The sequence below is a fragment of the Suncus etruscus genome, chromosome 12 (assembly GCF_024139225.1).
Source record: "Suncus etruscus isolate mSunEtr1 chromosome 12, mSunEtr1.pri.cur, whole genome shotgun sequence".
NCBI classification, from domain to species: domain Eukaryota; kingdom Metazoa; phylum Chordata; class Mammalia; order Eulipotyphla; family Soricidae; genus Suncus; species Suncus etruscus.
The window spans coordinates 79477243-79621421 of NC_064859.1; the positions used below are offsets into that span (position 1 = coordinate 79477243).

Here is a 144179-nt window from a genome sequence, read left to right on the forward strand (position 1 = left end):
GACCCCCCTCTCCCCCTTTCCTCCGGATCTCCAGGTGGGTTTCTGGGAGGACCTGATGGGGCACCCTGGGTTTTCCCCACTCCCAGGCCAGCTGCGGAGATTGGCCTAGGGTGGGTCTTGAGCTCTGGTCCTTGGGGCCTGGGAGGGCTTTCCTCCCTTCCTGGGGCAGGATTTTCAGCCGGCATGGGCTGGTTCCTGGCAGACCTCCGTATGTGCCAGGGGCCACTTGGCCCGGCCTAGGGTAGGGGGGCCCGGACCTGGGTCACCCGACCCCCCTCTCCCCCTTTCCTCCAGATCTCCAGGTGGGTTTCTGGGAGGACCTGATGGGGCACCCTGGGTTTTCCCCACTCCCAGGCCAGCTGCGGAGATTGGCCTAGGGTGGGGCTTGAGCTCCTGAGATTGGTTTGGGGGGTGGTGTTTGATCTGTGGGGTGGCAGATAGTTGTTCAGTTATACTCAGTCTATCACTGGCAATTTCATACTAGTCTACATGATGCAAACCGCGCGGGGGCGCTAGCCACGTATTCTCCTCCCAACCATCAGTACCCCCGATTTACCCTTCTTAACTTCAATAATACACAGTTCTAATCTCAGACCAAAGACATACAGTGGATCTAACAATCCCAGAACTATTTAGAAGGACATAAATTGCACACATATATCTTTTGAATATTTTATGTATATTTTCTTTAACGGCTGTAACTCTCTCTATATTCTTCTACCATGGTGTTTCTATCCACTTTTCATCTTTTCTTTTCTTTGTAAGCTGTTCAATAAGGATTGTTGGTGGAACTGTCCCTCAGTTTAATGCCTATGATTGAACTATGTCATGGAAATTGCTGGTTTTGTTCCTATTGCCTCCAGATGCACCAATAACGCTTCATGGCATTGATCCTTCTTTGCATAGACACATTAAAATAGGAAAACACTATACCTACAGATAAGTTCTTATCTAATAAATCTCAGTACAATGTACCTTACACCCTGAACATTGATATAATGCCCTGGCACAGGCCTCAGAAGAATGGGCATCCTCCATTCACGCCAGAACCAGGCAAGCTATCTACTAAACATCCAAGGTCTTTTATAGCAACAGCTGGAAGCAGTCCTCTACCAGGAAAGACACTACCAAGGGTCTGACATAGACCTCCTAAAAAGAGACTTCCGTTTACACTGAGAAGAAGAGGAAGCAGTCCTCTACCAGGAAAGACACTACCAAGGGTCTGACATCGACCTCCTAAAAAGAGACTTCCGTTTACACTGAGAAGAAGAGGAAGCAGTCCTCTACCAGGAAAGACACTACCAAGGGTCTGACATCGACTTCCTAAAAAGAGACTTCCGTTTACACTGAGAAGAAGAGGAAGCAGTCCTCTACCAGGAAAGACACTACCAAGGGTCTGACATCGACCTCCTAAAAAGAGACTTCCGTTTACACTGAGAAGACTTGACAACAACAATGACCTGCTCTACAGGACATGGTTCTCTCTAGTGCCCCTTAAGTGTGAGGTGAAACGAGAGGATGCTCTGCACCATCCTGACTGCAATATGGGATATGCAGACTCCAGGACCTTTAATACAGAAACATGATACCAACAACAGAGACTATGTGAGGAATAAAGGTGTATTGCCACTACAGACGATGACTTGAATTGGACAAACTAGTTTGCCTGGAGCCTAGAGTCAGTCCTGTGCCGGGAAACTTCAGGGGTAGGGTCTCCTTGTATTTAGACCATAATTTTTCTTTCCATGTCCCTTATATTTTGGTGGGCCTATGCAAACAAATGCCACTCTAACACCATTTTTTACTATTTTCCCTTGACTCCAATCCTTAAGAAAAACAACCCACTAAAACTTTTGAGGTTAACTTAAACTAGTAAGCATGTGCATGGAACTAGATAAATGTACTTTGCCCTCAATGTTTAAGGAGTTACATAAGTCTAATCTCTTTGGATTATATTGTGTGCTGCTAAGAAATAGTATGTAATACAACTGGGAATTTGAGGGACAAATTAATTGTATTGTACATGGGTTCAGTTTTGTTTTTCTTAATTTTCTTTGGTTGAAAGATCAAGGCTGGGATATCATCGTTGGGACTACCGAGAATTCTGCTTATGGGTGATTGGGCTTCCACTGTAACTTTACCATGTCCTCTTTCTTTGCATCTTTGTTGTCATAATTAAAATTAATAAAAAAAAAAGAGAAACAAAACAAAACAAAACAAAACAAAAAAAAAAGTTACAAAAAAAAAAAAAAAATAAAATGGATGCATCTTTACTGAGTTATTAAATATTTTCATGGTAGTGAATCACTTACAAAGCAACAAAGGCAAAATAAGAATCAAATCAACAATGTTTAAAAGATAAGGTACTGATCTGTAATATGGATGGAAATGAAAATGAAGAAAAAAATTAAAATGTGAAATTACTGCTAGATATGCAAAAATATGTTGGGGCTGGGGAAAGAGCCTGCTGCACCAGTGAGCCAGCATGACATGGAGGCAGCCTGGGTGTGATTCTCAATAGCAGAAAAATGCCCAAAGGTACCCCAATAATTTAAATTATGAGAATATACAAATACTTTGAATACTAGTGAAATGAAAGTTACCATCTTGAAGGTTAGTCAACTGAAGTATAGAGATGAGTTTCCTAAGTCAGTCCCAGGGATTCTAGTGTTTACCAGATATATGATAGTTAGGTACCTAAGGAAATACACAGGTTTGGGATTGAACCCTTTGTGCTAGGAACACATAACAGCCCCCATGATCTCTCGAGACCAGAGTGAGAAACTTCTTAACATTATACTCATGGAAAATATTTATTTCCCTGTTTCGTTGCAACCATGGAGATAAAATATAATATTTATAATAATGAATATATTATAACCAAATTTTATTATAGATTTTATTATACTGTATAATAATAAATATATTTATTATATTCTAATGGTATTATATATTTATATTTTGCATAATATAAGATTCATATTCTTCATATATCACATATGATAAATATATTTATAAGTAAATATAATTTATAAATTTATTTGTAAATTATATATGATAAATGTATTTATAAGTAAATATATTTATTTATAAATATATTTATTATATATAATAAATATAATAGTTTTTTCTAAGGTTAAACTTTAAAGAACTTGAGGTAAATATCTCTAAGGACAAAATCAAGTACAAAAGGGTTAAGTTGGGGCCAGTGAGGTGGCACTAGAAGTAAGGTGTCTGCCTTGCAAGTGCTAGCCAAGGAAGGACCATGGTTCAATCCCCCAGCGACCTATATGGTTCCCCCAAGCCAGGGGCAATTTCTGAGCCTTTAGCCAGGAGTAACTCCTGAGTATCAAACAGGTGTGGCCCCAAAAACAAAAAAACAAACAAAATATAAAGAGTTAAGTTGTATTGTCCAAAATGTTTTATCTAAAGGCCCAAGAAAAAAGTACAGAGGGTAAGACACGAACGTTGTACCTGATCAACCAGATTTCAGTCCCAAGGACACTGGATTGCACTTGGTGTGACTCCTGAGTATAAAAACCGAAATCTAACTTGAGTCTGCTGGTTAGGCCTTAGACACAACACACAACACACACACACACACACACACACACACACACACACACACACACACACCCAATACTGTATCATTAAATCAAAGAGTAACAATAAAAAAAATAAGTCGAGCCTAAAATAAAAATTTCCTTCTAAATTCATCTTAATCTTCCACATTTCCCTTGGGAATTTAACTTTGGAACATTCACTTCAGTTCAGAACAGGGACAGGAGACAGCTCTCTGGACTGCAGTGCATGCTCTGCTGGTTCCATCCCAGACATCAATGAAATGGGGAATGATCCCATAGCATTACAGGCTATGGTCACAAACTAGAACTACCTGACAAAGACCAAAAGAAGATATTCTAAGAGGAGCCTCTCCAGTGATAGGCGAATGGGAGGGTATAGTTCACCTTTTGAACTATCTATCTAACCCCTACAAAATTCTTCAGACCATTTCTATTACTTACTTTATCTCTTTGGTAGTCACTGAAAACTACACATATGCAATCAAGACCAGGTGCTCAAAAACCACAAGATATATCCCCGAGACTAATGCAAAAGGAGTTGGTTAAGTTGGGGGCATATTTTTATTACCCAACAGTAGTAGACACAAAACTTTTGTTTTTGATTGCTTTTTGTTTTGTTTTTTGATATATGTGTATATATATATATATATATATATATATATATATATATATATATATATATATATATATATTTATATATTTTGTATTTGATTTTTGAGCCACACCTGGTGATGTTCAGGGGTTACTCTTGACTATGCTCTTGCTCCTTGCTTGGGTAACCATATGGGACGCCAGGGGATCAAACCACTGTCCCTCCTGGGTTATCCATATGCAAGGCAAATGCCCTACCTGTATTATCGCTCTGAAGTCAGGAAACTTTTCTTAGCAGAGGGAGGAAATCTTGCAAGAGCCATCAGTGCTTTGGCGCTTAATTTCTAATAACACATAAAAATAGATCCACTGTTACTATGATGGTATTTTGTTTAAAAATATAATGGATGCATCTTTACTGAGTGATTAAAAATCTTCATGATAATGAATTGCTTACACTTAAAAAAACAACAAAGGCTAAATAAGAATCAAATCAACAATGTTTAAAAGGAAAGGTACTGATCTGTAATATGACTGGAAATGAAGATGAAAAAAATATAACAATGCAAAATACTGCCAGATGTGCAAAGAAATTCTGGGGCTAAGGAAATACCCAAAAGGGCCAGTGATCTAGCATGGCATGGAGGCAGCCTGGGTGTGATTCCCAACAGCAGGAAAATAAAAAATGCCCCAAAGGTACTCCAATTTTTTTAATTATGAGAATATAAAAATACTTTGAATACTAGTGAAATGGCAGTTACCCATTTAAAGTTTAGTCTATTGAAGAATAGCAGTGAGTTTATTCAGCCAGCCCCAGAGATTCTAGTGTTCACCAAAGATACGACCATTGGCTAAGACCTGAGGAAGTATGCATGTTTGGCGATTTACCCCCTTTATGATAGGAACACATAAAAGCCTCCCTGATATCTCATGAGACCAGAGTGAAAAACTTCTTAACATTATACTCACGGAGTATTTGTATTTCCCTGTTTTGTTAAAATCATAGAAATATAAAAATAATATTTATAATGATAAAATAAATATTTTAACTAATTTTCTATATCTTACATGTTTTATATATTGTATATTATAATACATACATGTATTATTTATATATTATATAAGATAAATATATTTATAAATAAATGAATATAATATTTATAATAAATATGTTTGTTATATGTAATAAATAGATTATGTTTATAATAATATATTATAATAAATATAATACTAATTTTCCTAAGGTTAAATTTGAATGAAAAAAAAACAATTATATCATTGAAATGAGACATTGAGAATAAAGGAAAAATAACTGAGTTGTTTAAGAAAAAAATTCTTCTATCCTTCATGCTAATATTTGTGTAAAAATACAGAAAAAAAACATACAAAAATGTCTGTTAAAAATTCTCTGGAGAAGAGACTGCTATGACAATGAGTGAGTACACTGGATATGACCGTAAACCAACCAACCAACCAACCAACCAAGTATACCATTTTCTGCCAAAACATATACTTTGGTAGGGATGATCTAAAACTCCCATTTCAGGGAACTTTTTTCCACCAAGATGATCAGGTATTGGATGAAATCTAAAGTGAAGGCAAAGCTTACTCATAAAAGGATGTGAAGGATCCTGGAAGGTGGTGGGAATGGGAACTCCGAGGGCTGGTTTCTTTGAACTGATCCAAAGTAGGAAAATACCTTGGGGGAAAAATACAATATTTCATGTAGTAGGGAGATTCAAAACATCCCCCCAGGAAGTCCACTACTTTCCTTAACTCTTGACCAGTCTCCTCTTTTATCCTTAGACTCCAGGCTCTCCAATACTGTAGGCAACAGTGAGCAACATCTCAGATGCAAAATTCATGCTCTACACACAACTGAAGTGTCAGTATCCTTCCTCCAATGCCTCAAAGTCCTTTACAGACCCCTACCAACTCCCTTGTCAAAGCTCAGTAGGCCATGCATGCCCTGAAACAGGATGTTGAATTCCATGAAAGGTTGTATGAGTCATCACTCACAGAGAGATTTCTCATGAATAGTGCTCAAGGACACTTCCTATGCCATAAAGGTAACCTTAGCTATAGAAAGGGCTTATCATCATCTTCTTCAACGTTAGCCCCATCAGTAATAGTAATATAGTTAGTAAGACTATTCAGGAAAAATGTTGATAAAATATAGAAAGAATGAGCTTAACTCAAGGAAAACATCACTAACAGGGGTCTCAAACTCAATTTACCTGCGGGCCGCAGGAGGCAAAGTCGGGGTGATCTTTGAGTGCAAAGTCAGTAGTAAGCCTTGAACATGGGGTGTGTGTGACCCAAACAACTAAAACAAAACAAAACAAAGATTCCTCTAGGGCAGGGCCACAAAATGTTGTACGGAGGGCCGTTAAGGACAAACACAAATCAAAGAGAATTAAGAATGTATGGTCCAAAATATTGTAACAGAGGTTAAAGAAAAAGTGCAGGTGGTAAGACACTAGCCTTGTACCTGGTCAACCAGGTTTTGATCCCCAGGATGCTAGATCACACTTGTTGTGAATCCTGAATGTAAAAAAAGGAATATGACCTAAGTCTGCTGGGTAGGGCCTAAACACACCATGCACAAACACACACGCACACACATACACAAAAGCGCAAAACAAAATTAAATCAATTATTGTCATTAAATAAAAGATTAAAAATAAAAATATGGTGGGTGTTTAGGATACTAAATTAAAATCTGTCTTCTAAATCCATCTTCTTATTCAACATTTTTAAGGGAATTTAACTTTAGGACATTCTCTTCAATTTCCTATAAGGCCAGGATACAAATACGCAGTGCACACTCTGCTGATATTACAGACACCAATAAGATTGGGATTGCTCCTTCAGCAATATAAAGAGTGGTCCCCAAACTAGAACTCCACAATAAATACCACAAAAAGACATTCTTTCTAAACAAGAACCTCTCCAGTGATGAAGGTGAGGGGGTACAGAGTTCACCCTTTGTACTATCTCCCCGACCCCTAGAAAACTCTCTGGACCATGTTTATTACTTACCTTATCTTTTCGATAGTCACCAAAAACCACAGATATTCAAACAAGACCTGGATGACACAAAAAATCACAATTTACACCCCTGAAATAACTGCAAAAGTATTTTGGGGGCACATTTTTACTCTCCAATAGTAGCAACAGAAAACTGTTCTTTGTGGAGGGAAGAAGTCTTGCAAGAGTGGATCTGTTGTTTGGCAGTTAATTTCTGCTAACTCATGAAGATATTTCTGCTGTTACTGTGATGGCATTTTGTTTTTAATAATAAAATGGCTACAATTTTCTGAGAGCTTAAAAATATTCATAGTAGTTGATAGCTTACGTTTAATAAGCTACATAGACAAATTAAGAATCAAATAACAATGTTTAAAAGGCAAGGTACTGATCTATATATGGCTAGAAAAATGAAGATGAAGAAAAAAAGTAAAACTGTGAATTTACTGCCAGATGACCAAAAAGGTTTTGGAATTGGGGTTGAGGAAAAAGCTAGAAAGGCCAGTGAACCAGCATGGCATGGAGGAAGTGTGGGTGTGATTCGTAGCAGTAGAGTGTCCCCTGAAAACTCTCCAAGGAAGACACACTTTTTAATGAGAGAATATACAATATTTTGAATACTAGTGAAATGGTAGTCATCTGTTCGAAGGTAAGTCCACAGAAGAATAGAAATGAGCATGAAGCTTGTGAAATTGTTGGTTTTTTGCTTCTTCAGTCAGTCCTAGGAATTCTAGGGTTCACCAGAGTTATGACCATTGGAAGTACACAGGATTGGGGATTGACCCTTTTTAGGCTAGGAACACATAACTGCCCCCCTTCTCTCTTGAGAGCACAGTGAGAAAGTTGACATTATACTCATAAAACTTCTTTATTTTCCTGTTTTGTTACAACCATGGAAATATAAAAATAATCTTTATAATATAATAAATATATTATAATTACTAATTTTCTATATTACATTATATATTTATTATACCACATTATAATAAATATATTATTTATTATATTTATAATATCATATATATTTATATGTTTTAAATATGATAGATACATATTATTTATATATCATCTATCATAAATATGTTTATAGATGTATATATTTAAATATATACATATAAATACATAAATAAATATATAATTATTTTATGATAATATTTTAAATATAATAATAATCTTTTCTAAGGTTAAATTTAAAAGAACAAAAAAATTATATCATTGAAATGATACATTGGGAATAAAGATAAAATGCGAGAGGTTTAAGAAAAAATTTCCTCGGTCCTGCATGATAATATATGTATGAAAATACAATAAAAATTAAACCATACAGAAATTTCTGGTAAAAATTCTCTGGAGTAGAGACTGCTATGACATTGAGTGCACTGGATGTGACCCCAAAACAACCACCCAACCAACCAACCAAACAACAAAATAATTTTCTCCCAAAACCCATAGGTTAGTGGGGACAGGGATGAGGCAAACTTTCATTTCAGGGAACTTCTTTTCACTGAGATTATCTAGTAAAGGCAACAGTCGAAAATGAAGGCAAAGCTTACTCATAACATGATGAGAAGGATCCTGGTGAAGTGGTGGCAATGGTACCTGTGAGGGCTGGCTTCTTTTAACTGATCCAAAGTAGCAAAATACCCTGAAAAAAATCAATATTTAATTTAGTGGGGAGATAAAAACATCCCCACCCCGGAAATCCACTACTTTCCTTAACTCTTGCTCAGTCACCTCTTTTTCCTTAGGCTCTGGGCTATCCACAATACTGTAGGCAATAACAAAAAACATCTTGTCAGATGCAAAGTTCCTGCTCCATACACAACAAACATGTCAGGCAGGGTCCCTCCACCAATGCTTCAAAGTCCTTTACAGACCCCCACCAAACTCCTTGGCAAAGCTCAGTAGCTCATGCCCTGAAACAGTATGTTGACTCCCCTGAAAGTTTCTATGTCTCATGATCTATGATTCACAGAACTATTGCTCATGAAAAGTGCTCAGGTACATTTCCTCGGTCATAAAAGTCACTTTCGCTACAGAAAGAGCTTATCATCATCTTGTTACTCATCACCCCCATCAGTAATAGTAATATAATTAAATAAGACCATTCCACAAAAATGTTGATAAAATATGGAAAGAATGAGCTTAACTCAAGGACAACTCTAAGGGCAAAACCTCTTAAGGAAAAACACAAATCAGAAAGGGTTAAGATTGTATCGTCCAGGGCCGGGCGGTGGCGCTGGAGGTAAGGTGCCTGCCTTGCCTGCGCTAGCCTAGGACGGACCGCGGTTCGATCCCCCGGTGTCCCATATGGTCCCCCAAGAAGCCAGGAGCAACTTCTGAGCGCATAGCCAGGAGTAACCCCTGAGCGGCACAGGGTGTGGCCCAAAAACCAAAAAAAAAAAAAAAAAAAGATTGTATCATCCAAAATGATATGTCAGAGGCTAAAGAAAAAGTACAGAAGGTAAGACACTAGCCTTTTACGTGATCAACCAGGTTTTGATTCCCAGGATGCTGGATTCCACTTGATGTGACTCCTAAGTGTAAATACAGGAATATTACCTGAGTCTGCTGGGTAGGGCCTAAACACACACACACACACACACACACACACACACACACACACACACACACACACACACACCACATGCAAAAAGTCAAATCAATTATTATTATTGTATCATTATAACAATGAGTAAAAATATAAAAACTGGGGGGAGGTTAAGAGACTAATTAAAATCTTCCTTCTAAATCATCTTTTTCAACATTTTCACTTGAATTCAACTTTGGGACATTCATTCCCTTTATTTCTGTTTTGTTACAACCATGGAAATATAAAAATATTTTTAGTATAATAAATATATAACTAATTATCTGTATATTATTAAATTATATATTTTATTATACTATATTATAATACATCTATTATTTATCATGTTTATATCATATATATTTCTATATTGTTTATTATAATATAAGATAGACATTCATATATTATATAAAGAAATATATTTGTGTATAAACATAGTATTTATAATGAATATATTTATTATATACTATAAATATGTATAATATAATAATATATTATAATAAATATAATAATATTTTCTAAGATTAAATTTGAAAGACCAAGCAATTATATCATTGAAATCATACATTGGGAACAAAAATAAAGACTCAAGATGTTTAAGAAAAATATTCCTTTATCCTGCATGATTATATTTGTGTGAAAATATGGGGCTGGAGAGATAGCATGAAGGTAAGGCATTTGCCTCTCCTGCAGAAGGACGGTGGTTCGAATCCCAGCATCCCATATTATTCCCCGTGCCTGCCAGGGGCGATTTCTGAGCATAGAGCCAGGAGTAACCTCTGAGCACTGCTGGGTGTGACCCAAAAACCAAAAGCAATAGATAGATAGATAGATAGATAGATAGATAGATAGATAGATAGATAGATAGATAGATAGATATAGATATAGATAGATATATAGATATAGATATACAGATATAGATATATAGATATATAGATATAGATATAAAATAAAACCATACAGAAAAGTCTGTTAAAAAATTCTCTGGAGAAGAGACTGCTATAACAAGGAGTACTCTGGTGTGACCCCAAACCAACCAATCATACCATTTTCTCCCAAAACCCATAGTTTGTCAGGGGTGATGTAAAACTCCGATTTCAGGGTATTTTTTTCCACTGAGTTGAGTGGTATAGGCGACAGTTGAAAAAGAAGGCAAAGCTTACCCGTAAAATGATGAGAAGGATCCTGGGGAATAGTAACTATGAGGGCTGGCTTCTTCTAACTGATCCAAAGTAGCAAAATACCCTGAAAAACAATTCAATATTTCATGTAGTAGGGAGATTATAAACACCCCACCAGGAAATCCAGTACTTTCCTTAACTCTTGCCCAGTCTTCTCATTTTTCCCTTAGGCTCCAGGGTCTCCAATATTGTAGACAACAGTAAAAAACATCTTCTGAGATGCAAAATTCCTGCTCCTCACACAACAGCAATGTCAGGATTCTCCCATCAAAGCCCCATGGTCCCTTCTCGCCCCCAGCACAAGCCCTTGGTCCAGTAGACCATGCCCTAAAACAGTATGTTGATTCCCCTGAAAGTTTCTATGACTCATCATCTGTGACTCATAGAAGGATTGCTCATGAAGATGGCAATCAGGACTTTTCCTAAGTCATGAAGTTCAACTTAGCTACAGAAAGTGCTTATCATCATCATCATCATCATCATCATCAGTACTAATAGTATATTAAATAAGACAATTCAACTGATATTAATAAAATATCAAAAGGATGACCATGATTTGAGGAAAACATCTCTAAGGACAAAAACAACTAAAACACTGTATTGTCCAAAATGTATTTTCAAAGGTCCAAGAAAAAGTACAGAGGGAAAGACACTAGCCTTGTACCTGGTCAGCCAGGTTTCAATTCCCAAGACCCTGGATCACACTTGGTGTGACTCCTGAGTATAAAAACTGGAATCTCACCTGAGTTGCTGTTTAAGGACTAAACACACACACACACACACACACACATGAAATCAAATATTGTATCATTAAAACGAAGAGTAAAAATAAAATAAGGGGTGTTAAGAGACTAAATCAAAATCTTTTTTCTAAATACATCTTCCTCTTCAACATTTTATCTGAAATTTAACTCAACTTTGGGACATTTCCTTTATTTACCAACAGAGACAGCTCTCTGGGCTATATTGCTACTCTGCTGGTTCCATCTCAGACACCAATGAGACTGGGATGACCACTCAGCAATAGGAGGTGTGGTCCACACACTAGAATTTCCCACTGAAGACCACAATACATTGTTTCAAAAGATGAACCTCACCAGTGATGGGGTGATCAGAGGGTATCCAATGGTCCTCAAACTACGGCCTGCGGGCTACATATTGTATTTATTCCCATTTTGTTTCTTCACTTCTAAATAAGATATATGAAGTGTACATAGAAATTTGTTCATAATTTTTGTTTTTACTATAATCTGGCCCTCCAACAGTCTGAAGGACCGTGAACTGGCTCCCTGTTTAAAAAGTTTGAGGACCCCTGGTAGACTATACCCTTTGGACTACCTCCCCAACCCCTAAAATACTCTTTAGAATAGATCATATGTACTACTTACTGTATCTCTTGGTTGTTACTGAAAACCATAGATCAACAAGAGCCAGGTGGCACAAAATCCACAATACACACCCCTGAAACTAATGCAAAAGTAGTTGGGTAAGTTGGGGCACATTTTTATTCTCCAATAGTAGTAGACACAAAACTGTTCTTTGCAGAGGGAGAAAGTCTTACAAGATCATGGCTGTGTTTTAACAGTTAACTCTAATAATACAGGCAAATATGTCTACTGTTACTTTGATGGCATTTTGGTTTTAATAATGAAATGGATGCATCTTTTCTGAGTGTTTAAAAAGAATAGTAGTTGGGACTGGAGAGATAGCATGGAGGTAAGGTATTTGCCTTGTATGCAGAATGACGGTAGTTCGAATCCCAGCATCCCATATGGTCCCCTGAACCTGCCAGGAGTGATTTCTGAACATAGAGCCAGGAGTAACTCCTGAGCTCTGCCTAGTGTGACCCAAAAATCAAATACAAAAAAATAATAGTTAATTGCTTATGTTTAATAAGCAATAAAGGCAAAAAAAAAATAAAGTCAACAGGGCCAGATCAGTGGTGCAAGTGGTAGGACGTTTTCCTTACACATGCTAACCTAGGACAGACTGTGGTTAGAAACCCCAGTGTTCCATATTGTCCCCCAATCCAGGAATGATTTATGAGTTCACAGCCAGGAGTAACCCCTGTGGCTGGAAAATGAAGATAAAAAAAAATAAAAATGCGAAATTCCTGCCAGATGCTCAAGGAAGTGCTAGGACTGGGGCAGACGAAACAACTGTAAAGGCCAGTGAACCAACATGGCATGGAGGAAGTCTGGGTATGAATCCTACCAGAAAAGTGTCCCCACAAAACCATCCAAGGGGACACAAGATATTTTTTAATTGAGAATATACAAATATTTTGAATACTAGTGAAATGGCAGTTACCTGTTTCCACTGGAGAATAGAACTGAGCATGAAGAATGAGAAATTTTTGTTTATATACTGCTTCAGCTAGACCCAGATATGCTATGGTTCACCAGAGCTAAGCAATGTGGGTACCTGAGTAAGCATGCAGGATTGGAGACTGACCTCCATTGTGCCAGGAACACAAAACATCCCCCCCTGAGCACTCTTGAGACCAGAGTGAGTAACTTCTTAACATTATACTCATGGAACATCTGTATTTCCTTCTGTTTAGAACCATGAAAATATAATGATAATATTTAATAAATAAATATTTTATAATAAATTATATTTTATTATAGATAATATAGAAACATACATATTATTCATATATTATATATAATTAACATATTTATAGATAAAATAATATAATACATACATTTGTTATATATGATGAATATATTATAAATTATATTATTATAATATATTATGATAAATATAATACTATTCTCTTTCCAGATTAATTTGAAAGAAACAAAAAATGTTTTGTTACTTTGGCAATAATGGTAAGACGTTGAAAAAGATCCCTGTTATAATGCATGCTAATGTTTGCGTGAAAATATAGAAAAAAAATAAAAGCACACAGAAATGTCTGTTAAAATTTTTCTGGAGACCGCTATGAAAATAAGTATTCTGTATGTGACACCAAACCAACCAACCAACCAACCAACCAAACAACCAACCAAACAAACAAACAAACAACCAATCCATTTTCTCCCCTACCCATACTTTGGCAAAGGTGATATAAAACTATTGTTTCAGGGTCCTTCTCTCCATTGAGATGCTCTGGTGCAGGCTGCAGTGAAAGGAGAAGGTGAGGCTAATTTGCAAATGCCTAGGTGGTGGGAATGGTAACTGTAAGTGCTGGCTTCTTCAAATTGCTCCTAAGTAGCAAAAACCTTGAAAAAAAAACAATAATATTTCATCTAGTGGGGAGATTACAAACACCCCACCAGGAAATCTACTACTTTCCTTAACTTGGCCCCTCTACTTATTTTTCCTTAGGATCCAGGGTCTCCAACACTGTAGGCAATAGCGAACAACTTCTCAGATGCAAATTTCCTGCTCCACACACAACAGCAGTGTCAGAGTACCTCAGTCAATGACTCACAATACCCTCCCAGTCCCCCACCACAAACCTTGCCAAAGTCCAGTAGGCCATGCCCTGAAACAGTATGTAGACTCTTCTGAAAGGTTCTAAGACTCATCATCTATGACATAGAAAAATTGCTCCTGAAGAGGGCACATGGACTTTTCCTAAGTCATAAAGGTTACCTTAGTTACAGAAAGGGCTTACCATCATTTTGGTCACCATAAACCCCATCAGTAATAGTAATAAAATTAAATAGGACCATTCAACAAAAATGTTTATAAAATATGGAAAGATTGAGTTTGACTTGAGGAAAACATCTCTAAGGGCAAACAGAAACCAAAAAGGTTTAAGATTGCATTGTCCAAAATGTTAGATCAGAGACTGAAGAAAACGGACAGAGGCTAAGACGCTAGCCTTGTACCTGCTCAATTGGGTTTCGATTCCCAGGACCCTGGACTTCAAAGGGGGTGATTCCTGAGTGAAAAATACAGGAATATGACATGGGTCTGCTAAATAGGACCTAAACACCAATAAATTAATTAATTAATAGTGTATAATTAAATCATAGTAAATTATTTTTAAAAGGAAAGGTTAAGAACTTAATTTAAAAATTTTGTTATAAATCCATATTTTCCTTAAACATTTCTTCTTCTGGTTTTTGGGTCACACCCGGCAGTGCACAGGGGTTTACTCCTGGCTCTAGGCTCAGAAATCGCCCCTGGCAGGCAGAGGGAATCATATGGGACACCGGAATTCAAACCACCGTCCTTCTGCATGAAAGGAAAACGCCTTACCTCAATGCTATCTCTCCAGCCATCCAACTGTCTGCTTTGGAAGCTCGTGATTTGAGTGATTTCAAATATCCAGTGTCTTTAACCAAGAAGTAAAGTGAACATGTCAGAATGTCTGGTTTCAGTCCCACCTCTTTGGACATGGTACCTAGGTAACAGCTTTTAAGATCCACTAATACATATGCCAGCTAGAGCTCGGGGTCTCAGACTCGTCTGTGACCCTTCTCTTTTCACTGAATTAATTTACTGTTAATTCAGCTCCTCCTGAAGCTACTCATCTTGCTGAAAACCAAAGCTCAAGATCCTTGCTCCTTTACCAAATATTCTGAGATGTCTAGAATGTTTTCACAGTTACATACCAAGTGCTCTTTGAACAGCTTTGATTTGCCAATTCAGCCCTTAGAACTGTGTTTCAACGTTTTCAGGAAGAATTTGGACCTAACCCCAAGTGACTCAATCTAATTCTTGGCTTTCTGGGTCACAACAGTCTCCTTCTGTCCTCTTTCTCAGATTGCCGACACTGGGACCTCAGTGATAACGCAATAGTAAGTAGGGAGTTTGCCTTGAAGGGAAGTCAACACAGGTTCAATCTTGGCATCCTGTAGGGTCCCTTGAGCCCAGCTGGGAGTAATTGAGCTCTGAACTTAGAGCTAGAAGTGAGCCCTGACACTACTGGGTATTGATCAAAACTACAAAAAAAAAAAAAAAAGAGGAAAGAGAAAGAAGGAAGGAAGGGAAGGGAAGGGAAGGGAAGGGAAGGGAAGGGAAAAGAAAAGGAAAGGAAAGGAAAGGAAAAAGAAAAGGAAAGGAAAGGAAAGGAAAGGAAAAAGAAAAGGAAAGGAAAGGAAAGGAAAAAGAAAAGGAAAGGAAAGGAAAGGAAAAAGGAAAGGAAAGGAAAGGAAATGAAAAACAAAAGGAAATGAAATGAAAGGAAAAAGGAAAGGCAAGGCAAGGAAAAAGAAAAGGAAAGGAAAGGAAAGGAAAGGAAAAAGAAAAGGAAAGGAAAGGAAAGGAAAGGAAGGAAAGGAAAGGAAAGGAAAGGAAAGGAAAGGAAAGGAAAGGAAAGGAAGGAAAGGAAAGGAAAGGAAAGGAAAGGAAAGGAAAGGAAAGGAAGGAAAGGAAAGGAAAGGAAAGGAAAGGAAAGGAAAGGAAAGGAAAGGAAAGGAAAGGAAAGGAAAGGAAAGGAAAGGAAAGGAAAGGAAAAAGGAAAGGAAAAAGGAAAGGAAAGGAAAGGAAAAAGGAAAGGAAAGGAAAGGAAAGGAAAAAGGAAAGGAAAGGAAAGGAAAGGAAAAGGGAAAGGAAAGGAAAGGAAAGGAAAGGAAAGGAAAGGAAAGGAAAGGAAAGGAAAGGAAGGAAGGAAGGAAGGAAGGAAGGAAGGAAGGAAGGAAGGAAGGAAGGAAGGAAGGAGAAGAAAAAGAAAGAAAGAAGAAAGAGAGAAAGAAAGAAGAAAGAGAGAAAGAAAGAAAGAAAGAAAGAAAGAAAGACAGAAAGAAAGATAGAGAGATAGAGAAAGAGAGAAAGAGAGAAAGAAAGAAGGAAAGAAAGAAAGAGAAAGAAAGAAAGAAAGAGAGAGAGAGAAAGAAAGAAGAAAGAAAAGAAAGAAGGAAAGAAAAAAAGAAAGAGAGAAAGAAAGAAAGAGAGAAAGAAGAAAAAGAAAGAAGGAAAGAAAGAAAAAAGGAAGGAAGGAAGGAAGGAAGGAAGGAAGAGATAAAGAGAAAGAAGAAATAAAGAAAGAAGAAAGAAAAGAAAGAAGGAAAGAAAAAAAGAAAGAGAGAAAGAAAGAAAGAAGAAAGAAAATAAAGAAGGAAAGAAAAAAAGAAAGAGAGAAAGAAAGAAAAAAGAAAGAAAGAAAGAAGAAAAGAAAGAAAGAAAGAAAGAAAGAAAGAAAGAAAGAAAGAAAGAAAGAAAGAAAGAAAGAAAGAAAGAAAGAAAGAAAGAAAGAAAGAAGAAAAACATCCCCAAGTCTGTAAACTTTAATTTTTTAAAGTTTATATGTAGACTTAAGGTGTGCAATTTCGGTTTCCCAGTCGGCAGAAGTGGTAGGGGAACGTCTGCTCCCTCGCCCCTCCCCAGGCATTTCTGAGGCTTCCTGTGCCAGCAGAAAGGGTGTCTATCCCCAAGTGGGAAGGACATTCATCCTAAAGTATTTGTGTACCCCACTATTTATCACAGCATTCAGTATAATAGCCAAGGCTTGTAACCAACCTCGATGTCCAACAACAGATGAGTGGATCTTTAAGATGTGGTATCTATACACAATGGAATCCTACAGGGCAGTTAGAAATGATACAATCACAGACTTTGCAGCAACGCGGATGGATCTAGAAAATATTATGTTAAACGAAGTACGTCAGAAGATGAAAGGTAAACACAGAATGATAGCACTATTCTGAAGTACCTAGAATATACACCAGATATTCAACCAATACCCCACGATCAAATAACAGAGTGTAACAGGATAGAAACCTCAAACACTGTAATAATCACAATATCCTGGGGAGTAGTGCCCAAAACATAGGGAAGAGAAACAACAAAAAGCCCAACTACACATTATATCATAAAGAAACCAGCAACAGCAGAAACAGCAGTGTAGAGAGAACTTTTACTACAAAGGCCCATAATAATTTCCTAGGGATTTTATACAGGATTACATGTAAAGATTATGATGGGAAATTACTGACTCCAATGGAAACATTTCAAAACAATATGTTTGAATGCCTTAACCTTACTATATTTAATTTTTCTGTCCATAGGGGTTCTTGGATACAAAGGGTGGACATCCTACGGTGGCACCTCGGTGCTCGGTCACACGAGGCACCATACTCAGCTTGCATCATGAAAATGTTTGGATAAAACTCTTTAACATACCCTTTATGTCTAGGTTATGCCTAGAGGACCTGAAGCACATGACCAGCCAGACCACCAAAGCAACAACCATGACCTACAGATTTTTACTACAGATTTATACATTGAACACGTTCAAGCAAACTAACATGCCCTTGCTCTTTTATCCTCTCCTTTAATTACTTTGTATTTTTGTTGTTGTTGTTGTTTGCTGGTTAGTTTATTTTGTTTTGTTTTTCTCTCTTCTTGTCTTCTTCTTCTACCTTCTCCTCCTCATTATCATCAATTCAATCTGTGTCAAATAAAAACCACACGATTACCTCCTCTATAGGAAAGGAAAGCTGACTGATAGGGTGCTGCGGACAATGCTGCAAAGGGTAAACACCTATATAGATAGACCTCACTAACACAATGGTTAGTACTCAAGACACGAAACCTATACATATCCAAAAGTTGATCTATTAGTTTCTTTACCTTACATGTACTATATTTACCTGTCTTTCTGTACTCAGCATATCTCTTGCTCTCCATACCTCTCTTCATTAATATATACTTAAGCAAACTTCTTCATATTTATATGTAGGCAGGAGCACACAGAGACAGGAATCCTCCTTGAGAGACAAACCTAAATCATAAACAACCCATACCTATCTGCCTTGCAAGCGCTAGCCAAGGAAAGATCGCGACCGCGGTTTGATTCCCTGGCATCCCATATGGTCCCTCCAAGCGAGAGGCAATTTCTGAGCGCTTTGCCAGGATTAATCCCTGAGCATCAAATGGGTGTGGCCTGAAAACCAAAATAAATAAATAAATAAATAAATAAATAAATAAATTGGGTTCTGTACCTCTAAGTGTAAGAATATCTGAGGAAGCATGCAGGATTGGGGATTGACCCCTGCCCCTTGTGCCAACACAAAACATCCCCCTGAGCTCTCTCAAGACCAGAGTGAGAAACTTCTTAACATTATACTCATGGAATATATTTGATTCCCTCTTTTTATAAAAAAAAAACCCACAGAAATATAGTCTCTTTACCAAGATTAAATTTGAAAAAATTATAGCAATTAAATTATACATTGGTAATAAAGAAAAATTCTAAGATGAGGCCAAAGCAGTGGCACAAGCAGTAAGACATCTGCCTTTCCTGTACTAGCCTAGGACAGACTGCAGTTCTATTCCCTGGTATCCCATATGGTCCCCCAATCCAGGAGCGATTTCTGAGCTTATAGCCAGGAGTAACCCCAGAGCATCACCTGGTGTGGCAAAAAAATAAAAAACCTCTAAGATGTTTAAAAAAAAATACCTGTATTTTGCATGTTAATGTTTGTATAAAAATAGAGAAAAAATATAGAAAAGTCTGTTAAAAATTCTCTGCAGAAGAGACTGCTATGACCATGAATACTGGATGTGACTCCAAACCAACCCACCAACCATATTCTCCCCAATACTATACTTTAGCAAAGGTAATATAAATCTCCAGTTTCAGGGTCCTTGTTCCACTGAGATGCTCTGGTACAGGCAGCAGTTGAAAGAGAAGGCAAGACTACTTCGCAAAATGATGAGAAGGATCCTGGCAAGGTGGTGGAATGGTAACTGTGAGGGCCGGCTCCTTCAAATTGCTCCAAAGTAGCAAAATGTCCCGCCCCCCCCCCCAAAAAAAAAAAAAACCCAACAATATTTCATTTAGTGAGGAGATTACCAACACCCTACCGGGAAACCCACTACTTTCCTTATCTTGCCCCTTCTTCTCATTTTTCCTTAGGCTCCAGGGTCTCCAATACTGTAGGACACAGGGACAACATTTTCTAAGATGTAAAGTTCCTGTTCCACACACAACAATAGTGTCAGGGTCCCTCCACCAATGCCTCCCAGTCCTCCCAGTCCTCACCATCTACCTTGGCAAAGTCCAGTATACCATGAAACAGTATAAGTCCTCCCTGAAAGATTCTATGACTCATAGCAAGATTGCTCATAAAGAGGGTTCATAAAGGTCACCTTAAGCTACAGTGAGAGCTTATCTCATCATTATCATTATCACAATCATCATCACCATCATCATCAGTACTAGTAGTATAATTAAATAGGATTATTCAAAATCTGTTGATAAAATATTGAAAAAATGATCATGACTCGAGAAAACCATCTCTAAGGACAAAAATAAGTCAAAAAGGTTTAAGATTGTACTGCCCAAAATGTTAGATGAGAGGTCAAAGAAAAAGTACAGAGGAGTAAGACCCTAGCCTTGTACCTGGTCAACCAGTTTCTTATCCTCAGGACTCTGGATCCCACTTGCTGTGGTGACTCCTGAATGTAAAAAGAGAAATATGACCTGAATCTACTGGGTATGGATAAAATACACAAAAAAATATAAAGTAAAATAAAAATATAGTATTAAATAAAAGAGTAGCAATAAAAATTAGTTAAGAGCTTAAATTAAAAAATTCCTTCTAGGGGCTGGAGAGATAGCATGGAGGTAAGGTGTTTGCCTTTCATGCAGGAGGTCATCGGTTCAAATCCCAGCGTCCCATATGGTCCCCCGTGCCTGCCAGGGGCAATTTCTAAGCATGAAGCCAGGAGTAACCCCTGAGCACTGCCGGGTGTGACCCAAAAACTACACACAAAAAAAACCCTTCTAAATTCATCTTTATCATCAACATTTTCACAGGAATTCAACTTTGCTACATTCACTTCAGTTAACAAGGCCAGGAGACAGTTTTCTGAGCTGAAATGCATGCTCAACTCGTTCCATCCCAGACATCAATGAAACAGGGAATGGTCCCTAAGCAACATGGGGGCATGGTCCCAAAACTAGAAATCCCTAACCAAGTCCACAAGAAGATATTCTTTCTAAGAGGAGCCTCTCCAGTGATAAGGGGAGGTGAGGGCACAGTTCACCCTTTGGACTATCTATCCAACCCCTAGAAAATTCTTCTGACCATTTCTATTACTTACTTTATCTCTTTGGTAGTCACTGAAAACCAGATATGCAATCAAGTGATCCCTGAGCATAGAATCAGGAGTAAACCCTGAGCACAGTTTGGTGTATCTTAAGCAAGACACACAGCCTTACTTGCTGGACTATCTCTCCTGCCCCAAGGTTCTTTATAACTCACATAGGTACATCTCTGCAGACTGACTCTGATGGAATCACCAGTAGTAGCAGTAATAGAATACCAGGAGTCCAACAGCTGAAGGAACCACAAGGGAGATAAGGCATCCCAACTTTCCTCTCACACTGCCATTGAATTAAGTTTATGTAGATTTGGTGTCCTCATCCCTTAGCTATTTCTTCATTTTGATTGATTACACTTATGTAAAAGAGGGTTTTTAAAATAGTCAATTGGATCTCAAAAACAAAATACAAAAAGCCCACAATGGAGCAGCACATAGAACAGCGAGTAGGGCACTTGACTTGAATGCCACAAGCCATGATTCGATCCTCAGCATCCCATATGATTCCCAGAGCAAGAGAAACCTGAGCATCCCCCAACACTGAAGGGAAAGAAAAAACAAACACAAGATCCTGGGTGGCAGCCATATGCCCCATCAGGTAAACAAGTTGATGAGGTAGACAGGGAAAGGGGCATCCAAGATTTCAGGTGCCCACCTCCATTCAAGCAGGTGGGAACTGAAGGAAGAGGGAAGAAGGTTGGGGAGGAGGAAGATGGGGTGCCGGCAAGTGAATTCTGGTCTTTCTAACAATTTGCCAAGCAACCCTGTCATGGGCAGGAGAGGCAGCCAGGGAAGACCCGGCGCCAATCCCCCTTCTGGTTTCAACGTGCCCCGCTGCCCAGAGCCTGCTGCTGTCTCTGCCACATCCCCCACACCACACGGGCTCTCAGACCTCACCCTGTCTCCCTCATTGCACTTTGCATACTATTCCCATCCCACTCAGGCGGTGGTCCACAGGCCCGGCACAGGCTGGCAGGATGGGACACAGGACTCATGTGGAGTGTGGGGTGGGCATGGATGAGAATCCACCAGGGGTGCAAACTTGGGAAAAGGAATCTGGGGGTGGGGTGGGCAAACAGCTGTGTCACAAGAGGGAAGTGTGAGAAAAAGAAACAAGGATAGAATAAGGGGACCCGGGGATCAAGGACTTAGGTAAACACTTAGGGAGTCCTCATGGGGGGACCCACCTCTCTTGAGGGGTCCTGGTTATCCTGCCAGCAACTGAAAAACTCTTTTTTTGTCACGGATTTCCAAGGAAATACAAAATAACACCACAATAAAATTTCAGCTCACAGCGGAGAAAAATGGCTATACATAAGTAACAATAACAAGTCTGGAAGAGGATATAAAAAGTGAACTGCTTTCTTGGAAAACTATATGGAGCTATAATGCAGTAAGTGGGGAGGAAGAAAGTGTGGCAGGAAGTCTTTTTCATTTAGTTGACCCTTTGAAATCTTGCCTACTAAAAAGGTAGCCAAACCAAACAGATAATGAGATAACTGTGAGTAATACTGTAAAAAAATAAAATAAAATATCCCTAGACTGGCAACATTTTCACTGATCCCACTGCAAAGTCTCTTTGTCCACCTACCTGGACAGATGATCTTGAGTGTTATAGCCCCAGATTATAAAGCAGAAAGCATTAGCATGGGAATACAGGTAGTAGGGTTCCAGCTTCAGACCCTTGACCCATAAAATATGCATTGGATGGAGTACAGTGTAGGAAAGGACCAGAAAAGTATAGAATAAAAAAAGTGTATAGAGGAAGGACAGGAGCAGGAAATTTTACGCTATACCCTGATTATAAAGATAAGAGACTTCATTCAAACAAAAACAAAAGAGATCTAGACTTTGGGAAAATTTTGAGCCACTCACTTAAATTGTATGATATAAATACATATAATATACATATAATGGTATAACCTCATAAGCACCTGGAATTTTGAATACAAACTTTTTTATGGACTCGGGAATAAAATCATTTACATGCTGAAAGAGCTTCTTCAAGAAACTAAAGAAATAAAATATATTTTAACAACCTTTCTCTTGGTTTTCTATCCAAAAAACACAAAGGCATTAATACAAGAAGTTTTATCCACTTCAATGTTTACTGAAGCATTATTGAAAGTAGCCAAGATATGCAACCAACCATTAAAATTATTGATCTATGTTTGGATAAAGCCATGGAACATTTATACACTAGTGACTAGGGTGCTGTTTAATTACTTTTTAAAATAGATGTAAATTTGTCACTCACAGGAAAATGAATTGAACTCAAGGGAGTTACAAGAAGGAAAATAAGTCAGAATAAAAAAGACAAGTATTGGACAATTTCATGCATGAACAATATGAATTAAATTTATGAATAGTAAAAGTAAATACAAAAATAAATATAACCAGGGGCATTAACACTAGAACTAAAGTTAGCTGAGAAAAGGATAGAGAGGTACAATTGTTTTAAATCAATTGTTTAAACAATTGTATAATGTTTCATTTTTATACATTTATTTAATTTTTATAATATATTTTATTATAGTTTAGGAAACATGGTTAGAATAGTGTTTGTCTTTATGGCATTGATGCACAAAGCTACTGCACCACTGCCACCAAATTTCCAAGACCTTCCACCATTATCTATAAAGATTTTGCATTCAGGTTGCTTTGCAAATATAATTCATTAAATTGTTAAATTGCTACTTCATTTTAAAGGTACTGAAATGTAGAAAACAACAATATTTATCATTGTGATCAGTGAAAGAAAAAATTATAGAGAAGATGAAAGAATTCTTGTACATATTGTGAATGAAGAAGTATTTAGAAGAATTTAGAAGAATTAATTTTTATTAATAAAGTCTAAATTATATGACCTTGGGTATAGTTTATTAAGTGCAGAATACATCTTGAGTGGAAATAGAATTATTTAAACAGCCTAAATAACTACCCAAACTCTTGAGTTGAAATAGAAAAAGTCATTTGAACAGATACAAAGGCATTTAAAAAAATCACTTTTGATATGGAAGTAAATGACAAATTTTTTACTGAGAACAAAATAAATAAGAACCTCATACTTGTATTACTCTTTGAGTTAGAACTTTTTCTGTAAATCAGACAGTAAAATATAGCAGAACATGAAGAATCTACCTGGAAACAATAATATTAATTTGTAATATATAGTTGACAAATCCCCCTCAAAAGTTTAAAACCTGTTATTTTTCACATATCAACTAAGGAAGATATTTTTATTGAATTATACAGATGAGCAAACATGGTTTAAAGATACTGTGACTTGTCTAAGTTTATTTGTTTATTTTATTTCTAACCAAAGCTGGTTATCCTATAGCCTGGCTGTTTCAGTTAAAGTGTATAAACTTATTGTAAGCCACAAATTTGAAGACTTAAGGCCATATTAATATTTCATTTCACATTCTGGAGGAAAGAATTCTTAAGTAGATCTCTAAGAGTTAAAAATTTTTACTTCCTACTAAAAAATAATTCTCATGATCCTTGTTTCTAAGCATGCCAGATTGGAGATGAGGGTTTGGAATAGGCAGAGAACAACAATGGTGAAGGAAAGTGTTCAAGGGGAAAAAAATTGGGCACTGAAAGTGATAAAGTATTATGCATGCTACCCTATCAATAACAGTTACAAGGCCAAAAGTTATATATATTTAAATATATGTATGTATATATTATTATTTATTTTTATTTATTTATATTTATATATATATAATCCTGGGACAGGAGAGATAGCGCAGCAGTGAGGCCTTTGCTTTGCATGCGGCTGACCTAGGATGGAAAGTGGTTTCAATCCCTGGCATCCCGCGTCCTATATGGTTTCCCAAATCAGGAGCGGTTTCTGAGCTCATAGCCAGGAGTAACCCCTGAGTGTCACCGGTTGTGGCCCAAAAGCAAAACAAAACAAAAATCCTTGTTTTAGGTACTGGCTGGTGGGTAGTAGGGAAATTGGTGATAGAAGTGGACTATGGTAAAGGGATTAGTATTGAAACATTGTTTGCCTGAAACCCACTGCTAAATTACTTTTTAACCCATGGTAACTTAATAAGATTAAAAATAGTTAAATTAATTAAAATTTAAAATTGGAGAGATTAATACTCCTTTTGAAGATGCTAAGTGAAAAAGTTATTTCAAGCCTTTTCTTACCTCAGGAATCAGATCATATTTGCTAGTTAATGGCTCCAGTCAGCAATTACTTCAAATTCTGTTTTTAAATTTACATCTTTCTCTTTTTTGCTTTTTATTTTCATTTATAAGCAGGCTCTGATTACACTGGTTCCACCTGAATAAACTACAAGATTTTAAACTAAAACCTTTAATTATATCTACAACTCCCTCTTGCCATGTAAGTAAGGTACAGCTTCACACACTCCAAAGATGAGAATGTGAACACACTCTGGGGGACATTATTCTACTGACCATTTCTAAGAGGATAATTTTTAGGGATTCTTATAGACAAAGACATAATTTGGTTGATACTGAATGTCATTGAAGTGAAAATGCCGTTCTAGGAAGCAGTGTAAATGTACCTGTGTGTTACAATAGATCACAAAGATAAGCATGCTGGATTGTGATCAATTCTGGTTACAGCATAGATCAAAACAAAGAGATACTGATGCTTTTTATTCTTTTAGCTTCCCATTATTTTTTTTCTGTAAACATTACCCATAATTTACTTGGAAATGAGTTAATGTAAGTTAAGAGCTTAGAGGAGCATCTGCTATTATATTAAGCACCAGCTAATCATAATTATTATGAAATAGGCTTTTTGCCAGTGTTAGAGAGAAAGCCTATAATGCTTGAAAGGTCCTGAGCAAGAGTACAAATGAAGGATCATAAATCCTAAAAGTTATAAATAAAAATGATAATCCTGGGGCTAGAGAGAGTGGATAGGGGTGTAGGTACTTGCCTCTCAGGGAGCCTACTTTGATTCAAATCCCTGGCACCATATAAGACCTCTGAACATGGACAAAAGTAATCCTTGAGCACAGTATTAGGAGCAAGCTCTGAGCATTGCCAGTTGTGGTCCAATACTTTCCAAATAAAATAGAAATTTATGATAACTCAAAAATGAGTTAAACTATTCCCCTGACAAGTAGAATCTTATGCTGTCACACTAAGCTAAATTGGAATGTGATACCCACCAGAGTTTTCCTTGGAATGTGAAGACAGGTGAGGGGAAACTAGTCCACATTTCTCAGCATTTGGCTTGCTCCTCTCTCCCCAGCCAACTTTTCCCCAGACTCAAAATGAGTCTAAATAGTAGCTATCAGACACACTAGTACCAGTCCAGTTTACACTCTATCCACAGCCAACCTGCAGCCATACCATTGACCCAACATGGATTTGGGGAAGAGAATCACAGGAACCCCTGAAATAAGACTTAGCCTGTAAGAGCAGAAAAAAATTGGCCAGGACTCAAGCATACAGAATACATTATAGAAAGAGGATCTTGGGCTAGAGTAGGATGCTGTTCACTCAACCCAGAGAGAATATACACTTCAGTATATGGAACTCTTTCACACAATATATTCAATAAAAATGTGTTGATTAGTGTATATTGAATTAATATGCCCTTCACATGCTCATTACTGCTTTTTCTGTAAGTTCCAGATGCTCTCTGAGATAGATACCAAAGATTAGATTCTGCTAATGTAAAAAAATATGTGACTATATCTTGCAGATATGACTAAAAGAAGGATTTTTGTCATCAACATATTGCTTGGATTACATAAGTGAGGCCAATACAATCATCATGACCTTGTTATGGATTAAAATGCATTCCCCAGAATTCATATACTGACTTCCTAAATTTGCAGAATCTTGAAACATGCCCTTACTTAGCAATCAGATGATGACAGATAATTTACAATTAGGTATGCCAGAAGATTATTGCAATGCCATCCAATAAGACTGTACCCTTTTAAGAGGACAACGTTGGACACAGTCAAAGATATGCAGGGAGAATTCTATGTGAAGTTGAAGGCAGAGTTGGAGCAATGCTATCTCAAGCCAGAGAATACTAAAGATAACTCATGAAACTCTAGAAAATAAGAGAGGGACCTGAAACAGATCTGTTTCTCCCAGCCCTTAAGTGGAACAGCTGACACATAGGCCTTGGGTTTTCCTTCTCCAGAATTGTTAGTAAAGACAGTTGCTTTTGATACCCAACTGTGGAATTTTGCTTCAACACTATAGCACTAGCAAGCAAATAAAGGCTATACAATGTATGAATGAGGCAAAGAAAATAAAAGCATGATATAGAAAAATTCATTCTGAACTTTGAAGATGGAGGAAGGCAAAGACAATGACTTTAGTATGCAAGAAAGTTTGAACAGTCTTACCTGGTAACCAGTGAGATGCAGGCTGACTTGCAGAATGTAATGTTCATAAAATGTGTTGTTTGAAACCAGTCAGTGGTAATTTGTTATAACAAACCATTACAAAAGTAATACACCTCTAAAATTTTAAGTCCTTCACTCACACTCTCTGAACAATCCTAATTTGTGTCATTCCGGAAAACGAGAAATACCTTAAAAGTAAGTATCCATGTCATGTGATGATCTCTAACACACAGCCGGTGCTCAATAAAAAAAATGTAGATGAATGTATACTGAATCAATATTCCTCCCACCGCATCTTTAGTGTACTATCTGACTTTAAGCACCCTAATTTTTAATTTTCTGCCTTTGAAGTTAATTTGCTTTGCATTCCTTAATTAATTTCATTACATTTTATTGGACTACTCTCAACTGTCCTAAAAGCTTCTGAAATCCAAAAACAAACCACAAAATGTTGAGGACTCTGTGAGAAACAGGACCATTAGGAAGTGTCAGAGGGTTGTAATGTGAAGTCATTTCAGCTAATTTGCTGTAAATCACTCCAGATGATATTATGGTGGGCAGATCTGAACAGGCAATTTCACAGAAGGGGATAAACTGAGCTGATCCTTATCAGCTGCAAATCCATTTGGTCTTAGGAGAGAAATAATAAATTTTATTATGGTTTATTAAAAGCATCTTCTTAATGATTATGGATATGTTTATGAAATCATTGATTTTTTTATGTTGAAATTGCCGGTATAGCTATGCATGTCCTTGTGCTAAATATTGCCAAGTATGAGTGATATTCTATTAAATGCAGAGTTAATTATGGATTCTTCAGTACAGTCCTTGATTGCAAACTCAGCAGCCGCCGTAACTGTGAGTTAAATGTACTAAAATCCATCTCTATAACAGAAATGGCTCTTCATTTCAAACAATGGAAAGTCTCAGAAGCAGCATATAAAACTTCTTTTGTAATCACTGTTGAACCTCAACTCTGTGTGCCTGTGACGCAAACATTTTCTACATTATAACAAATTGTACCTTTGTACATTATCTCATTTAATAATCACATTGTGAAGAAAATATTTTTTTTCAACTAGTCATTAAATGAAAAATTGAAGCTAAATATGGTGTAAATATTTACTTGAGATCAGACTGCAGCTATCCTTAGAGCTAAAACCTCTACAGGTAACCTCAGTAATCTTTCCAAGATGCCATTTTCCCTAGGTCAGGAGTAAAACATAATTTCTAAGAGAAATGTTGAATTAATTTTCCTACTATGAAGAGATATCTTTATATAACAAACAGAGAAAAATTTTAGGTTTGGACACACAACATAGATACAATCTATGGCAAGAGAACTCCCTTACAGAGAAGTCTAGAAATGGTCACAGGTCAGTGAGAAGAGGAACTAGAACCGTGATTCAGGATATTTTCTCCCTTGACTTTCCTAAGCAGAACACTCAGGTTAAAGGGGTCTACACAGAGTCACTGTAAATGCATCACTATTTGCAAATACTGGAAATTAAAGTGTAAAGATTTTTTCCAAGTTAGCCATTGTTGAGTCAGAAAGGAAAGTGGGAAAAGTAAATTCAGAAGCACCCAAATAAATAAAGCAAAAGCAACCCCCCTTTCAAACAGAAGAGATCCACAACAAATGACAAGTGTTTGAGTTATTAAATCAAATTACCAATATATACCATACAGGTCCATTAAAATCTCATAAAATATTATACATATCCAGAAGGTATGCAAGTCTGACCTGAGAATTTTGCCATAAGAGGGAATGACAAGAATTGCAATATGTAAAAACTGGTGGTTAGTATCAGCTTCTAATGTAGAACTAGACAATATCATCATACATTCACCATAAATCACCCCCCCATTTTTTTGGTTTTTGGGTCACATCCAGCAGGGCTCAGGGGTTACTCCAGGCTCTGTGCTCAGAAATCACCCCTAGCAGGTATAAGGGACCATATGGGATGCCAAGATCCGAACCACCATCCTTTAGGATGTAAAGCCCTAAATCCAGGCTATCTCTCTGGCCCCCAGAGATCCCCATTTTTATAGTACCACTACCTCACAGTATCATGGCAACCAAGATTATTTTAACCTATGAGATGAGGAGAGGGTGGGAAGAAAATAACTAATGAACTTACGGATGGAAAAGTAATATAAAATAGAATTAGTCTTCCATTTGGGCCAATTCCCAATTCAAGATATCCTAAGTATGATAATGATAGAATAATCTGCACAAATTTACTGACAGAGCATGCCACTCATTAGTGAGGGCAGAGATTTCTTGGGATATCTATGATTACTGGGAGAAGGGAGTATAAATAATTCATTTATGAACAATCACACAGAACAAGGAGAAGCTAGGGTTTTTAAGTAATGTGATGATTTTTTGAGAAATTTGTTCAGAGTCCAGTGTCACAGAATTCAACATCTAGTTCCAACTCTGTGGAAAATTTTTAGTGATTTAAGCATTTGATTTATTACTAATTTACAGGTACATATGGACTAAGATTTCTCATGGCCTATGATTCTATGATTCTAATAGTACCCTCACTTTCATCTTTTTGGGAATTTTTCTTAATTTTAACATTAAAGTAGTAAGGTACAATGCTCGTATAAATTAAATGAGAGTATCTCTAAAGAGGCTAAAATGAATTCTGTACACTACGAGCACCAATAGATATTAAATGCACACCATTCTAAATGATGATGCATGAAAAAATCTGAAATTTTTAATTTTTTTATTTAAATCATTGTGATTTACAGTTATTTATATTTGGGATTTAGACATACAATGTTTCAGGATCAATGCCACTACCAGTGTCAACCTTCCTCCAGCAATGTTCCCAGAGTCCATCTCATGCCACCACCCCTGCCCCAGCCTGCCAGTAAAAAAGACTACTTTTAAGTTTTGATTGTTAAAATTTCAGTGTCATAATTACATTGTTGTTGACTCTGGATTGGATATTTAGTTCTGTCCTTTTTTAATGCCACCAATATACCTGATGGGATTTTTTTTTGCATTTTTTTATTTAAACACCTTGATTACATACATGATTGTGTTTGGGTTTCAGTCATGTAAAGAACACCACTCATCACCAGTGCAACATTCCCATCACCAATGTCCCAAGTCTCCCTCCTCCCCACCACCCCCGCCTGTACTCTAAACAGGCTCTCCATTTCCCTCATACATTCTCATTATTAGGACAGTTTAAAATGTAGTTATTTCTCTAACTAAACTCATCACTCTTTGTGGTGAGCTTCCTGAGGTGAGCTGGAACTTCCAGCTCTTTTCTCTTTTGCGTCTGAAAATTATTATTGCAAGAATGTAGTTCATTTTTCTTAAAACCCATAGATGAGTGAGACCATTCTGCGTTTCTCTCTCTCTCTCTCTCTCTCTCTCTCTCTCTCTCTCTCTCTCTCTCTCTCTCTCTCTGACTTATTTCACTCAGCATAATAGATTCTGTGTACATCCATGTATAAGAAAATTTCATGACTTCATCTCTCCTGACAGCTGCATAATATTCCATTGTGTATATATACCACAGTTTCTATAGCCATTCGTATGTTGAAGGGCATCTTGGTTGTTTCCAGAGTCTTGCTATGGTAAATAGTGCTGCAATGAATATAGGTATAAGGAAGGGGTTTTTGTATTGTATTTTTGTGTTCCTAGGGTATATTCCTAGGAGTGGTATAGCTGGATCATATGGGAGCTCGATTTCCAGGTTTTGGAGGAATCTCCATATCGCTTTCCATAAAGGTTGAACTAGATGGCATTCCCACCAGCAGTGGATAAGAGTTCCTTTCTCTCCACATCACCGCCAACACTGTTTATTCTCATTCTTTGTGATGTGTGCCATTCTCTGTGGTGTGAGGTGGTATCTCATCGTTGTTTTGATTTGCATCTCCCTGATGATTAGTGATGTGGAGCACTTTTTCATGTGTCATTTGGCCATATGTATTTCTTCTTTGTCAAAGTGTCTGTTCATTTCTTCTCCCCATTTTTTGATGGGATTAGATGTTTTTTTCTTGTAAAGTTCTGTCAGTGCCTTGTATATTTTGGAGATTAGCCCCTTATCGATGGGTATTGGGTGAATACTTTCTCCCACTCAGTGGGTGGCTCTTGTATCCTGGGCACTATTTCCTTTGAGGTGCAGAAGCTTGTCAGCTTAATATATTCCCATCTGTTAATCTCTGCTTTCACTTGCTTGGAGAGCACAGTTTCCTCCTTGAATATGCCTGTAATGTCCTGGAGTGTTTTGCCTATGTGCTGTTCTATATATCTTATGGTTTGGGGGCTGATATCGAGGTCTTTAATCCATTTGTATTTTATCTTCGTACATGATGATAGCTGGGTGTCTAAGTTCAATTTTTTTGCAAGCAGCTATCCAATTGTGCCAACACCACTTGTTGAAGAGGCTTTCCCTGCTCCATTTAGGATTTCCTGCTCCTTTATCAAGAATTAGGTGATTGTATGTCTGGGGAACATTTTCTGAGTATTCAAGCCTATTCCACTGATCTGAGGACCTGTCCTTATTCCAATACCATGCTGTTTTGATAACTATTGCTTTGAAGTACAGTTTAAAGTTGGGGAAAGTAATTCCTCCCATATTCTTTTTCCCAATGATTGCTTTAGCTATTTGAGGGTGTTTATTGTTCCAAATAAATTTCAAAAGTGCCTGATCCACTTCTTTGAGGAATGTCATGGGTATCTTTAGAGGGATAGCATTAAATGTGTATAATGCCTTGGGGAGTATTGCCATTTTGATTATGTTAATCCTGCCAATCCATGAGCAGGGTATGCGTTTCCATTTCCGTGTGTCCTCCTTATTTCTTGGAGCAGAGTTTTATAATTTTCTTTGTATAGGTCCTTCACATTTTTAGTCAAGTTGATTCCAAGATATTTGAGTTTGTGTGGCACTATTGTGAATGGGGTTGTTTATTAATGTCCATTTCATCCTTATTAATATTGGTGTATAGAAAGGCCGTTGATTTTTCTGTGTTAATTTTGTAGCCTGCCACCTTGCTATATGAGTCTATTGTTTCTAGAAGCTTTTTGGCAGTCTTTAGGGTTTTCTAAGTAGAGTATCATGTTATCTGCAAACAGTGAGAGCATGACTTCTTCCTTTTCTATCTGGATTCCCTTGATATCCTTTTCTTGCCTAATCGTTATAGCAAGTACTTCCAGTGCTATGTTGAATAGGAGTGGTGAGAGAGGACAGCCTTGTCTTGTGCCAGAATTTAGAGGGAAGGCTTTTAGTTTTTCTCCATTGAGGATAATATTTGCCACTGGCTTGTGGTAGATGGCCTTAACTATATTGAGAAAGGTTCCTTCCATTCCCATCTTGCTGAGAGTTTTGATCAAGAATGGGTGTTGGACCTTATCAAATGCTTTCTCTGCATCTATTGATATGATCATGTGGTTTTTACTTTTCTTGTTATTGATGTTGTGTATGATGTTAATAGATTTACGGATGTTAAACCATCCTTGCATTCCTGGGATGAAACCTACTTGATTGTAGTGGATGATCTTCTTAATGAGGCATTGAATCCTATTTGCCAGGATTTTGTGGAGGATGTTTGCATCTACATTCATCAGCAATATTGGTCTGTAATTTTCTTTTTTGGTAGCATCTCTGCCTGGTTTAGGTATCAAGGTGATGTTGGCTTCAAAAAAGCTATTTGGAAGTGTTTCCGTTTGTTCAATTTCATGAAAGAGTCTTGCCAGTATTGGTAGTAGTTCCTCTTGGAAAGTTTGATAGAATTCATTAGTGAATCCATCTGGGCCTGGGCTTTTGTTTTTCAGCAGACATTTGATTACCGTTTTAATTTCATCAATGGTGATGGGGGTGTTTAGATATGCTACATCCTCTTCCTTCAACCTTGGAAGATTATAAGAGTCCAAGAATTTATCCATTTCTTCCAGGTTCTCATTTTTGGTGGTGTAGAGTTTCTCAAAGTAGTGTCTGATTACCCTTTGAATCTCTGTCATATCAGTAGTGATCTCTCCTTTTTTATTCCTGATACGAGTTATCAAGTTTCTCTCTCTCTCTTTCTTTGTTAGGTTTGCCAGTGGTCTATCAATCTTGTTTATTTTTTCAAAGAACCAACTTCTGCTTTCGTTGATCTTTCGGATTGTTTTTTGGGTTTCCACTTCATTGATTTCTGCTCTCAGCTTTGTTATTTCCTTCTGTCTTCCTATTTTTGGGTCCTCTTGTTGAGCACTTTCTAGTTCTATTAGCTGTGTCATTAAGCTACTCAGGTAAGCTCCTTCTTCCTTCCTGATGTGTGCTTGCAAAGCTATAAATTTTCCTCTCAGTACTGCTTTTGCTGTGTCCCATAAGTTCTGATAGTTTGTGTCTTTATTGTCATTTGTTTCCAGGAACCTTTTGATTTCCTCCTTGATTTCATCTAGGACCCACTGGTTATTGAGTATGAGGCTGTTTAACTTCCAGGTGTTAAGGTTTTTCTTCTGAGTCCCTTTGGAATTAACAAATAATTTCAGAGCCTTGTGGTCAGCGAAGGTAGTCTGCAAAATTTCTATCCTCTTGATCTTATGGAGGTATTTTTTATGTGCCAGCATGTAGTCTATCCTGGAGAATGTCCCATGTACATTGGAGAAGAATGTGTATCCAGGTTTCTGGGGATGGAGTGTCCTATATATATCCACTAGGCCTCTTTCTTCCATTTCTCTCCTCAGGTCTAGTATATTCTTGTTGGGTTTCAGTCTGGTTGACCTATCCAGTGTTGACAAAGCCATATTAAGGTCTCCCACAATTATTGTGTTGTTATTGATATTATTTTTCAGATTTGTCAACAGTTGTATTAAATATTTTGCTGGCCCCTCATTCGCTGTATATATGTTTAGGAGAGTGAATTCTTCCTGCTCTATGTACCCCTTGATTAATATAAAATGTCCATCTTTGTCCCTTACAACCTTCCTGAGTATAAAGTTTGCATTATCTGATATTAGTATGGCCACTCCAGCTTTTTTATGGGTGTTGTTTGCTTGGATAATTTTTCTCCAGCCTTTTATTTTGAGTCTATGTTTGTTCTGACTATTCAGGTGCGTTTCTTGTAGCAGAAGGTTGGATTGAGTTTTTTGATCCATTTAGCCACTCTGTGTCTCTTAACTGGTGCATTTAGTCCATTGACTTGAGAAAGAATTGTCCTTGGATTTAATGCCATTTATATCAAAATTTGTGTGTGTCTTTTGGTTAGTCTGTCTTAAATTAGGTCTTTCAGTTTTCTATTATGACTGGTTTTGTGTATGTAAATTTCTGAGCTGCTTTTTGTCTGTGAAACCATGTATTCTTCCATCAAACCGGAAAGTGAGTTTTGCTGGGTATAGTATTCTTGGTGAAGCCTTCATTTCATTCAGTCTTGTCACAATATCCCACCACTGCTTTCAGGCATTGAGTGTTTCTGGTGACAGGTCTGCTGTAAATCTCAAGGATGCTTGCTTGAACATAATTTCCCCTTTTGATCTTGCTGTTTTCAGAATTCTTTCTCTATTTGTGGGATTTGTCATTGTGACTAGGATGTGTCTTGGGGTGGTTTTTCTGGGGTCTCTTTTGGTTGGTACTCTTCGGGCATACAGGATTTGATCACATATATTCTTTAGCTCTGGAAATTTCTCTTTAATTTGTTCTTGACCGTTGATTCTTCCTGGAAATTTTCTTCCTGGGTCTCTGGGACTCCAATGATTCTTAAGTTGTTTCTGTTGATCTTATCATAGACTTCTATTTTCATCTTCCCATTCTTTGACTAATTTTTCCATTGTATGCTCATTTGCTTTAAGTTTTTTTTTTCCAATTTCTCCTGCTGTAAGTATTTGTTATGTATCTCATCTTCCACAGCACCAAGTCTATTCTCAGCTTCTGATACCCTGTCCCAGAGCTTATCCATTTTGTCATTCACTTCGTTTACTGACTTTTTCAGATCTGTTATTTGACATGTTATTTCAGTTTGGAGTTTTATGATTTCTGTATTCATATTTTCTTGGTTCTTATTAGTGTTCTGTTCAACTCGATCCATGGTTTCTTTGAGTTCTTTGAGCATCTTCCATATTGCTAAAGTCCTTATCTGAGAGGTTGATTAGTTGGTTGGTCATTATCTGTTCATCAGAATTGTCATCTTCATTCTCTATGTCTGATGCTGGCCTGTGTTGTTTCCCCATTGTCACACTTGTATTGTGGGTTTTTCTATGTGTTGTGGTGGTATTCATTGGCTATATGATGCAGGCAGCACACTCCTCTGGCTCCACCCTTTCTGGGTGGGCTGACTTGCCTCTAAGGGAGGGGAGTCCTCCGTGGATGAAGCCTCACACTGGATCAAATCTTAGGCCCGAGCATGCAACAGAGAAGACAGTCCAGAGAGAAATGCTTGCTTCTGTGATATAGCACAGTTCTTAGTGTTATTTTTTCTTCTTGTTGAGATGGTGTTCTTTTCTTAGAAAGAGCACACAGCCGCGTAGCCAAGTGAAGCAGCCATGCTCTGCTGGAGCCTCTTTTGCCCCACTCCCAAGAGTTTCATGCAAGAGAACAGTAGACAGACATTTACAGGTAGCACTCACAGTTTTTTATAGTTGGGCCCCACTGGGCAGGCTTAGATTCGTGGATTTTCCCCGCCTGATGTCTCAAACAGGGGACCCGGCTTCTGCAAAAGCCTGCCGGTTTTTATGTTCTGGAGTCCTGCTCTGAAAATGGCCTCTGGGAGAGCAAGTTTTCTGGAGCCTCTTTTGCCCCACTCCCAAGAGTTTCACGCAAGAGGACAGTAGACAGACATTTACAGGTAGCACTCACAGTTTTTCACAGTTGGGCCCCACTGGGCAGGCGTAGATTCGTGGATTTTCCCCGCCTGATGTCCCAAACAGGGGACCCACCTGATGGGATTTTTTAAAAATTTTCTTGCTTTTTATTCTAGGACAAGTCCTTTGATACACTCTTTTTCAAAGTTCACTTTTATTTTTTTTTTCAAAGCAACCATTTAAACTTCCACAAAAGAATTTTTTATCTTCCTGTAAGAGGACTAATTTCACAGAAATAAAATGATAATATTCAATACCTCATCTGCTTTTGTTAAAAATATTTTGTGGTTTTCAACATATTTGTAATAAAGTCCTCTCTCTTGTTTTATGTACTACTTCCTTTCATAAAATTTTTTGATATGTTTGTTGACATACTTCCTGAAATACTCATACCTTTCAAATATACATGCATGTGTATTCTTATATGTTCAAGAAGTTTTTGAAAGAAATGTATTTTTGCAACTACCAGACTTTTTCCTTTTTCAGTACCATTAATGACATAAACAATAATCCTACTTTCTTCCTTTATCTCTCTCTCCTACCTAACCTACCCACATACTCACCCACCTACCCACCCACCCACTCATCCACCAACATACTCACTTACCTACATACATACCTAACTACATAACTACCTACCAACCTATCAACTAACCAACCTACCTACCTATTAAATGATCTCTCTCTCTCTCTCTTTTATAGGTATAGGAGGCTCTCATTTATAATTATAGTTAACTATCTCAATAGGGTATAATAGGCTACCAGTAGGTTTGTGTAAGTAGAAACACAATCTCCAGTGTAGAAAATGCATATAAAACAGAAAAAGTTCTGATATTTCTAGAATTTTTCTTAGCTTTTGCTGTGACTCTTTTGATCAGAACTAAGAAGAACAATTTTTGTTTGTTGTTTGTTTGTTTGTTTGTTTGTTTTGAGGTCACACCCAGCAGCACTCAGGGGTTACTCCTGGCTCTATGCTTAGAAATCGCTGAATGAAAAGAAAAATGAAAGAAATGAAAGAATAAAAAAGGAAGGAGGGCTGATGTGGCAAGGTTGTATGCCTTTTTTTTTTTTTTTTTTTTTTTTTTGCATAGGCTCAGGGAAAATTAGAAAGAGAATTCCCTTGGCCTAAGAGATACAGGGATTCTCTACCCCTGAAGAATACTGTCATGGGAACAACTACAGGCTCTGTCCACACTCATTTTCACACCCCAAGGTCTTTTATGGTGCCAGGAAAATTTATGCTCAGCTGTGGATGATAAAATCAGGCCTCTATAACTGGAGATCTTGGTATTTTTACAAATCACAGGATGGAGCCTAGGATAGAGTCTTTCTTTATGGTTCTAGAAGTTCTGTTCCATCACTGTTGTTTTAATCTGTCTTCTGGAATTGGTGGTCTTGGTACTTTATTTTTAGAAGAAGTTTCAGGAACTATATGAGATTTAGATCATCATTACATCCCATATGACTCATAAAAGTGCTGATCCAATGGTACATTTCATCTCAGGTTGCAATAATGAGTCTAAAGATAAACACTGAACCAAATGTGTTTCAGTGAAACTCAATCCCAGGATTTCTACTGAAACAGGTGGAAGTGCCATCTGGGAATTTCTGGAGTGACTTTATTCTAGAAATCCTGACTCACAAATAGTCTAATCCAACCCAACATACCATTGAACTTCTAGTGGGATTCTCTCCTTTTCTAGAGTCCTAACACACACAGTTTATATGTGTATGTATTAATTTATTTCTTTTCCTTCTTCCTTTATTTCTGTCTTTCATTCCAAACATTTATCATTTATCTATTCTCTATCATATATCTTCTATCCTTCCATCCATCCATCCAACTATCCACACATCCAACCATCAATCCTTCCATCCAATGATCCATCCATTGATCTATCCATTGATCCAACCATCTATCCATCCATCCATCCATAAAATATAATCTATCTAGTTTTAGAGCCACACTCAATGGTGCTTGAGGCTAATACCTGACTGCTCACACACATCCCTCCTGGCCAGACTCAGGGACCAGAAGTGCTTTTAGAAACTAATCCCATGTCAATATTTAGAGCAAGTTTTCTCCTTGATGTACAATTACTCTGTACCCCCATTAGTATTTATAAAAAATAAAAAATTTCCTTTTTTTAAATTTCTGGGGCTGGTGTGATAGCACCAGGGCATTTGCCTTGCATGCAGCCAACCCAGGTTCTATTCCCAGACATCAATATGGTCCCTTCCCAAGCCTTACAGGAGTGATTTCTGAGTGCAGAGCCAGAAGTGACCCTGAACAGAGCCAGTGTGACCCAAAAATCAATCAATCAACCAATCAATCAATATACTGGCTAGATAGATAAAAAAATAAAATGTCTATTATCAAAGATATATTATAAATTAGCATAAATTTAATTATCACTGAAATAACAATATCATCTATATGAAAAAAAGAATAGTTGTAAAAACCACTCAAATTTTTAGAGATGTAAAAAATGTCAAGCTACTTTGATTAGTGTTTATCATCTTCTCTTAGCAGAAGTAACTTTTCTCATTCATACTCAATAGTCACTTTATTTCTCTAATTTATTTGTTTCTTTATATCTTGATCTCACTTGATATATAAATGCCAGTGTAGGTATCCTTCTGTGAAGGATTTGAGGGAAGAGATTCTTCTTATTCATGCCCTGGTATCACTTACCTGAAAGTTCAAAAGGAGAGTACAGAATACCTATAGGAAATACTAAGAAATTAATACCTGATATGTGGTAGAGAAGGAAGAGGATTATTTTAAAACACGGTAAAGCAACAATGAAGATAAAGTTACATACAGGGGAGAAGTTAAAGGAGAATAGATCTTGTTTCAGCTTTGGGGTAGAAGGAAATTCTAGGAAGACTAACCAAGAGCAATTTTACTATCCAGGGAGTCTCTTTTTGTGAGAATTAAATAAGACTATGTTTGATAAACCAAGATTTAAATAAATAGAAATTATGTAGTTGGTGGCAATTATTTGGTGTAATTTCTGATATAATCTATGCTGTCTAGGTCTAGATCCATTTCTCTAAAACTAGATTTAATATTAAAAGTACACTGTCTATTTGATTACAATGTATTTTCAAGTGCTAAAATTTCTACCCTTCAATAATTTAAAAAAAAACCTTAGTACTGAGTGAGATATTTTTGTCTCTTCTTCTGTGATCATAATTCTACCATAAACTGCTGCTGGACTCACATAACTTTTAAAAATATGTATCTGGTGTTCATAATCTCTTCTTACTGCAAAGGAATTGCAAGAATATAGCAGAAAGAACCAGTTGGAAACCTCTCAAAGCATTTCTGCAACCATTCCAGATCGTTCTGAATGTAAGCTGATGAAGATTGACTACCTTTATGTGGTAGCAATTCATCATACTTAGAGTTTCTCTTTTGAACATCAATCTTATAAATTCACTGGGAGACATAATAGTATAAATATATTATTCATAAACTAGTATGAATCCCCACTCACCTCCATAACCGTTTTGACAATAAATCATAACATGTAAATGGTTTTTTTTCTTTGTATTTTTTCTCATTTGGATACTTAACAAAAATACATCAACAAGCATAACAAAGAACATAATTCTTCAAGAGAAGAAACTCATCAAGTATAACCTGGTTAAATGTAGAAACAAGAAGAAGCACAGTGGAATGAAGATTATTTTTATTTTCAGTTGCCAAATTATTAAGGAATCTTTGTGGTTGTATTGTATTAAAAGGAGTGCTATCTAGGGGTCAGAGAGATAATAAAGCCAGGCATTTTTTTTGCATGTGGCTGTCCCCAGACCACTTTCAGGAATGATCCCTGAGGACAGAAGCAGGTGTAATCCATGATCACCACCAGGTGTGACCAAAACTAAACAAGCAATAATAAAGTGTTATCTTGGGGCTGGAATGAAGGCACAGCGGTAGGGCGTTTGCCTTGCACATGGCTGACCAAGGATGACCCACGCTTATATTTCAAGTTAGGAGTAACCCCTGAGCATCACCTGGTGTGGTCCAACCCCCCAAATGTTATCTTAATGTAAATATCACATGTGTAATATAGATAAAATGCTAAATCCTGTACTTAGCAAAAAGACTTCAAAGACTATTCTCAAATTTCTTATTGTTAGAGCAATAGTCTTGAAACACTTATTTTCTCATAGAGAATCATAGTGTTTCTACTATACAACAAGGTACATAGGAATTAAGCAAATTGATATAAAATAGAATAAAAATTATATCATGACATACTTTGATGTAAGGACATACAGAATTAATACAGAAATTCCAATTTCATTTGTATTATTTATGAAAATGTTGGGAAATAAATGAAGAACCAAATGCTAAGATGAGGAAATTTCCTATTATTTACAAATGGAGCAAATGTGAAGTATTTAATTTGCATGTTTGATTTTTTTTTTTGGAATTCACTTTGGAATTTATCACTTAAGATAAAATTTGGGTCAATAATTTTTTAATGCCTAGAGTTTATGTACATGTCAGAACATCAATTGACATTATAAGGGCACACCTACACTCAACTTAAAAATAACTTCTATTTAATTATTGAAGTTGGTGATATTTTGTTTGAGGAACTATTTTTTGCCACTGAATAAAATTTAATTGAATTTTAAGAATCTTACAGAAAATTAAATAACCTTTCAATTGATAGGTCATGATACTTCTAAGAAGAAGAATGAAAATAGGATAATATTTCTGTTTTATTGTTTAATTTTTGTCAATTATATTAAATGATTACATCTTAGAATTAGTTTTATAGAAATATAGAAGTACTAAGGAAACTATTAAAATAGATTTCATGGTGAAGTAATATATCCAGAGAACAGAATTATTTAATTCTATTTTCTTTAACTTGAATTAATATTTTAATTCTCCCAAGACCAGTTTTCTGGTAAAAATGTAAAATGGGTGTAAAAGTGGGTGACAAAAATTAAAGCATACTTTAATTTACTTATAGCTATTATGTAATATAAAATAGTTTTTAAAATTAAATATCAAGATATGTATTATCTTAATAATTCTAAGCTATTTTTATAAGGAGGAGGAAAAGAAGATTTAATGATTTAAATATTCTGGGCTTTAAAAAAAATCTGTACTGGTGGTGTGTAGTGGTTGTTGCTATTGGAGCTTCCAGAATTAAGGAAGTGGGTATGGGGGAGACTGGCTGCCCAATTTTAAAAAGACCCCAGAGTTCTCAGCCATAAAAATTTTTGCTGATTAGTTTTTATTACTCAAAAGAGAGTAAATTATGAAGTCTTTTTTTTTCCATTTTTGGTTTTTCAGCCACATTGGTGATGACCAGGGGTTACTCCTGACTATGCGCTCAGAAATTGCTCCTGGCTTGGAGGACCATATGAGATGCTGAGGGATTGAATTTTGGTCTGTCTTAGGCCAGCGCATGCAAGGCAGAGATGCCTTAATGCTTATGCCACCGTGCTGGCCCCTTAAATTATGAAGTCTTTTTCTTTTCTTTTCTTTTCTTTCTTTTTCTTTCTCTTTTTCTTTCTTTCTTTCTTTCTTTCTTTTTTCTTTCTCTTCTTTCTTTCTTTCTTTCTTCTTTCTTTCTTTCTTTCTTCTTTCCTTCCTTTCCTTCATTCCTTCCTTTTTTCTTTCTTTCTTTCTTTCTTTCTTTCTTTCTTTCTTTCTTTCTTTCTTTTCTTTCTTTTTTCTTTCTTTCTTTCTTTCTTTCTTTTCTTTCTTTCTTTCTTCTTTCTTTCTTTCTTTCTTCTTTCCTTCCTTCCTTTCCTTCCTTCCTTCCTTTCTTTCTTTCTTTCTTTCTTTCTTTCTTTCTTTCTTTCTTTCTTTCTTTCTTTCTTTCTTTCTTTCTTTTTCTTTCTTTCTTTCTTTCTCACTCTTTTCTTTCTTTCTTTCTTCCTTCCTTCCTTCCTTCCTTCCTTCCTTCCTCCTCCCTCCTCCCTCCTTCCTTCCTTCCTTCCTTCCTTCCTTCCTTCCTTCCTTCCTTCCTTCCTTCCTCCTCCCTCCCTCCCTCCTCCTCCCTCCCTCCCTCCCTCCCTCCCTTCTTTCTTTCTTTCTTTCTTTCTTTCTTTCTTTCTTTCTTTCTTTCTTTCTTTCTTTCTTTCTTTCTTTCTTTCTTTCTTTCTTTCTTTCTTTCTTTCTTTCAATACTGTTCTGGGCATGAAATACATATGAAACAAAAGTAGAAAAAAGGTGCCTTTGGGGGGATTGAGCAATAGCACAGCAGGCAGGGATTTTGCCTTGCAAATAGCTAATCCGAGTTCAATCCCTGGCATCGTAGATGGTCCCCTGAGCCTGCCAGTAGTAATTTCTGAGTGCAGAGCCAAGAGGAAAAAAAGACGCCTGGATGATTCTCAAGATAGTAGAAAATTCAAACATAATATATCTATCTGAAAGTATATTGTAACTTACAATTAATTTAATTCAAGTTAAGCTAATATTTTAGATGGCTACCATCTAAAAAAGTTCTATTTTACAAAGCTTTTATACAATGCATATTTGCTCGTAATAACTGTTTTGGTTCATTGAAAACATGACAGGCAGGAGACAGAGCTGAAGCAAATGGAGCTGTTATACACAGAGAACAGAGTAATTTATAGGAGAGGATTAAAAAAATAAAGTACTTAAATAAATTAGGTGTCTGTTTATTCACAGAAGATAATATATAAGTGTTTGGGTCAGAATTCAAGCCTAAATATTCCATCCTAGAATCCATACTTTGAAAATGATTAAGGTCTGTTGTATCATGTCATTTTCTGTACAGGTCAGAAAGCTGATCAGAGACCGAGACTGATTTGTCTAAGGTTATATACTTCAAATACCCGACAGAGACTAAAACCCTAACACCCTAACCAATCAGCTACACACAATCATCACAACTTTCTTCCACAGATTCCAACGTATGATTCTTATTGAGTTCAAAGTTCAAATAGCAAGATAGCCCTCCTTCCTACCAGATAGGAACTCACCATGTAGCATATCACATTTGAAACCATGTCTAATTGTGTGCTTTGGGATGTTCTCGTTCATCTACTTGGGTGAATATTCTAATGCCATTCAAATGCATATTATGCATATGGAATTTGGGGATACTGAGGTAGAATAAGAGATAATTCAATCACTCAGTAAGTCTGAGGTGGAAATTGGTTACTTGCGATTTTGATTTCTTTTTTTTTTTTAACAGTGAGGATGGGTTTTATTAGAAAAGCAAACTAAGCATCAGAGATAGAGATCTTCACCTCCACCCACTGTTCGATACTTATGGTTGTGGCCTGCTCCACCATATCCATCTTCACCAAGACCATGGGCTATGCAAGTCTATGAGGTGCTTATGGATACACATCTGGAAGTGGTCCCAGGTCTTGGAGCCTTCATTGCATGGGGTCTTTCTAGTGGTGATCTTCAGGATTTTGGTGGCTATCTGCACTGGCCCCTTCACTTTCAGGTTTTTCACCTTGGCACCCCGATTAGGTTAGTGCACACACCTTTTCCAGGGACTTCACATTGCAGCTGGTGAGTGTCATCTGGATGAAATGAAACACCATCTGCGATTCCACTGGGTCTTCCCAGTGTCCTTGAAATCTATGATTGAAGTATAGCTTCCTGACTGACTTGGACCTTTATGAGATAGAAAAACAATGAGTCAGGAACAGGAGCAATGCCAGTGAAGCACCAGTCGTATCGTCAGCAAAATGGATTGTCATGTTTTATTTTTTAAATATATCACATTCATTCTTATTTATCTGACTAGAATTATCAGAACTATAATTCTCTCTACATGCATTCAGATTTTTTCAGAATTTCTCATGATTATACTAATCTTATTAAAAACTGAATTGAGACTAGATACTCTTACTTTTTTTTTGAAAGATCAAAAAAGGCAATGCTTTTATGTAATTTGTGGAAGAATTCACACACAAACAATGCCCTTCAAATTTCTTCCACTGTCTCCCACCTAAATCACAACCTTCAGTTCCTCAGAGAAAAGTAATCAAGAGTTAAAAAAAATAGTTGTTTGGTCAGCTTACTCATAAAATTAATTTACTTCCCCAATATAGATCAGTACCTGAGGTCTTTCCCCAGGATCCAAAGATAGATTCAGGCTTGTTAAGGAGGAGCCAACACTATGTCATTTAATCAATTTGTAATGAAAAACAATCATCAAGAATAATAGCTGTTAGCAAATTTTGATAAATTATTTTATCCCTACAGAAGAATTAGAGATAAATTCAATTTTAACCAGAGTATTTTATCTTGAGTAATCAGAAAGGCAAAAGGTAATTTTCTAATCTAAGTATAAAATAGCATAAAATATTACAGTATAGCACATCTATCTATATACTTGTCATTCAAGACTAGTCTTTGATCTGTTTACTGCATAGTGCTGGAATGGACATAGTTATGGATAGAATTCTTGGAGGTGAGTTTTCACCTTATCTTTATCATCTTTGTCGTCCTTGTCATCTATACCCTGGTCTTCAACCAACAATCCATGAACTAATTGGTGCTTGCTGTAAGTGTAGACTGGTCTGCTGCCTTCATCTTTTGTCTAGGTTAAAACTGACAGTCCATGGACCAGTATGTAGGACAAGTGCCAATATGCAATTGCAAAATGATTGAAGGATGTAGTTCTAATCTACACAGTAATCCTTAAAGAAGACAGCTATTGAAAACTATAAACTTTCTCTTAAACTTTGCTTCCATATGTTTTAAATCTATTTATACCACTTTCCCTTGGCCACTGCTTCCCAGTCTTTTCACCTTACCTCCATTAGTCCATTTTCCTATTAAAAAAGTCACAAACAAGATGGCTCAGATAGTATCTCTCTTGCAATACTGGAAGCAGCAAGATTGAGACACAATCAGGTTTTGATAAGGGTTCATATCTGGATTTATAAAAGAGCTACTTTGTGCTCTGTTCTGTCTTTTTCTTTTTATTTGGAGACTATATCTGGTTGTGTTCACTGATTATTCCTGGATCTATGCTCTGAGATTTACTCGGAAGACTCAGGGGACCATATAGGAATCCAGGGCTCAAACCAAGGCTTACAATATACAAATCAAACACCCACTTTACTATCTCTACAGCTCCATTGTGTGTTATTTTCATAGCAGAAAAAGGGAGGAGAATAAATTCCTCATATCTCTTCTTCTAAGGCAAAAAGTTTGTCATGAGAACTCCATTTTCACACTGAGGATTAGGATTTTTAACATATGAATTTTAAGGAAATCAATCACACCAGCCCCAATACATTTCTTTTTATTAATGATATCTTTATTTAAGCACCATGATTAAAACATGTTTGTAGTTTGTAGTTAGGTTGCAGTTATAATGAAAGAACACCCCACCTTCACCAGTGCAACTTTTCTACCACCAGTGCCCCCATTTCCCTCCTCCATCAATCCTTGCCTGTATTCAAGACAGACATCTTATTTCTCTCACTCACTAACATTGTCATAATAGTTGTTGGTATACTTATTTCTCTAACTTCACTCACCACTCTTTGTGGTAAGCTTCATATAGTGGTCCGTCCTTCCAGCACTCATCTCTATTGTCTCTGGGTATTATTACAATGCTACCCTTTATTTTTCTTAAATACCATAGATGAGTGAGACTATTCTGTGTTTCTTTTTCTCCCTCTGACTTATTTCACTCAGCATATAATATTTTCCATGTTAATCCATGTATTGGAAAATTTTATGACTTCAATTTCCTGATGGATACATGGTATTCCATTGTGTATATATACCACAGTTTCTTTAGCCACTCATCTGCTGTTGGGCATCTTGGTTAGTTTCCAGATTGTGGCTACTGTAAAGCGAGCTGCAATGAATATAGGCATGCAGAAGGCAATTTTGTATTGTGTTTTTGTGTTCTTAGGGTATATCCCTAGGAGTCATAGAGCTGGATCATATGGGAGCTCTATTTCCAGGGTTTTTGTTTTGTTTTGTTTTGTTTTTGCAAAAACTTCATATTGTTTTCCAAAAAGACTGGACTAGATGGAATTCCCATCAGCAGTGAATGAGAGTTCCTTCTCCCCACATCACACCAGCATTGACTGTTCTTGTTCTTTGTGAAGTATGCCAGTCTTTGTCATATAAGATAGTACCTCATTGTTGTTTTGATTTGCATCTCCCTGATGATTAGTAATGTGGAGCATTTTTTCTGGTGCCTTTTGTATTTCTTTGTAGAGAAAGTGTCTGTTTATTTTTTATCCCCATTTTTTGATGGGCCCAATATATTTCTTAGCAAAAACTATTTTTTGTTTTTCAATAATTGTTAACTAAAATAATTCTGGGGTGGGGCCGGAGAGATAGCATGGAGGTAAGGTGTTTGCCTTTCATGCAGGAGGTAATCGGTTCGAATCCCAGCGCCCCATATGGTCCCCTGTGCCTGCCAGGAGTAATTTCTGAGCCTGGAGCCAGGAATAACCCCTGAGCACTGCCAGGTGTGACCCAAAAACCAAAAAAATAATAATAATAATAATTCTGGGGTAGTAAGTCAATGGTGTTTTGTTTTAGTAAAAATCTAGAGCCTTAGAGAAGATAAATCTAAAATATTTTTGTTGATGAATAAGACTACATTTCATTTTCAAATATTAATTTGATAATAGAAATATAATAGAACAACATGACTGTATTAATTAGAAGGAAATAAATATAATATGTATATTTAATACCTTGTGAAAGTGAAATAGTTTTGCAAATTTTTGAACTATTTTAACATATAAATTAAATAATCCCATCCAAATATCTGAATGCTTTACAAAGTATAATTTAAACCTTTAGTATGTGTGTAACTTTTAAATGATTATTCAACATAGCACAAAATTTTGACTAGTATCTTAATAAATATAAATTCTAAGACACCATATCTCATAGATAAGGAAGTCTATATTTTAACAAATGAATTAATATGTGTATAGAAAAATGTTCTTTTTATATAGTTTTAGAAACTATTTAAGCAAAAATACAACTATGAATTACTTGGCTGGAGCAATTTTCCCAATATGGAAAAGAAAAATGCTATAGTAAGACATACATCTGTACAGAAATAAAACTAATATTCATTTATTGTATATATCTGACAAGTATATTTTCCTCCCCATCTTCTTTGATCTCATAGCAACTCAATAATTAACAAAAGCAGCCTCCCATTAATAAATGAGATTAAAGAATTTACCATGGTGAAATATATTTCCATTTGGTCTTTATTTGCTTGGACTATCTGATTCTATGCTTTATAATACAAAGCTGACTCCTGTTTCTCAGATCTTTTCTTCACTCCTTCAGCTTGTCTCCTTTCTTTCTCACTCCAGAGATTTGTAGGCCAGTTTAGCTTCCACAACTAGACTATCTTGTTTTGCAGGAAGACATCCCAAAGAGGAAAGCTAGAGTTTATTCTCACACTTACCTGATTAATCTAAGAACAAAGAAATTTAAATGATATGGATGAATACTGGCTTATAGACACCCCTTTCTTGCTAGTAAGTTGTCAAAATATATGCTATGATTAGTTAGCAATTATCATTTTATTTAAAAAGTGTGAGCTTATTCAAAGAGATTAAAGAAAACCTTTTGATCGAATGTTATTTCACAGAAGTTTAAGGAGTAGTCTCTAATTAAGAAGTAAAACTTGAACACCCAAGAAAATATTAACAGTAACAATGAGACCTTTGAAGTTTTTTTATTCACTTTCAAAACAAAAGCATATAAGTAAGGCTGTTAATTTTTACAAGTAGTTGCCCAAACTTTACAAGTGAACTTCAATTTTAAAAAGATGTGAACAGGGGCTAGAGTGATAGCACAGAAGCAAAGTGCTTTTCTTGCATGCAGACAATCCAGGTTTAATCCCCACCATCCCATATGGTCTCCGCTTGAGCATCAAGAGTAATTTCTGAGTTTAGAGCCAGCATTAACTCCCGAGCACCTCCAGGTGTGACCCCAAACAAAAACCGAACAAACAAAAGATGTGAACAATTGCTAGCACAAACATAGCAAAATGGGATCAAGAATGTTTAAGATTAATAGAGAAAATGTCCTAGGAGAAAAATGTTACTGGCTTAAAAATAAAGAATTTTTTTAGCCTTTACTCTTCAATTTTTTTATTCCAAAAAGACAAATATTTTCAAGTCTTTTAAGAAATCTTCATATCTTAAAATCTACATGTTTACATAATGTGTTTATATTATTTTTAAATTTACCACTACTTTTTTGGTCATTCAGCTTTTTTTTTTTTTGGTAATTATTTTCACTTTTTCAAAACTAAAAATGTAGATTTCTTTTGGAGTCAACTTCTACTTTTTAATGGAGGTGGGGAGTTTACTTGGTGGCATGCAGAGGTTAAGATTTTCTATTGTACACAAATTTCCTTTGCTATTGTTTTTGAATGGCAAGGAAGATAGAGCAGAGTCTGATTAGATCACCACTGGTGCTATTTACTGCATGGTGCTCAGTGCTAGAGATTGTACATGGATTAGGTGACTTAATATCTTTACCATCACTCCTGTCCATAATTTTCCATTGAAATTTATTATTAGTTCTCATTATCTGCAAATACTTTGTAATATTATTAAATATTTTGGTTACCAAGTAGCAGCAGCACTGTCATGGGAAAACTGAGAGAGAAAATTGTCTGTAAAATATAAATTTAACCAGGCGTGGCCCTGAAGACCCTCCTGGTGTGGGGAGGATCTTGGTCCCCTGGACTAAGTGGTCAGCCCAGGGGGCCTATGGCTAGCTGTCCTGCCCAGAGCCCCCAACATACCAGTCAAACACACCCAGAAATCCTGGCATGCGGAGTGTTCCGAGCCCAGCCTTGCCTCTGTAGTTTTTGGATGCATAGGGAGGAATTTCTGCTTCTTCCCGACGTCCTTGCTGACTAACTCCCTGTGATGCTGCTGCTTCTTTGCTGATGCTCAACTGCTGATACTGAATCTAATGCTGAATTTCTCTGTTGAATCTGCTTCTGCTACACTTCTCTAACTCTCCTTCTTAATTCCTCTCTCCCACTAAGCAAGTCTCCTTTACCTGCCCATTCCAGGTGTAGGCAGTTCTAATCATTCAGGTGGGGTAAATTAGTAAGTGGGGAGGAGGCAGGGGTGGTAGCACAAAGAGTAAGGCACCATAAGATGTCTGCCTTGCCCGTGCTAGCCTAGGACAGACCCTGGTTTGATCCCCTGGTGTCCCATATGGTCCCCCAAGCCAGGAGCAATCTCTGAGCGAATAGCCAGAAGTAACTCCTGAGCATTACCGGGTGTGGCTCAAAAACCAAAAATAAAAATAAAAAAAGAAGAAGTTGGGGAGGAACCACCCACAGTTATCATATTCTATATGAAGAGGGAAAGTTTATTTTGATCCAGAAAACAAGCAATAAAATTTTCCATTCAAATGTCAAATCTGTCACTCTCATTTAGGCAGAAGCTATTCTACTATAAATATTTTAGAAATATTAATTTTATATATTCATGTATAAATTTCGTATGTATTGAGAGTATAAATCTATTTTCAATCAAGGCAAATTACAGGTATTTTAATTATGATCTGTCCTTGGAATCTATTAACCTGGAACTCTGTTGACATCATGAAGGAATTATTAATTTAGTCAGCTCTAATTTATACATTGGTGAACTTTATTCTTTTAATTGGTTCTGTTAATAGCATTCATGCTAAGTTTGGAGAAAATTAGAATTGAAGGTACAAAGCTTATACACACAAAATCATGATTTGTATAGATGTGATGTGAATATTGTTCATAGAAGGAAAAATGAAAATAATTTAAGTTTGGGATAGGATATAATGTGAGGATGAATAACACATTTCAACTTGATTTTCCAAGTTGGAAAAAATGCAGAATAATATAACTAAGATGTATAATAATAGTATGTACATGAAATGGTTAATGGAAACAGGAAATTTGATCTGGTCTATAAAATTAGGCTTATCACAGAATGGAGAGTAAAAGAGAGGGAAAATAAAATAATGGTGAAAGAAAGCTGACACTGGTGGAGTCAAAGGTGATGGAACATGCATGTGGAATTCTATCTACATGTGGAATTCTATCTATATGTAAATAAGTGATTTAGTTTTTTAAGATGTAAAATAATAATTATTTTATCGCATATATCTTCATTTTTTATATATGGACAGATAGTCTGGAAGATACTTAGTGACTGAATCCTTCTTACTTTTCATTTAGCAAACTCTTCAAAAATGTTCTTAGAAAATGCCCATTTAATAGTAATGAGCTGTGGTCAATATGATATGTAGAACTGCAGTCTTTTTATTTGGGATATCATAAAAACAAAGATAATAGGAAATCCTGATGGTCATTGAAGCACATAATCATCTCTATTTAAAATTGTTAAAATATCATTCTTCTTTACCAGGTAATAGCTGGATCTATAGTAAGACCTACAGTGTTTTACATCTGATTTCACTTGACTTTAAAAGTAAACTCTTAGATAAATGTTTCTACATGTAAGTGGCAAAGTTGGATATTTGAACCAAACATTCAAAATTTAGAACTAAAGTAGCTAAAACTTGTAAGTTCTTGCACGTTCAGCTGGAAGTTGAACATACGCTCATATATTACAAGCCACTATTACATAGAAAATGCAATTTCTGTTAAATAAAGAATAAAATCCAAACATAGGACCAGAGAGAGATTACAACATATAGGACATTTGCTTTACATGCAACAGGCCAAGCTGATTTTCAAACTCCACATATGGTCACTAGAGCCCTATCAGAAGTGACCCCTGAGTGCAGAAGCACAAAGAAGCCATGAGCACTGGTCCCAAAAAAAAATTCAAATTTAATTCCAAACTGATTTTTTTAATATTCTATTTATGTATTTATTGGTTTATTTGTTTCTGGGCCACACCTGGCAGTGCTCAGGAGTTACTTCAGAATCTGTGGCTCAGAAAACACTCCTGGCAGACTTGGGGACCATATGGGATTCCAGGGATAGAATCCAGGCTGGCTGAAATCCAGGCAAATGTCCTACTCGATGTGTTATCACTCTATCCCCTACTTGAATTTTTTTTATAAGTAAGGTGGGACATGGCTGTAATTACAGTTTTATGAAAATTTAATTTGATATTATGTAGATATGTTGGTGTACATTCTCCCAATAGTCCAGTTTTTATATCATATGTATCACATCAAAAAGGAAAACCAAGACAATAACACTCATTTTCTATTTTTCTGCTTTTAAACAATCAATTAATAGTTTCTATCTGAACTATTCAAAAATCTTTATGGAAATGAAGTCATACCATATTCTTTTATTATTGAATTATCTCTTTATTATTGAATTATCTCAGTATAATGTGTTTAAAAATCAGCTTTTGTTGTACAATATTGCATTTTGTAGTTATATTTTTTCTTTACACAAACACTAGCTGCTAGAAATGTGTGCTGTTTGTTGTTTCACTTTAGTAAATAACATATAACTCTAAATTCAAGCATAAATATAAAGCAATTTGGAGCATTGATTTTGTTCCCTTCGTGTTATGCATCAGCTAATGTCAGTTTTTCTGTCTAAGGTAGTAGTTTATGATTCTTTAATGTCTTATAAGATAGCACAGTAGTAAGGTGTTTGCCTTACACACAACCAATCCAGGAAGGACGGTGGTTCAAATACTGGCATTCATGAGCCTGCCAGGGGCAATTTCTGAATGAAGAGCCAGGAGTAACCACTGAGCATTGCCAAGTGTGACCCTAAAATAAAATAAACAAACAAAAAGGCAAAAACAGGGTGGGGGGCAGAACGATGGCACAGTTGTAGTGTGTTTACCTTGCACAAGGCTGGTCCAGGAAAGACATCTGTTCAATCCCTGGAGTCCCACATGGTCCCCCAGACAGGAGCAATTTCTGAGCACATAGACAGAAGTAACCCTTGAGCTTCACTGGGTTTGGCCCAAAAACAAAAAGAAAAAGAAAAAGTACTAAACCAATTGAATCATTGACTTATTACTGACAGAAAATTAAATTTAGTAAAAATAGGAAAGCAAATTTTCTTCTCGTCCCAACTAAACATAACAGAATTAATAAAATAAATAGAATACACAGAATATACATGATTTTTTCCTCAAAGTAAGTCAAAGTAACTTACAAAAAATCACTACATGTGTCACAAAGCAACTGAAAGTAAATATACTACACTGTAAGTACTGATGAACTTTAAGATGTAGGACAGAGAAATCTTTACCTCCAACTTGCTAAGGAAAAGATGCAATCCCTCTTGGTTTTCTCTTGGTACTTTAAAAATGTACTATTTAACTTATAAATAACAGATTTACTTCTCATACTTCCAGAGTTTGGAAGTCCAGGTTGAAACCACTAGCAGATTCATTACATGGCTAAGAACTGAATTCTGGTTCATAGAACCAGAGGAGTGATGCTTACTGCATTAGTTCTCTTCAGGGTTCTATTCCTTTCATAAAAGCATCATTTATGTCACATAATCATAAGAGAAATGCCACCTCCTAATGCTCAGCTAGAGGGTAGAATATCAACATGGAGTTTGGGGGAATACATTCTACATATAGTATTTGACTTTTGTGCTCCAATCCAATTCATGTAAACACACTCCAAAAACTTAAAACATCATTTAGGACATTCAATTCTAGTGTTTTAAAACCCAAAACACTTACAGAAAGATTATTTCCATCAAAAGTGGGAGAGATATAGAATATGATTCATTTCTTAAGATGTCTTAAATTGCTTTTCATCTATGCATTTGTAAAACCAAAACAAGAATTATGTTAGCAAAAACAAAGGTATTAGAATAAGGATAGTATAGACATTTTCATCCTCAAGTGAGAAATAGGAAAAAATGAGATGTGATTTGGTCTCAAATATCTCGTCTTCAAGGAAAACTCCATATATATATATTGCTTACAGTTGGTGGTTCTTAGGCTACTCCTGGCCATTCCTGGCTAATTCCCCATGAGATCTTAAATCTCTTTCCTCTTATATTCTGCCTCCTAACCCAAGGGATTTGAGAGCAAACTATTTTTTAAACTTATGAGAGCTTCTCCTCTGCAGCTTTGTAAAGAAGAAATTGTTCCCAAGGCTTCATATACTGCCATACATAGAGGCACAACATACACATATACCTATGCATATACTGTTTGAATATTACAGTACTCTGTATCCAGAGTGAAAAAATAGAAAACATGGACATATTTACTATGTGTCTCCAGTGTTTGTTTCTTTTGTATTCACTTTCACTTTGTTATTCCTTCTTTTAATTAGAACCTCCACATTAAAAATTGCATTTTCTCTATCTATTTTCTTCCCTCTTTCTCTCCCTCCTTTCATTCCTCACTTCCTCCCTCCCTTCCCCTTCTCTTCCTCACTTGATTCCTGGGAAGGAGAATGTAATGGAACTGAGCTACAGAGAGTCCAAGAATTGTCTGTTCAGGAAAAGACATACTTTCCTTCTTTGGATTCTCTCTCCTTCAAGCTGGGCATTGGCGTTCCAAATCCCCCCCGTGCTGGTGACAGCATGGTGTCCTGGAGAGCATCTCTTGCCTATCCAGCCACGTGAAACATAGGCACGGGCTCAGTCCCCATGTGCTGTCGTCAATCCCACTGGCAATGGGGGTGTGGGTTCAACACTCATGCAGGTTTCTGGATTTCTCATTGGCTAATGAGGTGGGAGACACTGAGCTCCTCCCACAGCTCACAGATTAATTGCGTTGTTCATTCCACGGTAAAGTCAAGTTGTTTGTTGTGGAGGATCCTGGTGGACACCTAGAACTCGAGCACGATGAACCCCCTATCTCAAGGGTGCTCCTCTGAAGAGAAAAAGCAAATGACACTGGCAAGAGCCAAAATAATAGTAAAGAAATAAAATGCTGAGGCAGGATCTGGACAAGTCTAATGCTAGGGTCAGTGTGTGTAGTCATTGGCCCCAGGATTGAGACCCTTGAGTCTTATGGCTTCTGCCTGAATCTTCCACCAGTCCTTCCACAATTGCCCTCTGCCCTCACCCCAGGTACTGTCCTGGGAAACTAGGCTAATGACCACCAAGGATCTCCTCTACTGGAACCTATCCAATTTCCCTCACCAAACCAGAGTTCGTTGGGCTCAGGGCTCAAAACCCTAGATAAATTTCATAAGCTCCTCCTCCATGAACTTCAAAGAGGGCGAATCAGGACTTTCCCCCCTATTGACTAGTAGCCACTCCTTGGAACAATTTCCCAATTTCACAAGGTCCTAGAGTTTTATTATTTTTTTTTTTAGTTATGTGTTACTATGTCCAGTTGGAATGATAGGGGACCTGGCGATCTTACATATTGCCAAGGCCCATCTCTGGACTTCATTGTGTCCAAAGCATTACTACTTCATCTGACAGTTATTTTCTTTGGTGCCCACATCAAATTGTATTCAGAGATCTCACTAGGTGAGACTTTGGGACACTATGGATTAGAGGCAGGTGCTCATAATCTCCTTAACACACTATCACTTCATCTACTGTATAATAATGTACTTGAGTTTATTCCTATCTTTTTTATTCTTTAGGAATTTTGCATTTTTCACATCATTTCTTGCCCTCACATTCTCATTTGATTTCCAACAATTCACATGCTCACTTCTCTACTATATCCTCCCTGGATTTGCCCTAGACTTTGGAGTTATAAAAAGCCATATTGTGTTCCTGAGACAAACTATATAAACTTTTCATTTCCCTCAATCCATTTTTTCTCAGCAAATGCTACCCTTGAACACATGGCCCAAACATAGCACCTTTTCCTCGAAATCCCATGTACACTCTTTGATAACTGAAAGGGATTATACTTCCTAAGGACACTATAACCATAATTCCATTCTGCCTCTTTCCCCAGAAAGAAAACCCAGACCATGTGGATGTGGCAGAGATCAAAGTGCCACTGGAAAAATCAACAGAACAGTAGAAGCTAGAGAGCTTCAGTAGAGAGCTGGGTGGCATAGAGGCCAAGGTAGACTTGAAATGCCACTCTTTTTCCTGGGTTAAATGCTCTAAACTCTTGAATTCCATCCCTTCATTTTCTGTCAATCGCTACTTTCTCTTGAAGAGATGATCCCACATATAACAACTTCTCAAAATCTCATGTACCTTATTTGATGGATGGAAGGAATTATCCTTGATAAAGACACTACACAAGCACATTTTTATCCTGTCTCTTTCCCCAGAGGGAATTCATGGAACATATGGCAGACATGATGTGCAACTGGAAAAATCAACACAGTATTCAAGCTTGCCAGGAGAGCTTGTTGGTACAGAGGTCAAGGTAGACTTGACATGCCACAATGTAATCCTGAAACAAACTATAAAAACTTTTTATTTCCTTCCCTCCATTTTCTCTTAACTAATGCTAATCTTGAACACACGGGCCCATATTCACCAACTTCTTGAAATCCCATGTATAGTCTTTCATAGCTGGAATGGATTACCCTTCTGAAGGATATTATACCAGCATATTCTATCCTGCTTTTTCCTTAGATGGAAAACCCAGATTATCTGGATGTGGTGGAGACCAATGTGCCACTGGCAAAATAAACAAAGTAGTTGATGCTGCCTGGAGTGCTAGATAGCACAGAGTCCAATCTAGGCTTGACATATCACACTGAGTTCCCAAGACAAATTATATAATCTCTCAATTTCTCTCCCTCCATTTTCTCTGAATACTACTTTTCTTGAACATTTGGGTCACATACACCATGTTCTCCTTAAAAATCTCTGTACAATATGGTACTTTGGTTGGCTGGAATGGATTACCCTTCATAAAACAATAAACTAGCAAAGTCCACCCCTGCCTTTATTCTCAGATGGAAAACTAAGACTACATGGATGTGGCAGGAAAAGAATGTGCTACTGGAAACATCAACAGAGCAGGTGAACCGGCAAAGAGAGCTGGACAGCACAGAGGCCAATATAGGCTTGATATATCACACTAAGTTCCTGAGACAAACTAAACTCTTGATTTCCCTTCCTCCATTTTCTCTAAATGCTATTTCCCTTGAAATCATGGGTCCACACATTCTCCTTGAAATCCCATGTACACTCGTTGATGGCTGGAATGAATTATCCTTCATAAGGAAACTACACCAGCAAATTCCATGCTTTCTCTTTCCCCAGTTAAAAAACCCAGATTATGTGGATGTGGCAGAGACCAATGTGCCACTGGAAAAATCAACACAGCAGTTTGAACCCTAGCAGGACACCTGAAAGGCATAGAGGCAAATGTAGAATTGACATGCCAGTCTGATTTCCTGGGACAAGCACTCTATACTCTTAATTTCCTTCTCTCCATTTTCGCTAAACCACTACTTTCCTTTAACACAGGGTCCCACACATATCACCTTCTCCTAGAAATCTCATGTATACTATCTGATGGCTAGAAGGAGTTACACATTCTAAGGCTAGTATATCAGCAAATTTCTTCCTGCCTCTATTCCCAGATAAAAAACTAATACCACACGGATGTGGCAGAGATGAATGTGATCCTTGAAAAATTAAAAAGAACAGTTTGAGCCTGCAAGGAGAGCTGTATGTAGGCTTGACATACCATACTGATTTCCTGAATCAAATATCTAAACTTTTTATTTCCCTACTTCCATTTTCTCTATCTGCTAATTTTCTTGAACACATGGGCCACACACAGCACCTTCTCATTGAAATCCCTTGTACACACTATGATGGCTGGAAGGGATTACCATTTTAAGGACACTACTCCAGCAAATTCCATCCTTCCTCTTTTTTTTTAAATTATTTTTAAACACCGTGATTACAAATATAATTGTAGTTGTATGATTACAGTCATGTAAAGAACACCACCCTTCACCAGTGCAGGATTCCCACCACCAATTTCCCAGATCTACCTACTCCCCCACCCCACCCACACCTGTACTCGAGACAGGCTTTCTTTTTCCCTCATTCATTCACATTGTTATGATAGTTTTCAGTGTAGTTATTTCTCTAACTGCACTTATCACTCTATGTGGTGAGCTTCATGTCATTAGCTGTACCTACATGGGAAGATGGGGGGCAGTAAGGGTTGGGACTGAGGCAGTAAAATATTAGAAATGAGCTTTGTAGGACAGTATCAAGGTCACAATACAAGATGCATATTATGGATATATAGAATATATGCATACAATACTATCATATGAAAACAAGGAGAAAAAATTTTCACTGACTGTCCCAACATAAACCAGTGCTAGAACGGCCCACCCTCCTTCCAGAGCGCATTCCCATTAGTGTAGGGAGAGATAGGAAGAAAGCCTGTTGACCCCTATAGAGTTCACCTAGACCTGCACCCAGGGAAGGCCTGAAGTCCAGGGGAGAAAAACCCTATACCTGGCAAGAGCTGGTCTCCAGAATCAAGGAGGAAACCGGAGAAGACAGATTGTCTGCCCGCCCTCCTCCCCATGCACCTCCATCCTTCCTCTTTTCCCCAGATGGGAAACACAGACAATGTGTATGTGGCAAAGACCATTTTGCCACTGGAAAAATCAACACAGCAGTTGAGTCTGGCAGGAAAGCTGGATGACACAGAAGCCAAGGTAGAGTTGACATGACACTCTTAGTTCCTGGGTCAAATACTCTAAACTCTTGATTTCCCTCCTCCATTTTATCTCAACTGTTGCTCCTTTGAATATATAGACCTATATTCACCACCTTTTTCTCAAAATACTATATACACTCTTTGATGCTGAAAGGGATTACCCTTCCTAAGGACACTACACCAGTAAATTCCAATCTCCTCTTTCCAGATTGACAACTCTGACTAAGTGGATGTAGTAGGGACCAATATGCCATTGGATAAATCAACAAAGCAGTCAAGTCTGCCAGAAGATTTTATGACACAGAGAACAAGGTAGACTTGATATGCCACATATCAGATTGAGATCTTGAAACAAACTATATAAAACCTTCATTTCCCTCCCTCTATTTTCTCTCTACAAATGCTAACTTTAAACACAGAGGCCCACACAAACCACCTTTTCCTTGAAATCTTATGTATACTCTTTGATGGCTGGAAGGGATTACCCTTCCTAAGGACACTACACCAGCAAATTTTATCCTGCTTCTTTCCCAGATGGAAAACCCAGACCATGTGGATGTGGCAGAGACCAATATGCCACTAGAAAAATCAACACAGCAATCAAACATGGCATGACAGCTGCATGGCACAGAGGCCAAGGTAGGCCTGACATGCTAATCTGAGTTTCTGGGTCAAACATTATAAACTTGATTTCCTTCCCTCGATTTTCTCTCAACCGCTGTTTTTCTTGAAGTCATGGGCCAACATATACCTCCCATATATACTCTCTGATGGCTGGAAGAAATTACCCTCCCTAAGGACACAACACTAGCTAATTCCATCCTCCCTCTTTCCACAAATGAAAAACCCATACCATGTGAATGTGGAAAAGACCAATGTGCTACTGGAAAAATCAACACAGCAGTCTAGCCAGCCAGGAGAGCCAGATGGCACAGACACCAAGGTAGTCTCTACTTGCTGCTGAGTTCCTTGATCAAAGCACCAAAATCCTGATTTTCTTTCCTTAATTTTCTCTCAACTACTACATAGGCCCATATACACCACCTATACTCACAATTTCATGTACACTCTTTGATGGCTAGAAAGGATTTCCCTTCCTAGGACACTTCACAATCAAATTCCATCCTCCCTCTTTTTCCAGTTTTGGAAATCTTGGACTATGGAAATAGACATTCCTGAGGAGATTGAGGAACAGAGCACAAGGTCTGAGGAACTGAAAAATTCAGTCTCCCAACTCTGCTTGGAGAAAGAGGCTTCATTCCCAGAGATCAAAAATCAGAATATCCCCAAGAAAATTTATCTGGTAAGCAATATTCAGCCTGGTGAGAGTGTCTTCTTTCTCTAAGTATCTTATTGTATTTTTTTATTTTATGGTCATAACCAGCTGCACTCAGGGGATTACTCCTGGCTCTGCACTCAGTCGCTCCTGGTAGGCACAGGGACCATATGGGATGCCAGGTTTCAAACCACCATCCGTCCTGGGTGGGTTGCATTCAAGGCAAATGCTCTACTACTGTATTATCTCTCCAGTCCCTCAGTATCTTAATTTTCATCAGTCCTGTTGCAACAACAAACCAAATGTCATTGATATGAAATGCCAACCATAGCCCCCTCTGCCTTCCAGTGACATTTTTCCCATCTTCCACCCTAAGCCCCCTATTTCTTTTATTTCCTTGCCTGCCCTTCTCACCACTATTCTCCTTCTTAATATACAAAGACACCCTACTTCTGGAACCACCCTCATTCTTTTCATCTCTCATCCTTACTATCCATTTACAAGCCTGATTTTATCTACCGTATTTTCTGGTGTATAAGACGACCCCCTAATTTTGCAGTTAAAACATAGGTTTAGGCCTATCCTCACTGTATCAGACAGAACGTTCCTGTGCTGCATGTGCTGCATAAGTTCCTGTGCTCATGTACCACAGTGAGCCAATCACAACAAGCAAAGGTTCAAAGGTTATACTGTAATAAACTTCCTCTCTGACTCTGGCCAATCTGAGCAGGCTTCTTACAGTGTAGATCCCAGTCCAGAACATTGTCTAATTTGCATGCATCAAAAGCCTGCTTGGATTGGCTGAGTTAGAGAAGCAGTCCGAGCAGCCTTGCAGTGATTGGTGCAGGGTCGAGTTGGAAAATTCATTTTGTGACAATATTCAGACAATTTTCGTTTAGCGGCATATTGAAACATTTTTCAGGATTTACTCATAGTATAAGACGACCCCCGATTTTCGGTTGACATTTTTTTGTTTCAAAAGTCGTCTTATATGCCGGAAAATACAGTAGTATGTCTTGTACAGCGTTGGACCACACATACCCTTTTCAGCTACCCTGCACCTAAAACTTAGATTGTAGCAAGTTATTTCTAATGCAGATTTATTGCTGAGCAAGAAGGGGATTCGGGGGTGACTTGATTTTGTATAGTATTTACCTGATTCTTTTAAGTTTATTAATAAATTAAAAATAACCTACTTAAAGCTAATGTTATTCTTAACAACCTTTGAATCTTATAAGATGATTCAGCTTATCAAATACCATTGTTTCTATTTTTTATGCTGCTTGACTGGAGGCATCTGATACTATAATTTGGTCACACATAGTTCATTATATTACTTTCATTTTTATGTACTTGGAATAACTAATAATAAAATATGTCTAAGAGTACAGACATTTTACAGAAAACTCTCTGTGAAAAATAAACATGTCAAAACCTGCTGTTAACCAAGACAGAGTGTCCAAGAATAAAGCACTAGAGCTTTAGACAGGTAGAAAGTTCTTGATATTTTAGGGGTGCATATAAATTATGATTATTATTTTGGTGAAGAATAATTATGACCTTCATTTTGTAAAAATATAATTTGACATTTAAAAATTTTTAAAGATAGACTTGGGTTAGAAAGATATCTCACAAAAAGATGGAATCCATGCTTTTTATTTTCTTCCCAAATTGAATCTCTTGCATTCAGTGGCCATCCAAGAACTACATGATTTGGGTGCATTCTACAACTGGTATTTATAGTTCAAAATAATTTTTTAAATAATTTTTAAAAATTTTTTTTTAAATTTTTAATTTTTAAATAATGACCATAGGGGATACAAAAGCCATTCACAGAATGGGAGAAACTATTAGCCCAATACCAATCAGATAAGAGGCTAATATTGAAGATAAATAAGATACTGACAGAACTTAACGAGAAAAAAATCTAATTGCATCAAAAAATGGGGAGAAGAAATGAACAAACACTTTCTCAAAGAAGAAATATGTATTGCCAAAAGACAAATGAAATAATGCTCCCCATCACTAATTATCAGGCAGAAGCAAATCAAAACAACACTGAGACTGGCACACATCATAAAGAACAATCAAGCTGGCAGGGATGTGGAGAGAAAGAAACTTTCATTTACTGCTGTTGTGAATATCATGTAGTCCAGCCTTTAAGGAAAACAATATGGAGATTCCTTTAAAAAAAAAACCTGGAATTTGAGCTCCCATACGATCCTGATATACCACTTCTAGGGATATACCCTGGAAACACAAAAACGCAATACAAAAGTGCCCTCCTCACTCTTATATTCATTGCAGCGCTATTTACAATAGCCAGAATCAGGAAACAACCAAGAGACCCTTCAATAAATAAATGGCTAAAGAAACTGTGGTACATATACACTTGGAGAGATAAAGTCATAAAATTTTCTATTGATGATTATGGAATATGGAAACTATCATGCTGAGTAAAATAAGTCAGGAGTGAGATAGACACAAAATAGTCTCATTCCTCTATGGGTTTTAAGAAAAAAAAAGGATAGTATTGTAATAATACCCAGAGACTATATAAATGAGGGCTGGAAGGACCAGCTCACAATATGAATTTTACCACAAAATGATGAGTGCAGTTAGAGAAATAACTACACTAACAACTATCATGACAACATTAATGAGTGAGAGAATTAGAATGCCTGTCTCAAATACAGACAGGAAGTGGGGAAGGAGGGAGATGATGGGCATTGTTGGTGGGAATGTTGCACTGGTGAAGGAGGGTGTTCTTTTTATGACTGAAACCCAACTACAATCATGTTTCTAATCATGGTGCTTAAATAAAAATGTAAAAAAATAATAAAAATTTAAACTTTGGAATAAATTAAACCAAAATAAATAAAGAATACAGTAGCTTAAACAAAGAAAACCTTGTTTTAAAATAACTAATGTAGATGCCATAGTGACAATACAGTTTGTAAGGCACTTACCTTGTACACAATTGACATAGAATTAGTCCCAGCAGCCAATATATCTCCCAAATTTGCCAGGAGTAATACCTGAGCATGGAGTCAGAAGTAAATTTCTTGCACAAGCAAGTGCCCTTCAAAAAATAAGAGAATAAGCAATGACTCATAGTCCATTGTCTCTTCACCACTAAAATTGACTTGTCCATAATGTCAGAGAGCACCGTATGAAATATATTTGTATATCTTTGTAATGCATATCTTTGTAAGATCCCATCTAACTCTCAGATTTAATTGAAGACCATAAAGCATGGTAGGATCAACTTAAAAGTATGTTGTGATAGAAAAAACTAAGTCAAACTGAATACACACATGGATAAATCGGATTTCTTAAGAGTTAGCTTTAAAATAGTTACATGTATAGTACAAAATATAAAGAATAAAGCAAAATATTAAAATATTGTAGTTTTTATTTAGGAAAATTATTTAAACTAAATAGACCTTCATCTTCTCATCACTATGAAAAGAACTTTAGCTATTTCTTATCATCTGCAAGATCACTTGAGCTAAGATAATGTAGAGTTACATTATTCTACAATTGACAGTCTAAAAAATGACCATTCCTTTGGTCATTATAATATATAGACCTAAGATAATATATAGACCTAAGAAATAAACCAAAACATATATGGACAATTTATTTATGATGAGATTAAAAATATTGGAAAAAGACTTCTTTTGCTATAAATATTGTTTGCAAAACTGTGATATAGACACACACACAAAAAATAAAAAAACACCAATATCTTATGACATAAATAAAAATAGTTGTTTGGTCAGCTTACTTATAAAATTAATTTACTTCCCCGGTATAGATCAGCTCCTGAGGTCTTTCCCCAGGATCCAAAGATAGATTCAGGCTTGTTAAGGAGGACCCAACACCATGTCATTTAATCAATTTGTAATGAAAAACAATCATCAAGAATAATAGCTGTTAGCAAATTTTGATAAATTAATTTTATCCCTATAGAAGAATTAGAGATAAATCCAATTTTAACCAGAGTATTTTTCTTGAATAAACATAAAAACAAAAGGTAATTTTTTAATCTAAATATAAAATAGCATAAAATATTACAGTATAAAACATCTATCCATATATTTGTCAGTCAAGACTAGTCTTTGATCAGCACTGCATAGTGCTGGAATGGACATAGTTACAGATAGAATTTTTGGAGAATTTTCAGGAGAGTTTTCATGTATCCTTTGTCTTCTATACCCTGGTTTTTAACCAACAATCCATGAACTAATTGGTGTTTGTAAGTGTAGAATGGTTTGCTGCCTTTGTCTTTTGCCTAGGTTAAAACTGACTATGGACTAATATGAAGCACAGATGCCAATATGCAATTGTAAAAAGATTGAAAAATGTAGTACTACACAGTAATTCTTTTGCATCTTGCATTATCAGAGGTGGTCTTTGACTCTAAGTGTCAACTAGGGTGTCAACTAGAACCCTAACACTTTTATGAATGATCTAGTTTAGAGCCAAGAGTAAGTTCTATGAACAACCAAGTGTGCCTTCCTTTCAAAAAAGAAAGGAAGGGAGGGAGGGAAGGAGGGAAAAAAGGAGGGAAGGAGGGAGAGGAGGGAGGAGAGTGGGGAGGAGTGGAGGCGAGGGGAGAGGAGGCAAGGAAGGAACAGAGCGAGAAGGAAGGAAGGAAGGAAGGAAGGAAGGAAGGAAGGAAGGAAGGAAGGAAGGAAGGAAGGAAGGAAGGAAGGAAGGAAGGAAGGAAGGAAGGAAGGAAGGAAGGAAGGAAGGAAGGAAGGAAGGAAGGAAGGAAGGAAGGAAGGAAGAAGGAAGAAGGAAGGAAGAAGGAGGAAGGAAGAAGAAAGAAAGAAAGAAAGAAAGAAAGAAAGAAAGAAAGAAAGAAAGAAAGAAAGAATGAAAGAAAGAAAGAAAGAAAGAAAGAAAGAAATTAAGGTAGGAAGGAAGGAAGAAAGAAAGAAAGAAAAAAGAAAGAAGGAAAGAAAGAAAGAAAGAAAGAAAGAAAGAAAAGAAGAAGGAAGGAAGGAAGGAAGGAAGAAAGGAAGGAAGGAAAGGAAAGAAAGAAAGAAAGAAAGAAAGAAAGAAAGAAAGAAAGAAAGAAAGAAAGAAAGAAAGAAAGAAAGAAAGAAAGAAAGAAAGAAAGAAAGAAAGAAAGAAAGAAAGAAAGAAAGAAAGAAAGAAAGAAAGAAAGAAAGAAAGAAAGAAAGAAAGAAAGAAAGAAAGAAAGAAAGAAAGAAAGAAAGAAAGAAAGAAAATAAATGATGGTGAATGTGTACATGACTAATGAGAAGTTAATTGCTATAGCCACTATGGAAAACAGTCTGCAGATATTCTTTTTTTTTTTTTGGTTTTTGGTTTTTGGGTCACACCCGGCGTTGCTCAGGGGTTACTCCTGGCTGTCTGCTCAGAAACAGCTCCTGGCAGGCACGGGGGACCATATGGGACACCGGGATTCGAACCAACCACCTTTGGTCCTGGATCAGCTGCTTGCAAGGCAAACGCTGCTGTGCTATCTCTCCGGGCCCTGTATTATATGTTTTAATGGTAATGAGAGAGAAAAAAGTCCTGAAATTATAACCAAAAAATTAGTATTTACAATTGACGATGTTGAGTAGAATTATTGTGGAAATCATTTTGCAATACACACATATTTCAAATTACTGTGTCAAACATTTGAAACTAATATAATATGTCAGTTTTACCTCAGTATACATAAAATAAATAAAATGTTAAGAGCTTTCTAAATGCTGAATAAAAGATAACTTTAAATTTAGATGACAGTGGTCTGAGAGAGTACAGCAGATAATGTGCTTGCCTTGCATTTGGCTGATTAGATTATATCCTCAAACCACATATTTTCTCCCAAGCACTGCCAGAAATCACTTAGGAATCATTCAGGAGTAAACCCTGAACATTTCTGGGTGTGTCCCCCAAACAAACAAATTCAGGTGACAAATAATCTATCAAATGTTTCCTTTATATTTTATTTTATTTGGGGCCCATAATTGGCAATGCTTAGGGGTTACTTTATTCTCTGTACTCAGGAATTACTTCTAGTAATGCTCAGGGGATGCCTGAAATTGAACCTGTGTCAGCCAAGTGCAAGGCAAACATTCTACTATCTCTGGCTCTAGTTAACAAATATTTCTTTGGAAGCAACAGAGAATTGGCATCTGGGGAAAACAAGAAAAACTTTTCAAGCTTTGTGTCCTCATAGCAAATGGAATGCTTTTAATATCAGTATTTTAATGTTTTCTTTAAAATTAAATATTCCAAATTATAGTGTAATATATTCATAGCCACCTACAGAGATTGATTCCTTTCTTAACCTTTGTGTTTTTATTTAAGTTTCTAAAATCCTTGTGGGAGTAATGTTGTAGGGAGTCTCAGCCTGCAGTTTCACACAAGACACCAGTCATTGGAAAATGTATATTTTGTCCAGGGGTTGTCGAGCAGTTCCTTGGATCTTACTGAGCCAGCCAAGCTCCTTTTTCTCTGCTGATTGCCCTGACACTTTTATTAGTCAGAGTTTAACCCTGACCCTGAGGTTAGGGTTGACATAATTAAGGGTACTTATGCTAATTAATTCAGAAAAGATGAGAGGAAAAGTAGAGTGAATTTACATGTGTATAAAAATAATCCCCACCCACACCTATCTCAAAGTCTCATATTCCTATTCTATTTTGCTGCTCACTACTTTTTCACAATGATCATTTACAAAAATTGGATTCGTATTTTACAAATCTATTACTGAATTTTTAGTGGTAGTAAAGAAAGTATAGAGCCAATAAAGATTAAATGGAAAAAAAGATAACTTTGTGAATATTTACTGCATATAACATTATAATAAGCACTATACATGCAATGTATAATATGTAATGCATAATACATACAATAATAATTATTTCATATTCTAGTCACATTAATCTCACTGATGACTCACCACAATGGTCTTTTGTTTTTGAATATAAGTATATTCATTTCATTAATATGATACATCTGATGATATATTAAAATAGAAATGCAAATGCAGTCTTTCAACCTCATGTCACTATTTTCCTTCAATCTAGAGAACTTAAGGTAAAACTGATATTTGTGATTGCCCAATAAACAATGTGGTGAAAACTTCTCCTAGAATTGCTCTGTTATTGAGACTGATGATGTTCCATGTGTAATAAGATGGTATGAAAAGATTTCTCAACTAAGGTATGTTCTACAGTGGAGCAAGACAGAGACCCAAGCCACTGGTTAAGATCTCGAATGAAAAGAGGGATAAGTGGCTTTTGTTCAGATTAATGTAAAGGGTGAAGTACAATGAATGTATCTATGCAGTGTCCTTGTCCTGAAAGTGCATGAATTTAATTTTCATTTGTTGCCAGTGGAGGATATGGGACTTATTTTTATAAACTTGCCCAAATATTGGAGAGAGGAAAGAGTAGGGATAAATAGAACCTGGCAGTAGATGGGTAGAATACTGGCAGTAGTCATACATCAAAAAGAGAACCTGTTTCCCTTCCACTAAATTAGCTTAATGGGTAGGCAATCTGTTCTGAGTCAAGATTCACCCAGGCAGGGATATTTAGAACACTTGCTTTCTGTACACTAGCCAAAGTGACAAGGCAGCGAAGCTGTGTGAAGTGCTGTCATTCCATAGAGAAGTGTCACTCTCCGTGGCTAATGAAGTTGACTTGGATGAAAGAAAAGTCATTGTAAACAATAATTAAGCCCATTCTATTAGGAGCAAAATTATATGTTTTTATGTAGCGAAGGGCTTTAAAATATATCTTTTTACAAGCAGCTATGTAAAACTTTCTTAATCTAGTGTTCATGGAAATATCTCAAGTACCAGATTTAACAATAAATGTCAATTATTGTCAACATATTGTACTTCAAACACCTTTTTAAAATTCACTTCCACAATTAGTATGCAGCACAACTACTTTCAATTCACTTTTTAGTAATACTGAGCAATGCAATGGTGAAGGGTATATACTAGGGATTGAGTCCCCCTTTTCACATATTTAACAATTCTAGTGTTTATGGCTTCTTTCAAACTCAACTTGTAATAGCCTGAAGTTAACAGGAAGCCTTACATGTAGTTAATGATTCTCTAATGTATTATCTCTTGTATTCTACATGTAAATTTGGCTGGATTGGGCAAAAAGAATGATTAAAAGCATCATTCCATCTCTTAATAAGGAGATCTATAATTCAACCTGTATGGTTCATGTTTCTGTATAATAAAGCTGAGATAAGGTTACTGTAGCCCTCAACTCTAAGAGATATTGTTTTCATTGTGTATTAAACAATATCCAATTAGATTGCACAGTGAACAGAACTGTGACCAGAATGATCTACTCAGAAGAAAGAAGTTGTTTTGGAAACTTGTTTTGGGAAATACATTTAGCAAATGATTGAAGAATTTTCAATTCTTTCAGACTCTAATCAGATATAAATTATTCTAAAAAGCATTGAGGATGATTTTTAAAGTAGGAAAAAAGTAGAAAAGAAGAAACATCTTTTCTTAAAGTTTCTTTTCCTTAAGGGTTTGTATTTAGAGATGCTAAGAAAATCAACATTGAACTTGGAACTCACTTAGTATGCAGTATATACAAAGACCTATGAATCTTATGTAGGAATTTGGATATTTCAATAGGATACTAGCCTTCTGCTCAAAATTCCTTAAACTGTAGTTTATTTTTGCATGAAGTACCAAAATATTATGAGATTCAAAAAAAATTTAATATGTATTAACCCAAAATTCAAAACAATTTTAATATGTATTAATAGTCACTCATTTAAGCACAGAGAAAAGACTTTAGATGAGCATTCTGTTTGTATCCTCACCCTGTGAGAAAGCAGGAGTAGAAATTAAATCACACTAGATACCAGAAGTTTCTTCTTTATGTCGCAAGAGGCATAGCATAGCAGTTGATAAGTGTGCACTGCCCCGAGTACTGTGAGGTATGATTTGGGAAGTGAAAGGCCTAGATGACAACCCTGCAAAATCTGTGGATAAACTCTAGGGTGGGGAATTGGTAAACTGGCAGAAAGTGATGATTTCTACATTGAGTCATTATTCATGGTTATGAATCTCTTAAGGTTTCAATGTGTAAAGGAGTTGGTGAGGTCCCTCAGGCCTTTCAGTGTAAAAAGCTTTGAATATGTTCACAGTACAAAGGAGATGTCAATAGGAGATGTAAATGGGAGATGCCAATATTTATATATTTGAATACAAATAGACCAGATAATAGGAATAACAAATTATGGGATTAAGGAGGCACTTAATGAAAATATGGCATTAGATGAAAAACTGAAGGACAAGATTTCTGGAAAAGAAAATATTCCAGTTCGATAATTCAAATAAAGAAAGTATGAAACAGTAGGAACCAAACTTAGACATGTGTCAGTTAGCTAGTGGCTCACAATGTGGAAGACCAACTCAAATGAGACATTTTACACTGGATTAAGAGTTAAATTTTTTTATTTTAACTGCATTGGGAATCCCCAGGAAAGTTTTAGACGAAGGAGTTACATGAGTGCCCCTAAAATTTCAACTTGGCTACTGTGTAGAAAGAGTGGATTGTGAGAGTGGTAGTGAGATGGGAGCAGAGAGATCATGTAGAAATATTGCAATAGTTCAAGAGAAAAAGTGCTCGAAAAACTACAGAGAACAAAGGAAAAAATAGAAAAGTTCACAGATTTAGAAAATAGTTTGATGTACGATGACAATGATAGTGAGGAAGAGAAGCAGAATGCCCCTCTGAGAGACAGGCAGGGCATGAATTGGGGAAGGGAAATGGAAGACATCAATGATGGGAAGATGGCACTGGTGTGTATTTCTATCACTGAAAACCCAGTATGAAAAGTTTTGTAAACATGGTGATAAATAAAAATAAGAAAATATTTTGATGATAAAATAGAGGAAACAATGTCCAATCAGATTAGTTGATAGATTAGATATAGATAGTAAAAAGAAAATTTAAAAGTGTTAGGAAAAAATAACCTGAGGTCTTTGATTTGATAAACTAGATAAATGGCTTATTACTATTCTAAATAGCTCAAAGAAGAAATCAAGAAATCTTGGTCAGACCTGTTATGTGAGACAAAATTAGAGATCCAAGTTGTCTGATAGACAGCTGGACATATTATTTCAGAGCCAAGGCAGTTTGTACAGGAAGGACATAATATGAACACAAGTCATGAAATTAGGGATTCTTTAGGCAAAGTAACTATAGCAGACCTAGAAATTTCCAAAATTAGAGAGTTTATAAGAGAATTCATAAAACTGATGTTGTTCACAAAAGCTTGGAAAGATAACAAAGGGAATTACATCTTATTTTAATAAACATCTTCTAATCAGTGTTGTTAGTCTTGATGTTATGGTTGAAAATATGAACCAAACACAACCTATGATGCTCACCGAACAGAGTTTTTATATGTGGCTCAGAGAGCAGAACTAGCATGATACAGTTCAATTTGTGAGAGACTAAGTGGTTAGAGATGAATTCATGGGAAAGGTTTCTTCGGACCTTGCTTGTAAAAAAGGATTAATATTCAGGTGACCTATCTTGGGAAAAATTGAGCTAAAAGTTTAATAGTGAGAGTAGGGAAGAGGAAAAAGTCTGAAAACAGGAGGAAGGAAGTTGATTTCTACTGAATGTTAAAACTTCTTATTGGAAAGTAATGAGAAAGTGGAGAGTACTTTTGGGAAGTAACAAATCACAGAATGGTGCCTTGATTAGACCTTTTTTTTTTTTTTTTCCCCTGGCCGCGCCAGGAGATTAGACCTTTTTTATATAAAAATATAAAATTAAAGGTGTAAAGCTATAGTCAGTGTGGATATTTCAGATATCCAGCATCCTCTGCACCTCTCTGCTCATCAGTACTCTAACTTTTACATCAAGAACTTACTTTTTCAAGAAATACTCACTTTTTCAAAGAAGAAAGTAAACCAAGAATGTAACTTATGAAATCATGAGAGTTATTTGAATACAACAGATATGGAAGTGAGGCCGAACAAGGCTTTACAAGTTTGCTTTATAACTTACCCTGCCAGAGTAGAACAATTACTTTCTCAGAGAATATGAGTTCTGGATATGGAACATATATGACAACAACATAAACTCATTTATAAGAGTAAGAGAAGACCTTATTATAACTATGGCAAAAAGCAAACTCTGAGTGTAGGGATGTGGTCTAGTGACAGAGCACCCTCTTTACCATAGTTGAGGTCATGCTTTGATTTCTGGCATGGTCCCTTAAGTGTGAGTCCCGTTGTCAGCCTGTGTAATCCTTAGAATCTCAACCCAACATGCAGTTCCAGCACATGATAACCAAGTGTCAGAGCACTGAAAATGTGTGTAACACCCCATCCCCCTACACCACCATTAACAACAAAAGGGAAGGGCAGAGAAAAAAATTAAATAGTGTTCCCTTGGGCAAGTCAAGTCTCTTATGAAATAAAATGGGAATCTCAGTCCTGCTCTTGGCTTTCCTAGCAGATTGCTAGGAAGATCAAAGACAGTCATACAAGTGAAGAAACTTTGTAAGCAGAAAGTATAATGCATCTGCCTTCAGTTCTCATTAGCCCACAGACTCCTGACAGCACCAAGGGTGAGCATGTCAGTTCTCCTGAGACCTTTGAGCTGTCAAGATTCAGGTTTGATCGTGTATACACATATCTTGTATTCTATATTTTACTTACATCTCTTCTTATCTCCCAATTTTTCCTATTCTCCTTCTAATCAATGGAACACTTTAATCACTATTTTGCCTTCTTGTTAAACAGATCTCTAAAATTAGTTTATTAGCAACGGGCTTCACCACTCGAATTGCTCATGCATAATGTTCAGCCATGTCAAAGAAAGCCAGAGGGATAGCATTCACGTGGGAAATATCAACGGCAGGCAGCAAGACTATTCTTTGAAATCAGAAACTTTCTGGAATAAATATTCATTTTGGATAATATTTTCTATTTCAACAAATGGGAGAATCATCAAAGCATTACAAAGCAATTTTATTGGTTATACATCAATAATAATTTCATAATTATATCCAAAGGATGACTAGTCAAAATTATATGTTCACAGGGAGTTTCAAGGTTTTGATTTTTATTGAGTTCATCTTCCCTTTACATGGTCTTATTTTGAAGGTTGAGTTGGTTATGTGGAGACAATAAAAATAAACATTGCATTCACTGTGAAACTGCTACTGCCACATATAAATGTGTAAGTTTTCAAAAGTGCTTTTTATATATATGTTGTTGTTCTAAGAATTGCCATGTGTTCAATGGTGGTTATCAGAGAGCCACCAAGGTCCCAACTGTTGGTTCTATGGTAGGAAATAATACTATTCCGGGTTTTGTCCCCAGGGCCTCATATATACTAGTATGTGCTCTGCTTAGTGGATGGCATGTTATCTACTCCAAGTAGATGAATTATTAAAGAAGGAAAGTGAAAATGCAAAGGTTGCATGAAATTATCCCTATAGGATTATGATACATGCTGAAGAGTAGCTTTTTGCTGAGATAAATTCTTGAAGCATAATCATCTAGGAAAATGGTGGTCTCCACAGAGTCTAGGTATGTAGACCATTCTCATCCCTGCGCATCCAGAGAGAAAAGATCTACTCAGGCAGAGTTTGTTACTCATAACACATTTTTTGACCCATTCTTCTTGGAAAATATCCACCTGACTTTTTTAGATGTTCCTTAACACTACACTTTCTATCAAATGTCACCTTGTAAGGATAAACTCTCTCACTGGCAATTCAAATGTAAGCAGAATGTGAAATATAAAAGGATCATTAATAACTACAAATTTTAATTTTCTCATTTTCTGAACCTTGTTAGTAAACTGCTGAGAAAGAACCTTGACCACAGAGATAACTTACTGTAGCATTTTCTTTTTTCTTTTTGTGGGTTTTTTTGTTTGTTTCTTTTGGGGTCACACCTGGCAGTGCTCAGGGATTATTCCTGGCTGTACGTTCAGAAATCACTCCTGGCAGGCACGGGGGACCATATGGGATGCCAGGATTTGAACCAATGACCTTCTGCATGAAAGGCAAAATGCCTTATCTCCATGCTATCTCTCCAGCCCCACTGTAGCATTTTCTGCATGAACTCATTCTGGTGTCAAAATTTCTAAATTATATTTTAACAAGTGAAGGGCAAAACTTTTTATATCCCAAAGTGAGAAAATTGGAGAAAAGAAGTAAGAAGTCTTCCTAGATCTCTAAAACAGCCCCCCATCACCACTAAAACAATTGTTACACGTAGTCAAGGAAATCAATATAAATAAAGTAGGTCATTGGAAATGTTTTCAAAACTGCATTATCAAACCTGGAAATGATGCCATTTCTCCACATTCAGGTTCTTCAAGGAAGCCCTTAGAGGGTTCTTTTGCTAAACTGGTATGTGTTTTGTATCCATGTTCCTCTTGCACCTGTCACTCCAGATTCGATTATGGTGGTATGGTCCCAGCTAGGTGAGAATGGAGTCTCAGAGCGCAGGAGCTAAACCTGTTAATTAGATATTCTGTATCTGAGGGAAATAAAAATTAAGCTTTTGCTTCTACTTTGCTTGTTCTCTATGGATATCTTTACTCTATGGCTACAATAATTTGTAATAATCTATAATAATGATGATAATCAGTAATAATGTGTACAATAATCAAAATCTCTTCCTGTCCATGGTAGGGGCACAATGTCTGCATAAGTGAAGAGCTTCAATAATAAACAGATACATCATTCATCTTTACCATCATCTCTAGGGTACTTTTACTATTTTCTTAGCCAACAGAACTTCCTAACACATCCCTAATCCACTACACCTGTCTGCTTCCTTTGCTTTGAAACCTTTTCTGTTCCAATTTCCTATCATCTACTTTTGAACTCTGCCAATACCACTTTCCCACTACCACAGCTTTGCTTCCCAGTATGGATAATAATAGTAACTTTGTTCATACAATAACTTAGTCTTATATTAATATCTTATCAGAGTGGGTATTTCATTAAGATTTGTGACTTGACAGACAAACAAATGCACTGATAGGTAGCAAAGACTAGTGATGAAAATTAGAGAAAACTGGATATTATTGGTTTCAGAGACAATTTCAAGTAATGCGATCCTAACTGCTCTTGCAAACCTACTTTTCAATGTATGCATATTTAGACACACATATAGGCAGACATTCATTTCTTATATCACCTTGAAAATTTGCCTAGGATTAGGTTCAAAACATTAGAAATAAAATAGGAGACTATTTTATGATTGTAAAGAAACTCTAAATTAAGACATTGATATGGTTTGGAGGAAATTTCCTGATTAGAATCCCAATTAGTACTAAATATGCATAATACATAATTGATACAACTCAAATATCAATATTAAGATATAAAATAAAGTGATAAATTGGGAAGAAATAACAAATGATCAACATATCAATATGTACTCTAAAGTATAATACACAATAGTTCAAAAGAGTTGCAACCCTGAAGTAACAAAGGGTCCTACATGCATAAGTTTTTATGCAATTTTGAATTATCTTAGAAAACAATTCTCTGAGATTAGAGCTCAGGAGTAATGATGCCTAGCTCAAGACCCTAAAAAAGTACTATACTTAGAGGAGAAACTTTAATTCCACAAAGAGAAGTAAATACTTTGATTCTCAGTAACATACATCTGAGTAATGTGTGACTTCTTTTCAACAGAAAATCAAACATTGTTTATTTTCAATAAAATATGGCATAGTGCAGATAATATGGGATTTGAACTTAAAAATATTTCCAAGTAGCTGTATGAATTCATAATTTCTGGAAATTAAGTTTCTTTTATACCAGATGGCTATAAATGTTAGGCCCTTGAGATGTGAAAATACATATATGTATAGATCTAAATTTTTGCCAAATACTTTGTAATTGTAACAACTTATTTTACTATTACCAATGATTATTTTTAGGAGAAGCAAAAAAGGAGTGTAGAGATGAAATAAAAATTATGAAGGAAAAAGCATGGAAATGATGCAAATACTTAAGAATGTTGGGAATGGGGTATATAAAGAAATACGGATGGTATGGCAATGAAAAATTAGACTTAACAAGTGGGTTGAGGGTTGATTATTCACCATCATCATAATATATGCTAGTGAATGGTAGAGAAAATTTATATCTAGTCTTGTTTCTCCATCACCTTTTTAGGTGTTCTTTGGGGGTATCATTGATCACTTACCATAGTCTAGGAAAATACTGGGTGACTTGAAGTTACCCATATGATGTAAATTTTTTTGGTCAGAGAAAATTTAGTTGTCTATTGTGAGATTGTTCTATCAGCTTTCCCTAAATCCTAAATATCCCTATATATCAATGTTATGGACATGATAATTATCTCATAACCCTCTAGATAAGATAGGAATATGTAGCAATATGAAAGAAAATGATACTAACCTTAGGGTAAGAATTCTTAATCTAGAATCACAATGGATAAAGGAATATAATAAAAGAGAGAGATCCTAAATATTAGAGGTCTCCTCAAAAGGCAGAATTAGTCATTTGTCCTCAGAAATATTTGCTATTTCAGTACCTAAGTCATAACTCCTTCCAATGCACTCTATCGTCATTGTATTAATTTTGTACATGTTCTTTATGAAAATAGCTCAGAAATTATTTTTGCTTAAATGTCTTTTATGAGGCAAGAACTTTTGCATGATTGTTATTGGCTATATTTGAATTTGTGGTTTTTAAGGTTTGTGGATTGTTCTCTAACTACTCTGATACGGGTTTTTGCACCCACTTAATCTAGAGTCTCAACTCAAATATTGATTTTACTCAAGATTAAAGAAATAACATGAATGGATAGTCCAATACTTTATCCCTCATTGTCTACTATAACACATTGACATAATTCTCTCCTTAAAGGAGGCCTGAGTCACACCAGAGTTGAATGTAGGAAATAAAGTTCAAATGATTGGCAACACTGATCTTTTTGAGACTGAAAAATTATGAAAACTACAAAACTAAAATGGTCTTTTATTTTAAAGCTAATAGCCCCTAATTGCTGTGAAAGGAGTTAATTGTCCCTCATTAATGTATAATTAATATGTTTGCTATTCCATAAATAGCCAATAATAGCCAGAAATAAATGAAAGCATAGCTAATTAACCTCTTTCACCTTTTGAGTTAGGATTCAGAATCTTTCTATTGAAGCTTTGCAAAATATTCTAGGTACCTGATGCAGAGTCTTTTCCAAAAGTATAATGGAGAATACTTCTATAGATATGAAAATAATAGAGATAAGGTAAGCCAGAGCAATAGCACAGTGGTAGGGCATTTGCCTTGCATGTGGCCAACACCAGATGGACCACAGTTTAATTCCCAGCATCCCATATGGTCCCCAGAGTCTGCCAGGAGCGATTTCTGAGCACAGAGCCAGGAGTAACCCCTGAGCGCTGATGGAAGGGATGTGACCCAAAACCTTCTCCCCCCCCTCCCAAAAAAAAATAAAAAGAATTTTAGGTAAAGTAGTTCTGCCACTGGAGCAGATTGAATAATGTAAAGACAGCTGCAGATGGGTTGGTTCTAGGACGTCAATTAATCCCTCAAATTCACAATGTGACTTCACTATGGTTTTAAGTAAATTCATGGTGAAACCAAGATGGGAATTACATACTCAAAAATTTAATCTGCATCCACTTTCTGCTTTGTTCTTGTAACTTGAAAATGAATTCACTGAAATCAAAGCACTTACAATGAATTCAAGTTAAGTTAATAATTTCTGATTGATAATTTTTTCAAAATATTTCTCAAAATGTATTAATATCATGCATTTCTCTGTAACCTACTATAAGGCAGAAAGAAGAAGGAAGCAGTAGTCTTACCATTTGGGGAAAGTAAATGGGGAATTTAACTTACTCTTTAAAAAGAGGACCAGCCCCACAAAAAATAGACGAACTTTTTTTTTTTTTTTTTTTTTTTTTGGTACTGGTGGAGTGTTTCACCTTCTTTTTCTCCTTCATCTCCCAAATCGATGATGAGAGCCTCTAGAAGGATTCCACCCATTTTTGGAGTATTAGACTCTTACCCCAGTTTATGTATCTTCTCTTTTTCCGGCAAAACCATGCAACTTGAACTAGCTAGTCCTGCCTACAGTTAGAGGGGGAGATAAAGGAGGCATCAAGACTAAACAGGTGCAAGACTACTAGGTAGTGGGTTGGATACAGAGGGGACCACATATTCTAGCCGCCCTGGGGGTGAGGGAAGAGGAAATGGGAGGTAGGACAAAAACGGAGGTGTAGGGAGGACAATTTGGTGATGGGAATCCCCCCTGATTTTATGTAAATATGTACCTAAAATGTTATTGTCAACAATATGTAAGACACTATGATCAAAATTAAAAAAAAAAAAAGAAAAGAAAAAAAAAAAGAGGACCAGCCCTTGGAGGAGCTTATTGGATTCCCTAGGCTTTCCCCATTTCCCTCCCGGCTCCAAAAGGAGGGTCTGGGGTGGGGGCTTTGATCTTCCGGCCTTCTAGCTCTGGAAGGATCTCCTTCCTTCCTGTGAGCCGGAAGATTCTGCCAGCATCGGGTTTGGCAGTCCTCCGCCATGCGAAAAGCCTCTTTAACCAGACCTATGAAGGGGTGTGGGACATGGGTCACCCCAGCACCCCTCTACCTCCTTCTTCCGGAACTCCAGGGATTTTCCTGGCCACATGGCTGGGCAAGCCAGCGAGATGGGTCCTTTGGAGGAGCTTATTGGTTTTTAGGCTTTCTCCATTTTACTCCTGGCTCCAAAGGGAGGGTCTGGGGTGGGGGCTCTGACTTTCCAGCCTTCTAGCTCTGAAAGGATCTCCTTCCTTCCTGGGAGCTGGGAGATTCTGCCAGGGACTCCAGGGCTTTTTCTGGCCACATTCTTGGGCAAGCCAGCGAGGTAGGAATAGCAGCACAATAGGTTCTGTCTTTAGGACTTACCAGGGAAGTTTCCTTATTAAACCTGTCCATTGTGAAACATAATGACAATTTTTTGGATATCATTGTGTTTCATCTATTTGTCATAATCTGAAAGCCTTCCAGGAGCTCGTTTTGTTCCTTTACTCTCTCACTCCCATCTCTTGCTACCCCACTTTTAACCAATTTTCTGTACTAATGATTTTTGTTTTGGCCAACGTTGATTACATATCTTTCACAGTAATTTTTTGGGTGGAGTCTGAAGCTTCAGCAGGCAATACGTCATGGCAAGGTTCCACGCTGTAGGCCTTTTGGCCAAGATAAGGTGAAGATGTAGCCTCGGCTGCCCCACACAGCCTTCTCCTTCCTCCCCGTCCCCAGGTTTATTCCTGGACACCTGCTCAGTGTCCCAGCAAGTGGATTCCGGTGAGGTGCCATTTAAAAGAGACCCCAGGCTTCCTTGTTCCTGCAAGGGGCTGGGAGGGGACAGGTGAACTTTCAAGTTCCAGCAATTAGGAAGCAAACGACGCTCGGGGAGTCGAAAGCTTCAGCAGGCAACAAGGGGAGGGCATGGCTCCATGTGCTCTACACTTGTCCAAATCACAGACCAAAGTGGTGTCTGGAAACAACATCCTCCCTCTTGACTATTTCTGAAACATAAAAGGGACACTTGTATCTCCTTTATTTATCTCAGATGTATTCCCTTAACATCTCTAACTCTTTTTGAACATCCTCATATAGTGACAATTTTGCCCACTGGCTTTATTATTTGATTGTTTGATTTTCCCCCTTTCAGATCTCTTTTATAAGTAATACTGGTAGAAAAGTATCTCTGTATAGATTTCATGTATGTACCAAGTTATGGGGAATGTTGGACTTTATTCGTCGGCCCCCAGATGCACCAACAATATCTTGTGGCATTGTTTCTCTTTTGCATAGGCACATTAAAATGGGAAAATAATACATATGCAAACAAGTTCTTATCTAATAGAGATGGGAACACAAACTTGGTAATGTAATTAGGCCTTTTACCCTGAACATTGGCATAATGATTTGGCTTAGGCCTCAGAATGGTTGGCATCGCCCACACACACCTGAATAATGGATACCATTTATGGAAACAATAACAATTGTCTATCACATTACCGGTATCCAAGCCTCTACCATGGAAGACCTACCACTGCTTTGGCATTGACTTACTCCAAAGAGTTGTCCCAACACCCAGACAACTCAGCAACAGTCTGCATGCAGGGCATATTGCTCCGCATTTAATGGTATGTTGAAACTAGAGGATGCTCCACATCAGCCTGACATCGACGAAAGAAATGCACAGAATCCAGAGTCTTTAAATATAAGAATCTGATACCAACAATAGCTAAAATGTGAAAAAGTTTCACCGGGACCATGGAGAATGACTCGGGTTGGACAGACTGGTATGCCTGGAACCCAGAGTCGTTCTTATGCCAATAAACTTCTGGGGTGAGGCCTTTTTGTAATGAGGTCAAGGATTTTTTTCCATTTCCCCATTTTTCTGGACCTATGCAAACAACAGCGATTACCACCATCACACCTTTACTATATTTTTTTATTCTTATCCTTTAAGGAAAAAAAATACAATTTACTGAACTTAAAAACAAATAACTGTAGTAGAATGCCTGTCTCGAATACAGGCAGGGGATGGGAAGGGGGGAGGGGGTAATGCTACACTGGTGAAGGGGGGTGTTCTGTTTATGACTGTAACCCAACTATGATCATGTTACTTAAATAAAAAATATATTTAAAAAAATAAGAGGACCAGAACAAGAAGAAGAAAAAGAAGAGAGGAAAAGAAAAGGAAAATAGACTGAAGATTTATTTTTAATTTCTTTTTTTATAATAGTGTCTTTGTTTTAGCACCATGATTATAAATATGCCTGGAGTTGGGTTTCAGTTAAAAAAACAAAAAAAAATCTTTAAATTAAAAAAAAGAGGACCAGAACATGAATACAAGTCAGAATTTAAGGTCACAGCACCGTAAGATAATTTTAAGAATAAACAAGATTCCTAAAGTTACCAAAACTAAACATAAACAGATTGAAGCCTCAGAAGAAAACCAAGCTCAAAAGTTTTCCTGATGTTAATCTCAGATCAAAGAGGGAAAACAAAACACTAAAATCACAGATATTTCAACATGATTGGACAACTTAGAAGTGTCGACTTAATTTATTCATCAGGGAAAATAAATATCTTCAGATTGCTTTAGAGTCTTTATCTTTTTAAACACCTATTTATATTACATGACTTCTTTAGGTCTTTGAGAATTAGCAAAAGCTATTGTGATTATGGCCTTTTGAAAAGTAAGAAGTATTGAGAAGGAACAGACTGTTCTAGAAAGGACACTTATCTGAAAGCTTGAAGACATGACTGATAAACCATGGGTTTAATACAGTTGTATTTTGAGCAATCTCTTAACTTCACTTACTTACTCACCTGGAAATTCCTACTTAAGACTGGATATATCTGAGAATAAACTCATAGCAGGAAACAAGATAACTTCCAAATAAAATGACTGTGTCTGTAGGTCAAACTTTGAGATAAAAAATGTTCCTTGGAAATGGAGTAATTTTAACGGTACTTTTAATTGGAAGTAGAATGTGGCAAAAATGTTGAATTTGGCATCTAGATACATGAGCATGAGTTTTCATTGCATTTATATCAGTTACTTCCTGAGTAGTTTTGAACAAATACCTCCCGATGTTACTGAAACTTATGTCTCCCACCTGCATAATGTGTACTTTCACAGGGATGTTTGTGGATACATAGTGCATATGTTCTGTAAAATCTTGGAGAAATAGATAAATTATAGGGACTATTTTTACTTACTTCCTGCCTGATTTTTGTGGCACTTGTATGTACCATCTGTTGAAATGGCATGCATCACAGAAAAGAATACCAACTTGTACTTCTAATTCTACTTCTAGAGACACTGAGCACCCTTGGTATAGGCTAAAAAAGTTTATTCCCTTTTAAGTTCAATAAATTTTGCCAGCTCCACCAGCTATTGTATCCTCCATCTTGTTGTACTGCTACCATTTTGTTTTATATTATGTAAATGGACAAGATATTTGCAAACCGACAGTAATTACCAGACTAAAACTGTACTGCAGTGGTACTGCCTCCTGGGACAAAGTCTTATCAGGAATTCAGTTACTGACCTTTTTGTATGTTTGGACAAACAAAATGAAAATTATTGACTATACTTTTTAAAAATATTTATTTACCTTACTTTCAAGATAAATTACATAAATTTAAAAAATCAAGTATTTATATAGTATATGTTGGAATTTTTCTCTACCCCAGACTTTTCTATTTTTATTTTTTGAATCCCGATGCTTAACAGTATTTCTGTCATCCTAGAATGATATTTGTATTTAAAATGTTATCTTGTGAAGATTCAATGCAGAGGAGTAAAACTACTTCAAAAAATCTTTGCAAGGGGCCTGAGAGATAACATGGAGGTAAGGTGTTTGTTTGCCTTGAATGCAGAAGGACTTTGGTTTGAATCCCGGCATCTCATATGATCTCCTGAGCCTGCCAGGAGCGATTTCTGAGCGTAGAGCAAGGAGTAACCCCTGAGCATTGCTGGGTGTGACCCATAAACCAAGAAAAAAAATTTTTTGCAAGTAATTTTACCACTGATTCCCCATAATTTTCCTGTTGAGACTGGACTGGTTTATCATTTTAAATGCTCTAATATTCTTAAATAAAATGTTGTTTCTTTCACATATACTATAACACCTAAGTGGATAGTATAACTAACTAGAAATAGATATAATAAGGTTTATTATTTTATTGAGCCTGTTGTGATTAGATAATTAATAAAAGGAAAGTTACATGACAAAGAAGACAACTTTTTAATGTCCTGTGAATGAGTAAGTGGAACTTGAATGGACAGTTATAGTCTTACTCTTTGACTCTGAAAAAGAAAAGCATCTGTCTTGTGTTTTGAGGTACAGCACAACAAACTGGAATAGTCCTGACCTGAGCATCTGAAAACCCAAATTTTAAACAGTGACCTAGAACAAGTCATTCAACACCTCTTGCCCTCAATTTACCATACCTTTAAGTAGGTACCAATTGTGGCCAATACACATTAATCTCAAATAGCTTGATATCATAGATTAGTAAAATATCTAACACTTGCAAAGAATGGGTAAGTTCAGATAGGGATCCCAATTTTTATTTCTCTAATTAAAGACGAAAATATCATTCAAACTCTATGAACACAGATCCAAAATTTAATTGAACCATCATGAGATATACAATTAAAAAGATTTTTATGATTGAACTCCAATCATACAATGTCCAACACACATCCCTTCACCCATGTACATTTCCCACTATCAATGCCCCCAGTTTACCTCATGTTTTTCCACCTGCCTTCCCTCCTACCTGTCTCTGTGGCAGACAGTTTCTTTTCTCTCTTTCTTTTTTGTTCCTTTTAAACACAGTGGTTTGTAATATTGTTACTGAAGGGTATCATGCACTACAGATCTAAATATTAGACAAATTAATTCTTTAAATTTAACATGAGAAAATAGTATTCATGTGTAAAGGGAGAAAAAATATTTGTATGGCAAAACCAAAATATGGCATTATTGCTTAGAAATTCTAAATTGACCCATGTATAAATATTATATGCAGCAATTGGAGCAATAGTACAGTGGAAAGTATGCTTGCCTTGCACATGGCCATCCCCAGAACTCTGTATGGTCCCAAACTTGCCATGACTGATCCCTGAGCACAGAGCAAGGATTAATAACTAAGTACTGCTAGTGTGACCTAAAAAAACAAAACAAAACAAAAAAAAAAACGTGTGTGTGTCTGTGTGTTGTATAACTGAAAGCTTTTGAAATATCATATTATCCAATCTGAAGGACCCCATTCTACTACAAAATTCTTTGGAAACCTTATCATTTAATATGCTATTAGCTTATAATTTAAATGTTATAGCCTTTTAAAAACTGAATCTTATTGAATGAATAATTTTATATAGGCTTGATAACCTCAGCTTTAAATTCAAAAACTGGCTCATATTTTGACCACTTTACTCAAATGATTAACATGATAGCAAAGGAAATCACTCCTGGCAGGCTCAGAGGACCCTATGGAATGCTGGAATTTGAACCACTGTCCTTTTGCATGCAAGGCAAACACCCTATCTCCATGCTATCTCTCCAGCCCAGAACTATATTCTTAAAATAATTTATTTATTATAGCTTTAAAATCTAACAATTTTGTGTGTATAAAGAGATAATCATACTATATAATCTTTCCATTTCCTATAAAGTAAAAGAAAATTTTAAATGCTTGCTTTGGTGTTAAAGTTTCATAACTTTATGTTTTGTGGAATTTCCACATGCCCTATACAATGAAGACAAAATAAGTATAGCCACCTAGTGTTTAAGGCAACTATGAGACACCCATGACCTAGATATTTGAAATATTCTTGAGATCTAAAAAGTTTCAATTATCTTCATTTTATAAAGATTGTTTGAAGTCATAAGTAATTCTTAAATCCTTTGTTTAAAAAGAGTACAAGATTATTATGGTATTACAATATTTTATAAATGTTAACTAAATAGATTTTAAAATAGCTCCTCAAAAAGAAGGAAAAATTAAGTTGACTTTCTTTTATCTTTAAGTTTATAAAGAAATTAATTTGTTCCATTTAGGGAATGACATGAAAATCTAAGTTTATAGAAAAGTTTAGAATATATTTCAGGTACAATTAGATCAAATGAAGCAGATTATAATAGGATATAAATGAACACTATTGTAGGTAAATGTGATAATTTTCATGCAACATGGCTCTGCAAAGATATAAAGATATTAATAAGTAGCAAAGTGTTTCAAGAAGCAGAGGAAAATATTCAAAGATAAAGAGTGTCTTCACGGGCCAGAGCTGTGGTGCAAACAGTAAAGCATCTGCCTTATGTGCACGAGTCTAGGAAGGACCGAGGTTCGATCCGCACCCCCACACCCGCAAGACAGGAGCAATTTCTGAGCGCATAGCCAGGAGTAACCTCTGAGTGTTATCAGATGTGGCCCCAAAACAAAAACAAAAAAAAAGTCTTGAAATTATAAACTCCACTGCTATTCAGTGACCGTAGTAAAGAATGAAAAAGAAGTCTAGGTCACAGTGAAAAATAATATATCTATGTGTTGCAAGAATTAAAGATTGTCATCTGACAGACAAAATATCGGACACAGCAACTTTTCTTCAGTCTAAGAGACTAAAACATGTCACCTCTGAAAAGTTGGGTTTACTTTTTGGGAGGCCTCCTCACTCAGTGCTGCAGTAGGTTGGGATAATTCTTGCATTCACTGGATCATGTGATATAGGGGACAGAACTCAAGGCACCTGAATCCAAAGTATGCACTAATTCAAATCTATTGAAATATTTTCTCAGCTCTGGAACAGTTGACTTATTTTAAAGGCAAACATCATTATAGCACTGTTACTTGAGAAAGGAGAGGAGCAGTAGTTATACCCGAGTGTGAGAAAGGAAAATAACCAGCAGCACTAAATTGTCTATCTAGGTAGATGGAGTTTTCAATTTTTATGAAAAATCCAAGCAAAAGAGCATAGGGATGATATCAAATTATAACAGAAGTTACTAGATGGGAGAAGAGTTCTCTAGTAAGGAAAGTAAAGGAGTAGTAGAAAGAGAGGTCAAATAAATGTCTTTTACAACAGTGATATGCTTAGTTTTAAGTTATATAATCACCCATCCCAAGTGTGGTAAATGCCAGTTACAACCTTGCATTTAAGTAACTGTTTTAAACTAACAAATAAGCCCTGCAAAATCTAGCCCAATATATAAAAAATATTCTGAAATTAGAGGAATCTTTTTTTTATTTAACCAACTTTATTACATACATGATTGTGTTTGGCTTTCAGTCATGTAAAGAACACCACTCATCACCAGTGCAACATTCCCATCCCCAATATCCCAAATCTCCCTCCTCCCCACCCAACACCCGCCTGTACTCTAGACAGGCTTTCTATTTCCCTCGCACATTCTCATTATTAGGATAGTTCAAAACGTAGTTATTTCTCTAACTAAACTCATCCCTGTTTGCGGTGAGCTTCATGGGGTGAGCTATAACTTCCAGCTCTTTTCTCTTTTGTGTCTTAAAATTATTATTGCAAGAATGTTTTTCATTTTTCTTAAAACCCATAAATGAGTGAGACCATTCTGCGTCTTTCTCTCTCTCTCTGACTTATTTCACTCAGCATAACAGATTCCATGTACATCCATGTATAGGAAAATTTCATGACTTCATCTTTCCTGACAGCTGCATAATATTCTATTGCGTATATGTACTACAGTCTTACTGAAAACTTATTCAGTCATCTGAAATAAGATTATAACCATAAAATTGGGGAGGGGAGGTGGTGGTGACTTTAGCAATACAACAGTTTCCAAATAGCAGGGAAATATAGTCTTACGAATCTGCATCTATAAAAAAATTGAGAACAGTGCTCAGATCTATTTTTAGGGCTCATAGGGAGATGTTGCTATCACACAATATAATGCAAGAGAAGGCAGAGTAGGTAAAGAAAATAATAAGAAATTCTACTTTAGATAGACAAGTTAGGTTTTAATGTCTATGAGATATTAAGTTGTATGTCTAACAATAGGCTAGATGAATATAAAGATAAAATTATACATGAATATAAAAATCATACATGAAGAATGTTACCATAAAACTATATCTGAGATTATCACCAATGAGACAACACAATTGAAAACAAACTGAATTAAAACAAAATTTATGTCTGCTAAAAGGAATATGCAGAACATGAAGGATACAGACTAAAAAGAATAAAAATATAAGAAGAACCAGAAAAAAATCAAAAAGAAGAAAATATGAAGTTATACTTTAGACAAGGGAACTAGCTTTGAAGTTAACAAAGTCTCTGCCATATCATAAAATAATAAAATGTATCAACAATACATGTGAATTTGTTGATAGGAGATGATTTGGCCTGATGTTTTTATGCAGGTATGAGTGAGAAGAAAGTTGAGTGATTCTAAAAAAAACTCTAGAGACCTTTTCACTTGAGAGAAAAAATACAAGGCAGTTGATAGATTAGTAGGTGAAAGAAAAAGTAGGGGGAAGATTGGAAAATTTTGAGTTGACAGGAAGGTGTCTGCAAAGAGGGTATTAGCATTTAAAAGCCTGAACTAGCCTTAAGGGGGTAAGGAAAAGGGAAAACAAAAGGGAGGAGTTCAGATAAAAACTTTAAGAAAATAAAAGACAACAAAGTGTGTAGATTAAATTACATCAATAAGATCAGATTGAAAATTGGTTGAATCTCTTTCCTTCAACTGAACAGAATAACTTTTGTGGGTGGTAATTTATTAACAGTAAGACCTGTACCTTCACCTCTCTTTAAAGAAAGTATATCTAACATGCATTAGGAGAAACCCTCTGAATTCACCACTTTGCTGCATTTCCCAAAGGAAATAGTTTTTTTTTAAGTGCTTGAAATATAGTGCCATTTCCTTCTGCTTTCATGATTTTAGATGAGAAATTCTCAGTTCAGATTGTTTTCTTATGGATTATGCATTTCTCTCTCTCTCTCTCTCTCTCTCTCTCTCTCTCTCTCTCTCTCTCTCTCCTTTTCTAACAACTAATTATATCTGCAGTAATACTATTTACAAGTCAAAGCACATCCTGAGGTATCTGTAGTCTGTACTTTAACAGACCAACAGCACAAGAGGTAAGGAGGGAAAGATATAATTCAATTCAATCTACATAATTCAATTCAATTAATATCATGTGATCTCTTTAAATATTTAAGGTATCATATTCAAATGCTATTATTTCTCTTCAGAAAGCAGGAAGAAAGTTTGCATAATTTATTAAAATAACTTTTTTTATATGAATAAGCATTAGATTGTTCATTTTGTTAATATCTTTATTTAAACACCTTGATTACAAATATGATTTTAGTTGGTTTTCACTCATATAAAGAACACCCCCTTCACCAATGCAACATTTGCATCACCAATGTCCCAAGTCTCCCTCCGCCTCACCCCACCCCCACCTGTACTCTAGACAGGCTTTCTACTTCCCTCATTTATTCACATTGTTAGGATAGTTCTTAATGTAGTTATTTCTCTAACTGTACTCATTACTCTTTGTGGTGAGCTTCATGCCATGAGCTGGACCTTCCAGCTCTCCTATCTTTGTCTCTAAGAATTATTAAAAAAATGTCTGTCTTTTATTTTTCTTAAAACCCATAGATGAGTGAGACTATTCTGTGTCTATCTCGCTCCCTCTAACTTATTTCACTCAGCATAATAGATTCCATGTACATCCATATATAGGAAAATTTCATGACTTCATCTCTCCTGACAGCTGTATAATATTCCATTGTGTATATGTACCACAGTTTCTTTAGCCATTCATCTGTTGAAGGGCATCTTGGTTGTTTTCAAAGCCTGGCTATTGTGAATAGTGCTGCAATAAATATAGGTGTGAGGAAGGAATTTTTGTATTGTATTCTTGTGTTCCTAAGGTATAATCCTAGGAGTGGTATAGCTGGATTGTATGGGAACTCAATTTCCAGCTTTTGGAAGAATCTCCATATCACTTTCCATAAAGGTTGGACTAGATGGCATTCCCACCAGCAGTGAATAAGTAGATTGTTCATTTATTCATTCAATCATTTGCTCATTTAGTCAACAAAATTGGGCTCCAACAAAATTATGCCAAAAATAATACATGATAATATATAATAATAAAAGACACTCTTAAACAAGATCAAACATTGTCATGGAACAAAGTTACAAGAATATGTGTTAATAATATTTAAGTGAGAGATTATTTTCAGATTAGAGTGAATCAAAGAAATTAGGCAGAATTTGAACTCATGAAAATGAAAAGAAAAATTCTTAATGGAAGAGATTATAGAAAGACATGAAGCAATACCAAAGACTATACTTGCTGCTTTTCTTCATGAATGCTGATTTTGCCACCCAAATTCAAACATTTTTTTAAAAACAGGGATGTGTGTTAATTTATTTGTAAGAATAGGTCAAACTACACTGAATTAACAAGATCGCTGCTTTCTATTTATTTTTAAGTTTAAGAAAATTTGTTTTCATATTGGTCACAAACTCTCCGTTTTTATACAGGTTATAATTTTTTTTTAGATTTAAAAGAAACATTTTTGACATAGGAATGCTATCAGATTTTTATATTTTTAATTTAATGAATTAAAATAGACATTAGCTACTAAAACAACAGTCATTCTCAAAATTTATATTTAACACAATAAAGTTTCAAAGAAATAAATCACTTCTGTTTTTGTATATTTATTTTTTGTTTCATTTGGGAGGGCATACCCAAATATGCTTAGGGGTAAATCCTAACTCTACCTTCAGGCATCATGCCTGTTTTCTTAGAGGACCATATGGGATACCCAAGATTAAACTAGGTTGTTTGTGAGCAAGCAAGTATCATACCTATTGTGCTATCTCTCTAAAGTACTTCTTAAAATCCAATTTTTGATTTTTATTCTATATTGCAAAATGTTCAGCAATAATGTACTGAACACCTTTTAAGCTATTATTTGCTAGAGGAAACTAATATTTCAAAATTGAAATTTATTTTAAAATGTTCCAAGTTGGAGCCGGAGGGTAGCATGAAGAAGGATGGTGGTTTGAATCCCGGCATCCCATATGGTGGCCCGTGCCTGCTGGGGGCGATTTCTGAGCGTAAAGCCAGGATTAACCCCTGAGTGCTGCCCGGTGTGACCCAAAAACCAAAAAAGAAATGTTCTAAGTAGTTTTAAATTGTAGACTACATACCAAATATGTGCAAGGTCCTGGTTTAGTTCTAGTCACCACAGCTTCCCCAAGAGGAGGACAACACAATGTGGCCCCTGATCATAAAATGGGTGACTCTAGGGACCAGCATTACTCACCTGTCAGACCCACAATGCTGGACTTTGCATATATGGGAATAGCCTCCAGATTCCAGAGCCCTGGAGTGACTCCTATAAAAAAAAATAAAGCTCCCGTTTATGATAGCTGTATGTTCTTAACTTTCCTGACTTATACCTAACAGATAAGAAATAAATGTAAAATACATGGCTTGGGGCTGGAGAGGTGGCACTAGAGGTAAGGTGTCTGCCTTGCAAGCGCTAGCCAAGGAACGACGGCGGATCAATCCCCCGGCGTCCCATATGATCTCCCCCAAGCCAGGGGAGATTTCTGAGCGCTTAGCCAGGAATAACCCCTGAGCATCAAATGGGTGTGGCAAAAACCCAAATAAATAAATAAATAAATAAATAAATAAATAAATAAATAAATAAATAAATAAAATACATGGCTCCCTGTTGTTTCTCCTCTAGTGACACCATTTTGTATCATGGTGTTACTTGTATGCTTTACAAAATGGATGACAAATTGGCAAATTGGTGTTGCGATTGTCCTGCTTCCTACTTGTCAAACCGTGTGTACTGGATCAGGGTTGCTTCCAACTATGCAGAGAGAAGTTCATTTGTCTTTGGTAAGGCACTTATTTTTGCCTAAAAACTTATCAGACTAGAAAGGGTACTTTTTTTTTCCTGACTGCTACAAAAGAGCAAAAAGAGTAACCAGAATCCTAGGCATAGAGTGGTATATTATAAGGTCAAATGAATTACTGTTTCTCACGAGCTTCATAATATAAGCTTTCATGATAAATACTAAGGTAATAATAACATCCTTTTCCCCTAACTAATTCTGCAATTTTTTCACAACTATAATTTTCATCTGATTGAGACCATAATGAATAATTATCTTAAGTGATTTGTTTTGCTTCAGACCTAGAATGTGAGCCAAAAAAACAAGAAATAAAAGCAACTTTGAAATCAAACCTCGGCATTCTTTGCCTGTACTAAGAAATATTAGGGAGGACCATAATAAGACTTTCTCAAATGTGACCGATGCTAAGACATTCAGTAGAGAAACACTGTGATTACAACTGTTGATTAGAGAACTAATTATAATGAGTAATCCTATGTGAGGTAGCTAATCTCAGTCTGATGAAGGAAGTCGACAACCAAAACTACAGGTGAAGCTATAGCTGAAGTGTTTGAGATAGTAAGTGAAATGGAAGTGCAAAGAGGAATTCCCATCGCCTACACAAAGAATACATCAAGTCTTTGATTTCAGTCACTTTTGAATCCTCATTATATTTTCACCTGGTGACAAAGAACCAAAATTACCTGCATTCCAATCCTGACTACAAGGAATGGCATAACAAGCAACTAGTTTAACTCTCTCACTATCAACTGCCTCTTACATTTTATCAAGGATTAAATGAGATAACATATGTAAACAGCTGGGTAGCACTGCTTTCCAGATGATGGTCTCAAAATTTAGCAGTTATTATTCTCATCAGACTTTTTACTCATTAATCCCTCCCTGCATTATGCTGGTATGAATCTGGGGTGATCTTATCCTCATTTAATCATCTAAAACCCACCTCTGTTTCCAAAGCTATGTAGAAATCCAGGTTAGAATCCTGATAATTAGACCATTTTCAACTCTCAATACAAATTTGGTAACACAAAGAGGCTATAATACATATTTGCAGAGAGAGACAGAGATAGAAAAGAGAGGAAAAGGATAGTAAATCAAGTAAACATTGAGGTTAGAGAGATAGTAAAGCAGGTAAGGGGTTTGCTTGCATGCAATTTACCTTGGTTTGATACATGGCATCCCCTGAGCCTGCCAAGAGTAATTCCTGAACACTGAGCCAGGAGTAAGCCCTGAGCACGGCTGGGTATGGCCCCAGGCCCCTGACCCAAATTATTTAAAACTGAGATTTTTCAAGTTATAAGAAAGCATGAGTTGGAGCCGGAGAGATAGCATGGAGGTAAGGCATTTGCCTTTCATGCAGAAGGTCATTAATTCGAATCCCGGCATCCCATATGGTCCCCCGAGCCTGCCAGGAGCGATTTCTGAGCATGAAGTCATGAGTAACCCCTGAGCACTGCCAGATGTGACCCAAAAATCAAAAAACCAAAAAATGAAAAAAGAAAAAAAAAAAAAAGAAAGCATGAGTTAAGGAGTTAAGCATCAAAGATCAAAGATCTGGACAAGAAAAAGCTGTAAAAGCTGACATGCACAGCTATTGTTATCACACTGCATGTAAGTTAATATTTTTACTATATGTTCCCTTAAGTTACAAGCAAAGAAAAACTACAAAATAATGAAAATCAATAGATAAGGTCCAGACATAGAATGTCTGGTAAGGTGCATGCATTGTACATGGCCAATCAGATTTCAATCTATTTCACCAGTTATGGTCCCATGAATTCTGCCAGAAGTGATCTCTGGATACAGAGCTGGGGATAACCTCAAGCATCATTTAAACTGAAGTTTAAATCTATGAACAATAAATTTAACTTTTACAAATATGTGTACACGTAGTTAACCACTAAGAAGTAAGATAATTGTGGTACTGTTTTCTTGCAATTTCAAAAGTAACAAAAAATAAGCTTCAACAATATGTAAGCCACTATGATCAAAATAAAAATTATATTAAAAAAAAAATAAGCACCATAAGCTCCCAAAGGAATGAAGTACATATCATATAAACACATTTATAATTTGCCACCTCTCACTGGCTCTTAGACATTGAATATTTCTTTCCTTCTAATTTGAACATTAATTGATTTTTTATTTTGATGCAATGTGAAACCATTTTTAGTTTTCACTTTGAGCTTGTTTCTTGGACTTGCAATCTTAAATAAGTCTAGGTAAATTATTGTGGATTGAAGTGAAGAGTGCAATATTAGGAACCATACAGATCTCTGCTAAAATCTTGGATCTACTATGTACTAATGACAGAGTGAAAAATTATATTACACACTGGTAAATGAGTGGTTCCAAGGAAAAAATATGATAATAATGTGTGACTCACTTAACATAATACCTGGCGGGCAAGGGCTGGAGCACAGCACAAATAGTATGGTGTTTGCCTTGCATACAGTCAAACCAGGTTTGATCCCCAGCATTTCTCCCTGCCAGGAGTAATCTCTGAGCGCAGAACCAGGAGTGACCCCCATGTGCAGCTGGACATGACCTAAAAACAAACAAACAAACAAAAGATAGTTGGTATCCAAAATATGTAATATTGTTACCCAAATTATCTATCAATTAAAGCAGTGGACTTCTGATAAAAGGAACAACCAGAAGTCTTCAAACAGAATTATTAGCAAGAATTTTTTTAAATAAGGCAATTATTTTTAGAATTTGAGCTCCAGAAGGCAGGACTAGTTGCAAGCTTATTCTCTGCTGTATCTTCTGAACTAGAACCATCTTTGATACAAAGCAAGTATTTACTTGTCAAATAACTTTTTAATCAATGAATAACATGCTTTAGAAAAGTAAATTCCAAATGACGCTTTAGAAGTGGTAAAACATGTTGCCCCTTCATTGCCTCCATCTTCCCAGGGAGCTGATGCACTTGAATAAGGTTGTGAAGAGAGTGTGCCCAGTAGCTTAAAACATTCCAAATGTGAAACAGAATTTTCTTTATAGTAATAGTTCTGCAGTCAAGGATATCTTAAGGTTTTGAGTTTTTTTGTCACCTAAATGGAAACTGTTTTAGTCCTTGTGGATAGAAAGTGATCTGAGTGCCAGGAGCAAAGGTCCTGGAAAGAGGCTATTTGGCTCTAGTCTCAGGCCTGCCATTCACTCCTTATGTAACTTTGGGGTCACAGCAATAACCACCTACCCTAAGTGGTATTCAGGTGCAGAAATGTGTAGAAGTCAGAGTTCTAGCAAAAGAAGTTATGAAGCATTCTTTGAGTTCGTTTCCTTTCAACTAAATAAAATAACACCCCGATTTGTTTTTTATCGCTACATTTCTGAAAAGACCAAATGAAAACACTTGAAAATGACCACTTTATAAAAATGAAGTATTTTCTATTGTCCAGGAAATGCTACTGCATTCCAGTAATAGCTACAGCTTACCATAAAGCATTTTAAAACCATTCCAAAGAAAGAGATTGAAAGATCTAAACAACCAGCAGAGAAGCAAAGGGGCGGGAGGTCCATTTGGGGAATGGCTACGATTAAATGACAACAAAGTTTAGAAATGTATTTCATTTTTACAATACTTGTATAGAGAAAACGACCTGTTGCTAAATTTTTATATTGGGGCTGCAAAAATAATGCACAGAAATCTTTCTTCTCATTCATTTTTAGAGTGAATTTAACCCTAGCCCTTATATGTATAAGGTATGTGTTCTATCACTGAGCCTACATTCCTTGCACATTTTTGTTCATTTTTCCCCCTGTAGTGAGGGTTGAAAATGGCGATGAGGGGGAGGAATTACAACATAGTGGTAGGGTGCTTTCCTTGCACTCTGCCGAACCGGGACAGACCAGGTTTCAGTGCCCAGCAACCCATATGATCTCCCAAGTCTGTCAGGAGCGATTTCTGAGTGCAGAGCCAGGAATAACCCTGCTTGCTCCTGGTTGTGGTCCAAAAACAAATAAAAGGAAAACAAAACACACACACACACACACACAGAAAATGGTTATGAGAAAGAGGAGTATTTTAATTTATTCTTATTTGGAGACTTGTCTAGAAAAGGGATTAGAGATTGATTACTATTTATTATTATTATTATTATTATTATTATTATTATTATTATTATTATTATTATGTGGGTGTACCCATTTGAGACCCTAGACCCTCCCATTTCTGGGAGGGGTCTTGGGAACCGGATAGTAGGTGTAACTTTACCTGCAAGCCCCTCCCATTCCTGGGAGGGGTTTGGAAAAAGGTAGATAAGGCTGGGACCAAGGGAATTCGCCCCTTTTGGCTCTTTGCCCTTTGGCCGTTCCTCTCTTGGCCCGGCTCGGCTCCCTGGCTTTTGGATCTTGGGGCCGCATGGAGCCCCCCAAAGGAAAGATGGCTAACAGGAGATAAGATGCAGGGCTAGCAAAATATTGCTGCGCTTGAAAGGTTATGAATAGGCCACACACACGTGGTGGCTAGGGCTTGAATAAAGATGATTCTTCCTGAAGCCTGCCTGTGAGTGAGTCTTGATTACGCCGATTACCTGGGCCTGGAATTCGCCAGCTGGATGGGGATGAAGCCACGTGGCTGGGGCCTAAGCACAAAGGCCTCCATCCATCGCCATCCAGCCCCATCGTTAATTATTTCATGCTACATTATTATTATTAAATTTTGGTCTCCAGAATCAAAAGCTAAAACGAGCAACTCAGAGAGAAACCAAGTTTGAAGAAGACACATTCTGAAGTTATAAAATACCTTTTTTAGCAGATCTTGAGAACTGGACAACCTTCTATCACCCTTCAGAGGGATGAAAGTGTTCTGCCTTCAAGGTCACATAGTCAAAGAGATACAACAAAGACAACAACAAAAATAAAACAAATGTTCCAGGACATCAAGAGTTTGCTTTATCTAAAGAATAAAAGCAGAAAACAAGAATTGGCTGGCATAGAAAACCCAAATTCTGGGCATGGCATGAAGGAGATCAAATCTTGAAAGTTTTTTTTTTTATAATATCTTTATTCATATTATTTTTTTCGGCCACACCCGTTTGATGCTCAGGGGTTACTCCTGGATAAGTGCTCAAAAATTGCCCCTGTCTTGGGGGGACCATATGGGACACTGGGGGATCGAACCGCGGTCCTTCCTTGGCCATCACTTGCAAGCAGACACCTTACCTCTAGCGCCACCTCACCAGCCCCATAATATCTTTATTTAAACACCTTGTTTAGAGACATGATTATACTTGGGTTTCAGTCATGTGAAGAACACCCCCTTTACCCATGCAACATTCCCATCACCAATGCCCCCATTTTCCTCCGAGAGGTCCCAGAAAGTGTCTCATAGAAGAGATTCCAGGATTATTACTGGAGAGAAAAAGATGGATCATATATAATAATTTGTTCTCTTCTCAACATCAATATCCTCTGGGTGTGGGAAATAGAATATATGTGTGCATGTGTGTACTTGCTTCTATATGTATATTTCCAAATGTATAATAATTTCTCATTCTCCCAATCAAAAGAAAGAAAACAAAAGGTATAGTTCCAAGATGCCTCGGTGATATGAGACTAGTACTTTTTTTTTCTTTCGGTTTTAGAAACTCTTTTATTCCTTAGACCACAAATTAATTTCTTGGTGCAATTATTTATTAAAAGCACCACTCCCCCTCCAGCGTTCACTGGAGCTCCTTGAATTATCGATTAGACAGACTGCTTGGCTGCTTCTTCTGGAATTATTTAAGCATTATCTACACGTGTAGGTAACACTGTGCCACCATCTGCTTCTAATGAAGATGATAATGATGAAGATCACAGCATTGTGGATTAAAACTCCAGCAAAGTGCATATGTGTTTACAAAGCTGTGGATATTAATTTGGGTCACAGCTTTGGTAGAATGAGAGAAGTGTTTTAACAACTTATTTATGCTTCTGGTTTTAGGGATTTCTATTTTCCTCCTAGATGTACTATTGGTTTTGGCAACTCTCTTCTCTATTACACAGGATTTAACCCTTAACTATAATTCCAAATACTGACAATCAATAAGATGAATGCTACAACTTTATTCATTTTAAAAATTTGTCTAAGAACCACAGATGGAGGAAATTTGGAGAATACTTCGGTCTACAGACATAGGGAACAAACCCCTTGCTCTCCCATTTCATGACCTATAGATCCTACAGAAATGGCTTTATTATAATTTTCCCTTTTATGGAGAAGGCGAACAAAATGAAGAGCTTTATTCTTAGCAAAAATAGTATTAGGGACTCAAAAAAAACTACATAAACTCTTAAATTTCTCCCTGTAATATCCCTCACTCAACAAAAATGGCTGATTCACTTACATGAAAAGAAAAGCTCTGATTTTTCTATCTCCTCTATTTTGTTTTCTCTTAACCCACTGGGTTAGAAGACTATGACTTTAGAAGACTAGAATTGCTTTATTGGGATTGAGAAGGGAAGACTCAACAGTTTAAGGAGGATCCTTCTTGTACCTATGAACACAGATCTGTTATACTTCCTGTCATCTGGAAAGTTCAACTCATAGCCAAGGTCTTTGTAAAGTATGAGAATGAAACATTAGCTAAGACACTGACATAGAAATGCTGCATCTTAGATAAAACATGTACTGTTTCCTTTCTGAGAGAGAAAATAAAATAGAAATATATCCTCCCATTCAAAAACTCTAACATTCTAATCCTCAGGATATATGACTATGTTACCTTATATTAGCAAAGGGAAACTACAGTTGAAGATAAAATTAGGTTGCTAATTAGAATTGCCTAAAATAATCAGATTATCTAAGATTATCTTCTGGTCCAATATAATAATAAAATCCAATAACAGAGAAAACAAGAAGAAGAGATCAGAATAAAAGATACATTAACATAACAATGACTTGACCCAAGATTACTGGCTTTGAAAGTGAGATAGGTAGGGTACCTCTCTGACACATGGCTGACGCAGAGTCAATTTCCAATTATCCCATCTTGTTCCCCAAGTACTGTCAGGTGTAATTCATAAAATGTAGAGCCAAGAATAACTCCTAAGCATCCCTGGATGTGGCAATAAAATAGAAAAAAATGTAAAAAGGCATCAAGAAGTAAAGAATACAGGTAACCTTTTTTGAGGGAGCTGCTCCCAAGCAGGGCTCATGTGCCTCTAAAGGTTCCTTTCAGAAACTCTTAACTAATTATGTAGTTGGATGTGAGGGCCTATGGGGATATGATGTTGCTTGGGCTCTGTGGTTCAGGGATGGCCAAGGTCACCCTGGTATAGTGTGGGGGCTTTCAGGGCTATATAAGTGATGTTCAGGGGAGCAAATAATATCAGAGATTAAACTAAAATTGACTGCATGAGAAAAGGTGTTTCAACCCCTGGACTTTCACTCCGACACAACGAATGCAGATAAGTCACCTAAAGCTGCAAAGGAAATAGGACAAATGCTTGAAGGCAATGGAGGCCTGCCAAAACCTTCATTTTATCACAATGAAACCCATTGTATCTTGCAGAGCCTTATGATGATTAATTTGGATAGTTCTAATGATGACATTTATTACAATTTTTTAGAACTGTCTGGGAGCAAATATACCCTTGTTTTCCTTATTTGGTCTCTCTCAACTAACTGCATCTCATTCAGAGAGAATTTGCCTTTTTTTCTCAGGGATGCAAATTTTACCCATTTCAGTTACCTCCAGATTTCAATTACAGTGACTCTAAGTTTTCTTTAATGGACATTTCCCTGGGCTACTGAGAAAAACTATAGAAATACCATGCCACAAATTCATACTAAGTGTACTGGTTATAAGTTTGAAACACCCTCATAGGATTTAGTCTCTAAAATTTCATCTTGTTCTGAGATGTTTCTAACATCCTAATGTGTAGACTTTGTCAAAAGATATTGGTTTCTGAGAGGCTGATTTCTTTTATTTATATATTCTTTATATAGGAGACTTATCAAGCCAAGTTGAGTACTTAGATATTTCTGTGAGATTTTCACCTGTATCAAGACATCAAGTCATAATCATTGTCATCATTTCCATGGCCTCTGTGTCCACATTTCATTTATGAGTTGCATAGAATTGGTTTTGGTTCTGTTTTGTTTTGGTTTTTGGTCCACGAACCATCTTCTAGCCTTCTCAGTCTGAAAACATCTTTTCAGCACAATTAAAGCTGATATTAAAATATTTATGTCAATTTGAGTAAACAATTTTGAACCAAAAGAGAATCCACACATTCTTACATGGGGAAGCACCCAACCAGTACTCAGGTGACCCAATTCTCCTAGACAACTGATTCAGAATTCAGAATGTGAAAGCCAGAGAAAGTGGTGATATTTGAGTCTTAAAGTATAAGAACTGCCAGGTTCACCCTGACTGTGCTCAGAAGCCTCAAGGGATACACACAAAGAAGTTCAGGGCATATGTTAATGTCAGAAAGTCTAGGATTCCATGCATGCTAACTGCCCACTATACTATCACTTGGGCACCCAGTGTCTTGGTATCATAAATATCCCCAACGCAGACAGCAGTGTAATTATTTAGAAGCATCTCCATAGAGTGAGCTACAGCTACTCTGGACTAGGACTTATGTTTTGGGAGGGCCCCTGCAGAGACCTAGGTAGGAGTCTGTGAACTAGAAAACACACTAAAAATTCCTGCTCTGTGTGTTTAATGACTGAGGTCTGAAAAGTTTCCAATCACTATTATAACTGGTACCGCAGTTATAATTTGCTTTTTCAGCTCTTACCGTTCTATGAATCCTCACTATGTCATTCTAACATCTTATAGCAAACAACTATTATTTAACTTGCACATTTAAAACCCAGTAAGATTATGCATCGTTACTGACGTTCCTGGTGCATACATGCCTCAGAACTTGAAGTGATACACTAGTGCTAGCCTGGCTCTATGTCATCGAGAAACAGGCAGTAGGATTTCAGGATGTTGGCAGACATACTCTCTCTTTAATGTCTTCATTTGGTTCTTCTTCCAGCCAAAGCTTATACATCTTAGATGGCTATGCAGAGTTGTTCTGCCAACTCACAGCTGTGATGACTCCTTCTCTTAATTCTGACATTAACTTTTTTCAGTGCAGAGTCTCAGAAAAAAAAAAAAAAGATTGCATTTGCATGAATAATGCACTAAGTTCTCAGGTACAAAGAAATGCAAGTCTGCACAGCTGCGAGAGGAAATCTCACAAAGATCCATTTCCAAGGCTTAGGACTCATTTGGGAATTTTCTTTTTTCTCTTCTTTTACTTTCCTTTTCCTTTTCTTTTCAGTTAATCTGTTGAAATCGTTTTACTTTAAATTCGACTCTTTAAAATTCTACTGCATCAAACCAAGCAAATACAAACATTGGTAGTAGATAAGTAATTAAGTGCCTAGATTTTGGTTCTGTTTACTACTCGTAACTATATGATTTGGGGCAAAGCACACTTTTGCAACAAATCTCTCTCAAATTCTGTTTTGCAACCAGCAAAATGAACAAGGCAAGAACTGAGTCTGTAAACTTCTTTAGATCTGCACCATGGGGAAGAGGTGCTGGGCAGTATTTCCTTCACTGAGACAAATTCAGGGTGCAGGAAACATCTTTTCTAGTTATTGTACATTGTGCAATATGGTAATATTGCATTATTACTGAATTATTATTGTAATATTGTACACCCCGACAGTTAGTACTCTGACAATCAAATATCTTTAGAGACAACAGATTCTCAGAGTTGAAGACAAGGAGTATTAGAAATTTTAAATGGTTACTTCCAGCTTCTGCAGAAGTAGAAGAATAAACACACATATTACTGAAGTCTCACACTTTCCTCATTCTTATTTTAAAAGGTTAATCAGGGTAATCCTAGAAATAGGAATCCCGTTAGCTAGAGATGAAAATATAACAATGAATTAAAGTACCCTGGAGTCACTAGCTTCTGAATGAGTCAAGGTATATTTGACTTTATTTCTGTTGTTAATGGCAGATTAGAAGACAATGTGTGGAAACTTTCCTTTGACTTTACCAGGCTAAACTAATGTAGGTAATTAAGAATCACTGCCTAATTAGTTTCTAATGGCTATACAGAGTCACATAATTCTGTAGCTTTCTAAATATCCAGGTTTATCCATGTAGTAAAAACAAAATTATTTATAATCACAGTCCTCACTGTTCATGTTAGATTGTTAATGATGTGCCATGCTTTTAGGATCATAAAATAGTCACTCTGGGCCTTTAGTTTACAGAGTGGACAAAAGAATCCCAAAGGTTAATGACTATAGTAAGTCTCAGAGTTGTTGATGACAAAAACAAGATCTCATGGTAGATCAGTTCTCTTTCAAATGTATCAATGAAATAATTCATTTTTTATTAAAATAAATTATTTCAATGTTAAGTTCATAGCTTACAAGTACTTAGGATCAAGGGTACTTTTTTCCTGAGGCAGAAAAGAGTGGGTTAGGGATGAAAAGAAGAGAGAGACCTTTATTTTCAAATATACTATCCATATGGGGTTTCTATTTTAATTATACCTCGTTCTTTTTAATTAAAATAAGTTTCTATCACTCCATAATTTTCCAATAGAAAAAAATTACTAAAAACTTTGGGAGAGGGAATTATATATTTTAACCTATGCAAATATTGGGATTTCTCTTAAGTTTTACTATAGTTACCAATTTGAAATACCAAAGTAGAAAAAGACAAAGGAAAGGCAAAAACCTTTATTTGTTTTTTACAACATGTTGACAAACAAATAGTAAACCCTAATCCTAGACTTCATGAAAAAAAAAAACACAACTTTCAAAGCAACCTTTAGGAAGAAATTAAATCACAAAATTTGTTGCAAGAGTTTATAGGGTTCTGAATCATTTGTTTTCTGGCAAGCCGCGGTAAGTGGTAGCTCCTTGGTGGTAGTAAGAGAAGTCAATTCCCCTCCATAATGAGTCCCAGGACCCAGGAATGCACAAAAACTGCCCAAGGGTACCTGGAGCAGAGAAGATCAAGGAGTATAATGCAAGTATTCTGGGCCTACCTATTTCAACTGGGGAAATTCAAATCTGCCATCAACTCTGAGGTGTGTGTTCTGGCCAGGAAGAGACAAAATTGGAATGTCAGAATCCAAGGGAATCCAACATGAGAAATTTAGAGAAAATTAATGCTCTCACTGTGCTAGATCTGAACTATCCCTGATTTATCAACAACTTTTTTTGTCCTTAGTCTTGGCCACATACATAAATGGATAGATAGACTATGTGGAAACAAATGACTCTTGATCTCTTATTCTCAAAGCAGTGTGACAAGTTATGTCACAACAGAGGCAGCAATGGAAATCACTGAACTCCCCAGGGTGATCAATAGACTCATTCTCTTGGGTAAGAGTATATGATGAAATACTTTGTGTTTTACTGTTTTATTTTATTTTATTTAGCTTCCTAAGATCTTACAGTTAAAAACCAATTTTTATTTTATTACTTGGTAATAGCCTCATGAAAATGGCATAACATTTAGAGAAAATTATGAAACCAGTAAACACAGTAAATCTGCTTTTTGAAATGTAAAGCTCAGCCCCAGAAATGAAAAAGGAAGGAGCATCTGGGTTCCTGAAGGCATCTGCGTACTGACTAGATGGCAGGAAATACCAACATATAAGAAAAGCCAGCAAAGGACACAGCCTCTGAGAGGGGCAGACCTGAAGTATCTCCTGATATCTCAGATTCTTCTCTTTGCTATACCAGTTTACCTGTTTCCACATAATCCAGTTTTCCTAAAATCCCATGCTAATCAATTGCAACCTTACAACTGACTTACTTCAGTCCACATCTTGGTTGAGATACCTTTTAATTTGCCTGTGCCAATTTTACTGGTATTTCTCCCTTAACACAACACTAGAGGACAGGGCACCAGGGTTGACGACTCGGTGTGCAAAAGAAGATGATGCTATAAGTCAGCAATCTCCATAAAAAGGGGACTTCAGCCATTTATGGTACTTGTTCAGTTCAGCAAGTTCTCCCCCATCCTAGTCTCCTTTTCTTTAACAACCAGCGTTTTTTCCCCACGTTTTGGAGCTAAGGGGACTATATATAGTGTAAGGGATTGAATCCAGGTCACCTATATGCAAAACAAACACTTTACCTCCTATATGATCCCTGTACCTTTGATCAACCACAAATATAATCCCTTCCCTCCTACTCTCAACTCCAAGTCAGACAAGTTGAAAGAGAAGTAAGACATTGTTTGGAAAGCTGAAACATGAGAACATTTTTATTGTACTGATGAAAGGGCAGATATGGAAAGAAAATGGAGATGACAGGCATTATCTTAAGTATAGAATGAACGTAAGAAATACACCTTTATCAGGAAGTGCCAGCCTTCATTTTAGAAAATGTTTAGCAAGAAGTAAGTTTAGCACCATGAGCTATTGCCAGTCTTATCTATGACCTCTGAGAAATATGATTAGATTCTTCAAGTTGATTTCACCAGACTCATTATCTAAAGAAGCAGAAGGTCAGGTTTGCAGTCTACAGTCCCTGTAATAAGTTCACTACATCACGTGTTTGTCCTGTTTACCCAATGCTGAGACTTAGTGTAGAAAGTCAAGTTTGACGACCATTTGGAAAGAGTATGTTGAAGAGAGAACATGTCCTGAATTGACTGTCAGCAGGAAGTTTGTTTTGGAAAGCACCAATCACTGACTACCTGTGAAAACTCAGGCAGAAGTAGTTAGAAATTGTGTTTATGTGTTTATTGTTCTTAATTCTCAAAATTAAGCCAGCCAGTGTTGTAACTCAATATAACATTCTCTAACTTTTTGAAAATAGAGCATTTCAACTTAGTAAGACTAGGTAGAAGACTGGGGGAAGAAGAGGACAGGAAATTGCTATTAATAGATATGGAAAACATCTAAGAGGTTACAAAGGAAATGCAAAAAGCAGGAAGGGAAAAGCCACAACTTAGAGAAACCCTATGAGTCTATCGGAAACTACTATGAAAACTTCAAGAGGAGATGAATAAAACTGATTTGTAAATCATACATTCCTATGAAAATTTCAGAATTTTGTAGGTTTAAAATGATCTTAGATACCATAATATTAATTTCAGCTAAAAATTAAATATCCCTTCAGAAAAAAACATGAAGAATTTTTGCATCTGATACTGACCTTATGCTAGACCTTAGTCCCCTTACTTGTCACTGGAACATGAGTGGTCAATTCCCTTGGGTTCCTTAGAGCCAACACCTTCTGCAAAGTAAACCTCTCATTGGTATTATATATTTACCGGTCACCTGTTGGGAATGTTTTTAATAATAAACAGAGCTGACAGCATGAGTATTAGGTCCAAGTTGGCACTGAGACAAGATAGGAAGAAAAGGGAGATTTGTATGATTTTGGGATACAATGCCAGTCCTAGAGCACCTATATCTTATTGTATACATATTTTCAGTTAAATAAAAATATTAAAAAAAGAAAAAGTAAATTAAGTGTTCAAATGTGACCCTATGTACATGGGAACCCCTCAGGAAGTTGCTCTGTACTTTATAAAATAATAAATAAAGAGAAACATGTTCCATGTCATTCATTAGGAATTTGACAGCATGGTTGAATGGAGAATAGAACAGGTTCTACGATGAGGGAATCCAAGTTCAAACCATGTCTTTGTTTAAACCATTTTGTTTCTTATCCAAATTTTGGATGAATCATCTTATTTCTTAGTGGCCATCATGTTGATAATAGTTCCTCCCTTTCCAGCTTATGGTGGATAGAACCAATCATGTACCAAGAATACAGGAATCATTGATTGTCATATTTTTTCTCCAGATATGCCCATGTCAATCACTTGAATCAAATTTAAAAAACTGTAATGGAATAAATATTACTTCACTGTTGAACATACTGAAAAACAATATCTCAATTACTTATATCTCAATCTTCACAATGGCACCACAGAAAGGAATATTTTCTTATTAGAGTTAGAAAATCTAAAATGCAAACTGGTGTTCAAAGTGGCACAGTTGATAAAGTTCTCAAGTCTGGAGTTGGCTCTACATCCATTTCCTGGAAAGCAGAATAAGCAAGAGCTGTAATCACTAACACAGACATTATCAAAATCTGGAGGACGTGCACAGACAAAATAGAGGCTTTTAGGAAATGCTGAGTCTGAATCGGAGGACAGAGCAAGGAGATGGATATAAAATATGCCATCATAATCTCAGAGGTTCATAATAAGACCTCAAGACTTGGTTACAAAGATTGGAAACAACAGGCAGAGAAATATCCGGGTAGCTGAGTGGAAAATGTCATTTCAACCTCTATTTTAAAATCCTCTACTTTAGGAGCCGGAAAGGTGGCGCAAGAGGCAGTGTGTTTGCCTTGCACACGATAACCTAGAACGAACTGAGTTTCAATCCCCAGGCATCCCATATGGACCCCAAGCCAGGAGTGATTTCTGAGGGCATAGCCAGGAGTAGCCTCGAGTGTCACCAGGTAGGGCCCAAAAAGGAAAAAAAAGTCCTCTACTTTAAATTCAAATTTGAACCCCAAAGTATGTTAAATATATAATTCAGAAACCTTTAAATACCTGGAGAAATTGGAGTCTAAAATTTTCACTGGGAATCAGGTAATAGGGGTCAGGTCTTTTAGAGAGATTTTTATTGACTTCATCAACTCCAGAAATACCTGGAGCTCTTCCTTCTCATACTACTAATGAAGTGGCCATGGATGAAATAATCAGATGAGTTTCAAAAGAGGAAGCAGGAGAAAATACACATATTTTTAGACTTCATTTGATAACAATTTTTATTACTTTTTAATAAAATTAACATTTTATTCTGACATTATAAGCTTTGATGTGCATAATATATATAAGTACTATAGTTACAAGTCCAAAGTTTCACTTAGTTGTACCTTCTTATTAGATTTGTATTCTCCACTCCATTTTTCTCTTCTGTCTGGTAATCATTAGTTGGTTTTTTATTTTTTTGATTTATTTATTTTAATTAATTTATTTTTTAATATAAATCTTTAAGCACCATGATTACAAGCATATTCATAATTGGGTTTCAGTCAAAAAGAGAATGCCCCACTCCTTCTCCAGTGCAACAGGGAATACACATTTATCTCTAAACTTGCCTATATTCTTCATCAACTTTCCTAGTTTGCCTTTTTTCTGTGCCTCAAAAGTTAACACTTACATTTTGTGCTCTATAAGATATGTTAAACTCATCGAGAGTTGAAAGGGAAGCACACATTATTGCAAATTTTAATTTATTTTAATTTAAAAAATTATTTCCATAAATGTATATTAAATTACTCAATCACGAACTAATGTTACACGTATGAGTAATGATTATGGCAAATCATGGTGTTTTAATAAAATAGATAACAAGATAAACAAAGAAATGACTAATTATAGTTACAAATATATGTTAGGTTACAAATGAATATAAACCCAAATTTTAATGACAGAAGACGAGTTAAGTAAACTGTGGTTTCTCTATGAATTAGAAGGCTAGACAGCCATTAAAAGTCATTTTATGAACAATTTTATATGATGAAAGAAAATGTCTATGTCACATAAAAGTAATACTTTGAGTGCCTTTAGGTAGCTAAATAGATATATGGAGGCTTTATGAATGGAGATAAATACACTTCTAGAGAATCAAGAAAATTATAGCAATAAATAAATGCCCAGAGTGAATATCCCACAAACATGCTTTATTTACTCTTCTAGTTTTCATTTCTGCAGTTGTACCCCCTGCATTATTCTAAATGTAATTCAACAGTGTTGTCAGTGTGTATCCGGATTAAAAGTAAATTTGAGAAAAGATAAGCAGGTAAGTAATACAAGAATGATACGATAGTCAGCAGAATAGCTGGTGTAAACTACTTTCCTTTAATACCTGCACAATGGATAAGTAGCAAGAGTAAATTCTCCTCAAGTTTCCTACTCACTAACGTAGAGAGGGAGACTCAGAGATGATGTGACTCATGAAGACAAAGTGAAGCATTGATAGAAAAGCAAAGCAAAATTATTCCAGTTAAGAAACTCAAGGAAGGCCTAAAGAGGTAGCTTAGTGTTATCGTATGTGTGAATTCCTGGATCTGTAGCAACAACAATATTTTAAATTAAAATAAACAACTTGAAGTAAAGTTCTGCCAGGAAGCCACCATTGAAGGTTGTAAATAACAAGGCAACCTTGTGTCTAAGTATCTTCAGAGTAAGATAGAATTACAGTAACATATAGGGATCCTACTAATTTTCAGACTCTGTGACTTGCACACCTTCACATGTAATTTTTTTTAAATATTAAACAGTAGCCTCATCATTCCTTCTAGAAGCAGAAATATTTCTTAAAACGTAGCTTGATTCAATTAGGTAAAAAAATGCCAGAACCAGAATTTTGACTTCATATCCCAGAAGGTTTACTCCAATTGCTATTTACTATCATGTGCTAATGCTTAGGAAAACTACAGTATATAACAAAGTCCCGCCTAGTCTTCCTTTATCTGCCATATTAACCTCAATGAATCTCCATTACATTATTTTAAGTATATGTCATATTAGATCCAATATGTAGTAAAAAAGAATCTAGTATCAGGATATTAAATTGATCAAAATAATACCAGTAGTGTGACCAGAATAATAGTACAGCAGGCAGGGCACTTGCCTTGCACACAGCCAAAATGGAGTTGAACCCCTCAAGCCCCATTAGGTCCCCTGAACTTATCAGGAGTTATGCCTGACTCAGTTATGAATAAGCACTGAAAAACCACCAGATAACGTCCTAAAATTTAAAAATAAAAACAAAATTTATAAAAAAAACAATATTTACTCGAAATTCTAATACTGATTGAACTAACTTCCCTATTATATTTATATTTAAGTGCAGACTAATGTAATAATATCTTTTTTTATTTTAGGAGGATCACATCCACCATTACTAAAGAGTTTCTCTCAACTCAGGGCTCCAGCATTACTCTTGCTTGTATTCAGTGACCAAGTGATGTGTGGGATGGTACCTAGACCTTTTGAATACACAGCATGTATTCATTCTTGAAATTTCTTTCAACCTTGAGGAAAATGTTAGAAAACAAAGGAACACTGTTGCTAAAGTCTTAAATCCAAAATCTATTTGAATGGATTATACTTAAGAGACATGTATAAATAAGGAAAATTTTTAAGTAGCAAGATATTTCCTAGCATTGTTTATATTCTGAAAAATAATGGTAAATAGAAATCTTAAAATGAGAGCTTGTTAAAATAAACCTGGATCCATTCTTATAGTAAAAAATGAATCAACTATATAAAAACAATGTGTATAATGTATTATGCTTAATGACTTTGAAAACAATTGGTGGTTTTTATGTATTTAAAGTAAAATAATTATGTTATAAAACATTTTTATATCCTGGTATTAATTTTTAATTTACTACATTTAATGTGTAAAATAAGAATATAATACAAACTAAAATCTAGAATCATACATGGCTTATTCTAAAATAAGTAGTTATTTTCCTTCTTTTTAAATAAATGTATTATTTGAAACTTAACCATCATAAAGATGTCCTATTTTCTGAAAAAGAAAAGAGCTTTAAAAGCATACCAAAACTCTAGCTGCTACCATTTTTTTCTTCTATTTTTCTTATCCTTTTTATCTCCAACAGAATCACATAACTTGAATCATTCAGCCTCATAAATTGGGGGGGGGGGAATGAAACTAGGACTGGTTATATGAAAATGTAGTGAAAATAAAAAATGATCAGACTTGAACACCAAACCAAAAGTCAATGACAACAGAATAAATACTCAATCTACAACAAGCTGTAAAGTGGAGACCAGTTACACTAGTATTCTGGGGGTAAAGAAGGGAGATATGGGATACATGCTGGGAACAGGGGTGGAGGGAGGGCAGCACTGGTGGTGGGAATGCCCCTCACTCATTGTAATTATGTGCCGTAAATAATTCTGTGAAAGATTTGTAATGTATTTTGGTCACAATAAAAATTAATTAAAAAAAAAACATACCAAAACTCGATTTTGCATTTCTGCCTCTATGGGAGAGAGTCGAGATCTAGAAAAAGTGTTGTTAAAGTCTGGTTAGAACATTCTTCTTTGCTTTTCCGTGCCTTTTCTATGGTTGATAGTTGTAGAAAATAGCTATTTGTGTATTGAGCAGTCTCCTCATGCAGGATAAACCAGGAATATCAATAAAAGTAACCAAAAGTGTTTTTCCCTCTACGATTTTTCATGTTCAAACTCAGCTAAGCCTACTTAGAGAAAAAGAAGACAACAAAATTTTTATGTTTGTTAGAAATTTTCTTTTACCCAAATTTTTCCCATTTTGATTTCACAAGTATCCACCTACCTCTGTGGATCCAGCAGTGGTTATTATAGCTTTCATGGAAGCAGAAAACACTTGGTAATCGAAGATAATTCTGCTACTACATGAATAAACACAATTCAAACTTGTCTATCACCAAAAGGTCTCAAAGGACTAGAAGACACAAATGAATATAATTTTCACTCTAAATTGTTTTTTCTTAAATATGTTTCGGCACATTTAATAGCCGAGTGAGCTAATACACATCAGCAGTTTTCTTATTCTTGAATGCTGCTCTCATGTGTTATTGAACAGAAAAATGGGTACTAGTCTTTCATCTAAAATAGCTTCCAATGAAGTGAATGTTTCTTTTCCCCCTTTGCCTTTCCCTAGGAAACATTCACTCTAAGTAAAAGGGAGTACCTACTAAAAAAAAATACTAAATGAGCATGTTTGACTGCAGTTGCATTAAAATAATTTGCTGGTGTTTCTTGATATGGAATAAGCAGCACAAGTTATTAAGTAAACAATTGTGTGTCCATTAAAAATGTTAAGGAGTTTTAGAAGCTTAAAATTGTTAGAATGTTGGGCTGGAGTGATAGCACAGCAGTAGGGCATTTGCCTTGCATATGGTCAACCTGAGACAGACTGTGTTTGATTCCTGGCATCCCATATGGTCCCCTGAGCCAGGAGTGATTTCTGAGCACAGAGCCAGGAGTAACCCCTGAGCACCACTGGGTATGGCCCAATCCCCACACACCCCCAAAAAAGTTAGAATGCCATGTGCAATGGCAGTCCCTTTATGTCTTATCCCTATTTTTTTTCTAATCTTTCCACAACTTACTGGGATGACTTACATTTCCCACTAAACAATCTTCTCTGTTTTCTAAAAGTAGAACTTTCCTATTTGGCTGTAGGAATTGACCATTTTCAAGCCAATCTCAATGGCACACACACCCCCACCACCCTCTGTCCAGCAATAACAGAATAACAGAAAAATGTTATTCAAATCACCTTGTAAGCATTATCTCTGTCAGAAGCAGGCATGATTTCAGGTTGCCATCCTGCATTCCATTTCCCCTACCCACACCCCCCAGACTGCTAGAATAGGTGGTCCCCTCTGTGTCTAGCTTACTACATAGTGCTCATATATCTGTTTGGTCCTGGTACCCTCCCTTATTTCTCCCTCTATTTGAGAGGTGGAACTAGATAGTTCAAGTTATGTGGTTTGTTTGAAGAAGAGAAAAGCAATAAAGTGGGGTAAAAATCAAATAAGCCAAAAATGGGTATAGTCCTTCTAGAGGCTCTCAACCTTAGTTTGAGAGAGGATAGAAAAAAAGGAATTGAAACACCACAACAGTACAAAAAGAAATCTCAAATAAATATCCAATGAGCACTATAGCACTAAAGACAGGCACCACATAATTGTCTCTGTCCTGAAATAGAACCATGCCTATGGCAAAATATTCTAAAGGTTCTAGGAGAGTCAAACTGGTCTCTCTCTGTTGCCTCTTAATAAATACTAAAATTACTGGGCAGGCCGGAGAGGTGGTAAGGAGGTAAGTGCATGCCTTGTCACTGGTCACCCCAGACTCAATGCCTGTTACCCCTTTTTATCCTCCACATCCCTGTAGGTATGATCCCTGAGCCCACAATTAGGAGTAAGCCCTAAAGATTGCTGCAATGGTCCAGAAACAAACAACAATAATAAAAATAACAAGAACAAAAAAAGAAACACTAGCCACAAGATACACTGAACCTTTATAATGAAGCTCATTTGAATGGAATTATATTGCAAATATAAAATACAGACCAAAATTATATTGAAGAAAAAAGAATATATCTCTTTAATAAATTTATATTGAATTCTTAGTAAAATAATACTATTCAGCATGTGTTGAGTTAAATAAATCACATCAATAATTTAACTTCACATTTTACATAATCTTTTTATTTGGTTACAGATACTTAAAATTGTCTATGACTAGATATGACTCATTTTCTGTTCTTAACCTGTATACTGTCATATTGGCTCCAGTTGATCCTCATTAAATGTCTTGATAAGCCCCATTGAGCACAGTCAAGAGAAGATGTTTTAGAACAAGAAAACATTGAAGAGGATTCTGAAAATAAATCTTATTTTATTTGATGGTGAGAACTTCAATTTACAAAAAAATTTGCACCTAAGTAACAGTTTACCATGTTTGTCTCTGAAACATACATGATCAGAATGAAGTTACTTTGCATATTTCCTTACAATCCAATTGCATACAAAATACTTAAACCATTTCACTTATCTTTTAATGTGGTTTGAAGAAGGAAAGATGGAAAATTTATAGATCAGACTCTTGCATCAAAGGTGGTCTTTTTAGAATGAGATAATGTGAACTTACTAGAAAATGAATCAAATTGTTTGTTTTAAGAATATTTGTGCCAGTAAAAATAATGTTTAAGATAATTTGCTGATATTTCTCAAAGGAAATAGTCTAAAAATGATTCCATGTTTCTCATGCCAGAAATACCTTCAAAAAATTTTAAAAGTCCTAGGAGATTCAAATTGGTTCCTCTCTGTTTCCTTTTAATAAATACTAAAACTACTGTGCAGGCCAGAGAAGTGATAGGGGGTAGGGTACATGCCTTGTACCTGGTCAACACGAGTTCAATACCTGTTATCCCATTTGATCCCCTATATCCCTCTAGGTGTAATCTTTGAGCCCACAATCAGAAGTCCTAAATATTATTGCTGTGGTCCAGAAACAAACAACAACAATAAAATAAAATTAAAAAATAACAAGAAAAAAGTACTAAGTTTATCACATACTGCTGACCACCTTCCAAATTCCATCAAATTTTCCGGATCTCATGTCCAAAGGAGAAATGTGATAATGGGCCATCATTGAATTGAATGGTAGAGGTGGAATTCAATCCTCATGAAACTTAACCCAGTGCTTATCTTCTTGGGATTATTGGTAAAGGAAGAACACATCAAAATATAACCCAAGGAAGCCAAATTGAATATATCAACTGCACTTTACTGCATCTTACCTATTGCAAACTAATTTCCAAGTCTTTTAGAAGATGAAAATGTGTTGATTATACAGTTAATAGAAATAAAAATTTGGGGCTGGAGAGATAGCATGGAGGTAAGGCATTTGCCTGGCATGCAGAAGGATGGTGATTCGAATCCCGGCATCCCATATGGTCCCCCGAGCCCACCAGGAGCGATTTCTGAGAGTAGAGCCAGGAGGAACCCCTGAGTGCTGCTGGGTGTGACCCAAAAACCAAAAAAAGAAAAAAAAAGAAAATTTTCTTCCTGAAATATATAAAACACTTCAAATTTATTTAAAAAAATTATAATACATGCCAAATAAATTCCATTTTAAGCATTAAATATGCATTATACAATGTCAGTTTCATCAAATCAGTTAATCACTGCATCAACTTAACCTTGAAGTCTAAATCAACTTTGGCTTAGTTTTGGATGAATAAAGCTTTGTTCAACTGTGACTTCCAGTTAGAAAACATACCCCAGAAAATTTTTGAATTGAAACCTTCCATACATAGTAAAGTAATAGATAATGATATTCTGTCTTAGAACTACACTCCATACCATTAGTGAAGGACAAAAGTTCAAGATAATGAATGAAACTGAGGAAGTGGAGAGGGAGCATACTTAAAACTAGTAAGCAATTTTGGATATTTAATTTTTTTGTTTTGGGTCATAGCCAGCGGTGCTAAGGGCTAACTAACTCTTGATTCTGTGCTCAAGGATTACTCCTGGTGGTGCTCAGGGCACAGTTGGATGTGCTGTGGATTGAACTAGGTTTGCAGTCATGCAAAACAAGTACTTTACCTTCTTTCCTATCTCTCTGGACCTCATCTTTTATTTTTGAAAATATTGGGAGGGAGAGAATAAAGAATGTAAGAAAGTAACAAGGGAGGGTGGTTAGATGGGAAGGGGAGAGAAAGAAGGAAGAGGAAAATGGAAAGGAAAATAATGAAATACATTTACTTCAAATAATCAAAGTAAATAGTTCATACTTATGAAAAGCTTTTTCATACAAAGTTCATAGCATAATGTGTGGTGATGCCACACAGGTCATGCTAAACATAATGCTTAGTATGTCTGAGTCCCTGTGTTGAATAGCAACACCAAAGAAAAGAGCCAAACAAATCAAAGAAGCATGGAGTACTCATAGAGAATTCCACAAAAAAGAGTCTTTTTGCTGAGATCCACTAAGGGTGTAATTCTTTTGGGTGAGGTATTGGTCAGTCAAGGTAAAGTGAAGGTTGGGCACCTTAGCTTGGTGCAGGCCAACAGTAGGTGTTGTAAGATAACAGCACAGATGACATCTGTAAAAATTACTACAGTGACAATGTTGGGAATTGTATAACCTCAAAGACCCAGTTCACAACACCAAAAAAAATTAGCTTTTTTAAAATTGTAATTAATCCATTTATACCATGATTACAACATTGTTCATTATTGAGTTTCTATCATGGAATGTACAATACTCTTCACCAATAAAAGTTTTCTGCCATCAAAGTCCCCAGTTTCCCTCTCAACCCAAGCCCATCTCCACCTGCCTCTGGGTCAGGCATTTTCTCTCTCTCTCTCTCTCTCTCTCTCTCTCTCTCTCTCTCTCTCTCTCTCTCTCTCTCTCTCTCTCTCTCTCTCTCTCTCTCTCTCTCTCTCTCTCTCTTTCTCTCTCTCTCTCTCTATCTATCTCTCTTTTTTTGCTCTTTCTTTTTTTTCATACTGTGATTTGCACTATTGTTAACAAATAGGTACCATATGTATCATTTTTTCCCCTTTCAGCACCCGGTGTTTGTCAAGAGTGATCATTTCCAACTATCATTGTCATAGTGTATCCTTCTCTAGCCTAACTGCACTCACTGCTCTTTGTGGTAAGCTTCCTACCATGGACTTGTCCTCCTGACCCTTATCCCTATTGTTTCTGGATATTATTGCCATACTATCTTTTAAGATAAGTTAACTTTTAAAGGTATAGAGTGAAAAAAAACAAAGTCAAATCGTATGAAGAGCAGGACGAACTTTCCTGTAGGTTAAGTTATGGGAACAATACCTAGTTGGGAAGTCATGAAAACCATGAACTAGAATTGAAAGCTACTTAGGAGATGACTGATCACGCAGACATACATCTATTAATGCTGTAGAAGCATTGTCAGATCCTCGACGTGTTTATGACTGGGAGGCTTCGAGTAGCGTGGGCAGCAGTAGACGGGCATGTTCGGATTCAAACCATCTGGGAGCAACTTTGGGGAGATTGCTCAGTTTATTTTAGGTGAGAGTGGGATACTTATCATGTGTTTTAGCCACTGAGGTTAGGGGAAAGATGGGTGTGAGCTGTGTATTTAGGGATTCAAGGAAAAGCAAGGTTGCTCTCTGGTTAGCTACATCTTTCCCTTTTAACTTACAAAGGAAGCTTTACTGCTGGGACTAACTGGAGGCTTTATTATCCCTCAACAGACTCAGAAAATAGTATTTTACACCAAAATCATGTCATTAAAATAAATATAGTTTTCTTTATGCTTTTGTCTTTGGTAAAAGTGGCTGTTATTTTGCATAGGTGCAGTAAGAACTGGCATAGTAGAGGCCAGAGAGATAGCATAGCAGTTAGGATGCTTACAGCTGACTGGGTTTGATCCCCAGCATCCCATAGAGGTTCTCTGAGCCTGCCAGGAGTGATTCTTGAGCACAGAGCCAAGAGTAAGCTCTGTACACTTTCAGGTATGCCCCACCCCAAAACAAATAAATAAGTGGGATAGTAATTTTTAACTTAGGTTTAGCTAAGAGCATGATGACCTTGCTCATATTTTAAACTGCAGGCTTCAGTCCAGTCTTTTAGTTTGCCTAACGCTGTAGGATACTTCTTCTTCTTTTTTTTTTTTTTGATTTGGATTTTTGTTACATTGTTTTTTTGCAGTATATAAATTGAACCTAGGACCTCACACTTACAAGATAATGCTTTTAATTTTTGCCAATATATTTGTTTTAATAATCATATTCCACATGAGTGAAACCTGGGGATTGTCTCTTTCTTATTTCACTTAGCATAAACACTTCAAGATCCATCCACTGTGTCCTAAAAGGCACAATTTTTTTTCATGATAGAGTAGAGCATTATCATAGATAGAAAGATAGATAACAACTTCTTCATCCATTCATTTAAATAAAGTTTATATCAGTTTTGCTAGCATGGATAGTGTTGCCATGAACAGAGATACAATTATCTTTTTTGAATTACAAGTTTTTATATTCTTTTTTTAGTATTTTTTATTTATTTAAACATCTTGATTACAAATATGATTGTGATTAGGTTTCAGCCATGTAAAGAACACCCCCTTCACCAGTGCAACATTCCCACCACCAATGTCCCAAATCTTCCTCCTTCCCACCCCAACCCAACCTGTAATCTACACAGGCTTTTCATTCATTCACATGGTTATGGTAGTTCTCAGTGTAGTTATTTCTTTTTTTTTTTTTTTTTTTCCCTTGGCTTGGGGGGACCATATGGGACGCTGGGAGATCTTTTTTTTTTTTTTAATGCATAATTTTTTTTATTTAAACACCTTGATTACATACATGATTGTGTTTGGGTTTCAGTCATAAAAGGAACACCACCCATCACCAGTGCAACATTCCCATCACCCAAGTCCCAAATCTCCCTCCTCCCCACCCAACCCCCGCCTGTACCCTAAACAGGCTCTACATTTCCCTCATACATTCTCAATATTAGGACAGTTCAAAATGTAGTTATTTCTCTAACTAAACTCATCACTCTTTGTGGTGAGCTTCCTGAGGTGAGCTGGAACTTCCAGCTCTTTTCTCTTTTGTGTCTGAAAATTATTATTACAAGGGTGTCTTTCATTTTTCTTAAAACCCATAGATGAGTGAGACCATTCTGCGTTTTTCTCTCTCTCTCTGACTTATTTCACTCAGCATAATAGATTCCATGTACATCCATGTATAGGAAAATTTTATGACTTCATCTCTCCTGACAGCTGCATAATATTCCATTGTGTATATGTACCACAGTTTCTTTAGCCATTCGTCTGTTGAAGGGCATCTTGGTTGTTTCCAGAGTCTTGCTATGGTAAATAGAGCTGCAATGAATATAGGTGTAAGGAAGGGGTTTTTGTATTGTATTTTTGTGTTCCTAGGGTATATTCCTAGGAGTGGTATAGCTGGATCGTATGGGAGCTCGATTTCCAGTTTTTGGAGGAATCTCCATATCGCTTTCCATAAAGGATGAACTAGACAGCATTCCCACCAGCAGTGGATAAGAGTTCCTTTCTCTCCACATCCCCGCCAACACTGTTTATTCTCATTCTTTGTGATGTGTGCCATTCTCTGGGGTGTGAGGTGGTATCTCATCGTTGTTTTGATTTGCATCTCCCTGATGATTAGTGATGTGGAACATTTTTTCATGTGTCTTTTGGCCATGCGTATTTCTTCTTTGTCAAAGTGTCTGTTCATTTCTTCTCCCCATTTTTTGATGGGGTTAGATGTTTTTTTCTTGTAAAGTTCTGTCAGTGCCTTGTATATTTTGGAGATTAGCCCCTTATCTGATGGGTATTGGGTGAATAGTTTCTCCCACTCAGTGGGTGGCTCTTGTATCCTGGGCACTATTTCCTTTGAGGTGCAGAAGCTTCTCAGCTTAATATATTCCCATCTGTTAATCTCTGCTTTCACTTGCTTGGAGAGTGCAGTTTCCTCCTTGAAGATGCCTGTAATGTCCTGTAGTGTTTTGCCTATGTGCTGTTCTATATATCTTATGGTTTGGGGGCTGATATCGAGGTCTCTAATCCATTTGGATTTTACCTTTGTACATGATGTTAGCTGGGGGTCTAAGTTTAATTTTTTGCAAGTGGCTATCCAATTGTGCCAACACCACTTGTTGAAGAGGCTTTCCCTGCTTCATTTAGGATTTCCTGCTCCTTTATCAAAAATTAGATGGTTGTATCTCTGGGGAACATTTTCTGAGTATTCAAGCCTATTCCACTGATCTGAGGACCTATCCTTATTCCAATACCATGCTGTTTTGATAACTGTTGCTTTGTAGTACAGTTTAAAGTTGGGAAAAGTAATTCCTCCCATATTCTTTTTCCCAATGATTGCTTTAGCTATTCGAGGGTGTTTATTGTTCCAAATGAATTTCAAAAGTGTCTGATCCACTTCTTTGAAGAATGTCATGGGTATCTTTAGAGGGATGGCATTAAATCTGTATAATGCCTTGGGGAGTATTGACATTTTGATGATGTTAATCCTGCCAATCCATGAGCAGGGTATGTGTTTCCATTTCCGTGTGTCCTCTCTTATTTCTTGGAGCAGAGTTTTATAGTTTTCTTTGTATAGGTCCTTCACATATTTAGTCAAGTTGATTCCAAGATATTTGAGTTTGTGTGGTACTATTGTGAATGGGGTTGTTTTCTTAATGTCCATTTCATCCTTATTACTATTGGTATATAGAAAGGCCATTGATTTTTGTGTGTTAATTTTGTAGCCTGCCACCTTGCTATATGAGTCTATTGTTTCTAGAAGCTTTTTGATAGAGTCTTTAGGGTTTTCTAAGTAGAGTATCATGTCATCTGCAAACAGTGAGAGCTTGACTTCTTCCTTTCCTATCTGGATTCCCTTGATATCCTTTACTTGCCTAATCGCTATAGCAAGTACTTCCAGTGCTATGTTGAATAGGAGTGGTGAGAGAGGACAGCCTTGTCTTGTGCCAGAATTTAGAGGGAAGGCTTTCAGTTTTTCTCCATTGAGGATAATATTTGCCACTGGCTTGTGGTAGATGGCCTTCACTATATTGAGAAAGGTTCCCTCCATTCCCATCTTGCTGAGAGTTTTGATCAAGAATGGGTGTTGGGCCTTATCAAATGCTTTCTCTGCATCTATTGATATGATCATGTGGTTTTTATTTTTCTTGTTATTGATGTTGTGTATTATGTTGATAGATTTACAGATGTTAAACCAGCCTTGCATTCCTGGGATGAAACCTACTTGATCGTAGTGGATGATCTTCTTAACGAGGCATTGAATCCTATTTGCCAGGATTTTGTTGAGGATCTTTGCATCTGCATTCATCAGTGATATTGGTCTGTAATTTTCTTTTTTGGTAGCGTCTCTGTCTGGTTTAGGTATCAAGGTGATGTTGGCTTCATAAAAGCTATTTGGAAGTGTTTCTGTTTGTTCAATTTCATGAAAGAGTCTTGCCAAGATTGGCAGTAGTTCCTCTTGGAAAGTTTGATAGAATTCATTAGTGAATCCATCTGGACCTGGGCTTTTGTTTTTCGGCAGACATTTGATTACTGTTTTAATTTCATCAATGGTGATGGGGGTGTTTAGATATGCTACATCCTCTTCCTTCAACCGTGGAAGATTATAAGAGTCCAAGAATTTATCCATTTCTTCCAGGTTCTCATTTTTAGTGGCGTAGAGTTTTTCAAAGTAGTTTCTGATTACCCTTTGAATCTCTGTCATATCAGTAGTGATCTCTCCTTTTTCATTCCTGATACGAGTTATCAAGTTTCTCTCTTTCTCTTTCTTTGTTAGGTTTGCCAGTGGTCTATCAATCTTGTTTATTTTTTCAAAGAACCAACTTCTGCTTTCGTTGATCTTTCGGATTGTTTTTTGAATTTCCACTTCGTTGATTTCTGCTCTCAGCTTTGTTATTTCCTTCTGTCTTCCTATTCTTGGGTCCTTTTGTTGAGCATTTTCTAGTTCTATTAGCTGTGTCATTAAGCTACTCAGGTAAGCTCCTTCTTCCTTCCTGATGTGTGCTTGCAAAGCTATAAATTTTCCTCTCAGTACTGCTTTTGCTGTGTCCCATAGGTTCTGAGAGTTTGTGTCTTTATTGTCATTTGTTTCCAGGAACCTTTTTATTTCCTCCTTGATTTCATCTCGGACCCACTGGTTATTGAGAATGAGGCTGTTTAACTTCCAGGTGTTAAAGTGTTTCTTCTGAGTCCCTTTGGAGTTCACAAATAATTTTAGAGCCTTGTGGTCAGCGAAGGTAGTCTGCAAAATTTCTATCCTCTTGATCTTATGGAGGTATGTTTTATGTGCCAGCATGTAGTCTATCCTGGAGAATGTCCCATGTACATTGGAGAAGAATGTGTATCCAGGTTTCTGGGGATGGAGTGTCCTATATATATCCACTAGGCCTCTTTCTTCCATTTCTCTCCTCAGGTCTAGTATATTCTTGTTGGGTTTCAGTCTGGTTGACCTGTCCAGTGTTGTCAAAGCCGTGTTAAGGTCCCCCACAATTATTGTGTTGTTGTTGATATTATTTTTCAGATTTGTCAACAGTTGTATTAAATATTTTGCTGGCCCCTCATTCGGTGCATATATGTTTAGGAGAGTGAATTCTTCCTGCTCTACGTACCCCTTGATTAATATAAAATGTCCATCTTTGTCCCTTACAACCTTCCTGAGTATAAAGTTTGCATTATCTGATATTAGTCTGGCCACTCCAGCTTTTTTATGGGTGTTGTTTGCTTGGAGTATTTTACTCCAGCCTTTTATTTTGAGTCTATGTTTGTTCTGACTATTCAGGTGCGTTTCTTGTAGGCAGCAGAAGGTTGGATTGAGTTTTTTGATCCATTTAGCCACTCTGTGTCTCTTAACTGGTGCATTTAGTCCATTGACATTGAGAGAAAGAATTGTCCTGGGATTTAACGCCATCTTTATTTCAAAATTTGGTGTGTCTTTTGGGTAGTCTTGTCTTAGATTAGGTCTTTCAGTTTCTCTCTTAAGACTGGTTTTGTGTCTGTGAAGTTTCTGAGCTGTTTTTTTGTCTGTGAAACCATGTATTCTTCCATCAAACCGGAAAGTGAGTTTTGCTGGGTATAGTATTCTGGGTGAAGCATTCATTTCATTCAGTCTTGTCACAATATCCCACCACTGCTTTCTGGCATTGAGCGTTTCTGGTGACAGGTCTGCTGTAAATCTCAGGGAAGCTTGCTTGAACATGATTTCCCCTTTTGATCTTGCTGTTTTCAGAATTCTGTCTCTATCTGTGGGATTTGTCATTGTGACTAGGATGTGTCTTGGGGTGGTTTTTCTGGGGTCTCTTTTGGTTGGTACTCTTCGGGCATGCAGGATTTGATCACATATATTCTTTAGCTCTGGAAGTTTCTCTTTAATGATGTTCTTGACCATTGATTCTTCCTGGAAATTTTCTTCCTGGGTCTCTGGGACTCCAATGATTCTTAAGTTGTTTCTCTTGATCTTATCATAGACTTCTATTTTCGTCTGTTCCCATTCTTTGACTAATTTTTCCATTGTCTGCTCATTTGCTTTAAGTTTTTTGTCCAATCTCTCCTGCTGTATGGAATTGTTATGTATCTCATCTTCCACAGCACCAAGTCTATTCTCAGCTTCTGATACCCTGTCCCAGAGCTTATCCATTTTGTCATTCACTTCGTTTACTGACTTTTTCAGTCCTGTTAGTTGACATGTTATTTCAGTTTGGAGTTTTGTCATTTCTGCCTTCATATTTTCTTGGTTCTTATTAGTGTTCTGTTCAACTCGATCCATGGTTTCTTGGAGTCTGTTGAGCACCTTCCATATTGCTAGTCTAAAGTCTTTATCTGAGAGGTTGATTAGTTGTTCAGTCATTATCTGGTCCTCAGAATTGTCATCTTCATTCTCTATGTCTGATGCTGGCCTGCGTTGTTTCCCCATTGTCACACTTGTATTGTGGGTTTTTCTACGTGTTGTGGTGGTATTCATTGTCTATATGATGTAGGCAGCACACTCCTCTGGCTCCTCCCTTTCTGGATGGGCTGACTTGCCTCTAAGGGAGGGGAGTCCTCCGTGGATGAAGCCTCACACTGGGTCAAATCTTAGGCCCGAGCATGCAACAGAGAAGACAGTCCAGAGAGAAATGTTTGCTTCTGTGATATAGCGCCGTTCTTAGTGTGATTTTTCCTTCTTGTTGCAATGGAGTTCTTTCCTTAGAAAGAGTGCACGGCCGTGTAGCGAAGCGGATTTTCCCCGCCTGGTGTCACACACAGGGAGCCAGCTTTTGCAAAGGTTAGCCGGTTTTTATGCTCTGAAGTCCCTCCCTGAAAATGGCGTCTGGGCGAGCGAGGTTTCTGGAGGCTCTTTTTGCCCCACTCGCAAGAGTTTCACGCAAGAGGACAGTAGACAGACATAGACAGGTCACACTCACAGTCTTTCACAGCTGAGCCCCACTGGGCCGGTGTACTTTCGCGGATTTTCCCCGCCTGGTGTCACACACAGGGAGCCAGCTTTTGCAAAGGTTAGCCGGTTTTTATGCTCTGAAGTCCCTCCCTGAAAATGGCGTCTGGGTGAGCGAGGTTTCTGGAGGCTCTTTTTGCCCCACTCGCAAGAGTTTCACGCAAGAGGACAGTAGACAGACATAGACAGGTCACACTCACAGTCTTTCACAGCTGAGCCCCACTGGGCCGATGTACTTTCGCAGATTTTCCCCGCCTGGTGTCACACACGACGCTGGGAGATCTAACCGCGGTTCGTCCTACGCTAGCGCTTGCAAGGCAGACACCTTACCTCTCAGTGTAGTTATTTCTATAACTGCACTCACCACTCTTTGTGGTGAGCTTCATGAAGTGAGCTGAAAGTTCCAGCCCTCCTCTCATTGTCTCTGAGGATTGTTGCAAAAATGACTTTTATTTTTCTTAAAACCCATAGATGAGTGAGACTATTCTGCATCTCTCTCTCTCCCTCTGACTTATTTCACTCAGCATAATAGACTCCATGTACATCCATCTATAGAAAAATTTTATGACATCATCTCTCCTGACGGCTGCATAATATTCCATTGTGTATATGTACCACAGTTTCTATAGCCATTCATCTGTTGAAGGGCATCTTGGTTGTTTCCAAAGCCTGTCTATTGTGAATAGTGCTGAAATAAACATAGGTGTGAGGAAGGGGTTTTTGTATTGTATTCTTGTGTTGCTAGGGTATATTCCTAGGAGTGGTATAGCTGGGTCGTATGGGAGCTCAATTTCCAGATTTTGGAGTAATCTCCATATCGCTTTCCATAGAGGTTGGACTAAACAGCATTCCCACCAGCAGTGGATAAGAGTTCCTTTCTCTCCACATCCCCACCAGCACTGATTGTTCTCATTCTTTGTGATGTGTGCCAATCTCTGTGGTGTGAGATGGTATCTCATCATTTTTTTGATTTGCATCTCCCTGATGATTAGTGATGAGGAGCATTTTTTATGTGCCTTTTGGCCATTTGTATTTCTTTTTTTTATCAACGTGTCTGTTCATTTCTTCTCCCCATTTTTTGATGGGATTAGATGTTTTTTTCTTGTTAATTTCTGTCAGTGCCCTGTATATTTTGGATATTAGCCCTTTATCTCATGGGTATTGGGTGAACAGTTTCTCCCACACAGTGGGTGGCTCTTGTATCCTGAGCACTATTTCTTTTGAAGTGCAGAAGCTTCTCAGCTTAATGTATTCCCATCTGTTGATCTCTGCTTTTACTTGTTTGGAAAGTGCAGTTTCCTCCTTGAAGATGCCTTTAGTCTCATTGTCATGGAGTGTTTTACCTATGTGTTGTTCTATATACCTTATGGTATCAGGTCTGATATCAAGGTCTTTAATACATTTGGATTTTATCTTTGTACATGATGTTAACTGGGGGTCTATGTTAGCTTTTTTGCAAGTGGCTAACCAGTTCTGCCAGCACCACTTGTTGAAGAGGTTTTCCCTGCTCCACTTAGGATTTCTTGCTCCCTTGTTAAAAATTAGGTGATTGTATGTCTGGGGAACATTGTCTGAGAACTCAAGACTATTCCACTGATATGAGGGTCTGTCTTTATTCCAATACCATTCTGTTTTGATAACTTTTGGTTTGTAGTACAGTTTAAAGTTGGGAAATGTAATGCCTCCCATACTCCTTTTCCCTAGGAGTGCTTTAGCTATTTGAGGGTGTTTATTGTTCCAGATGAACTTCATAAGAGTTTGATCCACTTTTTTGAAGAATTTCATGGGTATTTTTAAGGGGATCACATTAAATCTCTATAATGCTTTGGGGAGTATTGCCATTTTAATGATGTTAATCCTGCCAATCCATGAGCACGGTATGTGTTTCCATTTCCATGTGTCCTCTCTTATTTCTTGGAGCAGGGCTTTATCGTTTTCTTTGTATAGGTCCTTCACGTCTTTGGTCAAGTTGACTCCAAGATACTTGATTTTGTTTGGCACTAATGTGAATGGGATTGCCTTCTTGACATCCATCTCTTCCCTATCTTTATTGATGTATAAAAAGGCCATTGATTTTTGTGTGTTAATTTTGTAGCCTGCCACCTTGCTATATGAGTCTATTGTTTCTAGAAGCTTTTTGATAGAGTCTTTAGGGTTTTCTAAGTAGAGTATCATGTCATCTGAAAACAGTGAGAGCGTGACTTCTTCCTTTCATATCTGGATTCCCTTGATATATTTTCTTCTAAGTCTCGAAGGAGATAGACACTCCTGTGGGTGCATGACTGAGATCCCAAACCAGGACCCTGGCAAAGAGTTGCTTCCAGAAGAAAAAAAAAAACAACAAAACTGAAAATCAATGCCATTTAAATAGCAACTCTCATTTCTATCTCCCAGGCTCTGGTCACCATCATCCTACTACACACTTCCATCAGTTCAGCATTTTTAGACATCTCTTAGAAGTGGAATTATAGATAATTTGTCTCTCTGAGGCTGGCTCATTACACTCAATATAATGTCTTCAGGTTCTTCCACATGATCACACTGCAGGATTCTAATTGAAGTTGAATAATAAGTAATTGTATGTGTTTGGCACACTTAATCCATCTTTCCATTGAAGTCTATCTAGGTATCTGCCATATAGTCATTGAGGCTGTAGCTCTATTATGCACTTAATGTTTTTTTAAAAAAGAGTTATTTAAATGTTATAATCAGAAGAATAAATGTAAAGACCTTGAAACAATACTTAGCAAGTAGTATACACAAGCATTATCATTTTAATATATACTTATATTTTTTTAAAGAAAATCAAAAGGTAGCAGAGCTGTTCCTGGTTGCTTAAGAAGAAGTAAGAGAATGAAGAAAAAACCCTACAATCTAAGATGATCTCTGCTGAAAAACACATTCTCTTAAATAAGTATTCTTAAAAACCTAGCGTTATGGTTCTTGCATTTTCAATTGCCATTATATGCTCAATTTTGTGGAGTCTCTTATATTTCCTTTTGTCTCTTGTTTCCTTGAATTCAATAGTTAGAAAGACATCAGCAATTTTCCTTATTGTGCTAAATCTGTTTGTAAATTATCCCCAAACCTTAAGAACTAATGTGTTATATTATATTACAGAGACAACATAATATGATTTATAATTTGTAGCCTCATTATTAACGAAGATCAAAACTATAGAATTTTAGGTCCAGCCCATAGATCTGAAAATAGAAGTAAAGTTAGGTACTGGGAGATATTTTGACTGTATAAAATAAGAGATAACTCAGATGGTTCTTTTGTCCTTTATAGAACTCACTAGTGTCCTACTTATTTGGTTTGAAAATTTGATCATTTATAATTTCCCATATTCTATGATTTATTTACCAAACTCCAAATAAATTTTTAATAGTCAAATAAGAGGTGATAAACTGCAGGTAGCACTTGTCTATTACATGACAGAGTTCAGAGACATACTAGAGGGTTAAGATTCTGTACATGTAGTTTAATTTCTGGCACTAACCACATAGTCTCCCTAGAATTACCTGCTATAACCCTGAAGGTTCCCAGCACAAGCAGTTGTAGTCTGAAGTCTGGAATGGCCCGGGTAATCACTAGTACTATAGGATGCAAGGAGGACCAAATGTTCAGAATAGAACATTAAACCCTGACCAGAGTTTAACAGCAAGCCACAGGAAGGCTTCCCTAGGCCTGCTGCATATGATTTAGCCCTGCCCACCAACCAAAATGAAAAGTGATAGAAAAAGATAAAAAAATAAATGGGAAAGACTGAAAGGAGAAAACAAGAATCAAAAGTAGACTAATCCAAAATACATACTGAGACTTTCTATTGTCAGTAAGAGCTGACCAAGAGTACTTTCTACTTCCCAGATGGCCTCTCAGGGCCCAGCTTTAGGATCTCTTTTGAAGATCCCCTTATAAGTCAGGTAACTACTCTGAATAAAGATTTACTGTTTCCTAGTCAGTACTATTTGCAGCAGTTACTTAGGGTCACAAAACCTTCATAGCAGTAGGTCATGAAACAATTGCCAGATCGCATTAAGAAAAGAAATAAAAAGTAAAAAATTGATAGAAAATTAAAGGTCTCTATTTAATCATATGCATGTGTTGTTTTTCTTCTTGTCAATTTGTTACATTGTTTTCTAAACTAATTACTTAATTACAGAGTGTGAAAGCATTTAAGGAATTAAAGTGAGATCCCTCACATGGAATGTGGAGGTAGTGATGTTTATTAATTGCTCCACTGAAAAAACGTGCCAGCCCCTTCACAGTCACTGAATCATTCATTAATCTGCCCCCTCCACCCATGTGTTTAACCAGCATTAATCCCTCTAAGGTACCACTAAATACCACCAGTCGTTTACACTAAACCCTCTAATTAATCACATTAGCCATCATGTGTTGACCTTCTTCTCTCCCACATGCCATTTATGCAATTTCCTAGGAAAAGAATCAACTAGAATACACATTTCTAGCGAAGGCTGCAAGAGATATTTTGTAACCAATTATTTCTTTAAAATTGGAGTCATCAACATTTCAGGCATGAAAAGTCAAATGTGGCTATTTTTATTTTGACATATAGATAGGACTGACATTTTGATTCTGCTCTCTGCATAGGCCAACATCAATAGGTGTATATACAGAAGCACCTACTGCTCAGAGCCATAGATTATAAATCAGTTGGTGTTCAGTCCCAGCCCCTTCAAAGATCAGGGTAAATAAAGATGTTCTGCAAGAACAAACATCTCAGACTGATGTGATAAAAGGATGACCATGTCCATCATGCAAATCTTGACACTGGTCTGAGCGACTCTCCTGCAGCTGCTCAGCCATGCAGCTGGCTTTTATCATCTGGCTCCATCATATTCACACTGAAACCACTGCCTGCTGGAACAGCAGGTTGAAGAGTTGCAAGGAGACTTTCCAGTGACTTAATTGGGGTGTTAGATATTAATATCAAGGGTAGGCATAAGAGTCATATTCACCTGAATATTTATTCACCACAAGGAAAATAAAACATATAGACTTCTGTTTCCAAGAGAGGAGGCACTGTAATTGTAAATACTATTAATGTATGTCAAACTTCAAATACTTTAGTTTATTTATAAAAATATACTCTGATATGGTTCAATGCTAGTTTACAAAGGATTTCCCATTGTTTTGTCTTAATTTGTTAGAATTCTATCAATAGTTGCCTCTCAAAATCTTTCATGTTTCTTCTGTCATGTGACTCACAACCATACCAAAAGAATTTGGAGAATTTAGATGTGAAGTGCCCCAAACCTACCATATAAATATTATGATAATGTCAGTTCTCACAAAATTTCTTAAATTGGGTTTTATGAGTCAGGATATTCAAAGGTAGTCTGCATCTAATTTTTCCCATAGAGAAGGTTCATAATTTTTAGCTGATTCTGACAAAGAAATTTTTATTTGTTGGCCTAGTAACTCCTTGAGGGTTGATACTTTTACTAATTTTATTTATTTGTTTGTTTGTGTGTCAGTATGTTTCTAGCATGAACAGAATCATTCACTGGGGATGGGATTTTGTCTAAAAAGTTGAGATGGAGCAGATTTTTAGTAGAGTAAAAGCATAGTTGAGATCCAGTCATTGGGGGCAAATCTGGCTAATAGGTTCAGAGGAAGAACTCTAATTACTTGAAATTAGCGAGAGGGCCAGAAAGTAGGATAAAAAGGAAAGAAATGATCACTTGTGTATTTGTTTTGCAAAGAGTTTAGATAATCTCATTGTATGTCCTGGTGGGGTCCACTATTGCCAAAGCCCACCTGAGCTCTGAGCTCCTGATGAGAAGAATCTGGTTGCACATTCAGAAATATTCACAGAATTTTCTGGAGCAAGAAATTAGCATCTACATGAAAAGTTTTTAAATGAGCCCTTGTGATTCATTTAGCATGCTGACTTACATAGTAATTTCAAAGAGATCATCCTCTAAGAGAGCCATTGTGCATTAAAGCTAAATCTGCCCTATATCGATAGGGAGATGAAAGGGTAAAACGGATGGAGAAACAAGCAATGGACACAGCAAACGGAATAAAGCATTTCAAAAAATAGCTTGTGTTTTAAAAATGAAGAAAATATTCCCCACTAAAGATACACAACCCACTGTGAGCACTATAGCCCCTTTTACTGTGTGTCAGATTCAGAAATAACTTTATTTTATTCTGAAGTCAAAATCTGAATTGCTTTATCCTGAAATTCCAGAAGCTCATAATGTTCAAATATGATTTAAGGAAGGCTCATGTGTGATCACTGGCCTTTAGCAGCTCAATCTGCACTGTCGCCCCTTTCCTTTATATTTCTGGGATCATACTGAATGACAAACTCTGAATTGGAAATGCCTTCTTACCCTCACACCTGTCCTTCATAGTACCGAGGACTTTATGTATACTAGGATACACTTATAGCACGATTATTAGTTTGGGTGGTGAAGGGGACCAGACAGTGCTCAGGAGACTTGAGATAAGTCCAGTGATGCTCAGTGAGAAGTTACTGGGACTTTGAAATCTAGTCCTATACCAAGAAATGCTCAGCTATGTAGTACCAAGTTTGGGTCTTAGATCCCCTAAGCTAACATCCCAGCCCTTGGCAATATTACTTTTATAGGAGCCATTTCATAGGTCATGCCACGGGCCTATAGAATGCACCTTCCAAACTGCAGATGAGAAAATGCAGCAGAGCCCTTCTAACACAGGGCAGAATTGATAGATTTAAATGTCTTCTCCTATAGCAGACTTCAGATGCCCTCAATAACAGGGGGCAGCATTCCTGTGTCATATCTTCTGTTTTATATCTGCTGGCTTTTGTCATATAGCTGTTTGTCTTAGACACAGAGACAAACCAGGATTTGATCCCAGCGTCCTATAGGGTCCATTGATTTCCACTAAGAGTCAAGAGCTAGGAACAAGTCCTGAGCACTGTGGAGGATGGCCTCTAAACAAACAAACAAACAATGAAAAGAACAAACATTTCTGGTTAGCAAAGAGAATGAGGCTAGGAAGAAGTCATAAAGTTACATTCAGCAAAACCATCTGTTCCTGTCAAATCCTTTTGCCTTAACTGGCAAGAGGCAAAGCTAAAGCCAGCACCAGGCTTTCTAGTCCGGAGAGGCTGCACACCAACCAGCAAACATCTAGTTTGAAGCTCCGTTCACCTGAAGAATCCCTGAGACTAGTTGATATATTCACAAACCTTTCATTAAAAATCTTATTAGATCAAGAGGCAGAAAGGGATCAAGTAATTAACAAACAGGGGCTAGAGCTATAGTACAGTGGGCAGGGCATTTGCCTTGCAGTCAACCGGGGTTACCTCTCTGGCATGCCTTATTGACATATGATTCTCATTGCCTGCCAGGCTCTCCAAACAGAGAGCCAAGAGTAATTCCTGTGTGCTGCCAGGTATGGCCAAAGCGCACACATACAAAATGAAGGAAAGCACCATTCAACCCACTAAAATTTGAAAAAAAGCAAGAAACTCAGGACCAGAGATAAAAGTGCTAGGTTCAAAGTCACACACAGCAATGTAAGAAGCTTGGGAGTAGGTTATAATTGAAAGTAAATAAAACTGTTTCATGACGTTAAGCACCCAGCCAAGTGGAGGTCTGAATGGATTTCACTTTCCATTTCTGGATGGCCAACTCCGGTCAGTTCAGGCTCTTCTGTTTTGATGTGGTTCTGGGAAGCAAGCCAGATAACTTCCAGGATTTAGATAAAACTAACAGAAATAGTTTTTTATTTTTTGCCCCTAGCCCAAACTGAAGGACAGAATTGGGTGACGTAGACAAGTGAAGTTTCACAAATGACCAGATGCCATGTCCTCAGTTAGTACCAGGAAAGAGGAGAGCCTAAAAAAGTGACGCTTGGAGTACATTTTCTTCCACAAACATAAGACCCTGAAAAATATTACAAACCACTTTGATCCTGAATTCTGTCTGTCTCAATTCTCACTTCTTGTGGTGCCCCCAACAGAGCGGCTTTCATGAAAATCATTTTATTAAGCAGACTTTCATTTATAAAAATTTTTTTGGAATCATTAAGAAGCAGTGACATGCGCCAGTATTCTAAAATGATTCAGCCTATCTGTATTTTCAAAAGGGAGAGCTATAAATTTGAGTCAGCATGTTTTAAATATAAAACATGCTACAAATAAATGGACCCACATCTCTTATTCAGTGGGTGAAGAAACTGAGCCAAGAAAATGAAAATCAGAACCAGAGAGACAGTATGGCAGCTAAAGGTGCTTGGATGCTCAAGTGACTATGATGTACAAGATATTAAAATAAGGCCTATGGCATACACTATATCTTTTTGAGTTATGTCCTCTGGTGCTCTTCACATAAGCATACTGACTAAGAAAGAATAAATGGAGACCAGCATAGTTTGGTTTGTACTAAGGAGATTCTCTAATGGATTGTCATGTGTATTCCTAATTTACATCCAAAATAAAGTTATTAATTGCAGAGAAAGACTTCTAATAAAAAGGCATGTAGTAAATCAAAGATATCTAGAGGGGCTTTTTTGTTTGTTTGTTTGTTTTTGTTTTGGGCTAAGAAATAATTCAAAGATTCTGATTCAGATTCTAGTCTCAGGTCTTTCTCGGTGCAATAGATTTGACAAAAGAAAACAAAAATAACTCTTTAGAACAGTCATCCTTTATTTATAACAGGTTATCTCAACAAAGAAAAAGAGTATTTCAAAGGCATATAAGAGTGGATTTTTCATAAGTATAAAAGATAATCTGAACATGAATAATAAAAGTATAAGCTTGAAATGCTATGATTTTCACTTTCTCTTGAAACCAGTCTATGAATTAGTTGAGTAATTCCACCAGTACTTGATGACTTGAGGTTAATATAGTTACTGTCTGTCATCTAGCTGGAGTTCCTCCTTCGCTTTTTTATGATTTGTTGTTATTGTTAATATTTCTAACGTAGTTTTTGAAGTAAATTTAAGAGTCTTACAGATGCATTTTTGTTATTTTTTGTTTTCATGACTTAAATAAGAGGAAATTATTAGTGTCTAATTTTAGTTAAAATATCTTATTTTGATGAAGGTCCTCAATGGCACGATACAATATACACATATTTTACATCAGTAGCACTTTGCCAAAACACAGATATTAAGGGATAATGCAATAAAAGATACAAATTAATAATATTATAACATACAAATTATAAAAGTAGGGTCCAATCACTTTGGTAATAGACAAATATTTAACAACACTTTGGCCAAGGTCAGTGTTTCTTTTACCCTCAAAAATTGTAATAATACAGGTAAATGCTTTTATTTACCAAGTGATTTTAATAATCACAAGTAGAATTTTATTCCTTTTATTTATAAAAATAAAGTATAATTCCATGAACCATGACTAAGAGAGTCTCTCAAATTCTGAGAATTAGAATAATTCCTTTTCTGACTTGAGAAAACAGATTCCGATATGTAAGACCAAAAATTATATGAAATAAGGTAAATATTAAAAAAAGATGACATCATAAGAATGTGTGTGATATTGTTTTATATCCCAGACACTACAGTATATTTTATTATCATCAAAAGATACTGTCATTGAAAATAGACATATTAAGAACCAAAAAAATCACAAAGGGTTGTGTTTAAAGACATGAGTCAGATGAAATATCAATTTGCTTTTACAAATATTAACTTGTTTCTATAAAAACAAGAAGTTACCAAGATTGCAGGTCAAGACAAACCACGCTTTGCCATATCAACAAATCAATCATCAGATTTTAATAGTTTAAAACCCAACAAAAGCTTTTGTGGCTTTTTTTTTGGGTGTTATATATCAACTTTAATTTAAGGTTTAATTTACCCCTCATTAGAAGCTTTCATCACTAGTTATGTCCATTTTCTCCATTTTCCATTTTAGCACTTTAGTCCCCCATCCTTCAAAGTGATGGACAGAAAATATAAAATCTGGAGAGCTCCCAAGTCACTTAGGTGCCTCAGACCAAAGTGGATAAGCATGTCTTCTGGCAGCCCCATTAGTGAGACCTCTCAGGCACACAGGGGCAGAGCTCTAAGCCCAAAGAAGCTGGAGGAAAAGGATCCCAGTGTGTATCCAAGCAGTGAGATGTGATAAGAATGTAATGTCTTATCTGTCAGGAAACAAATGTATCAGGAACTCAGAAGGCAGAGTACAGCCTCATGCTGAGTGATGGGGGAAAATTTTCACAGGGAAGCAAGGTTAGGGTCTCCTTCAAAGATATATTTGGTGGCTAATATAGACCACAGGACACGTGGAAGCAAGACAGTGTTCAAAGTTCTGGGAGCAGGAAGGAGTGCTGGAGATTTGAAGAAAAATAAGAAAAACAGCTCTGCTCAATTGTCAGTGAATAATGAAAAATAGGCTATTCAGTAGCAGCTGGGTATGAGTCATATTTGGGAGAGTAACAAACTTTAGGAAAAAGCGAAGAAAAAAAGATTTTTTCATAGAGCAATATGAGATGTGTGAAGCCACACTGCCCAGGTAACCTTAGCTATGACCCACATGTTCAATAAGAAATATGGAACTCATCTATGTCATTCCATTATATAAATTATACAGTGAATCACTGATATCTATTGATTCTCTTTTCTATATCTGTCTCAAAGTCCACATCCTCATCTGATATACCTTCTTCAATGCTTTAGGATGGCTTGACTGGTAGTATGAACTGAATTTTTGTGTCATCTTAAAATGCAGATAGTGAAATCCTAATGTCAATGTGATGGTAATTTGCAGATAGATCCTTTTGAAGGTAAAGTCCTGGTGATAGAATTAATATCTTAATTAAGAAAAACAGGTAAGATCTCTTCTTTACCCAACTCTATGATTTCCTACAACCTCTGTGTGTTTTGGGGGTATATAATACCATAAGGATATACCTTCACCAGAATCTGACCATGATCTTTGGTCTTTGATCTTAGACATTCAGCCTCCAGAACCCTCAGAGGAATATTTCTATTTGTTAAATTAGCCAGTCTAGTATTTAATGGCACTCCACAAAGACTATAAGACACCCAATAACTAGCTGCATCCTGTTCTTGGTCTCACAGTCCCTGGTCTCTTTTTCTTTTAAAATAATCCTAACCCTGTGACATATTAGGCTGTTGTAAGAAACATCTCTCACAAGGTGTACACATGGTATGTCTACTGAACATTATGCTAATAGCAAAACTCTTGGAGTGCTGGAAATATTATGTTTATGACTTAAACATTTACATATGTTGCTCCTTTTAACTGAAAGACTTTTCCATTCTTTTTACTCAGAGAAATTACACTCCTTCTTCAAAGATGTTCTATAAAAGAGCTTCTTTCTGAATCTCTCTTTAGTTGATAATCCCTTCCTCTGAGCAAACATTTACATATCTCTTAAAGTTTATTGCTTCCATCACTGTGCATTTGAAGATTCCCTAATCCATTCTACACATACAGCTTGAGCTTCACTAAGAAGGAGGATATTTCCTTTTCACCTTTGAATACCCAAGACCAATTGGTATATCTAGGGCAAAACCAAGCTCAATATCTTCTCCTTAAATAAATGTGAAAGCAGTATTATAGATATAAAATAAGCTATATTCTAGTTTCTCCCACCCTAGTTTAACACTAGATGTTCCAGAGTGATGATAATCATTATAATGGAATATTGCAGAATATTATAAAACAAGAATATGGAGAGAATAAAATAGTTGTTTCAGTAAGATAATAGTCTAACAAGTTAGACTAAAAGTTATGAGGCACTTGATCAGTGTTAGACCGGTGCTAAATATATTACCTCACTTCATATTAAACAAACTCTTAAGTTAGTGTACAATTATTCACATTTTAATCAATAACTTGTGCACAGAAGGCTTAACTATCTCATCACACTATACAGTTAATAATAGCGGGCCAGGACCTTAATCTAGGTACTCTAAAATAACACTAAAGCTGATCTATGCTGAGAGGACATGCACAGCTATCAGAATAAAGGCAAAGACACACTTAAGTAACAAAAGTAATGGAATGGAAGCGTGAGAACATATATCATTGCATCCTTTAAGCTCTCCACCCTTGCTTAAAAACAGGCAGAGTATATGTAAGTAGGAATGGTATGTTAAGTATATGTTTTAAAATAGAAAGAATAACTGGTCAACTCTTGCAATATCTAAATTTAGATTCAAATTTTAGATAACTGAAATTAAATTCCTCATGATAAATATAATCAGTAGGCCAGGAAAACACAATGAATTGGCATTGGTTATTTTCTTTAATGCACAATGATGTTAGAAGAAAATGCTTTGAAAAAAGTGAAATGTCAAAATAATGGCTACTTTATGCTTTACTATCTTCAAATAAGTACTTTCCCCCTCTTCTAAATTCTATAATATTCCTATCAGTTATTAATGTACTTTTACAAGTTTATCATAGAACATTACTCTATGTTATAGATTCTAAAGGGTTTTAAAATGAAGAGAAATAGTAGTCTGAGAAAAAAGAGGTAGGGAGAGGAAATAGAAGAGGGATAAAGAAAAAAATAAAGGGGAATATACAAATGTCTTCCACTCTAAAGAGTAAAATTTTTTCCAAAGGAAGTAAACTTTTATAATGCAGCTTAGAAAAACATGTGGACCATGAGCATATTATTGGGGGACATCACAGATACAATCCCTCCACCTCAAGAAATCCTAATTTAGCAAGGAAAATATACCCAGAGCTAGAAAATATCAATGTATTTGGAAAAAAAAATACTCTGGATGTACCAAGGAAGGAACCTGATGCAGAGGAGGCTACTAGGAGAGCATAAAAAAGAACCCTCTTGATTTGAGCAGGGGCAATGGCTGCCAATGGCACAAGGGAAGCAGGAGCTCATAGAAGTGTGCTTTCTCTGGGCTAGGCACTAGGCAGAGCATGTTAATAATATATTACTGTCAGTGAAGCAGAGAGACAGGGAAAAAACAAACAAATGAGCTTAACCAGTAAGGCTGAAGCAAGAACTAAGAAGACATAGAATGCAAATCAGGGTGGGGCGATGAGCAATGGCTCAATTATGCAGCCAGCACATAACCTTTAGGTATTTTTCTAATGTCACTGTGTCACTGGAAAGTCACTGAGTGGTGTTCGGAGAATCAGTGAGGGAGGAACCTAAATGACAAATAATTTAGAAATTACTTTGGTTACAGTGCCGGGAACAGGACAGTGGCCAGGGGCACACAGAGCTGCAATCAGTGTGTAGGTAGTTGGTTATAGTTGGGATTAAGGTGGAGAAAGAATAAATGAAAAACGATAAGATTGATCCTTATCAGGAAAGACAAGAGAAATGGAGGATGGGTTTAGATGAGTCTAAGAATAAAGTGAAAGTGAAAAATCTTTCACCTTGCTCTGGAAAAGCAGGAAGGTGATGATGGTCTGGGGCCTAGCCACAAAATGAAAGAGAAAATCATGGCTTCCAGACAAAATGAGTGTTTAGCTTGGGACTTCCTTCTTTTTGTGTCTAAAACAGCCAAAGGGGCAGGCTCACTAGACAGCTGCAGACTAGGCTTGGAAATTCCCATTACAGAGCCATGGTATTAGAATGCAAGAGTCAGGCAAGATTGCACAATGAGATTACATTGAGAAGGGAACCTAGAAACAGAATCCTGAAGAAAGCAATAGTGAAAATATAAATGAAGGGAAATCAACTCACAAAATATAGAAGCATAGCCAGAAAAGCTGATGATAAATTAGGATAGAGATTTTATACTGGGAGGAAAATAATGTAAGTTTCGATAAAGTGGAAACCATTGACTGTATTATATCCATCTGAAGTCCACTAAGGTAAAAATTTGGAAAACCCACCAGACTCACTATCAGTGGATCATTTTTTTGCCTTGGAGAGAGCTGATTAGTAATGCTGTCAAGATAAAACATGATTTCACAACTCTCAGAGGTAAATGGCTAAGGGGGAGGCTATTTATTTATTTTTAATTAATTTTTTAAATATAATTTAAGCACCATAATTACAAATATATTTATAGCTGGGTTTTAGTCATAAAAAGAACACTGACCTTCACCAGTTGCAACATTTACACAACCAATGACCCCATCTCCCACCTACCTCTCATAATACGAACCTCATCACAAAGCGTGGTGAGTGCAGTTAGAGAAATAACTACACTATCATTGACAATGTAAATAAGTGAGAGAAGTACAATGCCTGTCTCAAATACAGGCAGGGGGTGGAGGTTATTTATTTTTAAGATATGAAAACATTAAAATATTGGGACTGGTATGCAATTGGGAAGAAACTTGATGAATAGGCTATGTAATAAAGCTCAAAAGATTAACTGAAAGTATGAGGACCTCAGAAAGGCTAGTATTCAATGCTCAGGAGGATAAGTGTATCTCTTACAAGAATGAAGTCTGAACAGAAACAGTAATTGGGGATAGCAGAGTTATTAAACATTGCAGAAGAAACCCAGAATTTTTTATTTTTGGTTTTAAGTTTTTATATATTTGCTGATGAACATTTCAGTTGCAGAAAAATTCTGTAACTACAATATATCTTTGTTTTCTTTTTATAAATTTTTATTTTGATCATAATGGCTTACATATATTTCACAGTAGTATTTTAGATACATATTAACATTGAATCAGGGGAATACCCATCATCAAATTTGTCCTCCCCCATCCCAGTTCCCTTTCTGTAATCCATATACCCCACTATCCCCCCACCTCGTGCTGCTAGAGTAGGTGGCCCCCTCTTTGTCTAGCTTACTATTAGTGATCATATATTTGTTTGGTCCTGGTACCCTTCTTTGTTTCCCTCTCTATCTAAGAGGCAGAGCTAGATAAATCAAGTTATGTGATTTTGTTAGAAAGAAAGAAAATCAATAGATTGGAGTACAAAATAAGAAAAAATAAAATAAAATAAAGAAGTCAAATACCCCGAAAATGGGCGGAGTCCTTCTAGAGGCTTTCAATCTCAGTTTGAGAAAGGATGTGAAAAAGGTAATTGAAACACCACAACAATACAGAAAGAAATATTAAATTAAATATCCAGTGAGCACTACAGCAATAAAGACAAGCACCACACAATAGTCTCAGTTCTGAAATCAAATCATGCCAAAGTGCAACAAGAAAAAGATAAGATAAAATAAAGTAAAATAAAATAATACTGGAGGCATCAACTTCAATCTCTACACCAAAATAAGGACATCAAAAAAATCGATCAACCAATAAATAAATATGTGGAAAAATGATAGTTTTGTGCTTTATTTTTCCTTTTCTTTCCCCCCCTGCATAGGCACAGTAACTATTGGGGATATTATAGAGGAAATTCCCTTGGCCTAGGAGATACAGGGTTTCTCCACCACTGAAGTATACTGTCATGGGATTAACTATAGACTCCTTGCATGATCATTTACTCTCCCCTTGGTGCTTTCTTGGTGTATGGAAGACTCCTGCTTCATCTTGAGTGGTAAAATCAGACCTCTGTATCTAGAGATTTTGGTGACCGTGCAGCTCAAGGAATGGAGCTTATGGTGAAGTCTTTCGTTGTGGTTCTAGCAGTTTTGCTTCTTCAGTATCGTTTTAATCCATCTTCTGTAATTGGTGGTCTTGGTCATTATGTTGCTCCTAGGATGGAGCCTGGGATAAAAGTCTTTTGTTATGACCCAGAATTTTTTTTATCATCAGTTAATCAATAAGAAAAGGAGGACTTTGTCATCTGGGAGCAGAGAATTTTCTTGTTCAATGAGGTTTGGACTGTAATAATAAGAGCCTATTAGCATGGTGGAATGAGATACAGAATTTAAAGAGAAATGAAAAAATACTCAAGACGTCACCCATCAGTAGTATGATTTTTAAAATCCAGTTGATTTTATCTACCTTTGGATACTAACAGATACCTCTATTGGCCAGCTTAGCATGAGCAAGAATAAAATAAATAAGAATAAGAATAAAATAAATCTCTCATCTATTATAAATAAACTGCAGAATTGCTAATATAACCTATTTACTCTTCAAGAATCATTACCTTATCTTTATAATAGGAATAAAATGTTTGAGTAGTGCTTAGCTAATCTGCATGCACAATATACAAAGAAAATTGCTGAAATTCTATGTTCTTAAAAGAATACTCTGAGGTAAAGTTTAAAAAATCTAGAACACGGCCTAGGAATCTGTATTTCTATCAGTTTTTCTGTGATACTGAAGGACCATTTGGTAGTCCAATACTGTATATATCATTAACAACCCTGTCCACACATCATTTATTTTTAACATATATTCTAATGTTGGAGCAATCCAAGAGATAAGAACAGAAGCAAAGTAAATACTGCCTTCTAACTAATAAGATACACACCGTTATTCATGTAAGCGTGGGAAATAAGGTGCATTAGTAAGTCCATGGTATATGATAAATTCATGTTTGACAAAATTCATGTTTGCAAAAAAGGTTAAAATTGAACTGGATTTGGATGTTTTGTCATGTGTCTCTTAGTTTGTTATTAGAGGAAAAAGAAAGAATTCAATCAAATATGCTGGTTTATCTTTTAAATGTTTAGACATATTTTACATATATTGTGGCCAGTATCTGAAATGGGTCCCATGCAAACAAAAACCCATCTAATGGGTGAGAGGACAGATATATGAGAGTTGCTTATTCTTTCAGGGATTATTATAATTATAGAATTTTATTATTCTATATAGAGACAATTCTATATTTCATGATATATACTTATATTCTTATAAATATATAACATATATTTTATATATTATATTTATGGGTTCTGTATAGTTATATAAAATATATAAATTTTGTATATTCTATATTTATTATTTAATAAGAATATATTATTATGAAACATTATCATTATTACGGAATGTTATCATTCTATATATAACAGATAATTTTATCATTATCTATTATTGTAGAATTAGGTAAAAATATAGGGAAAGGCATCATGGACAGAAAAACAAACCAGATTTCTACCGTCCCTAACAAGTAGAAATAGACCTTTAACATAAGCATACACTCTCCTAAAATCAGAGAACAGCACAGGTGGCAAACAATGCAGTGTAACATCTTCAGATATTATAATACAGAAAAATATTAAAGTCCAAAATGCTGAAAATTTTGTCAGTTGCACATCCATGGGTAAATGGTTTGATGGAAAAATAAGAATCTACTAAGGATCCTCTAGTGACATATACAGGAAAAACTCTGAAAATGTGAAAATATCAAAGCTAAACTTGGAAGAGTGCACTTAAGAAGAAATGAAAAGTTAGAGTGTGAATGCTTGTTGAGAAGTTATGGAGACATGAAAAGCAAGATACCCTTTAGTCTTGTCTCAAAGTTTACTCTGCCATTGTTGTAGTCTTGAAATATAAAATGGAGGTAAGGTTTAAATTCAGAAGGAAGAATGAGTAGTTTCTGAAAGGGATTTTGGTCATTTACTTAAATTTTATGTGACATGAATGATCTCAGATGCTGCGGGAATTTTATCAGTGACAAATAAACTTTAACAATAAAAACAACAGTAGCAACACAAATGAAAACAGATGAAACAGTGAGAACAAATATGACAAGAGAAAGAAAGGGATATTTGTTCTGAATTGGTCTAGAATAAAGAAGAAGATGTGAGTCAGGGTAGGCTAACTATTTGTAGAAAAGGCCACAGAATATTTTGGTGGCAGACCCAACCTAGGTTCAATCCCAGGTGTCCTACATGTCCCTTCCCTGAACACTCACCCCCAGTACTGTCAGGTGTGATTCCTGAATACAGAATCCCAAGCATGGGCTAGTTGTGGCCTTGAAACAAAACCAAACAAAAGAATATTTCAGTGGCTTAACTCAGTATGATTTTCCTCTTCCCTCCACAATGCTAAGTACATTGTTCCAGAAAAAATGTTCTGTTTCACTGTGATTCAGGAACCCCAACTTTCCTTCACTTAATGGATTCTCCATCTTTAAAGCATTGGAGTCATGCCAATGAGGAAAGAGCATGCATAAACAATGTTAATGCATTCAGTTACAAGGCCAAGACTGACAGTAACAGACTACCCTTCTGCCAACATCCCACTGAGCAGACTTAGCTTTGTTGTGCCCACCTAACTTCATCTAAAGCAGGGAAAGTAATTTAGCTGTGAGCAACAGAAGGAAAGGAAATGGAGTCTGTAAAGCTATCGCACTGTATCTAGCCTGGCTGGATAAGTTACTCTTTGCAAAGATTAAGGTGAGTGTGCTGACTATCTAGGACACAGGAACAAGGAAGGACAGCTTAATAAAGGGGAAATGCTAAGTAGAGCTAGAGCATATAGTGCAAAACAGAAAACCATTTTTCTCAAGCATGATGTAAAGTAGTATTGACAGAGGGTTTTCTCTGAACACCTACCACCAGGACCAATTTGAAAGGATAGTAGTTTGAGTCAAAGGCCCGGTCAATAGTATTTTGGACAAAGAATTAAATTAAAACCAAGGGGGAAAGAAGCTAAATCACCAAACAGCACTACTAGAAAAGAGAACATGTATATATAACTGATTCTGAATCACTCTTCAGCTAATCCTTTTCAATGTATGTGGTATTTTTCCCCAAAATATATTCACTTAAAATTAACTCAAAATACTTTGGGCCAATATGTGACCAGACACACTTACAATCTAGTAGAATCCTTACTCCCATAATAGACCCAGGCCCTCTAGCTTAACTCAGAAGAAATTCTATACCCAGGCAGAGAGAGCCAGGGAAGGCCTCAAGCATTACATCTAGATCAAGTTTTTGTTTGGGGGCAAAGATATTTGTTGTAGCAAGTAGAAGATGTGGCCATCTCTATCTCTTTTTTTCACCAGTAATAATAAAAGGCACATTGACTGAAAGCTCATACTGTGCCAGGCATGGCACTCAAATGTATCTATTTAATGAGATAGGTATTATTTTATTCACATTGTACAGATATGCTGTTGTTCAGAAAAGTGAAGTAGCCTTCAAAGTTACTTAGATCAAAATGCTGACGAAGACTCTTAAGAAAGTGACTTCCAGAACGGTGGTTTTGATGGTAATAGTCGTGTGTGTGTGTGTGTGTGTGTGTGTGTGTGTTTTGTTTTGTTTTGTTTTGTTGTGGGGCCACACAAGGCAATGTTCAGTTTTTGGTAAAACTAATCAGAGTGAAAGACAGACTGGGGTGAGAAATAAAACCATTTGCAAACCTTCTGTGAGGAAAACAAAGGGTAGACTTTGCTAATAATAACAATGGGAGAATTATTGGCCTAGTTCTTCCTTATCTTTGTAATTATCTAAAGGATGTGGCAAGAGAATTTTCCTCAGTCTACCTTTAACTCCCTTCTTTTCCAAGCCTTGGTCAAAGTGCATTATATTCTCTGCCTTTCGGGGGGAGGAGTGGGAAGATGTACTCTCAATATATTTCCTGACTTTGATATAACTAAAGCATTTAGTCTTTTGCCCATGAGAGAGAGGATAAAAGGAAGATTCTAAAATTTGCATGTAGCTATTTTAAACTTTTGGCACTGTATCTCAACTTACCTTTAAAATGTGGGAAACAGCAAAGAGGAACAGACTGTTTAGTCTATAAAAGAGTGAAATAGTACAGGTAGGCAAAAAACATAGCAAGGCAAGCATGTATGTTGTAAACTATATGTGCACACAATTTGATCTTGAGATAAAAAAGATTATAGGAAAAAAGTTGTTCAACATCTAGCTCTGATGAGTTGTGAGTGGCACATATTTGATCTTGGGATAAACAGATTAAAAGGAAAAAAGTAGCTCAGCATCAAACACTAATATTTTCAATCACAAACCCCTGCAATAAACTCTTCAGATATTCTCTCCCAGACACTTCTAGATCCAGTTTAAAATCTCAATATATTTAAAAATCTCAGTAGATGGAGATATATAAAGCCATGTGTTCAGTTCTCTTAACTGTAGGCTTGAAATGAAATATTTCAAGTCAGTATAAGGGGGGAAAATGTTCATTATGATCTGTGCTGAGTTCTAACAATGGAGGAATGACAACTTGTGTCTCCATATTGATAAATGTATTGTAGCTGAAATTCTGGTTTAGATACATCTAAATATATACTGATAGTCACTTCAATGCACTTCTTCCAGAAATATTTATCGAGAATCTATTTTTTTTAATTTTTTGTTTGCTTTTTTTCTTGGGGGGTCATATCCAGCCGCTCTCGGGGTTACTCCTGGCTTGATGCTCAGAAATCATCCCTGGCAGGCAAAGGGGACCATATGGGATGCCGGGATTTGAACCACGGTTCATCCTGAATCGGCTGCTTGCAAGGCAAACGGCCTACCACTGTGCTATCTCCCCGGCTCCTTATTGAGAATCTAATTTGATGCATAAAGCATTTGTGTTTGGAGTTTTGGGGATACATACAGAACACTTTAGAAAGTAAGTATGAACTAGGTACTTTGCAATTTAAAAATATTTAAGCAGGAGGCCAGAGATATGACTTAAAGGTCTGAGTACCTGTGAGAGGCTCATATTTGATTACCAGAACGACAAAGTCTCAGAGTGCCTTCAGGGATGACCCCAACTCAATATCTGCCACTGAATGTAATTTCAAAATGAACAAAAAAAGTTTTAAGTATAATTACATACAAAAGGAAGGATTGGAGCATACATATCAATCTTCATACAGCCTTGGGTCATCAGCTACCTTCTCTAAGACACCTGCTTTCTCCTCTATTAAAGTAAGATTTTTTTTTTTGCATTCAACAAAGAAAACCTTGTTAAAAATTGCCCCTGGATTCCTCTAGACTAGAGTCTAGACCCTAATTAAAAAACAAGATAGATTGCTAGCCCTCTTTTCTGTACTTCTGTTTCCTCCATTGTTACAATAAGGAAATTTAGTAAATTCCCTAAAGAATTATGGAAATTTAATAAGCAAATTGAACTTCTTAACAAGTGCCTAGCTACTGGTTAGTTCATACTTATGTTTTCATTTTTATTACAGATAGAGTGAACTACACACACCCATCATCATAACAGAGCTCAGACTACAAAAGAGCTATAGAGCAAGCCAATCATCCAGGCATTCACGAGGTGAAGAGAAAGAACTTCAACAGAGGTTTGTTTAAAGCATTGCAAGAGAGTCCTAACAATAAGTGAGGGTTTATTGTATCAGCTGTCAGAGATGCAGAGAGAAGCGCCCAGTTTTCCCTGGGGAAAGAGAGTAGGAGTCTAAAGAAAAACTGTGGGACCTTTGTTGAAAGTAGAACCAGATGGGATGCCTGTGAATTTTCTACAGGTTAAACCTTGTCCATTTTTGAAACTTAGCTGAGAGAGTCATCTTTCAGCATTCTATATCCAAGACACGTTCTTCCAGAAATACAATCAGTGCTGTCTACTGGTCTCTATCCCTGACTGTCTCTCTGTTTCTGTCTCCATCTCTCTATTTCTGTCTTTCTGTTTCTCTCTGTTTCTCTGTCTGTTTCTCTCTGATTCTCTCTGTCTCTGTCTTTTATTCTCTCTCTGTCTCTGATTCTTTCTCTGTCTCTCTCTCTCTCTCTCTCTCTCTCTCTCTCTCTCTCTCTCTCACACACACACACACACACACACACACACACACACACACACACACACACACACACACACAGCCAAAGGAAAAAAAAATCCCTAAGCAAAAGCAGCTTTGGGATTTAGAAAGCTCTGCTCCGCCCTACAGTCTGCATGCATTCGTGATGCAATCCTTTCATAGACAGAAATCTGGAAGCAGCCAAAATAGGTCCGGCCAGAGAAGAAAGCAAGCTGGCACATGCTCGACTTCTTGGGAGCGTTTGGCACCACGCTCCTTTGAAACCCGGCGCCAGTGCTGGCTCTGCATCTTCACTTGTGTCAAAAAGGAGACGAGCCGAACGAACGTAGTAGTGGGCACAATTTCAAAGACTGTGGGTTGTGCGGGACAGGAAACAGAATTGCAGCCTAGCTTCAGGGAAACCGAAGCTCAGGAGACCCAAGGAGGGAACCCCCAAGTGTCCATGTCCAAAAATGTGGCTTCCAGCCAGTGCAACCTGCCCTGCCTGGGAGCACTGGGGTTTCCTCGCCCTTACACTCCACTTCCACTGCTGGTCACAGACTCTAGGAGATCGAAAGTATTTCTCTTAGGCCAGGTTTGGGGGAGCTGGAGTGAGGGTGCGTCTTGGGGTGCAGAGTGGGAGGGAGGTTGAGACGCCCCACAAATATGAGAAGAGACACCCTATCCCCAGCGCGTTCCCCGCGGGTGTCTGGACTTGGCACCAAGGTTGCTGCGCGCGCGTTTCCAGGGCTGCAGGACTGAGGATAGGGGAGGTAGGGTCGACTCCTTAGACTCTCCCAGGCTCCCACCTTCTCCTCCTCGGGGTGTAGAGTGGGAGAGCTCGGGACCAGCGGTTGAAAAGCCCCGCAGATATGAAAAGAATCACCCCATCCCCAGCGCGTTCCCCCGCGGGCGTCTGGACTTGGCACCGGGGTGGAGGGCGAGCTGCGCGCGTTTCGGGGGGCTGCTGGACAGGGGATAAGGGAGGCGGGATCGACTCCTTAGACCCTCCCAGGCTCCCGATCTTCATCTCCTCCTCCTCCCAAGATTGACGGGACCCGGGCACAAGGCCCAACCAATGAGCGCGTCCTGGGGCGGATCCTGGAACCGGCTGCTCAGGCTACTTAGAGTCTTCGAGTGGGCTGTGCGAAGCCAGATCGGAGTCGGGACTGCCCAGGTGGAGCGGGCGCCCCTGCCAGCTTGGACACCCCGCTTGCTTGCTTGCTTTAGGGGTACCCCCACCGCACCGTGGCCCTCGGGGGCAAAGCGGAGTTGCAACCCTCTCCACGCGTCGCCCAGGAAAAACCCCCCTCGCCACCGCCGCCTCCGCAGCACCCATGGGGACCAGGAGACTTTAAAGGAGTTTGGGGTTTCGGGAGCAAGGGAAATCGCCGGTACGGAAAGGCGCCTGCCTACCTTGCTTTGCTTTGGAAATCTTTCTGCCTTTGATTGTTATCTTTGCCTCCGAAGATTTGGACCCGGTGCCGGTAGGAGGGAGAGGGGTCTTGGGGCTGCAAAGTGGAGCTTGCACCCCCAAATACTCAACCCACACCCCACACTCTCATTCCCCCCACTCCGACACAATTGCATTGCTTTGGTTTTTCCAATCCTTCCTTTGCTTCTTTGTTCGGGGAATTTTTTTTTTTAGACCGAGCAAGCCTCGCCCTTGTGCAGCTAGCCCTGTGGGTTCGTTCGGTGGAAGAGAAGGCTTAAGAAGTGAGGGGCAGGTGGACAGGTGTGCGCCGGGGGTTCGGGGAGACGTGCGCCGGCGAGTGTGCACGCGTGGGGGGTTGGAACCTTGCGCGACGTGGGTCTCAGCTGAGGGTATCTGTCATTGTGGGGTCTGGGACATTTTTCCCCACCGGTTTTTGCAGCCTGCTGGAGCCTACGCTTCCCTTGTCTAAGGTTTTTTTATTTGTTTATTTGTTTGTTTCTTTTCTTTTGCGGGTGTCCAGCGAGTGGCTGCGAATGTCACATTGTCATTGTGCGAGATGGTGTTGGGAGAGGAGTGAGAATGGGTACAAAAAAGAGGGGTGTGCGGGAAAGAGCAGGGTAGAAATATAAGTGTCCTTTGCAAAGAAAGAGGTTGAGGGCTTGTCCCCCTACCAACCCTCCCATCTGTCTGTCTTTTCTCGAATGTCCCATCTTCACATCTTCTGCGCTGTCACCATCCTCTCTTGTTCACTCTTCTCTGGGACCCCCGCACACCCCAACGCTCCAACGCGGGGCCTTCTTTTTTATTTCCCTCTGTGGGAGAGAGCTGGGTAAAATGGGGGTTCCCAACTGGGGTGGAGGCTGTGCTGTCTGCCACCGGACTGGTTGGTTGGTTGGTTGGTTTCTCAACCACCCCTCATCCTTCCCCTGGGAAAGCAATAAGACTGAGTCCAGAGCTGGCTTGCCTTGCGGGGTCCCGGCTCTGGAGATTGGGGGGACCCAACCTTAATCTCACTGTCTGTTTCTACCACTCCTCTCTGCTCCCCACGCAGACCCCCCCGGCTCCTAAAGCTGGCCCCGGCCTCGCCGCATCATTGATGGGCAACCAACTGGACCGCATCACGCACCTTAACTACAGTGAGCTGCCCACTGGGGACCCGTCGGGGATCGAGAAAGACGAGTTGCGGGTCGGGGTCGCCTATTTCTTCTCGGATGAGGAGGAGGACCTGGACGAACGCGGCCCAGCGGACAAGTTTGGTGTCAAGGGTCCCCCGGGTTGCTCCCCTTGTCCTGAAAGCCCGGGCCGACGCCACCACCATCACCACCACCACCATCACCATCACCACCTGCTGCACCAGCTGGTCCTCAACGAACCCCAGTTTTCCGCTTTCCGGGGCCAGGAATGCATCTTCTCCAAAGTGAGCGGAGGCCCCCTGGGTGCCGACCTGAGCGTCTACGCGGTCACCGCGCTGCCGGCGCTCTGCGAGCCCGGGGATCTGCTGGAGCTGCTGTGGCTGCAACCCGCTACCTCGGAGCCCCCCGCACCTGCCCCCCATTGGGCCGTCTATGTGGGCGGGGGGCAGATCATCCACCTGCACCAAGGCGAGATCCGCCAGGACAGCCTGTACGAGGCGGGCGCGGCCAACGTGGGCCGGGTGGTGAATAGCTGGTACCGTTATCGCCCGCTGGTGGCCGAGTTGGTGGTACAGAACGCCTGCGGCCACCTGGGCCTCAAGAGCGAGGAGATCTGCTGGACGAACTCGGAAAGCTTCGCCGCCTGGTGCCGCTTTGGCAAGCGGGAGTTCAAGGCCGGTGGGGAGGTGCCGGCTGGCACGCAGCCCCCCCAGCAGCAGTACTATCTCAAGGTGCACCTGGGCGAGAACAAGGTGCATACGGCCCGCTTCCATAGCCTGGAAGATCTCATCCGCGAGAAGCGCCGCATCGACGCCAGTGGCCGGCTGCGAGTGCTCCAGGAGCTCACAGAGCTGGACCTCGTGGACGACAAGGAATAGCTAGCTGGCAAGGCAGGGCTGGGGGTCCAGGGAGGCCCCTCCGGGTCTCTCCTAGAGGCTCACCCCTCTGTTTGCTCTCCATTCCCAAGACCCCGGGCTCCCCAGATTGGCCAGAGATTCATGACCCCTAGATACCCTACCACCTACTTCCCGGCTCCCTTGAG

At 37.0% G+C, this 144179-nt stretch overlaps 1 protein-coding gene and 1 pseudogene across 1 annotated transcript in view; one reads left to right on the forward strand and one right to left on the reverse strand.

Annotated features, from left to right (window-relative positions):
- Positions 1-43379: 43379 nt before the first annotated feature.
- Positions 43380-112063, reverse strand: LOC126024264 (40S ribosomal protein S20-like; annotated as a pseudogene).
- Positions 112064-143064: 31001 nt separating this feature from the next.
- Positions 143065-144179, forward strand: part of LRATD1 (LRAT domain containing 1) — an 836105-nt gene continuing 834990 nt past the window's right edge. Inside the window, exon 1 of the mRNA XM_049784879.1 lies at positions 143065-144142. Within this exon, the coding sequence (XP_049640836.1) occupies positions 143101-144015 (915 nt within the window). The 5' untranslated portion in view covers positions 143065-143100 and the 3' untranslated portion in view covers positions 144016-144142. The remainder of the gene's footprint in view (positions 144143-144179) is intronic.